We start from the raw sequence: 121,896 nt of genomic DNA on the forward strand, positions 1-121,896 counted from the left end.
CTAAATTTATTATTCCGCCGTGTTCTCGTAAAAATTCCATGCCAAGTATGCCCGTATAATCTAAAGGAAATTCGTCCGGTATTATATGAAAATAAGTGTCCTTATTAAAAATTTGTATTTTTATTCTACCCAAAGTGATAGCTTCGGAGACACCGTTTAATTTGTAACAATATGATTCGTCGATTAATTTTTTATATTTTACTTCCCCATATTTTATTAAATTTAAATTACATCCGGTGTCTACTAAAATTTTCCCATAGCTAGATATTATATCTTTGGATCTGAACATAATTGACGTAGGTTTATAATCAATTGACATGGCACCCACGGAATAAGTTTTTGTCGGTATTCTTAGTTTTTGTTTAAATTTTGGCGCTGAATTGCTACGTTTCCCATCGGAGCGCCGACTCGAGGGAACGCTTGGTCGTTTCCCGTACCTGTACTCGGTTTTGCATTTAAACCGTCGCGTTTTCCTTCATTATAAATTTTTTTACGACAATTGTTTACTGAATGACCGTTCATTTTACAATAATCACATTGAAGAATATTTTTATTTATAATTTGATTAGATTCAATATTCTTTCTTTGAATTAAAATTCTACATTCCTCAATATTATGATTGTTTCTTTTGCAAAAATTACAAAAGTTATTTGGGTTGTTTCGATTTTGATTATTAACCTGTTCCGATTTTTCACGACTGTTTCTGTTATAATTTTTATTAAATTGCTGATAAGGATTCAAATTTCGAATGTGGTGATTATTTTGGTTAATTGTGTTGTGTGGGTTTGGGTCTTGGATTGCGAAACAATTTTTATTTGAATTATTATCGAATGGCTTGAAAAGTTTATTTATATTTTTCATTTGCTGTAATTTTTGTTCCGCTTTAATTGCTGCAGTAGCGGCTGTAGCAAGATCCGCGAATTCGTCATTGTGTAAAAATAAAGCAAGTCTTGGTTCTAAACCCGAAATAAATGCTTGTACCGCGGTTTCTTTAGCCAAAACTATTTTTTCATCTTTACTATTACCGCCTGTATCCGCGATTTCTGAGCAAGTGCCCTGTAAATGTTTATTCACTCTATGGTAAAAGTCCATTACGCGTTCACTCGATTTTTGCTCCAAGTCATTAAATTCTTTTAACCAAACTGAAACTTGTTTGCTTAATCTAAAATTTAAATTTAAAAATGCAATAAATTCGTCTATTGTTTTTACGTTTGACCCGCTTACTCTAATTAAAGGTTCGCCTTTACATTTGGATTTTAATATTCTAACGAGCGCGTCCTCGTTTATTTCTCTTAGATATTCTTTCGCGTCTTTGCATGCCTGTATGAATGATTCTACTGGATAACTTATACCGTCAAAGTCTGGTATAGTTTTAAAAAATTCTTTGTAATCGAATTTGTTATTTGCACTTAAATTATTCGTTAAATTAAGATTGGGAGGTAATTGGTGTGAAGTACCCACGGGTGGATTTCTTTCGAAATGTGTTTTTAATTGTTGAGCAATAGCTGCTTGACAATTTTCTTCAAATTTATTTTTCATTTCAAGTTTTTCTGCTAGTAATTGTTCGATTTGAGCTTTTAACGCTAGTACTTCATTTTGGGTTTCCGTAAGGGAAACTTCCATTTGTTCAAGACTCATTATTGTTTATGTAGATATTTCGAAAGACAGAAAAAAAAAACTTTTAACAATATAATTGACTTACTACTTAGTTGTTTACAGGTTTGAATTTCAGATGAATCGGTAATTGTAGTCGCTATAGAGATCTTCGTTGCCGTCGGAAGTTTGATGGAAACACGTTGAGCAGAATGTGTGATGACTGTAGATTTCTCAGCTGTAGTTGATATTGAACTGCGTCCGTCGGGCGTCGTGAATGATATTGGTAGTTTTATTTTATTTTAAATTTTAATTCTTCATTAACTTCACTCACTTGAATTTTATTATGAATTTTATTGTTAATTCACAAAATTTTATTTTTTTTCTTGATGTATATGATTTTTATAAATTTATATACTTTTTTTTTTGTTTATTAATTTATTTGAGAGCAGAAAAAAAAAATTTAATTTCAGATCTTGAATAATAAAAATTCAATTTTCAATTTAAATGTTCGACGAGAAAAAAAAATTTTGTTATTTTATCTTAATTATTTTTGAATTTTTTTTAATTTCAATTATTTAGATTTTTATTATTATTTATTTCACTCACTTCAATTCTCACTTAACTTTTCACTTCTGTTTCACAATTTTACTTCTTTTTTTTTTTTTTTATTTAGGAAAAAAAAAATTTCCGATGTCGACAAAAAAAAATTTGTAATATTTTTTTTTGTGTTGCTCAATTTCACTTTGAGAACTTGATGTTAATTTTTGTAAAAAAAAATTTTCGGATTTTTGAGATTTTACCAGTGTATTCGGGGGCTGTTCGAATCCGTCGCTGCCACCAATTTTAATTATATAATAAGTTGTTACGTCCTGGTTGATGTTTTGGCGCTGGCGTGGTTGAGCGGTCGATTTGAATTGGACGTAATGAGAACTTACGTATAATTATAAATAATTATTTAGTAGGGGTTGACAGCCACCATTCGGTGGTTGAAATAAACTGGTTATTATTTTATATCTCAATCCGATTTATTCAATTGTAAAAGAATAATTTCAATAATGTGGAAATATACAATTGAATCAATTTATAAATTGTTAAAGTTCGTCTAACAATAACTTCGAAAGGGTGAGAAAGAAGTTGAGTATTTAATATTGAGCCTGACTGCTCTCTATGATTCTATATTTCAGACTGACTTCTCTAGATCGAGAAAAACTAGAGTAAGTCTCTTATCAATACGAGGCGTTTGGGCATCAGGCCCGCGCATCGTTCGATATAGAGGGGTGGATCGTGATAAGCAATATTCTCGAATGATCCATTCTCCGTTCTCACGCTTTCTCCGTTTTTATTATTAACAAATGAGTCACTTATCTATGAACAAAAGTTATCTTAGAACAAAATAGATGTTTGTGCAGCTGCACGTCTCGAAGATTTACTCGAGGCGTCAGCGTTTATTTATACATAACAAATATTAAGAGAAAAATAACTTTATTAATATGTTTCAAATATTCTAAATAATATCATATTATTTTATATTATTATGTTGTGCTATATTATTACATTATATTATATCCTATAATATAGAGTAACTTATTAATTATGCAACTTGCTAAATTATCAATATACATCTTAATTAATTAGTTAGGTCTCAGATCGGTCTCTTAATAATTAGTATTTAAAAATAGTCAGAGACATCTGAAGAGCAGGCTGGGACGTAACAATTGTATCTAAGTACAAGAAAATAGGTTAAGTAATAAGAAGTTGTAGAATGGATAAAGTGAAGAACATATATGTGTAAGCTTATATCTCAAATTTGAATTAGTGAAAAGTATAAATGTATAAGTATAATATTTAGTAAAGAACATAGATATATAAGTATATATACATATAAGCATGAGTGTGAACATGAGAGTAGTGGGGAGAAGTTGGAGAGTGGAGGTCAGAGATCTCTCTGTCGTCTGATGTAACTTCACTTCTCTCCGAGAACTTTTGACGAATACAACTGTTATTACTGATCAAGTTCATTCATACTTTATAATAAAACTCAGTCTTCAGATAAATTATTATTTGATCAATTACATCTATCCTTATCTATAACTTAATTATTTCATTAAATTAATAATAATAATCATCATCATCGTAGTCAACAATAAATTTATCCACTGTTTTCAATTCAAAATTGGTCCAGCGTGACAACGAACTCCCCACTGTCCAGGAGGTGGCGTCAGCTCCGATCCTAGTAACCTCCCAGGACATAACAATCTCGCTCTTAGTTCTTTTTATATTTTTTTTAGCGTCGGTTTTACTAGACACTGGCGCTATGTGACCAACCGAGTTATTTACTTTTTCTGTGCGCGCCTTGATATTTCGAGAGACTATCTATATATTAGATCATTACTCAACGAGACTAGCTGTTGACTAATGATTAATATAAATTATTTAATTTTTTTCATTTTTACTTAAGTAAAAGATTTGATTTGCTATAAAAAAATGTCAACTTTAATTGTAATAATTAGCATTTTTTAAGTATTGTAATATAATTACGCATTATACTAGAAACGAGACAAGCTGTTGACTAATTATTAATATAAATTCTTTTATATTTTCATTCTTATTTAAATAAAAAATTTTATGTTCCATAAATAAACAGAACCTGCAATAATCATAAATATATTTTTTTCTCTATTTATTGTTTTTATTAAATTATTTAAAAAAAGAACTAATGAACTAATAGAGCGAACTAGTTCGCCATTGGATTATGAACTAAATTGAGCGCTCTCAGTGGTGATCGATTAGGCCCAAGACTATAACAGCTTTAGACTCACTCCAAGCGTCGATAGACAGAGTCCAAACCTTCTTGAAAAAGCGCAACCTAAATCTTTCTCACTGTAAAACAAAAGTTATAATCTTCACAAATAAAAACATAGACATTTATAATTCTCTACACATAAAGATTAATAACACCAGAATTAAACCATCTAACTCTGTTACCTTCTTGGGTATAAGGCTAGACCCGAAATTAACCTTCAAACATCACTTTAATCTCCTGATAACAAGAGCCAAAAAACTAACAAACATAATCAAATCTTTAAGAGGCACCTAGTGGGGTGCTGACCCAATGACACTACTTAATATTTACAAATCCTTCATACGTAGATAATTTGAATATGGAAGTCACATATTTGTCCACCTAGTGGACAAACTAAATAAAATACAAAACCAAGCCTTAAGATTATCTATTGGGGTCAGGATTTCCACTCCAATAAACTCGCTGATGGCAGAAACTGGCGTAACTCCACTTAAACTTAGATTCGACGAACTCTCCAACAGATATGCCATTAAAATACTATCTCTAACTTCATCTACACCTGCAAAAGCCCTGGATCGTCTTATCAATCTAATGAGCAACAAAAGGAGGTGCCCAGCATACGACAACTCCTTTCCGTTACTGAAGGCTTACAAAAAGTTTGATCAATTCAGAAACCTAATTCACTCACATCGACTGCCGATTCCATATCAATTTCCCTATGAAATCAGATGGCATAAACCTGACATCGACTTAGTATCAGGACGAGAACTCCAAGGACTCACTCCTGAAGACACCAGCAACAACTTCTCAACAATGTCTAACCAAAAATTCGGAAACTACACGCATTTTTTTACAGATGGGTCCAAAAGCCCCCAAGATGATCAAAAAGTTGGTATTGGGGTTTACTGCCCTCAACTAAACCTCGAAATATCACTCACCATCTCCAATCACGCATCAATCTTCACTCTAAAAGGAACAGGAATCATAAAAGCTATCGACCTCACATCCATATATAACATTGAAAAAGCAGTCATCTTCACCGATTCACTCAGCGTACTGCAGGCAATAAACAATCTGGATCTCGACAAAAACTCATATAGCACCAATAATCCTACAAAAACTAAAAAAAGACGATGAAGAAAATCGTAAAATAAAATTAACATGGATCCCGAGTCACTCAAACATTGATGGAAACGAAATCGCCGATCACCTAGCCGAAAATGCCATCAACTCAGGTTCTGCCATAAGCATCAAACTACCTTACTCAGATCTAATAAACATCTCTACAATCCAAATCAATTCATTCACTGACAAACTCCTGCGTCTGAGAAGCCGACTTAAAGGAAAAATATACTTCGATAACTTTTACCAGGGTTTGAAGAAACCTTGGTTTCGAAAATTAAACATAACAAGACCAGCCATTGTTTCTTTCTGTCGTATGCGTTTAAACCACTACAATTTAAACTACAGTGCCTATAGGAAAAACCTCTGCGAATCACCTTCTTGCGAATGTGGCCACCCAACTCAAGACCTTAATCACATCTTCTGGGAATGCCCCCGCTTCGAAACCAACCGACCAGCGCTCCTAAAGGCCTTAAAAATTCTTAAATTCACCCCACCCATCGACATCAATTCTATTTTAAAAACTCCATCTGCACATCACGTATATGTCCTATACAACTTTCTTAGAAGATCAAAACTTGATACTTAAAAATCCCGCGCGAATTAAAGCCCAACACACAAACGGCTATATGAGCTGAACAGTTCAAGCCAGAAAATGAAGAGTGAGTGAGTTGCACTCCAACCAGTGCAGCCAGATCGCGGACGAAAAGTTCCCCTCCCCAAGCACTGTTTAAGCTGTAAGTGATGCTAAAATGGTGCGAAAAAAGGGGGAATTTTCGTCCGCGTTCTGGCTGCACTGACTCCAACACTTCTAGAGCAATGTCTGGCTATCAGGGATTCCTTTCCTGATAGCCAAGTTGGCCGCAACTTATAATTAGGGACGTAAATGCATATGTCAACTGACATACACGCTGGGACGTAACAATCGTATCAATCAGACTTTGAGATTTCAAAAAGTAATTAATAACTGCACAATCAACTAATCCTTGGTGTTATTGACATGATTTTATGCGAGCATTTTGCGAAATGGTGGCTATTTGACAGTAAAGCCCATCTAAATACTTCGCATTTGAGGCGTGCAATAACAATAAATTTTTAAAAAACATAGAGGATGCGTTTGCGCATGTGCACAGCTAGTATTAGAACATCGGGCATAATTAAAATGGCACATTTACATCTCTACCGTAAAAGTCTCTACCTCAAATGTAACTCTACCAAGAACAAGTCCACCCTAACTTTTTTACCATTTGCTGATCATACCGCATTAAAATCCTACCAATATATTACTATATCAAATAGTAATTATGCCAAATTTTTTTCTTTATCATGAAATATCCCTGCAATTTAATAACTTTCCCATTTGAAAACACTGCCACAACCAGTTCCGCCATGAAAATCTGGTACATTTTCATCTCTACCATAAAAATCTCTACTCCAACTATAATTCTATCAAGATCAGTTCTACCCTAACTTTTCTACCATTAGACAATTATACCATATGAAAATCCTACCAAAATATTACTGTATCAATTATTTTTTATACAAAATTTCTTCATTACCACGAAACATCCCTTCAATTTTGTAACTTTACCATTTGAAAACTCTACCACAACCATTGCAGCCATCAAAATCTGATCCAAATCTATGTATACCTGAAATATCTATGCCATTTAACAGTTGAACCAAATAAAGTCTACCATAAATATTTCTACCCCTTATTAAATTTACCACAACACAAATGTACAAAAAAAATGCTTAACCAATTAACAAATTCGCCTAATAATATTTCTATCTCATGATAACTCTAACACTTTTTTAACTCAACCAGTTTAAAACACTACCATAATAATCCCTGATAACACGAGTTGATCATGAAAAAGTTGGTCATTCGTTAGTTTCCGACCAACTTGACGACAAGTTATCGACAACTTCAGCTTTTGCAACTTTTGGCTACAAGTTACCGCCAACTTTCTCAGAAAGTTGGTGCCAGTATGGAGCCGCAACTGGAATGCAAGTTTCTGAGGAAATTGAAAAGAAATTTACCGTCAACTTATGATTGCCAACTTTTGCCACCAACTTTCTCAGAAAATGTCCATCAACTATTGGAGGTACCAACTGTTGGCGGTCAACTTGGTTCCAGTTGCGGCTGCAAGTTTCTCATCAGTTTCTTACCAACTTGGCTATCAGGGAATCCCTACCATGAGAATTAAACTTCTTTACCTCATAAATGTGTTATCATATGATAAAAAGTACAGAAAATATCAATTAACTTCCGTCGGTAAGATAGACATTGCGGTTACATAGCTATTATCTAGATTAAAATTTAAATATTATCTAAGGGTAATAAAGTTTTTCATTTACGCAGGTTTTATATATATATATATATATATATTTTTTTTTTTTTTTCTGAGAGAGGTTAAATAATCTTCAAAAGACACCAACGATAGGAGAATTTGAAGATTTGATGGAGTTGGTAGTGTGGGATTTTTACCCACTAAAAACAATCCTCTCTCTTCTGACCCTCGTCATTGGCAGAGGGTGTTCAGACTGGAAACCGAAATCAAAATACATTTGGTTTTTAACATCGTTTTATAGCAGCATTAGTTTTTAAGGGTTTTCTCTGACAGTACCCCCCACTTTTTACAAATATACAATGACTTTCAATTCTCACAACCGTAATAAAATTTAATTAATTCATTAAAAAAAAAAAATTAAAACTCTATACGGAAGAAGGACATTGTACGAATAATTTCGCCGAGATATAGGATTTGAAAAAAATTATTTACAGTTGATGTTAATTGGGAATTGAACGAAATTTGTTAAATAAATTTCAGTAAGATCTTCATATCAATTTTTTTTAATCGAATTTCCAAATTTTGTAAGCTAAAATGTATTTTACAAATTTCGTTCAACTCTCAATTGATATCAACTGTAAGCAATTTGTTTTAAATTTTATATCTCGGCGAAATTACGATTACGTTGTCCTTTTTTCACTCAAAGTTTCAATTTATTCTTTTAAATTCATTAATTAAATTTAGATACGCTTTGACAGTTGAAAATCATTGCAAATTTTTAAAAAGTGAGGAGTATTGTTTGAGAATGACCTAAATAAATGTTTCAAAATAAACTGTAGACAGTTTAAAAAATGATCAGAGAGGAGTGTAAACGAAAAAAAAAAAACAAAAACTCAATTAATGTTATTGTTTAAAGCCAATTCTTGATATTTTAATATATTTATAATTTTTGAATTTTAAAATAACTAATTAGTAGTAAGAATAAAAAAAAAGTTTATTTTATTTAATACTTGTAGTCTGCAAATAGCAGGAAAATTTAAATAAATTGACTTATTAATAAGCTGTATGTTTAATTATTTGTAAACAATTTTTCTTTTTTTATTTATAGCATATGCGTAATACTTTTAAAAAATTGTGAGAAATAATATGTACTTCAGTACTTTGAATAACTAAGGGAATTATAAAACTATTTACCTCCACTTTTTAAACAAGTCTAATGATTTTCAATTGTCATAAACGTAATAGAAATTTTTTTTATTTATTAATTTTTCTTTTGGACCTACTTTTAGGTCTTGAATTAATTAATTTTAATTAATTAACTTTTAAGATAATAAAGAAATAGGTTACAAGAAAAATAAATAAATTAAGAAAATTTTAATACGATTATGACGGTTTATGATTATTAGATGTTGTGGAAAATTGAGGGATACTATATTTAAATTTCTTCTTAAAAAATTTAATTCTATTAAATTCATTTAAAATTAAGAATTTTTTTTTTTTTTCAACGGCAACTCAAAATTTTTTTTATTTACTTTGATTATCATTAAAAAAAAACAATTATTGTATTTGAGTCACAAGAAGGAAAAAGGTATGTTTTATTTTATAATAGTAATTATATAGTACTTAATAGGTTAAGTTTATTAATTATTTATGTCAGTGATATTAAGTGAATAAAATTTAAAAAATTGTTTTTATTGGCAAAAATATAATCTAGAACAAAGTTTAGCTACAAAAGATCATCTGCCAGTATCAGAACAGTATTATCTAGGAAAAATTATTTGGCATTAGGAGCTGCTGATGATTGTATAAATCTTTATGATATAAAATGTCGTACGGAATCTTGAAAATTGATCCATCACAATGGTAATTAATCAATTTATTGAGTTTAAATGTAGCAGACATCAGAATTTAAAATTATACATAAAAAATAAATAGAGTAAATAATTTAAAAAATAATATTCATAAAACATGCCATTATTAATTTCAAAATTTTTGAAATGCGTATTTTATAAAAATTTTAATTTATTAATTATTTACTCTATTTATTAATAATTATAGATTCTGATGTCTGCTATATTCACATTCATATTTATTTATCTATATATTTGATTATCTATATTACTATGAGTGCGAATGTCTGACAAGTGGCAATTTTTTAAATTTTTGAATAAATAAATAAAATGTTAGTAGAATAATAATTAAAAAATGAATATTTAAATTAATGAAAAATCAGTACGCGCATTATTTTGAATTTGATTATTTAAAATTTATAAATTGTCTCATGTCTGCTGCATTCAAATTCAGACATAATGAAATTAGCTGACATCTAATAATTCTTTGATTTTTGAAAAATGATAAATTAAAAAATATATATTTAAAAAAATTGCACCATTAGTTTTTTAAGTTTTCTACATATGCATTTTTTTAGTTTTTTTTTTTTTCTGAAATTCAGGACATTCTCAGTGCTCCCCCCACTTATAGAATCTCCTGATATTACAATCGCCGAAATTAATAAGTTTGCGAATTAATGATCAGATTTTTCTTATTAAATTTCAATGATAATAAAAATAAGCAAGAAATTCTGAATAAATTTTAGAGTAGAGTTTTTAATAAATAGTTAAATTCAAATCATATTACAAAATTTTGCAGTACGTAGTGACTGTAGGTTGCTCATAACTTATTAATCATATATTGACCAATTAATATTTATTTAAACTCCATTTGTAGGTACAGTAAATTCTGTAACATTTATACCAGACGCAACTCATCTCCTTAGTTGTAGCAGAGATGGCAGCATAGGAGTAGTAAGATGTGGAAATTGGCAGTTGAAAAAACATTGGACGTCAGCTCACGAAAATTCAAAATTAAATACATTAGCAGTTCATCTCACTGGTAAATGAGCATTATCAGTTGATACTGACGGAGTAATTCAGACATGGATCCTGGTAAAAGGACAACAAGCTTACGCGACGAATTTAGTACCGATATTGAAACTTAATGCTAAAAATATAACCGTCTTACGGTGGAGTCCAGACGGTTTGAAATATTTGATGGTGGCAAACAATCAGCTGGACGCTTACACGGTGGAAAATGCTGGTCTTTGTGCTGAAATTACACTGGACTCTAAAATCGTTTGTGTTGAATTTATCAGCGACAATGTTATCGTTATTGGACTGGAACATGGTACACTGAAAATTTGAGACACAGAACAAGTGTCGGAACTTTTGTCAACTGTTGGTCACGACACGCGTCTCAAGTTTCTTGGCCATAAAGGGAAATCTATTGTCTCAGCTTCGACACTGACATAATTATAATAATTACTTTATTACATAAAAATTTTACACCGTAAATGTACGACATTACTAATACAATACAAATTTATTTCTAAAAATTTTTATCTACATTATTTATTAATCATAAAATATTTATAATTTTAGGTTTATGTACAATTGGTCTTTATGATCAATAATTTATAGAGTAGAATTATCAGAGTGTATACACTTGTGTGGAGGATTTGTCGGACTTCCTAGAGGACATTTCTATGCTTTTGAAAAGTTTAAATTATTCGACAGAGTATCCCAATCATATGAAAATGATTGGGCGCATGTGCCCCCTCAATAAGCTTAGACTTCAAAGCGCCGTTCGTGTAACAAATTCCTTTTTATTTTAATGTACTCTTAATGTCATTGAAAATTAAATAAAAATTTATAACTTAAGATTATTTCAACGAGTCATTTTTTTCTTAATGAGTAATTGATGAAACGAATATTTCATCCATTGTAAATAATAAAAGTAACTTTAATTATCCATAAATATATCAATAAAAAATATATTAATCTATAATTATGGAATTTTTAACTCTGCAGTAATAAATTAAAAAAAAAATTTAATATTTCGCAATTATAAAGACTATTAATATTTTGCACCAAATTAATAATTGTATCAAATTTATTACAACCAATTCCAAAAGTATAATGCTCTTACATAGCTTTATCAAAAGATAAGAAAATGGCATAGATATTTCAGGTATACATAAATTTGGATCAGATTTTGATGGCTGCAATGGTTGTGGTGGAGTTTTCAAATGGTAAAGTTACAAAATTGAAGGGATGTTTCGTGGTAATGAAAAAATTTCGTATAAAAAATAAATGATACAGTAATATTTTGGTAGGATTTTCATATGGTATAATTGTCTAATGGTAGAAAAGTTAGGGTAGAACTGATCTTGATAGAATTATAGTTGGAGTAGAAATTTTTACGGTAGAGATGAAAATGTACCAGATTTTCATGGCAGAACTGGTTGTGGCAGTGTTTTCAAATGGGAAAGTTATTAAATTGTAGGGATATTTCATGATAAAGATAAAAATTTGGTATAATTACTATTTGATATAGTAATATATTGGTAGGATTTTAATGCGGTATGATCAGCAAATGGTAAAAAAGTTAAGGTGGACTTGTGCTTGGTAGAGTTACATTTGAGGTAGAGACTTTTACGGTAGAGATGTAAATGTGCCACTTGTTCTATAGTTAACAAAAAATATGGTTATAACCAAATGCATACTCTATAAACAAATGAGAAAGGAAAATATAGAATAAATAAATATTATTTGTCAATGAAAACCATATCACAAGAACTCAACAATTGTTGTTAATATATAGATCAAATAAAGAGTGACTCATATAATAAATAAATAAATAGAAATATAAAAATTTAGAATTAGGATAATTATAATGGTGTTTCATGATAAATAATAATGTCAATCGTATTAAATAATTAAATACAGAATAATTAAAGAGCAATACACCTCTGATAATCTAGAATATTTAACTAAAAGATTGTATTGAAGTACAGGAAAACAGAATATAAATAATATACGTAATAAGAAGACGTAGAATGGATAAAGTAAAGAACGTAAATGTATAAGCTTATGTCTCAAATTTGTATTAGTAGAAAGTATAAATGTATAAGTATATAATTAGTAAAGAACGTTGATATACATAAGTACATATATTGCATAAGTATGTGTGTAAGCATGAGAATAGTGGGAAGAAGTCGCAGTGGAGAGTCAGAGACCTTTCAGCCGTCTGATGTACTTCACTCGAGAACTTTTAATGAGCACAACTGTTATTACTGATCAAATTTTATCTATATTTTATAATAAAACTCAGTCTTTAGATAAAAGTTGCACTTATCCGAAAAATTAAAGGAACAAAAAAATTTTATAAATTTTTTAGTGATTTTGGGAAGGCTGTATTTTTGTGAAAAATGATCGTATCGAAAAAATAAAACATGCAAATTGAAGTTTGAAATCTCTAGTCTATTATATAAAAATGCAAAAAAGAATAATAAAATTATATACAAATGTATATGTGGCGTTCCACGCTAAATCGGACACCATTTAGCTTCTGCGGCTCGGATTTTTTTGTAAGTTTATTATCTTTTAGTATGGGTTGAAAGAGGTTTTCATGATTTTTTTCAAATTTTTTCCTCCAACTATCCCTGATAGCCAGTTGAGCTCAACCAACAGTCAAATTGCGCGTAAATTTGATGTCAGATTAAAGCCGCTATTTGACGTACTCGAGACATCAAAAATTGAGCAGCAAAATTTGACTACAGTAGTAGCTCAAATTGACCTAAATTGTTGAGATTCGTTTTTACCGTTTGATACGCATTGAAGATGTGGTCTTTGGGGGATCAGACACACTAAATTATGAACTCAAGGATTACCAAAATATATAAATTATTTATTTAATTAACGTACAATATATTATTTGTTTTTAATATTGACAGGGTTTAGTATAATTGCACTTGTCGTGTGAGGAACGAGTTGTTGCTCGAGCTGTAGCGACTAGGTACATGTGTTTGTGTTTCCGGACGGTAGGGCGGCGTCTTGGTAGCTTTCGTTGCTGGACTCGGCAGTAGAGGCGTGAGCGAGGCTACGAGTCCGCCACAACCACTCGCCCCCGAGTGGCTTTTGGCGGGTGGTTTAAAAGTCACGGTGCGACTATAAGTACGAGATGGCTTGTCCATTGATGAGCCCCAATGATGTGGCTCAAGTTGATGAGACTTTGACGATGGTTCCTCAACGTAGTCTTTGTCAGTCTTATTAATGAAGCAGGGTTTCAGTCGGTCCACAGAGACGTTTTTTTCTTCTCCATCGACATTTATTTTGAACAGTCTATCAGACAGTCGTTCTACGACTTGGTATGGGACTTGATATGGAGGCTCCAGCGGAGCTTTAACGTGGTCACAGTGTAACCAGACATGTGAGCAGACCTTGAGGTCTTTCAGAATGAAGATACGGGCTTTGTTGTGGTGTGCTGTGGGTGTTGGTCGAATTCCACGCATATATTCTCGGTGTTTCTCAACGAATATTTGTGGGTCAGGTGGTAGATCTGATGAGACGAAGAACTCTCCTGGTATTCTCAGGCATGTTCCGTATAACATTTCTGCTGGAGTAGCCTGGATGTCTTCCTTGATTGATGTTCTGAGACCAAGTAATACAGTAGGCAGTATGTCAACCCAAGGTTTTGGTGAACACATGAGTGCTGCTTTCAAAGTTCTGTGCATGCGCTCGACCATGCCATTTGACTGAGGGTGATATGCTGTCGTGCGGGTTTTCTTAGCTCCGACGAGTTGAGTGAGAGCTTGAAATAACGCAGATTCGAATCGAGTTCCTTGATCAGATGTAATAGTGATGGGAGAACCATAGCGAGAGATCCAATGATTGAACAGTGTCGTTGCCACTGTGTCTGCGGTCATGCCTTTGATGAGAATTGCTTCCGGCCATCTTGAGAAACGGTCGATCATGGTTAAACAATATTGATAGCCTGATACGTTTGGTAGAATGATAATGTCGACGTGTAGGTGGTTGAATCTGGAGTCAGGAACTTCGATATGGTTTGGTTGGAGTTTGGTATGACGATGAATTTTTGCTCTTTGACACGCAAGACACTCTCGAGCCCATTGTGTTGCGTCTTTGCGGATGCCCGGCCAGGAAAATTTTTCGCGAAGCAGTTTTGAAGTGGTCCTACCACTGGGGTGTGCTGGATTATGAATTGTGTTGAATGCAGATTTGCGTAGTGAAGCTGGGATGGACGATTTGACGATGCCTGATGAGATGTCTGCGAAGATTTTGATGCCTTGTTCGACTTCCAGTTCTTGAAGATGCAGTGATGTTGAATTCTGGAGGAGACCTGGTAATTCTTCGTCATTGAGTTGTTCATTGTGTATGGTTACTGGGCTGAGTACGGTTGGCATGTTTATGGTGTTTATGCGTGATAGAGCGTCTGCGACTACATTATCCTCGCCTTTCACATAGACTATGTCCGTGGAAAATTGAGAAATGTATTCTAGTTGTCTGAGCTGTCGTTCTGAGGCTTTTTCGAGTTTCTGTTTGAAGGCGTGAATCAGAGGTTTGTGGTCAGTCTTGATGATGAAGTTTCTGCAGTCTAACAGATGATGAAAAAATTTTATTGATGCGAAAATGGCTAATAACTCGCGGTCGTAGGTGCTGTAACGTTGTTCTGTAGGACTTAGCTTGCGTGAGAAGAATCCCAGCGGTTGCCAGGTGTTGTTGATGAGTTGTTCCAGTTTGGCTCCAATTGCCGTTGAAGATGCGTCAGTTGTTAGAGTCAGAGGTGCTGTAGGTGAAGGGTATGCCAAGAGGGTGACATCAGCCAGTTTTTGTTTGCAATCGTTGAATGCTTCATCAGCTTCTTCAGTCCAGGCGATTTTTGACTTGTCTTTTTTGATGGAACGACGAAGGTAGTTGTTGAGAGGTAGTTGAGTGTGTGCTGCTTGTGGTGTGCAGCGTCTGTAGTAGTTTGTGACTCCGAGAAAGCGTCTGAGTTCTTCTATAGTCTCGGGTTTTTTGTAGTTGAGGATTGCGTCGACACGGTCAGTTACAGGTTTGTAACCTTGCGCATTGATGACATAGCCCAGGAAATTTACTTCTGGCTGGCCAAAAACACATTTGCTGAGGTTGATGCTGAGTGAGTGAGCCTTCAGGCGTTCGAAGATGTTGTTGGTGTTCCAATTCATTTTTTGACATGATGAGGATATCATCAATGTAGACAAAAACGAAGTCCAGGTCTCGGAAAATAGAATCCATGAATCTTTGGAAGGTCTGTGTAGCGTTTCTGAGTCCAAATGGCATGACCAGGTATTCAAACAATCCCCAAGGAGTGGTGATTGCGGTTTTTTTGATGTCATCAATATGCATAGGTACTTGATAGTAAGCTCTGTCCATGTCCAGCTTAGTATAGATGCAAGTACCGGTCAGGCGGAGCAAAAGATCTTGGACCAACGGTGGTGCGTACATGTCTGCTTCTGTGTTGGTGTTAAGGTGTCTGTAGTCACCACAGAGTCTCCAGTCGTTGTTTTTCTTTTTTGTCATGTGGATAGGACTGGCGTACGGACTGCTGGAAGGTCTTATGATTGCTTGTTCTAGCATTTCGTTGATTTGAGCCTTTGCTGCTGTCGCTTTTTCACCAGCGAGTTTACGAAAGCGTGCAGAGACTGGTGGAGCCTTGGTTAATATGCGGTGTGCGTATTGCGAGTTGGTGAGATTTGGCCTGGAAATCGGTTTTGTGATTTCAATAAATTGATGGAGTAGTTCTGCGTACGCCGGAGGTAAAGTTGAGTCGATAGTTGATATGTTGTAGGTGTAAGTAGCCAAAGTCTCTCCTTTTGTCGAGAATGAGGTAAGGGGATCTATCAGCCGTTGATTTTTCAGGTCGATGAGTAAGTTGAAGTGCGTCAAAAAATCTGCCCCGATTATCGCAGTTTGTATATCCGCGATAATGAATGGCCAGGAAAAGCTTCTTCGTAGATTGAGATCGATCTTGAGAGTTTTGCAGCCGTAAGTTTGAATTGCTGATGCGTTCGCTGCGTATAGTGTGAGCGGATCCTTGGTCAGTTGTTTGTAGAAATGTTTTGCCGGAATTATGGATACCACGGACCCAGAGTCTATTAAAAATTTTTGATTAGTAGTGAAGTCGTGAATGTGCAGACAAAGTTCTTTGGGTGGTAGTTTGCAGCCGCTGTCACCAACTGCCCCAATTAGTGACAGCGGGTCTAGTTTCCCTGGTTACCTGGTGATGAAGATGTGAATTTGCACGGCTGTGTGCATTGGCGGGCAGTATTACCCCATTTGGAATGGTAATAGCAGTAACCGTTGCGGTTTGGCGTTACTGACCTGGTTCTTGGACGATGTCCATGGAAGTACTGACCATATTGTTGATTTTGCTGGGCTTGTTGCTATAAACTGCTGTGAAATTGTTGTTGTTGTTGTTGTGTCTGTTGTAACTGTGCCTGAATTTTCTGCTGATCCGCTTGCAACCGAGTTATATCTTGCTGACAGGTTTTGAGAGTGAGGTTAATTTCGCGGAGCTGGTGTTCGAGTTGTAATAAGCTTGTTGAATGGTGATTTGTGTGTGTTGTGTCACGCTGGTTAATGGCCATGACGTGACTACTGCTGGAGTGAAGCACGATACGGTCTGCCATTTCTGCTAGGTTATTGAGATCTTGAAAGCTGTTTGACATGGCTAGGTATGGACGTACCCATGCCGGAAGACGTTCTTTTCACAGCTGGTACAATGCTTCGTCTGTCACTGCTGTTTTTGCCAGCTCACGCATCTCTCGGAGAAGCTGCGAGGGTTTCCTGTCACCAAGTGTCATTTCTTTCAGCAATTTCTGTAACTGGGTTTGTCTCGACTCAGAGAAGCGTTGAAGAATAGCGTTTTTTAAAGCTTGATACTTATCTTGTGCTGGTGGTTGTCCGATGATGTCCCATAGCTGCTTGGAGATACTGAGTGGAAGTACCTTGAGAGTCTGGCTGTATTTCTGGTTGTCACTGGTGATGCGATTGGCGGTGAAGTCCGCTTCAGCTATGGCGAACCACATTTCTGGTGCATCTGATGCAAACTGAGGTATGTTGAGATTGACAGCGTATACATGATCCTGTGGAATTTGGTTTTGCGCTGCGAGTGCAAATCGTAACTGACTAGGTAGCCTCATGTTCTGCAGAAAATTCGAGGGGTTTTGTGGTGGCGTATTTTTCCCGCCAACGGCTGAGTCTGTTGAGTTGTCATCCAACGGTGTTTTTTCAGGAGGGTTGTTGAGATTAAAAGGATCATCGTCGTTTCCCATGTTGTCTTTGTTATTTTTTTCTCGTGTAGAAGTTCGGAACATCCGTTGAACAGAATTTGAATTTTTGTCGTTGTGGATTGAATCGTTAAAAAAAATGGCTGCCGGCGTCGGTTTTTTTTCGAGTCCAGGCGTCACCAATAATCACTTGAGATCACGTCGGGGTCACCAATTGTGGTCTTTGGGGGATCAGACACACTAAATTATGAACTCAAGGATTACCAAAATATATAAATTATTTATTTAATTAACGTACAATATATTATTTGTTTTTAATATTGACAGGGTTTAGTATAATTGCACTTGTCGTGTGAGGAACGAGTTGTTGCTCGAGCTGTAGCGACTAGGTACATGTGTTTGTGTTTCCGGACGGTAGGGCGGCGTCTTGGTAGCTTTCGTTGCTGGACTCGGCAGTAGAGGCGTGAGCGAGGCTACGAGTCCGCCACACAGAAAAGTCAGCTCGCGACATCTAGCAACTATTCAACAAAGTAGATTCAAGAATCAAAAAGTAAAAAATATCTCTAGTTGACGTCATTTGTTGATGTCGTTTTTTGCGTCTCAAATTTTGATGTCCCACAGACGTCATATAGCAGTTTTAAATTTACGTCAAATTTATGTGAAATTTGACGTCAAAGAGAGCTCAAAATTTAATATTGAAATTTTTTATGTGTACCGTACGTCACTGAGACGGCAAAAGTTTCAGCTCAAAAATTGCGCTGAAACTCTGGTTATCTGGGATTTTTTGAAATATCGAAGTTTGACAAATGTAGAGATTTTTTTCAAACACATGTAACTTCGCGAAAAGTGGTTTAAATAAAATTTTCCAAGAGACAAAAAATGTTCATTTTTAGACATCTTTTCAGTAAAAAAATATCAAAACATTTTTTTGGAACACGTTTCTATTAAAATTTAAACTTCTAACTATAAATTGTCGATTTACAAAAAACACGAACTGATCGGTTTTCCTCATAATTTTTCACAGCAAACTGTTACCTATTCTACAACTTTTTCAGCTATGCTCATAATATGACAACGATGGATTCTATTTTTTTTCGATTTTTTAAATTTCATGTTCCAGTTTTTTTTAAGAAAAATGTCTAAAAAAAATCCGTCTATCAGTTGTCCCTGCGGGCCAGCCCTAAAACTTCCCGTCGTTTTCAAGCTCCATGAGCTCAAAAATATTGTTGTGAATACATTTTCGAGCTTTTCGAGCTAGTAGTAGTATAGAGATCAGTGGTAGTGATGCATGACGAGGCATGACTTTACATGAGTTATATACGGTCATGTATGCTCATGTCAACTTACTCTCAATTGTGCATAACCATTCTCCCCGTATCATACGTTCTCATTCATGATCATACATGATACAACCTGATTTTATATGGTATGTATGACGTCTATATTTACTAACGTTACTACGTTTACATACTTACATACTTACATAAGTATATTTACTACGTTTATAATTACTGTGAAAATCACTGAGACTTATTGTGATTTGCCGTGAGAGTTAACCGTGATACACAGTGATATTCCAGTGATTTTACCCCTGAATGGCACACTGAGAAAAAAATTTTCTTCTGACAATTAAATTTTAGTTATGACAACAAAATGATTTGATTGCCCATTGTCAATTATATATTTGGTTGCTTTAACTAAATATTTTATAATTCATCAACAAACAAATTATTAAACACTATAAAATATTTAGTAAAGATAATTACGCATGAAACATTGATAATTATTATTTTTCAATTCTGAATTTCAAAGAAACGTTAGAAATCATCGTTAATTTATCGAGATGAATCAGCTTAGTAAACACTGGATGGGATTTGGTACATGACGGTCGTAGATTTCGAGAGCTACCTGTTTAGAAAATTTCATAGAATCCAACAGATTTTCATAATTTCCCATAGAGATTTCACAAGAATGATTAAGTTCTATAAAAAGTGCTATAGTTAAGTATAGGCCCTTATAAATACAGCTATTAATATTAATACGCAAATTAATAATAATTCATAATCAATATTCAAGTAAATAATAGTTCATGACTCAGCTTAATAATAATTCATAAATCAAATCAATAATAATTCATAAATAATACTCAAATAAATAATAATTTATAACTCAAATTATTAATAAATCATAATGAAAAATAACCAAACATTTACCACACTCAACATTTGGTAAAATAATACTGAATAATTTCACTGACTGTACTCGTATTTACTGAGTATAACATTCACGCATTCCATCATATGCTTATGACCAGTTACTAATACTCAGAATTTACTATCTCTCTCACGCTTAGGCTATATACAAATGATCACCAACTCGGGAACCAAAATTACACGCCAATGTATTAGCCAAAAAGTACTTACAGTTTACGTATTATTCAACTCCCTTGGTTGCACGCTAATACGGTAAATGTATTTTCCTTTATGCGATTTAACAAATGTTCAACTAATGCCAATGGGTGTATATTATCTACACAAAATACCAAATGGCGACAAATTTATAATTAATTTAATGTAACAGAGCACACACGCTACTCTTACAGAGACTATCCCACATCTGACCATGGCAGCACGTGAATCTCACGCCGGCACCTAGGCCGACGCCATTTTGTCGTATATCTCACTTCACCCAATAGAGATATACAACCGTCGCATGTTATTTATTTACAGTACCACCAACGTACTACATAACTGTGGCCGTGTAATTTATCAAGTTCCCGACGCTAAATGACCAATTGTATTTTCCATAATTAATTCTTAATATTATTTACCGATAAATCAATCAATGATTTATTCATAAAACTAGTAAATTTATTTATAATGACTAGATTTACGGATGCCAACTGTTGCGTTGACGCGCATGCGCCAACCAATTCAAAATAGTAATAAGCACACAAATGAAATGCGCAACTATTTCTCCCAGCGCTACAAAAATCCAAATACATACTCTAATTAATAAGTGAAATCTCCTGATTCAAATACACTTTATACCTAAGAAATCAATAACGTATTATTAACACAATAATTAAATAAAATCTTACATGTAAGCAAACAATAATTATAATACAATGTCGGATGAGACGTGTGAGCAGCGTGTGCTACCCTCTGTTGCTCACCGACCTGATGTGAGACTGCCGCGATATTAAAATATCGTGACAACCTCTTAAACAGATGTCTTATAAGACGTCTTGTAAGAGACTGTAAAGTTATTCTAATTTGAATGCTGTCTGGGTTTGGTTCTTGTCTCCAAGCTGATTATAAATTAATTAATAGAAACTAAATTTTCAACTACATTGAAATAATTTGAAACTCAGAAATCTTGCAATCACCGCTAAGCCGTGAAAGCTGGTAATCCGCCAAGCGTCTCCTTAACCTTTAAGAGCCGTCAACTCTTTCTTGCACTTATTTCATTTTGCATGCGTAGTTTTTTCGTTCTTTTATTCTTATCCTTAAGCTTACTGCTAAATTACATCTAAAATTGTCAATACATATTTTAAGTGTGACGGTCGGCACACACTGTGTCTTCACGCAACCAGTTGACTCACTATAATTTCCTCGCAAGTATCTACTTAAAACACCAAATTATTTTTCCAATTCACTCTGTCACAAAATTAAAAATTCCATTCTCATGTTGCAATAATAACAAGAAATTGTAATGATAACTTACACGAAGTCAAGATCAATTGTTTTTATTCAATTTTACAATTTTTATTAATTATTGTGTTGGCGGCTTTCCCATTGCTCGGGAGTTAATGTTTTTTGCGAAAAAGCATGAATTTCTTTCAATTCTTCCTCCAAAATTGAATTGACGAGTCTAAAAATAGTATGTAATTTGTAATCATTATTTATAACCTTTAAATCTGAAATATTATTCGATAAATATAGTATATTAAAATTTTACTATGTGATATTTTGTTTTAATAGAAATAAAAAAAAAAATTTGGAAAATCCAAAAGTTCACGCTTGAAATGTTTATATTATATTTTTATTAACCACCTTAAATGTGTCGCATGCGTGTCATTATAATAAAAAAAATCAAGTCAATTTAGTGCATGGGTCGCTAAATAACAAGTTTACATCCGGGCATTCCTATAAACAGATCAACTGACGTCCAACCGAAATTTTTTTTCGGTCAACTTTTATTTAATAATGTACTCAAGAAAAAGACTTTAAATTATTATGAAAGGTTTATGAAAATGCGCTCTAGGCAATAGTGCTTTTTTTTCTTATTGAAGTATTATATAAATTTAGAGATGATTCAATTTGATAGAGACCTCGAGCAAGATTCGTTTAATATTTTTGTGCAATTCTTGAAGCCTAACATAAAGTCTTTTAAGAAGGTTCGATACTGACTATCTTTCTAGGGAATCTCATAGATTTTCTATTGTATTTTTGCAAGATTGCAACTCCTACACATCAAAATTTTACTAATAGAATATGTAATGAATTGACTTACTTTTAGGAATTAATACAATATATTTTTATTATAATTGCATTGAATCATAAAAAAAATTTTTTTTCAATAAAATAATTTTTATTTAATGAAATAAGTGATTAAAAAATAAACGTGGAAGTACGGCAGCAGCGCGCTAATGTTTAGTAATTTATTTGTGTACTAATGTTAATCTCAAGGTTTATTACTAGCTGGAGCTGGGGTGCAACTTTTAACACGAGTACTATGTGGTAGTGTGTATTAATGAGTAAACAGAAAAGAATGTCAGCTGATTTTTGTTTTTATTAATTACGGACGAAAGTAATATTAAAAAGAGGAAATATTGGAAAGGTAAATTTGTATCAGAAGCTGTTTATAATACACGTTTAAAACTATCAGAAAAAAGAAAAAAGAAGTTTATACGCTAGACGTATTAGAGGTTAAATAGTAAAAATGAAACTGGTACTATAGTTTGATTAGCGAGACTTTGCGCTTCGGTTTTTTACCCCCACCATTAAGGCGCAATGTCTTAAGTATTAAATTTAGATGGTGGGGGTAAAAACCGAAAATATCCGAAACGCAAACTCTCGCTAATCCAACTATACAAGCTTATTAATTATTCAAATTTTCCGCGGTTGTGTCAGTTTACACTGTTGCCGTCGTTTCTTAACTTCACTACACATGTGACGTCATTAAAGAAAATTCGCCTCTTATTTCATTAGAATTTAATAACGAACCAATGATTAAACTTAAAAAAAATATTAATGTGTTCAGAAATGTTTAATTAACTCACTTGCAGTATAAAACTTTAAAACAGTGCCGGCAACAAGATGCACCAACATATAAAAAGATAGATAACTAGTAGACTTGAGCTCAAGTTTGCGCAAGATTAATATAAGATTTTATAAAGATATGCATATAACAATATTCATAGTAAATTTAACATAAAACTGACACTCTTATGATCTAAATGCGATTTAAAATATTGTAGCACTACTTTCAACTGGGAGCAGTTTAAAAAACACGATTAATTTCTGGGAAAACTGATCCAAAACAGGATAATAATGAATTCTAAAAAAAAGTTTAAAAGCTTGTAAATTCTTCGACAAACAATACACGAAAAAAAAAATATAGCTCTCTCAGAAGTATATCGTATAGTTACAGTAATGATACGCGTCACTTATCTAATAGATTGTAACTGTAACGATCTAATGTATCATTCTGAAAACAATACGTTTGATAGCTCTGAGAACTATACAATATCTGTCTGAGAGCGTATCTATGTAAATACGTTAGGGTGCTCTAAAAAAATTGACGATTTTTATTTTTTTGCTGACAAACCTAAATATCGTTGTAAATATCGAAAAAAAAAATCCGAAAGCTGCTTGACCCTGTGGGCCAGCCCCGAAGCTTCCCGCTATTTTCGAGCTCAAGGAGTATTTGCAAGAAACATGGCTTATGGAAATTTTGCTCGTTTCATTTGAATAATTATGTAATCAACTCAAACTGAACGTGAAGTTGTGCATCTACTAATTAAATTTGAAGATAAAATATTAATCAAAAGTATAATTGATATACTTACTTTTGCGAAACATTTAGATGCTAAAAGGAGCATTACCCCTTATTAAAAAGAGCCATTTTTAAACGATTTGTAATGTTGAATACCCATAAGAAAAACGATTCAAAAGTATTTAAAAGCATTAAAAAGTGTTTAGAATTTTTTATTTCTAATCGTTTTAAATCGCTTCTTTTAATAAAGGGAAATAAATAGATAATTAACTTATGGAATGGTATTGCTAAAAATATGATTTTTAGGCCTTCTGTTATGAGAGTTTAGCTGTGACAGGGTTAATAACCAAGAGTTTTTCTTGACGACATAATTCGTTCAGGCGGCAATATTAAAATCTATAAAGTCTATAAACATTGTAATATTATTCTTTTTATTTACCTGTGGCGTTGCAATAAAGATTTCCCTTGAAATTTTTCGGATACGATCACTACAGAAAATTTTGAACCACAACCATCCGATTGGTCTTCAATTTCCTATAATATAAAAATTGTCGATATATATATATATACATACATATTAGGGTGCGTCATTTCGGAGCAAAATTTTTTTTTAAGTACATGTGGAAAAAACCTTAGTTCAACACAAAAAAAAAAAATTTTCGCACAAGAAAAAAAATTCTATGTCGATTACAGACCTAGCTCATGAATCAATCCAATTTCCATTTAAATAACACAAGAAAGTTTTATTTTTTTAGCTTTAAGTTATTTTAATTCGTTTACAAATAGATAGATCAAATAAACTAATACATATTTTTGCAGAAAATTGAACGCTCTACACCCTGTTGAAAAAATCCTATAGAAACTATTAGGTTCCGGTCATAATCCGATTCAAGTTCCCATAGCCTATCTGAACGGAAAAAAATTCCATTCTATTGATTTATGGGAATGTATAGGAATAGATTAGGTTTCAGAACTTAACTGACTTTTCCTCAATGGAGTGTATGAGATTTAATGGGCACGAAAAGTTATATTCATTTCTATACGAAATGGCTGATAAAATTTTTATCAGAATCAAAGAGAAATACCCTAGGCTGCTATTATATCAGCATATTCAGGTCTTGATTGATTTATTTTTCTCCTAGTTATTTCATTTTTTTCTATAGTATAAGGTTTCAATCAGAATTGTCATTGCCGAACTCTATATGTTTTCAGAAGAAGTTTCTACTTCATGTTTTGATCAATTTTTAATAGGCATTGCATTTGACAAATATACGATTTTATGGGAATACATAGATACTTATTCTACAAAATTACGATTTTTTTAATGAAACTTAATCTGCAATCACTGTGTCAAAAACACAATACATTCCTACTGGATTTTTGATTTGTTATTGAAATGAATCTGAAATTTCTGAGTAGTTATTACAAAATAAAAGTATATGTTTTTTTCTCATTTACTTTTAATCAATTAATACTATTAATGAATCGTCCGATTTTGATGTAGTTATCAACACGTAATTAGGTTATATTTGATTGGCTAAAACTTCATTGCTTTTAGTCGTGTTTTATTTGAATTTTCTAAACTTCTACTCATGCCATTTAATCAGATTTTGTGTAGATGCTCTTGATACATAATTTATTAGTATTGTCACTGTCGCTAATTAAAGTATCAAAATGATTCTATCATCTCTATGCAAGTATTTATACACGTTACTTCGTTTCTGCGCTGCATAAGAATGTATCAGTTTCTACTTTTTGACATATCATATTACAATAATTTCTATTAGATTGTATGATGCTAGCCTGATAATAACACTCTTCAGATTTAACTAGATAACTCCTGACATAGATTTTGAGCATAATAAATGCGAAATCGACAGTTTATTTGTAATATTTTAATCAGTTTTAATCGGATTCAATCGGAAAATAACAATTCAGATAATATTAATAATTATTAAAATTTGGGCAGATATGAATTTCATTTATCATGAATTCAGCAATTTTTAAAATATCCGAGTATAGAATTTTATCTGTCTTTCTAATTTAATCAATTTTATAAAAACTTAAAACAAGCATTTTTCAGGATTATATAAAAAAAATTAAAAACTTTTTCTAAGAAACTGTATTGGTTGAATTTCAAAATATTACGAAAATAAAAGGAAATATCAATAAAAAATTATATATATATTAGGCTGGTTAAAAAAAAAAATTTTTTCTTATGGTATCCAAAAATTGAAAGAATGCCTCAAAATAAAAATTTCGATACTAATCCAAGCTTTTAATAATAATACTACGGTTTGCGTAATCCATTTTTCTATTTGCTATTTAAATAACACAGGAAAAACAATTTTTATTTTTTAGAATTTTCTAGCTTACAGACCAATTAACGAATTTTTATGCACGATAATTATTTTTCTAGGAAATCGAACCCTCTACAAAAAAAGTCTCATCATTTTTTGAAAAATCCAACTGTTCAAAAGTTATTTGAGCTCAAAGTCAAATTTATAGTAAATTTCAAGATCTTTTTACTTTTCCGGCGAAACTATCAGTCTTATCAGAAAATCTCATAGAAACTTTTTTGTACGTAATTTTATTTCTTAAAAGTCATTACAAATAAAGTTTTTAAAAAATCCGCATTTTTTCTAGTTATTTTCATTTCAATGTTAAGCTTTTAAAAAAATTGTTTTCTGATTGATTTTTTACAAATTCTAAAAAATATTTTTTGTATTTTAACTTATATTTTATAAATAAATTGTTTTTCATAGGGGTGTTTAACGCAAGGATTTTCGTATGCTCCAACTAATAAAAAAAAAGTTGCTTAAACCCAGAGGAAAATTTCTTAGGAGAAAAGATATATATGTAGGAGAGGAAAGTCAGCGGTGCTAGACAGTAGCAATAGAAGTAGTTCAGTACTCGCCACTAAGTGGCACTCAACCTCTTGTAAAGTTCCTGGTTAGATAGATATTTTACAGTTTTTATATTCCAAACTTGGAAGCAATTCTGACACGAACACTCCTCTGTCCTTTGACACAGTGACAAGTGCCATTTTTGGTGATAATATAGTATATCCTATATTACTTCATAACATGCAAACTAATTGTTAATATAGATTCAATGCAGATTTTAAAATATTCGATTTATCAATTTTGAACCGTTTCGAATGATTTCTATTTGCTCATTCCGTTCCAATTTTCGAATTGATCTGAATCGTTTTTGTTAACCAGGGATAATATATAAAATTATATAAAAATTTTTTTTCCCGAGGATCGTTAATTTCCGTTCAATTTACAATTGAAACCTTCCGGAAGTATCCGACTAAATTCGATTGAAAGTCAATCGGAAATATCTGATTAACTTTCAATCAGAATCATTCGGAAGTTTTCGATTAAATCCGATTGAATGTCAATTAGAAATTTCTGTTTAAATCTTATCGATAAAATGCTGGTATTTCTCATAAAAATTAGTATCAAAAATATTGCGAAAACCAAGATCATTCTGATTGTTATTAATAAAAAAAAACTCTCATCTGAAAAGCAACCGGGAAGTTACGATACACTCAATTTTATTTTGTACTTACTATTTTATGAAAGCTATCAATCTAATCTGATTCTGAACATATATATTTTGCTGCGATAAATACATACTGAAACTCATGATTTTCCTATGAATTATTTTATTTGGAAATTACCTAATATAAACCAATAGATTTTTTTTTTTATTGGCGGTGAAAATTAGTAACGGGCATTTTCTGATTGAATTCTACATATTTTATTACATGTATTAGATATTGTAAGTAAGTTCCAATAGGTTGATAGCATTACACAGAAAAAAAGGATATCTTGGCGTAAGAAATTTTTTCTTGCCGCAAGAATATTTTTTGCAATTTTAAATGAAAACGAAAATTTTCTTGGTTCAAGAGCAAAATTTTCTTAAATTTAGTCATCTTGGCATAAGATTTTTTTTTTATTCAACCAATATAATATATGTTTCTTGAAGTAAAAAATATTTTTGTAAAGTGAGAAAAATAAATATTTTGCCCCAAAATATAATCAATTGTCCGAAAAGTAAAATATTCTTTCTTAAAGAATAATTTATTTTGAATCGAGATGATTTGTGACTCGAGTCAAGAATTAAAAGTACTCGATTCAATGGTAAGAAATATCTTGGCTTAAGTATTTGTTGTGTTGCGGCAAGTAAGCGTAGACGTTTGAACCAACAGCAACTGCGCTCACGGCTCAACGCAAAAATTCTCTTGGGAAAGCTAACTGTACTACACTAAAGTGGCGGTAGTTTAGACTCTACATTGTACAGTGTGCTAACTAGATATGGGTAAAGTGAACGAATGTTCAGGAAATGGTCGGGTAGCATAACTGGTAAAGCTCTCGCGTGATGCCGAATCAGTCTAGGTTCGATAACTACCATGAGCAAACAATTTATTTTTCTCAATTCGTTGATAAGCCATTTAATAGAGGGAGTTTATTCCTTATCCTCTCTACTGCTGTATTGTGATGTTCTGAATATACGCATACACTTTCCTGCTTGACTAGATTAGATTCACTGAAAAAAATAGGTCGATATATTTTTTTAAGTAGAGTCATTTATTTTCTTGAATTGAGACTAGAATTTTTTTAAGTCAAGAAAAAAAATCATCAATGGGAGAATTTTATGTCTTCCGTTAAGTAAATATTTGCATGATTCAAAAAAAGTTATTTTATTAAGCTAAGATTATAATTTATTTAAATCAAAATTAAAATTTCCTCATTACAATAAACCGTTGTCTTGAGTCGATAATGTAGTTTTCTCGAACTGAGAGTAAATGTTCTTCTGTCACGCAAAAAAAGTTCTTGGTTTGAGATGTTAATATATATTGTGACAATTTACTATACTCACCAACCAAGATAGAAAAGTATCTTGTTTTGATAGTTTTTTTTACTTGGTTAGAAACAAAATATATTTGACTTGAAATAAATATTCTTAAACCAAGATTATTTAACTTGAATGAAAATTTAATTATTCTTGATACAATATTTTTATAATATTAGTCGAAGAAAATGTTCTCGGATTAAAAAAAACCCAATTACTCAGCCCAAGAATAAAAAAATGAAGGCGAAAATTATCTTGGGCCAAGTCAACCTTTTTTTCTGTGCAGCTGTCGAGCATGAGACAGAGACTACTTCGGCAAACATCAAATAGTTAATAATTTCAAACCAACAACCATATTCTATGCTTCAATATGAATAATAATAAATTAAATCGTGAGGTTGACTTAAACAATATAATGAACAGTAAAAATTTATCGTTAAAATATACAGATACCACGCATAATAAGGATTTTTGATTATACTTCCGGTTAATTTCCACCTTAGTCTTCACTTGACTATATTTTTCGGCCAAGAGTGTCGTCTGGGTCGGAAGATGGGGATGACCTCGCAGCGCGTGTATCCCCAAAACAGCACGGAAACGGCCGCCGGTAAAACGGAGGTGGACTTCATTCCCGTTACATTAATTAATTAATTGAAAAGATATTACCTTAAAAAATTTCGTACTTAAAACTGTAATTTTTTTAAGTTTTTCATTCGAAGCGATGCGTTCTTATTTGAAACTGTTTTTTTTTTTTGTTTTTTTTTTTTTTTTTTTTTTTTTTTTTTGTTTTCTTTTTTCAGTTCATCTTTGCTGTACAGAAATTTGTTTACAAAACAAGTCGATACCGTACAAATATTTTAAACTAGTTATCGAAATTAATTAAAGATCTCTTATACTTGAATTAACAAAATTTATTGATCAATAATATCAACTACATTTACCATTCACATTTAGATAAATGCTTCACTCTCTTTGTCTTTGAGCGTAGTATAAAAATTTGTTTGATATTAAAATATACAAAAAATAACAAAAAATGCCCACAAGAATAGACTGATATAAAAAGTGGAAACAGATCTGGAAAGCGGCGTGGAGGTTCAATAAATCTGATTACTAAAGATAATAGAAACATTCCTACTATTGATAAATAAAACATTTTTTTTTTCAATTTAAGAAATAATTGTATAAAATGAGAGAAATATATGTTTAATGTGGAGTTGTTTATTATTAAATTGTTTTTTTTGACAAAATTAGATTGGTTTTTTTCTTTTAATTCTGTTCGTTTCCTCATTGTGAAATTTTCATTTTTAATTTTAGTATGGAGATTGAATTCATCAAACCATATCCAAAAAATCAAAACATTATAAAAAATTATTAAACTAAAATAAGCAATAAACAAACCGTCTTTTATTAATAATGGTAATAAGCTAAATGTTGAAATTATTAAAAACCAAAAACATGGAAGTGGATCATAATGAAAATAAATTAATACCGGAATAGCAACTAACAAAATTGTTTTTTCGTGTACTTGAAACGAGAATAAATAAAAAGCTAACGCACTATTTATTAATGATAAAATAAACTTTTCAGGCGATGGACTTAAATAAATACCAATACCGGAAGGAAGAGAAAAAATTACGGTAGTAAAAAAGCAAATTTGAGCTAATTGCAAATGATCAAATAATTCACGTAATTTCACAAAAATATTAATAGTACACCAAATATTGGACACTTTATCTTCAAAAACTCCGCGACTAAGTGGGAAAAGTCTGATAACTACATCGATGAAATTCATATTTCTTAAAAATGGCAACCAAATTACAGAAAATGTAATAATAACAGTAAGAGATACGCTCACAAAAGATTTTAAACACAATAAAATAGATTTTTTTCGATTCGGTATACACTCACTAAGAATATAAAAAAAAATAGGTAATGCATGATATAGCTCCATTTGTTTATAATTTAACGCTAAAACAAAAAAAAAAGATCCAAGTGACAAAAATTTATGGATTATTAATACTACAGCTAATAAAAAAAATCCTAATGAAATAGAATTATACTGAAAATGTCCGTGATCGATGAGGATGATTCCTGGATATACTAAAGCAGTTAATATTGTGAAATGCAATTTATTAAAGCCAAATATATTATTTTCTTGGATACTCTTAAACTCAGGAATAGCAGAAAGGAAATAAAAAACAATTGCCGGAACATAAATTATTAAATCAGTGATTAGAACAGACAATCGCATAAATAGTTTATGATCCGATGATTCGAAACCACGCGAATCATGCAATTTGACAAAGTCGGGGCTTATAGTATTTGCGATATTTCCAAGAATTAAACTATGATATGCTGTTAATGGTGGATAATCCAATCCCCAATACTGTAAGTCATTATCAGTGGTGTTAGAATACCATTGATTGAGCGGTAAATTAAATGTTATTTCCTGCCAATGACGTTGAGCTTCATAATCTCCGTGCATCGGTGGACTTTTTCTACCACTATAAGGATGAAATGTAACGCACCATCTTAACAATATTGTCAATCCAATCACCAAACCAATTTTAATATTTTCTCTCATTTTTCACTATTTTTTACATTAAAAACTGTAATCAAGCAGTGAAAGTTTATACATCAGAGCAATATAATTGTCTTTTTTTTCAATTATTATTTTCATTTTATTATATAAAACTGTTTAAAAATAAATAATTATACTCACAATGTGTGAAGGATCTAGTACTTTACTTAGTTTATTTTTAATATAGTCTTCAGAATATGGCATTTCAAATTGAGTGTATTTTCTCGTAATTGATGTTTCAGAATCTCTTAATAACAATTCTAAATCCAATATCTTGTCTTATAAGATTAATATATTGTTCTTTCAAAAACCCGGTGAATTATACAAATATATTTTCTTTTTTTTTCTGATTGGCTACCATTCGAGACGTACCACGTCCCAGATGAATATGAACTAGTCTTTAGTCTTGGGTAGTTCGCGAACGACCTAGGTCGGAAGAGCGCTCCTTTAGGTGAACTATGCGAACTAGTTCGTCGATGATCTCGCTCTTAGTTCTTAACCGAGAAAAAGTTGGCATGGAACTGTAACGATCGGGAATAATGTTATGTCCTGGGAGGTTACTAGGATCGGAGCTGACGCCACCTCCTGGACAGTGGGCAGTTCGTTGTCACGCGGGACCAAATTTTGAATTTGAAAACAGTGGATAAATTTATTGTTTACTACGATGATGATGATTATGATTGTTATTTAATGAAATAATTAAACTATGATTAAGGATAGATGTAATTGATAAAATAACTTTTATCTGAAGACTGAATTTTATTATAAAGTATGGATAAAACTTGATCAGTAATAACAGTTGTATTCGTAAAGAGTTCTCGGAGAGAAGTGAAGTTACATCAGACGGCAGAGAGATCTCGGACCTCCACTCTCCAACTTCTCCCCACTACTCTCATGTTCACACTCATGCTTATATGTATAAATACTTATATATCTATGTTCTTTACTAAATATTATACTTATACATTTATACTTTCTACTAATACGAATTTGAGATATAAGCTTATACATTTACGTTCTTTACTTTATCCATTCTATATCTTCTTATTACTTATATTATTTATATTCTATTTTCCCGTACTTGGATACAATCATTCGGTTAAATATTCTAGACTATCAGAGGTGTGTTCTATAATTATTCTATATTTAGTTATTCGTTACAATTGACATTATCATTTATCGTGAAACATCATTATAATTATTCTAATGCTATATTTCAATATTTCTATTAATTCATTTATTATATGAATCACTCTTTATTTAATATAAAAATATATATATTAACAATAATAGTTAAGTTCCTGCGATATGGTTTTCATTTATAAATAAGATTTATTTATTATATATTTCCTTTTCTTGTTTGCTTATAGAGTATGTATTTGTTTATAACCATATTTACTGTTAACTTTAGAACAAGGGCCTATTCATGATTTTTATGCGTGTGTTTTGTTTAGGTTTTAAGTATCAGGTGACAGAAAACGTTCCAAGACCACTCAAACTGTATTTATGTTTCTCTAAATATAAAATAAAGTTTATCCATCTATTTATTTAACTTTCTTATAATAAAAATATATAATTTAATGAGTATGTGCCACGACGATTTGTGATTTAATTTATTTACTTCATATTGTTAAGACGCAATAAGTGTTGTAGGATATTAATATATTATTTCAAATGGAATTTAAATGCGCGCTTCTTATATATCTCAAGTTTACTAATTAATTAACAGGTGGAGGCACCTGAGGCTGTTGAGGACATAACAATAATGAATAAGTGCTCCTAATTGCTCACAAAATGCTCAATTGTAATCCGCAATTGCTCACATTATTAATTAATTACTTAATTATTGATTGGTAATTAAAAATACAAAAAAATTTTTTTTTTTATCTAAGTAAACATACAGACTTTACGTAAAACTTTTCGAACTAACAAATTGCTCACCTTTTGCTCATTCTATACCAATACGTTTTTTTACATAATAACTTTTATTTATTGTTAATTAAATAAAAATAATTATTATGATTCAAATAGTTGTCAAATGGTGAAGTCATGAGTAGTGGGAGACACTTTGCCTTTGCACATGCTCACAAATAAAATCATCACACATGCGCATACATAGCTTTATCGCGCATGTGTATTATATAATCACTTTTTTTAAAAAATTTTATAGAAACAAGTAATTAAAATTATATTATGATGAAAATAGAAAGAAAATTTTGAATTTTGCTGCATGTAATTGTCATATTTACACAGACCAAGTAAACTAAACCTTTGTTTAGTTTTTAATTTGCACACTTTCTACGGCAATTTCTTTTGACCACAAGATATATATCTTCGACTCGGTATTTGTTAATTTCAATTTTTTTTTTTGTAAAGAATATAAATTATTTCTTATACCTCGATACATAAACACTTGTTCATATCAATTAAAAGTATGAAAATTCAACAAATATTAGCAGCTAGAAATTAATAGTTTGAATTTTTAATAATTAACAACAAATAAAAATACCTATTTCATAGCTCTATCATTAAGTACTATATTATTTGCATCATTGAGATCCCTAATAGTAAAATTATTTAGTATAAAAATTATGATTCAGTTACTATGCTTAATTTACAAATAGAAACACCTGATATCACCTGTAAACACAACCCTGATTAAAAATACTCATTGAAAAATATTGAAAATTATTTCAATTCTTTTCAATCCATATGGAAGTTTTGGAAAGTATTGAATGGAATTGAAATTTTAATCATTTGAATACTTTGATATTCTTAAAATGAAATTCAAAAGTATTGAAAGGAATTCAATCTTTCATCATTTCAATACCTTCTAACATGGAATTATTTTGGTATTGAGAAGGATTTAGAAAAATTCAAAAATGTCGACTCATTTTAATTCTTTTCAATTCTACACTCGATCTGAAATATCGAACTATTTTGGTATTGAGAAAGATTGAAAATATCAATTCTTTTGAATCTTTTTCAATATTGAGGAATATTCCTCGGAAGTTTAGAAATTCTTATATTATTTTTTGATTCAATATGATTGAAAAGTATTAAATTTATGTCAAGATGAAAACTTTGGGGTATAGAAAGTATTCAAAAGGCTTCAATTCTTATCTTTTTCAATACTTTTCAATGAGTATTTTTAATCAGGGAACAAGTCTGAAAATAGTTATTTTTTATGTAAATAAATCAATAATAAATTAGTTATATATATGTCAGTTATGGTATAAGATGAATTTTTTAACGATATCTCGGTCCAAGCAAGCTAGTGATCCAAGTAACACATGCTCAAGCAAGATTCTGGTTCCAGTGTGCCTTCAGCAAAACATCTGGTCACCAACGTCTTTATCTACGTATAGGTTTTGCATAAGATCATGTAGCAAGAAATCGTCGCCCAGACATGATTTTCTCAAGGTATTGTAAACAAAAATATTGAAGATATCTTAGATACGGTGCAGTTGAAAAGCTTCTGGTGCATTTCTTGCACCAGTAACTTATGCATGGCTTGCTCAAGAATTGTCCAAGGTTCACGATCAATTGAGAATAATCTGGCAAAAATTAAGCTCAATCTAGAACTGAGTTTTAATCCGGCACGAATGTCTTGTATAAGGCTTGTACTAGACTTGTTATTGAAATCTGGCTACAAGTATCTGTAGCAAGACACATAGGTAGGAAAAGACACTAAAGTCTATCGAACTTGAGACCAGGTTTGCTTGAGCCTTGAACAAGATTATTATATGGGATGCTTTTGTTAATAATTACATGAACAAACAATGGCCAATTTCAAATACTTGTATTTTACAAAGTGGTAATTATTTAAAATATTTGTTTATTTTTTTTTTACTTATTGACCAATATTTCTACTTTTTTTATTAGTAAATTAATTATTTGTGTTTTTTTTTTTTTTGTAACTTATATCGTAAGTTCATTATCGAACGTCAGTTATAAAAGGATTAAATGTAAATTATGTCTATTCATGTTCCAAGACAAGTTTCTTTTCAACTAAACGATGTTTCATTCTAGGATAACTATTAATAAAGCTACAAACAACTATAAAATGATGGAATCAGAGTTGACTCGGCTACATAAATTATTTAAAAAAATTTGCCATAATATTAAAAAAGTATATTATTTAAATTAAATTAAAAAAAAAAAACAATTTTTCATGAAATTAATTTCTGTTTTATTTCTATTGTAGATCACAGAAACTTTTGTACCAGAAAAATTAATAACAAGGATAAAAAATAAATAATGTTAACTTAATTTATCTTGTATTCACTGTAGACGATTAATATGAGAGCCGGAATTTTTATTTTTTATTGTCATTTATGATGAATCAACATGTACTTGTCTAACAATTGTTTCTTTCGTATATTTATTTATTTTTTTTTATTTAAACATTTCAAACGTCATTTTTTAAACTGCTGAAAATTCCCGCTACGCTAGCTTGTAAAAAACAAAAGACAATCGAAATTGCTATACTAATTGTATTGTTATTTTACAACGCCATTTGATAAATAAAACTTTTTTATGTGCATTTCATTACTTGTATATTTATTTTAATAATTTATGAATAAGTTATAATAATTAACAATATGACGTCTTGGGCTGCTATCCCATTTGTGGAAGTTATTAATCGAGTGATAAATTTTGATATTTGTTCCAATGGTGGTGAAATAAAACCAAAAGGTAATCCTGTTTGGGCAGAAATTTGTCAAATTTGGAAACGTCCATCTGGGAAGTATTTAAAATCACCTATTGCATTGTACTTTGATTTTAAACAAAATCGTAATGACATTTTCAATCGGTATTTAAAAGAAAGAAATTTGAATTTTTCTCATACCGATGAAAATAAGTGCATTATTTCTTCAGAAAACGAAGAATCAATTGAAGTCGCTGATAGTAAAGAAAAATTTATAGGCTTCAACATTAATTTTACAAAAGAAGAGTGGTTAAGAATTAAGCCAATCGAGAAACTCGATTGTAATAATAAAAAGTATTATACTTTAAAAAATGGCTGGACTGCTATTATTACAGAATTAATATATATTACACAAAAACTACCTTGCGCATTCAAATTCTCGCAACAATATGTTTATCACCTCAATACAGAAAATAATATTGATAAATTTATTCTGAAAATTTCAGGTTCATGCACTGAAAAATTGTGTAAAGCTGTTATTCTTGGGGAATGTATTTTTAGTTTTAATGAGGATGAAAATGTATCTATGTTAATACATACAGCGAATACACTTGACATTCCTCACTCAAAAAAACGACCTATTACCGGTGAACAGAGACGTGAGTTTGCGAAAGAATTGCAACTAAAAAAAGGTGAACTGTACAAAAGGAATCTCATTGAAAAGTACCAACAATATGGTGAGCAGGCACCTCCTATTATTCCCAATGCACCTGTTCTAAATCAAATTCGCTATGAAGGCAAAAAAATACGTCTTGGTATACAGGGAAGCATATGGGATTCATTGAAGCATCTAAAACATAGTAACGTTGAATTTAGTCATATTATTAAGCAAATAGGATTCGATAAATTTTTCGTTATGTATTGGACTCATCAGCAAACTGACCTATATAATGATTTATTAGTACTAAAGCCAATTATTTCAATAGACGCTACAGGGAGTGTGGTCCGGAAAATTCCTTCTGCTGAAAATTATCATAATGGCCCTATATTTTTATATCAAATGGTGACTTACATAGACTCTTTAATCGTTCCAGTTTGCCAGATGTTATCTGAACGACATGACACTAAAATTGTAGCATTTTGGCTCTATGAGTGGATTTCATCGAAAGCCAAAGTACCTCTAGAAATAGTAACCGATATGTCGGAAGCTTTACAAAATGGTATATGTTTAGCCATTTGCAATATGACGTACAAGCAGTATTTGTCAAATTGTTATAAATTTTTAATCGGGAAAAGCAAAATTTTATCACAGGTATATGTTCGAATTGACATTGCTCATTTGATTCACAGTGTGTCAACGCACAAATGTTTTTCGTCTGTTAAATCTGTAATTAAAGATTTATATTTAAGAGCTATTGGTCTAATGAGTACTATGGAAAATCTTCTAGATATTGAAAAAATGATGAAAGCTTTGTTAAATATTAGCCAAAATGAGTACGGGTGTAAGAATGATATACAATGGATTTTGACAAAATTAGAAACTTTTAAATTCGACGATACGGCTATTGATTATAAAAAACTTAAAAACAGTAGTAGTTGTGATAAACAAAATTTTTGTGATACACATTTATTTTGTGATGATGAAGAAATAAAAAAAGATGATTTCGGCCTATCAAATTCATCTGTTGATCTTGATTTATCAGATTACGTTGATAAACTTGTCAAAAATACCCCTAATAATATTCATTCAAATAGTTCTATTAATTTTGATGATGTTAATCCTTATCACTTAGTTGGGATATTAGAAAAGTTGATAAAATTGTTTAAACAGTTTCCATCATGGACAAACGTCATGCGTAAACATTTTGGCTCAGAAAATTATGTTGCAACTTCATCCCGCTCTGAAAATTATTTTAAATATATTAAGGATAATGTTTTAGACGATCGGCAACTGACTCGAGCAGATATGTTTTTAATTCAACATGTTAAAACAATTTCTACAAGACTAATTGAAGCAAGAGCTGCTTATGAAAAACAGCAGATGATTCAAAAACTATCTAATGTACGTAAAAAAATTAATCTATCTGATGAATGTATACTAAACTGTGAAGAAAACTGGAGAAATCAAAACAAACCTGCCGATACTATAGAAATGGATCTTGCCGAAGATGAATTTTCTGACAATGGAATTTCTATAGATGAAATAGACGCAGTATTAAAAAAGATAAAAAATGATGCAAGTGAAACTAAAACCTTAAATAAACTTGAGTTATTTGAACAAATTATTTCTACTAAAATTGTTTCAAGTTTAACATCTGATTCAGAATCACTGTCAACTTTTGCTAGAATTTCTTCCAATACACCTGCTAAAATATCTTCCGACATAACTGCTAGAATTTCTTCCGATACACCTGCTAAAATATCTTCCGATATACCTGCTAAAATTTCTTCTGACTCATCATTAGACATTTTTTTGTGTACAAGGAAAGAAAGTAATATTTCATCCAATAATGATTCAAATTTGTCTGAACCGAAATTCAGCTCCACTCCTAACTCATTTTCTGACTCATTAAAATCCTTAAAAATATCATTTAAACAAAAACTAGAAAATAGTTTTTCAATAGTACTAGACGAGCAACCAATTCAATTTAAAATTCACGAAAACCAAACATCAGTGAAACGAAAAAAAATTTCAAACAGTACCTCATGTCAACCAATTAAACGAGGAAAGTACGTTAATCCATTTCCTGCAATCAAAATATTCCATCAAAATGCAGCAGATAAAAACTCTAAGAAGACTAAAAAGCGGAAAATGATTCAAAATGGCTCTATAATGGGTTCTCGTAAAATTGGTAAATTAAAATTATCATTTCGAAATACTTGCCCATTCGATAGTATCACTGAACTTTTATCTTTTGCATACTTAAATTTTAAAAGTTTTTGAAATTTTGTTGACGATCAAAAAAGTAAATCTGAATTTTTAGAAATCTTACAATTTTATGCTGAACATGGTGCCACCGCGGAATTCTACAGTAAAAGACTTCATTTCTTACGGAAAATGTACCCTGAAAAAGATTATACTATTGACTGTGTAGACGATGTCAGTACACTGATTGAAAATTTGCTAATACATTATGAATCTATCTCTGAACAAACATATTGCACTAAATGTAAATCTTCTGCAACAAAAAAAATATCAGTATTTAATGTTAACGCAAAATTAATATGGAATAATGGATTTGACTTCTTGGAACAAAGTATTTTGAATGATATTAAAAAAGAAACATTTTATTGTAAAAAATGTAAAGAGAACGTAACCGGTCGAACAATGAATATCGATACATATCTATGTTTGAATGTGTATCATTTTTATGAAAAAACGCTTTCATCAAGAAAAGATGAACAAGCATTATTAAGTACTAATTTAAAGGAAATTCCAATAAATCTAAATATTCAGGATAAAAAATATTTTCTGACTGGAGTGATTGAATTCCGATCATCGAATCTACCGAACGGTATTGGACATTTTATAACTTATACTCGGACAATTCAGAATAAATGGACAGAATTGAATGATTTAATAGGAATTCCGACAATACTACAAACTAAATTACCTAATATACGGATTACTTTATTATTCTATGTCTTGGTATAAATTTATTTATTTATAAGACTTTAACTTAGTAAAAAAAATTTATGATAATAAAATGAAACGCAATAATTTAATTTTACAAATTTCAATTGTAAACTATTCGTTACATTTATCCTTTCTAAATATTTTTATAAAACTTAATTATACAAAATCAAATACTATAGCAGGCTATAATTATTTAATAAGCAATAATAGCGTTCATGCTATATGTAAGGGGTTTGACATAATTATATTTTCTTTTGGAATGAAAAATTAATGTAGCTCAAAAACATTATTTTCAAAGATGTAAAATTTATCAATTATATTAAACAATTGCAATTTTATTACCACATTTATAATACTGGTGTGAATGAATAATTATTCCATAAATAAGTACTGATGATGAAAACTCTACGATATTATGGAATCATCGATGCCTGCAAAATAAAAAAATTTCACCAGTTATTTTGTTCTAATAATAAAGATAAATTAGAATCAATTTTTACGTATGTGACAAAGGTGCGATTAATCTCCTACAGTGAATACGAGTTAAATTGAGTTAACTTTTTTTTTTTTTGTATCCTTGTAATTTATTTTTCTGGTACAATTTTTAATGTAATCTACAATAGGAATAAAAAGAAATTTAAATTAATGATATTTTTTTTTTAATTTAAAAAATATACTTATCCAATATTGTGGAAAATTTCTTTAAATAAATAATATAGCCGAATCAACTCTAATTTCATCATTTAATAGCTGCTTGTAGCTTCATAAATAGTTATCCTGGAATGAAAGATCGTTTAGTTTAAAAGGAACTTTTATCTTGGAACATGAATAGACATAATTTATATTTAATCCTTTTATAATTGACGTTCAATAATCAACCTTCGATATGAACTAAAAAAAATAATAATAATAATAATAATTAACTTCCTCATAGAAGAAAATAAGAATATTAGTTAATATGTGAAAGATTTAAGCAAATGTTGTAAATAATTACCTCTTTGTAAATTACAAGTATTCAGGGACACTGTGACGTAGCTAAATCTTTTTACCATTGTTTGTGAAGTGAATTTATAGTATTGATTAACTTAAGTATGTTTGCAAACAGTTGATTTGTGTGCAACGACAGCAATATATTAAGTTTAATACGCATGAGAGATTTCAAGTACTATATACATGAGTTTTGATCGCTTCGACTATCCAACTACCCTGATAGCCACCTTAACCACAAGTTAATTTAAAGGCTGGGCCGCACCTAACGAAATCCAGAATTGAAGAATTCTAGTTATTTATTAAATAATTATCATAACAGCAATTTTCTTAGCTTCCGACTAAAAGCACAAGACGAACTTCCTCGGAAGATTTTCATCATCCGAGCCCCATAAATATTCAAAAAGTGATTAGAATTCTTAAATTCGACATTTCATTAGGTACGGCCGAGCCTTAAGTTATTGCCATATTCTGAAGCCAACTTAAAAGGGAGTATTATTCAGCCAAGAAGCTTGCCAGAAACTTTCTCGTTAAGTAAGCCGAAAATGTTTCACTGCAGAACTTGCTGAGTAAGGTGTGGCTATCAGGGAGGCTGCCGTCTACTTCTGGAAATGCCAAATTTTTGCGGCCAACTTGGCGACAAGTTGCTGCAGTAGGTTGCCGCTAGCTTGCTGCCAGCTTTGTTATGTACTGGGTTACCAGAATCAGAGCTGACGCCACCTCCTGGATAGTAGGCAGTTCGTTGTCACGCGGGACCAATTTTAAATTTGAAATCAATAAATTAATTTATTGATGGTGATGGTGGTGATGATTATCATAATTAGTATAATTGTTATGATAACTATTCGATGACATAACGGGTAAGGGTTAATATAAATAATGAAATAACTTTTACCTAAAGACTGAGTTTTATTATTAAGTATTTATAAGATTTGAACGGTAACAACAGTTGTGCTAGCTGCAAGTCTACGTTCTTTACTTATCCATTCTACGACCCACACGAAACAAAATATATCCCGGCAAAATAGTATTTATCCGGCTTATATCTTTAGTATTGTCATACGTATGCTATTTTAACGACAGATATTACCGGATATATCTTTTTCCGTGTGAGGACTTTACTTACTGATTGTATTTTATATTTCTCTGAATACAATATAATGATTGATTCATCTATTGATTTCGACTTTTTTATAATCTCAACATATAATTTAATAAGTATGTGTTACAAGGATTTATTATTTAGAATATGACCTAATTATTAATAAGGTACTATGAATAAATTCAATATAAATACAATATAAATGTTGTAAAATCTTAATATGTACATTTCAAATAGGAAGTTAAACGCGCGCCTATTGATGGATTGCAAGTTCCGTAATGAATTAATAGGTGGAGGCACCTGAAGCCATTGACGACAACAGCTTCTCTGATAGCAACCTTAACCGTGAATTAACTTCAAGCTACTGCCGATTCTGAAGCCAACTTAAAGGAAAGAGTTAGAGAGCAAGCAGCAGTTACCTTTAAGTTGACAGTAAATTGTCTGTTAACTTAAATTCAATTTGACTACGAGTGTTACTGGTCAGAGAATGACGTTAAGCTGATTGAAAGTTTCACTTTAAATTGACGGCAAGTTTTCCTGCCAAATTACATTCAGATGACGGCAGTTGATTTGCATCAACTTGCACGCAATTATTATCCAGCCAAGGCAGAAACTTGTCGTTAAGTTAGCCGAAAGTGGTTCGGTGCAGAACTTGCTGAGCAATTATATTTAGAGTGTGGCTATCAGGGTTGGCTATAGGGATATAATTCAAAACAACAGTTTCTCCGAAACTTACTAAAAACTTGCAGGAATGTTGGCGTCAAGTTTCACCTGCAAGTTACTGGTAAGTTGCGGACGAAACGGTTATCAGGTGCTTCCACCTGTTATAATTAATAATTATTATTATTGAAATGAAAAGCGGGCCATTTGAAAATCCTTTTTTGAAGGTAGAAAAAGAAGCAGTTTTTTTTTTCTATAATTCATGCTGTTAAATTATGTTTTTTAACAAGTAATAACCGAAAATTAAGGTTGCTTTTCACTTATTCGATTTTAATATAAGAACAATTAATTTAAGATGCTGAATATTTATGCAAGCCATTTCTATATTAGATTAACTAGCCTATTTATTGAACATAAAGCTGTGTATTTCATGAACTAATGACAAAAAGTAAAATAGAATATAATTTAAGTGTATAATTAATAATTTCAGTCATGAAGTTTAATTTATTAATTTGGTTGATTCTTTCATTTTGACGATAAAATAATTGTTTTAGTATATGCATGATATGATTTTTTAATTCTTTATGAATATTTAGCAACAAAAAAAACTTAAAGACACTCACTTTTAGATTTTCTTTTTCTATTATTACTTTTTTTTTAGTTTTTTACAATAAATGTTTTTAGAAATATGAGAAATTTTTTTATGTTCAGGTTAACTCAGTGAAACAAGTTTATGAAAATTTTGATAATTATTCACAAACTACTAATTTATAATTAAAAATTGTGATCTAAATGTGTAAAATAGAAGATTCTCTAATAGATGTTTAATTTAATCGCAAATGTCATGAAAAAATTGTATTGATGATTATCAGTTTCAAATTTTAGGTTAGCAAAACGAATTATCTTTACTTGAATTTTAATGAAATAAAATAGAATATTAATTAATATTTAATATTGTGATTTGAATTTGCAAAAGCCGAGACCCTTGAAACAATAAATTATCTACCTGCTAGGGTCATAAAAAAATTCTGTTGACTGTCAGTGATAAAAAAGAAAAGTAAAGAGTATTAAATTGTTGCAATTCATGCTATAATATCAATGAAATATTTTTAAAAAGTAGGCATTAAACAGTGGCCGTCAAATGATATTTTTAATTGTTTTTTTGACAATAAATATTTCTAAAAATATGATGAGAAACTTTTAAAATTTTATGTTATTCAAGTCGACTTTATTCAGAGAAATCTTCGTTAAAATCAATATGTAATGAATTTAGAGTTAAAAATTGTGATTTTAATGTGTAAGAAGCTAGTATCCTTAATGAAATGATTAATTTGATTATAAGTGCCATTGAAAAAAATTATGTTGTCATTGTAAAATTTTAGGTTAGCCAAAAGATTTTGTTTATAAAAAATAACAAGTTTCTACTTAATAATCAAAAATTATGATTAAAATTTGAAAAAACCAAATTTCTTATTAATAATTAATTTAAATGTAAGTGATAAAAAAAATGTATCTTGATTGTCAGTGATAAAAGAAAATAAATCTAGACATATTCTCTATATTATAGTGTTGTTGTCTTTTTTTAATTGTCCTATTATAAAAATATAAATTAGATATCAAGAATGAGTGTGAATGTAACAGACATCAGACAAATTTATAATTATAAATAAGTAAAGTAAATGATTAAAAAACGAATATTTATAAAAAATGCACTTATTAATTTCAAAACTTTTTGATTGTGCATTTTTAAAAAATTTTATTTTATTAAATTGTAATAAAGTTACATTGTAATTGTTTTAGGAAATTGTAATAAAAATCAATAAGTTACTACTAATCAAAAATAGTGATTTAAATGGGTAAAAGCTGAGACCCTCAATAAACTGATTTATTTAAATGTAAAACATCATCAGAAAATGAAATTGATTTTCAGTGATGATAAAAAAATATAAAATATATTATATTGTTGCAATTTTTGAATTAGTTAATTACAAAAAAAGAAACAGAAGTAAAAGTAGTGTCTGCCAAACAAGTTTTAAGAATGTCTCGTTTATAAAAATAAAACGAGAAACTAAAAATTTTAAGTTATTCAAATGGATTTTCGTCATAGAAATTTTTATCAAAATCAACAAATGAATCATTTTTTAATTGTTACAGTGAAAAATTGTAAAGTAAATATGTAAACCCCAAGACTATCAGTTAAATGCTTAATTTACTGGCAAGTAACAAAAAAAAATTGTATTGATTGTCAGTGATGAAAGAAAAAAGTGAAGAAAATTATATTATTGCTATTCTTAAATTAAATTTAAGTAAAAAAAACTGAAAACTGCCTGATTCTGCGGGCCAGTCTCAAAACTTTTTGCTGTTTACAAGCTTTTTGATTTCTAAAATACTCTTGTTAACACATTTTCGAGCACTCCGAACTCGAAAAAGGGAATGTCACACCTTCTGTTGCGAATATTCACGTAATAAAAAGTTTAAGAAAATGTCGATAACAGTGATTTTTCGATACATTTGTTGATAATATCATTTAAAGTAATGACCCTGATTAAACAAAACGATTTGTGACGACCCGAGAAAAAATTTTTATATATAATCATATAAAATTATATGTAATTATATATAACTCGATTATATATAATCATGTATGAAAAATGGCCACATATAATCATATATAATTATATATAACTGTATATATTTATATATAACTATATATAATTATCTTTGGCCATTTTTCATATATGATTATATATAATTAAGTTATATATAATTAAAAAATATTTTTGAAAAAAAAAAAAAAAAAAAAAAATTAAATACCAAATTTTTGATTTGGTTATTACCGCGCGAACGCATTACAAATTCAGAAACAAGAAATGATAGCAGTAAATGATAAAAAAATTCTGGAACATCTGCTAGGTTCGAACACGGCTCCTTTTGGCTGGTAACCCTGAACATTGATCACTGGTCCACATCACGAGAGTTCATGTTATGTGCTTAATTGATGTATTTAGAGTGAAATGCCGGTAAAGACCGAGTTCATAAGTTTTTGTGATGGATTTTTACACAATTTAAAAAAACTCCATGAACTTATGTGAAATTTTATTTTTGTCGGCCTCGATGATAATTATATAAAATTTTAGTAAGTTTCTTCAAATTTTTTGATTTTCTGTTGTAATGTGAAATTTAAAAAAACTTATATAAAATTTTAGGAAACATTGAATAATTTCACAAAATTACATGAAATTCAACCGATTGAAAAACTGGGTACTTTCAATTTTTGAATACCATGAAAAAAAAATTATTTTTTTTTAAACACTCTGATGATTGTATACAATTTAATATGGGTATATGTATAAGATTAGATATAATTACATATGATTATATATAAGAAATTTTTCTCGGAATAGTATTATATATAATTATATATGACGCGACATATGACTTTCTCCGTTTAAATATTGTATTATATATGATCATACATCATCATATATAATTATATATTATTCTATATGGATATATATACAAGATTATATATAATTATATATGATCATATATAGTTATATATAATGATGTATGATTATATATAAACATTTTTTCTCGGGGATTAAAAATTAATTCATCATTAATCGTCATAATCGTCATGGGTTTTCAGATTTAATCGTCCCAAATCATCAAAAGACGATTTATTATTTTACGATTAAAAACGATTAATGACGATTAAAATTTCAAATCGTCTTTAATCTTCATTCGAAAAATTTAATCGTTTTTAATCTTCCATTGACGATTTATGACGATTTAAAACGATTAAAACAGTTTTAATCGTCACAAATCGTTTTGTTTACTCAGGGGAACTGATTACAACATATTTAAAAAGCAATCAAAAGAATCAATAAACTTGAAGTGCTAGTATAATTTTTAAAATATTCGATACATAAAATTATGAGTTTCAAAAAAAAAAAGAGAAGCTATAGGCTTCGGTCCGGTTTTAGAAAATTGAATTTTTAACAGATCTCGACGTCTTGAGGTTATAGGAAGCTGTTTTGACTAATTTCACGATGATGTCCGTGTTTATGCACGTGTTCATAGAAATTCTGTAACTATTAATTCCCTACGATTTGTGAAAAATTGAGCACTATCGGTACAGTACATTTAGAAAATTCTCAAAACTTCGAGATCCATTGGAAATTTAATTTTCAAAAACCGGACTGAAACCAATAATAATATCCATTACTCTTTTTGTACCTGAAAATCGAAACGATTTTCGAGCAAGAAAAATGAAAAAGATGTTTGTAATTTAACTGCTTCAAGGTAACTTAGGGGTAATTGGGGTGGCTGTAATTTCTGCTTGACGTACTAGGGCTTATGCGAAAAATTTCACAAATCTAGATCACCCTGCTTAAAAATTGATAGATTCTTATAGCTGAATGTATAGGGCCCTATACTTAACTATATCACTTCTCATAGAACTCATTTATTCTGATAAAATCTCTATGAGAATTTCATAGAATCCATTGGAAATTTTCTAAACAGGGCATCCAGTAGATTTCTTATTCTTCATTTTTTTTTTTACTTTTCGTTCCGCGAAAAACGTTTCGATCTTTAGGTACATTAATCTTTTACGTTTTCAATTTTCATAGCAAGAAGTTCAAAAAAAAAAAAAAAAAAAAAAAAAAAAAATCTTAATCCAAGTTATCCAAGAAATTGGAATAAGAGATATGAAAAAATTGGGTAAGTGATAGAAAAAAATTTAAATAAACAATATTTTATATTTGTTATTTCTCATTTAATTATAACTATATTACAGAAAAATAACGGATTCATTAATCAATGATTATCAAATAATATTTGATTAAATTCAATGTGACATCAACTTTGAAAAGAAATAGTTAATTTACTTTTTATTTGATGATTATTCATCAATGTGTAACTAATGTTATCGCAAAGAATAAAAATAAATGATCCGATCAAAATTGTATTGATTGTCAATGACGAAAAAAAAAAGTGAAGAAAATAATATTTCAGAAACAAGAATTGATAGCAGTAAATGATGAAAAAATCCTGGACGTCTGCTGGGTTCGAACACGGCTCCTCTTGGCTGGTAGTCCTAAACGTTGATCACTGGTCCACATCACGAGAGTTCCAGTCATTTGCTTAATTGATGTATTTAGAGTGAAATGCCGGTAAAGACAGAGTTCATAAGTCTTCGTTATGGATTTTTACAAAAACTCCATGAACTTATATGAAATTTTATAAAAACAATATTTGTCGGCTTCGATGATAATTATATAAAATTTTATTAAGTTTCTTCAAATTTTTTAATTTTCTGTTGTGATGTGAAATTTAAAAAAACTTATATGAAATTTTGGGAAACATTAAATAATTTCACAAAATTATATGAAATTCAACTGATTGAAAAACTGGGTACTTACAATTTTTGAATACCATGAAATAAAAAATTCTTTTTTTTTTTTAAACACCCTAATGATTTTATACAATTTAATATGGGTATATATGTATAAGATTATATATGATTATATATAAGATAATTTTCTCGGAATAGTATTATATATAATCATATATAATTATATATGGAGCTACATATGACACTCTCCGTTTAAATATTGCATTATATATAATCATATATAATTATGTATATCCATATATAATTGTATACAATTATATATGGATATATATATAAGATTATATATAATTATATATGATTTCATACGAAAAAAATTTCTCGGAATAGTATTATATATAATCATATATAATTATATATGACGCTACATATGACTTTCTCCGTTTAAATATTGTATTATATATGATCATATATCATCATATATAATTATATATAATTCTATATGGATATATATACAAGATTATATATAATTATATATGATCATATATAGTTATATATAATTATGTATAATTATATATAATCATTTTTTCTCGGGGCTTACAGTAGTAGTCACAAACTTTGCTTTTTAGTTTTTATTCTTTTCAAATATTTTTATTAATCCAAGATTACTTATTTATTTATATTAGGATTTTGGATATTGAATCATTAAATTGAAGATCAATCAATTATAAGACAACAATAAAATGTATATTACTTGTTAGTTTGCTTGAACTTAGCAATATCGTTTAAATATTTACCTTATACTATAATTGATATTTTGCGTGCCAAAATGTATGAGGCCGCCTTGCTACAGATTAGTAGCCCATATAATAATGTTTTTAAATTCTTTAGCAAGTCTGCCTCAAGATCGATAGGTGCTAGTGTCTTTGACTTGCTGCAGATACTTGTGACCAGATTTAAATTGCAAGCCTAGTGCAAACCTTACTCAAGAAATTTGTGCTATATTATAACTCAATTCTGGAGGAAGACTATAGTTGAATATAGTTGCACATGGTTTTCTCAAGATCTGCTCAAGGCTCAATTTTGAGCCTTGAGCAGATCTTTAGCAAGTCATGCGTAAGTACCTGCCGTAAATTACTGATGCAAGAAATGCATCAGATACTGTTTTATTGCCCTGATTAAAAGAAACGATTTGCAATGTTAAATGCCTATAAGAAAAGTGATTCAAAAGTATTCAAAGTTTTCAAAAGCATTGAAAAGTATTTAAAGTTTATTTTTCTAATCATTTTAAATCATTTCTTTTAATAAAGGTGCACGTGTTCAAGATATCTTTAATATTCTTGTGGAAGATACCATGAGCAAGATATACACAAATCTTGACATAGGTTTCTTGATTCACGATCTTGCAAAAGACACATATGTAGAAAAAGACACTAACAGCTAAGAGTCTAGCTCAAGAAACTTACTCCAGAATCTTGCTCAAACACGGTTACTAGGGTAGGAGTCTATGCTAACAAAATAAAAAAATTGAATTTTACTAATACATATTTTTCGTTTTAATATCAAAAGAACGTATTATTTAGACTACCCCTTTTTAACTGCAACATTTTTTTTCATCTTTAGGTTTAGCCTGAGCTTTTTATAAAATTCCTTAGAAAAATAATTTATAGGCCCTTCTAGCTTAAATCACAAAATTTCCAAATTCCTAAAGCTAAAAAACGCGTAGTTAACGACATAGGCTCTTTCAGTTTTAAAAAATCGATATTTCATTCTCATGCGTAAAAAATTTTTACAGGTCAATTGGCGATAAAAAACAATTCATGCGCCTTTTTACTTTTTGGCACGCGATTTATATAACTAATTTATTATTGATTTATTTACCAAAAAAATAACTATTTTCAGACTTGTTGTGTTTACAGGTGATATCAGGTGTTTCTATTTGTAAATTAAGCATAGTAACTGAATCATAATTTTTATACTAAATAATTTTACTATTAGGGATCTCAATGATGCAAATAATATAGTACTTAATGATAGAGCTATGAAATAGGTATTTTTATTTGTTGTTAATTATTAAAAATTCAAACTATTAATTTCTAGCTGCTAATATTTGTTGAATTTTCATACTTTTAATTGATATGAACAAGTGTTTATGTATCGAGGTATAAGAAATAATTTATATTCTTTACAAAAAAAAAAATTGAAATTAACAAATACCGAGTCGAAGATATATATCTTGTGGTCAAAAGAAATTGCCGTAGAAAGTGTGCAAATTAAAAACTAAACAAAGGTTTAGTGTACTTGGTTTGTGTAAATATGACAATTACATGCAGCAAAATTCAAAATTTTCTTTCTATTTTCATCATAATATAATTTTAATTACTTGTTTCTATAAAATTTTTTAAAAAAAGTGATTATATAATACACATGCGCGATAAACCTATGTATGCGTATGCGTGATGATTTTATTTGTGCGCATGTGCAAAGGCAAAGTGTCTCCCACTACTCATGACTTCACCATTTGACAACTATTTGAATCATAATAATTATTTTTATTTAATTAACAATAAATAAAAGTTATTATGTAAAAAAACGTATTGGTATAGAATGAGCAAAAGGTGAGCAATTTGTTAGTTCGAAAAGTTTTACGTAAAGTCTGTATGTTTACTTAGATAAAAAAAAATTTTTTTTGTATTTTTAATTACCAATCAATAATTAAGTAATTAATTAATAATGTGAGCAATTGCGGATTACAATTGAGCATTTTGTGAGCAATTAGGAGCACTTATTCATTATTCCCGATCGTTACAGTTCCATGCCGACTTTTTCTCGGTTACCCTGATAGCCAAGTTGGCGAGAAACTGACGAGAAACTTGCAGCCGCAACTGGAACCAAGTTGATCGCCAACAGTTGGTACCTCCAATAGTTGATGGACATTTTCTGAGAATGTTGGTGGCAAAAGTTGTAAATCCAAAAAGTTGACTATCACTTTCTGAGAAAGTTGGTGGCAAAAGTTGCTTGCAAAAGTTGGTGATCATAAGTTGACGGTAAGTTTACTTTCAATTTCCTCAGAAACTTGCATTCCAGTTGCGGCTCTATACTGCCGCCAACTTTCTGAGAAAGTTGGCGGTAACTTGTAGCCAAAAGTTGCAAAAGCTGAAGTTGTCGATAACTTGTCGTCAAGTTGGTCGAAAACTAATGAATGACCAACTTTTTCTCGATCAACTTGTGTTATCAGGGTATAGTTCTTATTATATTTTTTTTAACGTCGGTTTTACTAGACACTGGCGCTATGTGACCAACCGAGTTATTTACTTTTTCTGTGCGCGCCTTGATATTGCGAAAGACTATTTATATATTAGATCATTACTCAACGAGACTAGCTGTTGACTATTGATTAATATATATTATTTAATTTTTTCATTTTTACTTAAGTAAAAGATTTGATGTGCTATAGAAAAATGTCAACTTTAATTGTTATAATTAGTATTTTTTAAGTATTGTAATATAATTACGCATTTATACTAGAAACGAGACTAGCTGTTGACTAATTATTAATATAAATTCTTTTATTTTTTCATTCTTATTTAAATAAAAAATTTCATGTTCCATAAATAAACAGAACTAGCAATAATCATAAATATATTTTTTTCTCTATTTATTTTTTTTATTAAATTATTTAAAAAAAAGAACTAATGAACTAAAAGAACGAACTAGTTCGCCATTGGATTATGAACTAAATTGAGCGCTCTTAGTGGTGACCGATTAGGCCCAAGGCTAATATGAACCCTAATAGCCACTTAAGCTTGCAATTGACAGTAATTTGATAATTGAAATGACCGAAATTCGCTGCCCGTATTAGCCGACAATTTGAGAGCAAAAGTTGGAAAGGAAAATTTACGGTTTATTTTTCTTCAATGGAAAGGCAACTTTCTTTACTAGATAAAACCCTAATGAAAGTTTCCATGAATTTTTCGTCAAATGTCCGTCAACTTTGGGCTTTTCCGTTCTTGACAACAATTTGTATACAAATTTTGAAGTGAATTTGCATTCTTTCTAATAGCATAGTTTACTTTACAAAAATTTCCTTGAATTGTCGTCAAATTTCCGTCAACTTCGGACTTTTCTGTTTTTGACGGCAATTTGTATGCAACTTGCCATTCAATGTGACGTAAATTTACTCCCCAAATTAGAATACAAATTCATTTCAAAAGTTGACTAGAAAAAAGTTGTCGACAATTTTCAAAGGTTGGTACTTCCAAAGTTGATCCACACTTTCTGAGAAAGTTGGCAACCCATAGTTGACGGAAAGTTTCCAGATAACCAGATGTTATGTCCTCAGGAGCCTCCACCTGTTAATTGATTAGTGAACTTGAGATACATAAATAGGCGCGCAATTTAAACTCCATTTGAAATTTATATATTAATACTTATTGCGTTTTATCAACATTTGGTCAATAATTTAGATAATAAATCGTCGTGGCACGTGACACAGACGTCATGTCCTTGGAGGTTACTAGGATCGGAGCTGACACCACCTCCTGAACAGCGGGCAGTTCGTTGTCACGCGGAACCAATTTTCAATTTGAAAACAGTGATATATCTTTATTGTTGACTACGATAATGATGGTTATGATTATTGTTTAATGAAATAATGAAATTATAGATAAGGATAGATGTAATTGATAAAATAACTTTTATCTGAAAACTGAGTTTTGTTATAAAGTATGGATAAAACTTGATCAGTAATAACAGTTGTACTCGTCAAAAGTTCTCGGAGAGAAGTGAAGTTACATCAGACGGCAGAGAGATCTCGGACCTCCACTCTTCAACTTCTCCCTACTACTCTCATGTTCACACACAGGCTCATACAATATACATACATATATGTAATAGTTCTTTACCAAATAGACTTATACATTTATACTTTCTACTAATACAAATTTGAGATATAAGCTTATACATTTACGTTCTTTACTTTATCCATTCTACGTCTTCTTATTACTTATATTATTTATATTTTATTTTCCTGTACTTGGATACAATCTTCCAGTTAGATATTCTAGACTATCAGAGGTATGTTCTTCTATAATTATTCTATATTTAGTAATTCGTTACAATTGACATTATCATTTATCGTGAAACATCATTATAATTATTCTAATGCTATACTTCAATATTTCTATTAATTCATTTATTGTACAAATCACTCTTTGTTTAATATAGAACTATATATTAACAATAATAGTTAAGTTCTTGTGATATGGATTTCATTTATAAGTAACATTTATTTATTATATATTTCCTTTTCTTATTTGTTTATAGAGTATGCATTTGTTTATAACCATATTTACTATTCACTATATAACAAGTGCCTATTCATGATTTTTACGCGTGTGTTTTGTTTAGGTTCCAAGTATCGGGTAACAGAAAACGTTCCAAGACCACTCAAACTATATTTATATTTTTCTGAATAGAAAATAAAGATATGCTTATCCATTTGTTCAATTTTTTACAATCTAAATATATAATTTAATAAGTATATGCCACGACGATTTAGTATCTAAATTATTGACCAAATGTGTTGATCAAACGCAATAAGTATTAATATATAAATTTCAAATGGAATTTAAATGCGCCCCTATTTATGTATCTCAAGTTCACTAATCAATTAACAGGTAAAGGCACCTGAGGTCATAACACAGAGTTTCAGCGCAATTTATGAGCTGAAACTTTTGTCGTCTCAGTGACGTACGGTACATAAAAAAAATTTCAATGTAAACTTTTGAGCTCTTTTTAACGTCAAATTTCACATAAATTTGACGTAAGTTTAAAACTGCTATTTGACGTCTGTGAAACATCAAAATTTGAGACGCAACAAATGACGTCAACAAGATCTCAACTGGAGAGATATTTTTTACTTTATAATTTTTCAATTTACTTTGTCGAATAGTTGCTAGATGTCATGAGCTGACTTTTCTTCAATACGTATCAAACGGTAAAATCGAATCTAAACAATTTAGGTCAATTTGAGCTACTTCTGCAATCAAATTTTGCTACTCAATTTTTGATGTCTCGAGTACGTCAAATGGCGGCTTTAATCTGACGTCAAATTTACGCGCAATTCGACTGTTAGTTGAGCTCAAGGGTGTCTAAGAGAGATCCGAACGAAAATGTAGCCAACGCAACAAATACAAGAAAATTTAAAAGCAAAATTGGTCAATATCAAAGTATATACATTCCACAGCTTATATATTACACTAAATGAAGTACAAATTAAAATAAAAACTCTAAATTGATATGACACTCACACTTTAATCGTAAAACGTGATAATTGAACAAAAATCTAGTTACCAACATGAAAAAAACAAATAGTATGAATAACAAACTCTTCAAAAGTATCTAAGCTAAATTTTTCAAAAAAAAGACAATTCACATCACGTCGAACAAAAACTCAACCGTCGGTAAAGTAAATCTTGGTAGGTAACTGACTAATTAGGTAATCAAGTCTTAAGCTACTATAATGGAATTTAAAAAATTTGTTTATATTTTTAAATTATTGTAAAATGCTTTAATGATATAAAGTAATTAATAATAAATGAGCACTAAGAAAACCATGTAAAAAATTTTCTGTCTTAATTAAATTCCAAAAATAATTCTAAAACATTTCAAATTATTAAAATTAAAATTACATTCAAAAACTTTTTAACGTGGAAATATTATTATAATTTATAATTAATAATAATAATAATAAAAGAATAAGTATTAATTTAGTCAGAAAAACTTTGAAAAAAATTTCGGGTCAAGTTATCCGCAACATCAAAGACCGCAACGATTTTTTTGCAATTAATCGGATTTCTCAAGCCCGGGTATATTTCCACAAAAGTATATAATTTGTTTTAAATAAAAAAAATATTAGTTGCGGTCTTTGATGTTGCGGATAACTTGACCCGAAATTTTTTTCAAAGTTTTTCTGACTAAATTAATACTTATTCTTTTATTATCATTATTATTAATTATAAATTATAATAATATTTCCACGTTAAAAAGTTTTTGAATGTAATTTTAATTTTAATAATTTGAAATGTTTTAGAATTATGTTTGGAATTTAATTATGACAAAAAATTTTTTGCATGGTTTTCTTAGTGCTCATTTATTATTAATTACTTTATATCATTAAAGCATTTTACAATAATTTAAAAATATAAACAAATTTTTTAAATTCCATTATAGTAGCTTAAGACTTGATTACCTAATTAGTCAGTTACCTACCAAGATTTACTTTACCGACGGTTGAGTTTTTGTTCGACGTGATGTGAATTGTCTCTTTTTTGAAAAATTTAGCTTAGATACTTTTAAAGAGGTTGTTATTCATACTATTTGTTTTTTTCATGTTGGTAACTGGATTTTTGTTCAATTATCACGTTTTACGATTAAAGTGTGAGTGTCATATCAATTTAGAGTTTTTATTTTAATTTCTACTTCATTTAGTGTAATATATAAGCTGTGGAATGTATATACTTTGATATTGACCAATTTCGCTTTTAAATTTTCTATTTGTTGCGTTGACTACATTTTCGTTCGGATCTCTCTTAGGCACCCGAGCTCAACTGGCTATCAGGGTTGCCTTAAGTTTTCTCAAAAACCTGTTCTCGAATCACGATTCTTCCCTGGCGTTAACTTTCTCAGAAAGTTGGCGGTAACTTGCAGCCAAAAATTGCAAAAGCAAGATTTGAAATGAATCGTTTATTTGAGAAACCCCATAAGTCAAGAAAACAAAATTTTTCAGGAAACACAAAAAACATTTTTCTGAAAAAACTTGCCATTAGAATAATATATAAATAATTGAAGAGAATAATGTTAGCGTCTCTGAAAAATATTCAAACAATAAAAATTCAAATTTTTAATTGAATTTACTTAAAAAATTATTTAAAGTTGATTGATATATGGGGTTTCTCAACCAAACGGAAGAAAAAGTTATTAAATCATTGTTGTCTTTACTTTTTCGACTCAAATAATTTATTATACTGATAAAGTGAAGTGTATAATATGTATTTAAACTCTGAACTCAGAAATTACAAAAAATTATAGTTAATTCAAGTATTTTAATTAGTCATATTATTTTTTTTTCCAAAAAAAAGTGCGAATTTTAAATAAAAAAGAAAACATTATTTCTATTAAAGTAAAACTGTAAATGTTTTATTTGAAAAACTCCATAAGTCATTGACTTATGGGATTTCTCAATAAAATGAAATTTCTGTCACCCCGTTAATTGTTTTTTGAACACTGATTTGATGGATATTTTTATTAATTTCTATGAGGGGACATCCAAAGAACCCAAAAATGCAAAAAACCCAATTTCGAAAAAACATGACTCATGGAGTTTCTCAAATTCTGAATCGTTTTTAATTGTTTCAAATCTCCTTATGAACCAGAAATTCAACTTTTATCTGTCGATTCAAAAGTATTTAAAACAATTAGAAAAAAACAAATCGTTTCCAATCATTTCGCATCTCCATACAAAACGAAAATCCAATATTATATGTCGATTCAAAAGTATTCAAAACAGTTCGAAAAATCGAATCGTTTTTAATTGTTCTAAATCTCTGTATGAATCAGAAATTCAACTGTTAATTTTCGATTCAGAAGTATTTAAAACTATTCGAAATATCGAATCGTTTTGAATTATTTTGAATCTACCTACAAATCAGAAATTAGTTTCCCTGACGGTTTTAAATCAGCCTGGAAACACCCTGGGAGTGGAAACACGTCGAAATTACGGTGGATCCAGGGTGGGTTTGTGCCATTTTATCACCGTGTATACACGGTGGTTACATTGTGTTTCCACGATGGTAACACGATGTACCCACCCTGATTCCACGGTGTATTCACCGAGATTCCACAGTGTATCCACGGTGATTACGCGGTGTACGTGGAATCACAGTGGGAACACCGTGTAACCACCGTGGAATCACGGTGAGTACACCTTGTAATCACCGTGGAATCACGGTGATAAAATGACAAAAAACCCACCGTGTAACCGCCGTGGATCCACCGTGATTCCATCGTGTTTCCAGGGTGAATCAAAACCGCGAGGGATTTGGCGAAAGTAAATAATTTACATTTGTGATTGTCTCTTGAATAAGTACATGATTTTTTTACAATGATTTCGTAATCATAGATAAGAAAATAACTGAAAAACATCGGAATTTTGAAAAATTTTCACAAGATAGTTGATAGGAGATGAAATAGCCTAAAAAAAAAGTCATACGGTATTTTGTGACAAGTCTCATAGTTTCGCCAAAATATTTCAATTCTTCGTACTTTAAAATTTAACTTGATAATACTTATGAACTGGTGGTCTTATCAAAAAATGAAGAGGGCCTTTTTTTAGCACGCCGAATTTCTATAAAAAATGTGTATAAATCTGCTCGACCTATCAATCTGCTCATAAGTTATAACTCTTGAAAAAATAATTTTCTGATCGATTCTAAGGGCTTGACACTGAAATAAAAATAACTAGAAAACAATGCGGAGTTTCGAAAAAATTTATGCGTCATACACTGTCAAGAATAAATTTACTGATTAAAAAAGGGCTATGACTTTTTGTGATAAGTTAGCTAGTTTCGCCGGAAAAGTAATAAGACCTCAAAATTTACTATGAATTTGTCTTCAAGCTTAAATTACTTTCTCGAAGTCAAGTTAGAGTAATTTTTGAAATCTTTTTACTTTTTTGGCGAAACTATCGGACTTACCATAAAATGTCATAGAATCTTTTTTGTAGATAATTTTATTTCCTACAAATTATAGTAACAGTTACTATCAGGATGGTAATATTTACTATCAGGGTGATAATATTTACTTCTGCAATAAATTTCGTAACAATTACTATCGGGATGGTAACAATTATAATTTCTGATGGTAACTGTTACCATGTGGATTATAAATATAAATATTTAAAATAATATAATAATTAACTCTAGTCAACATACAGGATTGTAACAATTATCATAAATATATGGTGAATATTACAATCTACATGATTTATATACAATCATGTAGATGATATTTACTACTATCTGATTGATGGTAGAAATTTTTACCATAGCTAGATAGTATCTCCTATTATTTATTTACTGAGTATGAGTTTGCGAGGTCCCACATATGCTAAATCTTTTTTAACTTCCCGCTAAGAAAATCGTCGATTTTCTTAGCGGGAAGTTATTGTTTTCACCCCGATTTTTGAAAATCGAGTTTTCATCAGATGTCGACGTTTTGAGGTCCTAGGAAGCTATTCTGACTATTTTCAGAATGATGTCCGAGTGTGTGTGTGTGTGTGTGTGTGTGTGTGTGTGTGTGTGTGTGTGTGTGTGTGTGTGTGTGTGTGTGTGTGTGTGTGTGTGTGTGTGTGTGTGTGTGTGTGTGTGTGTGTATGTATGTATGTAAACTCTTTGTAACTTTTGAACTAATGAATCGATTTGGATGGTTGAGGTGGCAATCGAAAGAGCTTGTTGGCCTTCAACTTTCCTAAAAATTTCAGATTATTTAATCGAATAGACTCGAAAATATTGGCGAATTACGAAAAAAAAAAATTTTGTTTTTTAGTTTTTTATTGATTTCTCAAAAACGACTTATACGATCGACTTCAAAATCTAATCAGCTCTGGTACTCAATAAAATGCATTGATTGCCACCTCAAACATCAAAATCGAATAATTTGTTCGAGAGTTATCGCGGGAGAAAGAAATGGTGAAAAACGGTTTTTTCTAAATATTTTCGAAACGACTGACGCGATCGATTTCAAATTTGAATCAGCTCTAGAACTCAATAAAACGCGCCGATTGCCACATCAACGATCAAAATCGATTGATTAGTTCAAAAGATATCGGCGTTGAAAAGTTAAAAAAATAACATTTTGTTATTTTTTCCGGATAAATCAGAATATAACGTACTAAAATGTGCCTGATATCATACCAACTCATCTTTTTTATGGTTTCTTTCGATCATATAATGTCATCGAACTTGGTTTTTAGTTTAAATCATATTATTAACAAAAAAATCGATAAAACGTAGTTTTTAATATTTTTATCGGATATTTCGTATTTTATTGTTTTTTACATGAGTCAAAATTTTTTTAAATCTTGATTTTGATCCCCGACATTGATTTCTTCCTCAATACACTTATTTTACTGAACAAAATCAGGAACTAAATTTTAAAAACCGCTTTATTGATGATTTTCGATTCTTAAATTTTCAAACTTCAGCATAACAGGTAACTTGTTAGAGCTTGAAAAGATCGTAAAAAAACAATTGCATGTGATAGCATTTTCGAGCTCGAAGAGCTCGAAAATATATCTACACTAATGTTTTCGAGCTCTTTGAGGTCGAAAACAGCGGGAAGTTTTGGGGCTGGCCCGCAGGGTCAACCGACAGACCGATTTTTTTTAATGATTTTTCTCCCCTCCGGGCGAAAAGCGTCAACTTTTTTTCCGCTGTGCGAAACGAAGTTGACGCTTTCCGCCTCCGTCGAGGAGAAAAATAGTATTGACATCTTGGGCAGTAAATAAGAAAGCCTCAGATCACATGTTTGTTGACCTCGGCTTCGCCTCGGCCAACAATTACATGAGATCTGAGACATTTCTTACTTTCCTGCACGAGGTGTAAAATATACTATTCAAAGCAACTAAAGAAAATCTCAGCTACCGTTAAAAAAAAAATTTCATTTTTGCGGGCACAATGAGATACTTTCTAAAAATGTTAAAAAAAAAAATTTCTGGATACTAAACAAATTTAATGAAATTAAATTTTTTTGTGAGTAACTTACATAAAGAAAAATTATATTTTACACAATTATTGGATACAAAAGAAAAAAAAAAGTTTAATAGTTTTTATCATAAAACAAAAGTCTAACACTTTTTAACTGACACTCGACTTGTGGAAAATAAAAAAAAAAAAAAATTCAAAATAATGCTCTATTATATTTACAAAAGTGATTTTGGAATGTTTGAAAAATTAAAAAAAAAATTTCAGGGATACCTCATTTTGCCTCCCGTCTCCTAATCTATATGAATTTATTAATAACAATATTATTATTATAACAGTTATGTCTTATTATCATTTTTTTTTTGTATTACTATTTTATTATTTGCTTATTAATATTTGTATCATCAATATACGTCATCAGCGACTTGTATAGTAGCTGAAATGAAAAATTAATTTTTTTCGTATTTATACTATTTGAATATTTTGGAAAAACCGTGTTTATTATTGTTGTCCCATATTTTATTGTTGGTTTATTTGAATTACTGTGCATGGATAACGTTATAAATATATATAATCAAAAATTAAGCTTATATGTAATTTATTCAAGTTTCTATAGCTGCTCTTACACCTATACAATATAACAGGGATAATTTAAAATAAATTAAATTTATTTGTAAATTAGTAAACTAAATTTGAATTTGATTCGACTGCGCTCTCAGCCCACGCATTTCCGTTGTCCCCACGCCGTCGACGATCGATACTATGGGACTCTATTAATTTATTGGTACGCTTGGCCGTGCGACGAATGGGTATCCTACGGGGCCCCGGGTCCCGCCGTTTCTAGAAATTAAAATTCGGAAAAGGTCTGGATGGTACGAGCCTGACATAAGATTGAGAGTGGGGAGCTGCCGGCTTCGCGGCGCGCCGAGAGGCACAAGAGAGACACTCACTGCCTAGCAGGGGCCATTCACTCTGACCTCCCACCATGCCCAATTTTGTCATTCCGTTGACCGAAAGTAAACAACGTGACAAAATAAAAAGTTTCAACAAACGAGTTTCGTTGTAGTGGTAGCAGTGCATCTAATAATAATAATAGTCAAAAGTGAGAACTCTGGTGGGAATATTATTCCTGCAAGAAAAATTTATGTTAAAATTTTGAAAAATCGTAATTGATACTAAAAAAATGTATGACACGTCTTATAAAATTCTATTTATTGTTTGGAATGTCTTAATTTCTTATATTGATACCCAGGTTTCGGGTTATAGTTGCAAACACTAATTTTTAAAGTTTATTTTTTTCTGTGGAACAATTTTGTTTTTACAACTTCTTGTTATATTTTTTTTTTATTTTAATGTAGGTCATAGCAATTGTTAACATAATTTAGTATTACAGTTCACTTTTTAATGTACTAATCTTTGTAGAAAATTTATACTTATTTTTTAAAAATTAATGATATAATAAAATTATATTACTTATAATTGAAAATACTAATTTTTTTTATGTTACATTTGGTTAAAAAATAAAGTGTCTTTAAATAAAATTGACTCAACCAATGTTATTTCATTTATGTCGCAAGAAACTTAAAATTTATTAACATTTATTAATTTATTCATATTTTTGTTTCAACTTTTTAAATACCTTTAATTATTGTATTGAAAAAAATAAATTAAATATCTTACAGTTTCATTTTGATAAAAATCAATTACAATGAAAACAAAAAAAAACCATTCATATCGTTCATTTAACCGCAGTCAGTATAAGATATCTGAGATTAAACAAATATTAAACCAATTATATGTTTTTCTTTATGTTACTAATTAATAATTCATTTTTGATTAATAATGTTTTTTATTTTTGTTTAATTTTTTTCTCTATTCAAAAGTTTGCCGCTATTATCTTTCAAATTCTTTAGTTGAAAGGTAGCGCCACTAGTACCTCGTCATTGCTGATGTTACTGCTATATTAAAACGAAATTACTATAAAACCTAGAAACTATAGATTTTATGACTTGAAGTTGGTACTGATGTGGTCGACAGACTGACAAAATTCGCTCCCATCTAAAAGCATTGAGTGAACGGCCCCTGCTGCCTAGAGTTGCACACAGTCAGTCGCATCCAAATTTCATCAAGAAAATTTCCTAAATAAAAACTTATTAAATAAATTTAGGGTGAGTCGTAACACCCTATCCGATTAAATTAACATCGCTAAAGTGAGTTTTTAAAAAAAGGGCGAGTAGTTATAATCATTAAAATATCTGCGGCGAGTCGTGAAGACCCCGCACTCTCTGATACATCAACAAAATACGGTGAGTCTAAGTTTGACCCCGGACGCCATTTGAAAAATCCAGGTTGTGGTTTTCGAAAAATTCGGTTGGGAAATTTTTACTAATTGCGCTGAGTTTGGCAACCGCGTAATTAATTAAGAATATTAATTGGTTAGCAGCAGGAGGAAAAGAAGTGGAAGCCGACAGCACCCAACATCAGTCTATGAGAGCGGCATCCTCCTCCCACCATATGGCGTCGTCATCTTCACCGGCAACTACTTCGGTAAATTTGGAAGCCACTTGGTTTAATTAATTCTTTTAGATTTTTCCTGATAAAATTTAATGAGATAATGTAAATTTTAAATATAGATATAAAATTTTATAAGATAAAAATTATTAGTTTTCGCGGCGTGGGTTCGAGAGCGTTCGGTCGCCATTTTGTGTAAGTGTCTGGGCTTGTTATTATCAGGTAGTGAAATATTAGAAAATTTTTCAGTTGAGTCTAGCGACCACTGATTAATTAGTTAATAATTAAAAATCGTGATATTTAAGTTTAATTAAATTTAACCGGTATTCTTCTGGAGGTACTGAGTCCCACCGACCGTTCTCTAGAAGATGCTGGAACCTTAGTTTCGAAAGTGACCTTGGTGCTGAGTCTCGCCGACCGCATCACTGGGAACTTTGTGGGAAAATTTATTAGGATAAAACTTAAATAAAATAAAATCCAGAGAATAAAGACAGCCTAGAACTTCAGGCGTAATTAAGACTTTAAAATTGCGGATAATTTGTATGCGAGCGTGAACTGAAATAATTTTTTTCCTCGCCAGCAAAATTGTTGTATATTAAGGGGATAATAATTGCTATTATAATTAAAGAAATTTTATATTAAATTTAAAATTAAGTAAAGATCTTAAATACGTAAATATTGTCGGGAAAACAAAAATTTTATATTAACTAGAAAAATATATCCGTTGCCACAGAAATATTGTAAATAAACTTTGGATATTTTATTAAAATTATATTTACTAAAATAATTATTCTCGATCGATTAATGACGCTGAGTCTTACCGACCGCTCATTAAGGGATTGATTCTGTAATAATAAGAACCTAACTCTGCAGCTGTGTGGTCCAGCCACGATAAGGAAATTTTCGAACTCGTCCTTGAGATTTTCATTTCTCTCTGCTTTGTTTTGCCTTGCAAACGATACTGAGAGATCGTGCAAACTTACTCTCAGTGGCGCCCTTAGAACTGTTGAGTTCAAAAGGTGTCCAAATTGTGACCTCGTAAGCCTCGTCGTCAAGACCACGGAAGTCGAGGGGTACCCGGTTATAACAAAGTCGCCGAGCTTCGAAATTTTTCTATAAATCGGCTGGTGTCTGGTTTGCAATGATTTGCCAATAAATAGCTACACTGTCAAAAATTCATAATAAATTTAACTGTGGGCGCATAGCAACACCGAGATATAATAAAACTGGTACAAAATTTACAAGTGTCCCATAGTAAACGTATGTGCATAGGCCACAATCGTATAGTCTGCGCATAGGTTTACTATGGGACACTTGTAAATTTTGTACCAGTTTTCTTATAGTCCGGTGTTACTATGCACCCATAGTAAAATTTGTTGGGAATTTTTCACAGTGTGACTATACTGGTTCGTGCATGGTGAATCATTGGCAGCCGTCTTTTTGCTTATAAAAACGGCGCACAATTAACCGCCATTCGTTGGCCAACGGTTTGATCGAGTGTGCTTAATACCAAGCTTTGGCCGATGATTGATTGCTACGATTGGCCAATGCGACTGCGATGCTTGGCATACCGTTATCATCCGATATTTAACCGATCTTCGGCCGATATTTGAAAATTGGCAGCCATTCACGACCCAATAATGGGCCGATTCTTTTTCTTTGTATAAGCAATTACTGTGCGACCATTAATTGCTGCGATATCAATAATCAAAGTCAAAAAGATCCTTTTTCATTCCAAGACCAAAATCTCAGCAACAAATAGTCATACAGAGACAACAAAAAGGCAAATTGTAGCTTAATAAATTTCATGACCGAACTGTGCATTAGTTTTCTAGAAAAAGATTTTTCCGGGCTCGTAGAGCCAAAAACCAAAACCAAAAAATTAAAAGCATTTTTTTTTTCGAGCTATTTTTTATCACGCAATACTCATGGCTAAAAAAAATCGGTAAAAGATCTTCAAACGACAGAATTGGAGCTTCGAATTTTTTTTTTTATTTTTCGATACAGCCAATTTTACAAAAATAAAGCATTCCAAAAATCACTAAAACATTTATAAAATTTTCTTATTCTTTTAATTTTTTCGAAGAGAGTATTTGTGCCGTCTAATTTTATTTAATCTATATTTACACGTATATAATATTATCAATGTCTCAAAACTAAGTATGCCAAAAATTTTTTTAAGTTGCGTCATGATAAGTCAAAAATTTATGTGAAAGTTTTGATCTTCAATAATTTCTTACGATCAAAACCTTTGCAAACTAAAATATTTATTTATTTATTTTATTTTCAAATTTTCACATAAGGGTTCGAACGAAATTTAATATTAAAATCAATTATGATTCATCAAATTAATAATCAATTATTAAACAACTACGGTACATATCTTCTTTTAATACTTTTTTAATGATACGAAATTCAATTAATTGATACCAATAATTAAAAAATCGCGTGACCTTGACAAGTCCGTTGTAAAGCACAACCTCTCCGCTTCGCGTTCGAGGCGTGCAAAATAAAATTTTAGTATTACTATTTCTGAAAGAAATGAATTTTTAAAAAATTTAATTTTTCCCGCTACTATATTTGAGTGCCCTGCACGCGCCCACAAAATAGTACAGGCCTGATGTTTACATTTGTCAAAATAACAAGTTACTAAATGGCAAATATAATGCTGAAATTTATTAAAGAAACTACGCTCAACGGGGTATTTATAATTACTGTAAGTAATTTTTTGAATATTCTACGTGTCTTTAAAATTACTTGTACGTTGGCCTTTTTTGGATAAATATTAAAATTATTTTTTAATTACTCATATAAAATAAATATGATATTGACAGTTCAAGGTCAATGAAAATATTATTTTCCAATCTCAGGTTTTTAATTTTTCTTAAACTAACTAATGATTTTAAAAAATAATCTTAATTTTTTTATTCATTATAAAATTAATATTTTTTGCATCTGCTTATTCTAAATAATTTTAATTTATGTATAAAGTTTTTCAGCTCTAGTACTTTTTTAGTGCGGCTGCCAGCTACCAGGCGGCGCCACATTTTTTGGAAAAAAGTGGGGGGCACCCTTGGAGAATGGCCTCAATATTTGAGTTAAAAAATTAATTTTACATGTTTGAACTATGATCAATTTTGAATTGTTAATTGTATAAAATATTCAAGCTTATTATCGTTGAATTTTTCAACGGATCTAATGCCATATTTTAGAATCTGATGGTGTAAAAAAAAAATTCGCCTATTTTTTCTGAACAGAATTGTTAACAATATACTTTTTAAAATTTCATGTTGAATCTGTCCACTGCTATCCACTGAGTTGACCCACGTATCTGATCACGTAAGAATATATAATATATTTAAAGTCGTCTTAACGAAAGTTTGGGATTTTGCCCCACCACAATTATTCCACCTCTACCACAATATTTGTATTTGCGCACGCGTTAGTCGAAATATTATGGTAGAAGTAGAACAATTATGGTAGGGGCAAAATCCTAAGCTTTCGTCGAGATGACTATATTTAGATATTAAAGAATAATAGATGAAGAAATTAAATACCCGTAAGGTTATGACTGGTTCTATCATTTATATTCTAAGTAAAATATATTATTCAATTTTATTCATAAATTACATCATATGAACTAAACTTTAGTGAAAACGTTTCTTAAATTTATTATTGACTTGCATTTTTATAGATGAATGTATTATATTATTTACAAAGATTAAGATGCAGGGAATCAATTCATTTTGAATCAAGGACAATAGTCCCCTTAAGGTTATGATCAAATTTAGTAGGTTAGCCATGTCCTATAGCACAAGTACCTCCAAGTTGATGGATGACCAATGCCCAGATGTAAATTCAAAAATAACCAATAAGAAATTGGGCCTCATTTTTTTTTCGATCATTAACTAACCTAAATTTAATCATATATTTTTATTCAGAGGATTTTATTTAGAGGATAACTCTAATATGCTTATTGGAAAAGTACGAAATCTATATACAAATGTAATAAAATAATATACAACAATTACACATATAATTAACATAGGCATAATTCTATATTTTTAGGTCTAAAGCATAGATCTGTCAGAATTCAAAGAATCAACTCATTTGGCCAAGTTATTTTAACACCTAACTCCTTATATGATTCTAATGCATATTTTATAAAATTTTAGCAATTCCATTTCAGAGAAAAGGGTGCAAATTAAAATAAAAAAAAAAATATTTTCTGGTCTTTCTAACATATAACTGTAAAAGACTGTTTTTACGCCATACTTGTTTACATTATAACATATGTTTTTTTTTTCTATTTCAAGTTGTTCTCACTTTGTTTTATCTACGCATTTTTACAAGATAAGTATTAGTTATTTATACTCAACTTCATATTTTATCTGATAAATTTACTCAAAGTATTTATAAGAACACTTCCTACATTCTTTTATATTTTAATGTAAACTTATCAAATTAATATAGTTGGTGGAAATATTATTCAGAAAAAATATGACAGATATTCCAAATACACTCATTTACATGAAAATAAGACGAACATATGATTTAACGTACATACTTTTACAATATTTGTTTCTCAGTTCAATTTGTAGAAGCAATAATTATCAATGAACTGAAACCCGTTTAATGGTAATCCGAATCTCATAATTCGGCGTTGGGCGATGATTCATCGACTTTAGACTCTAGCGAAAATGGAGGTATTCGGCAGTCAAAAGTATATCCGTCTTCTCTTTCCATTCTAAATGTTCCCCTGAAAAAAATTGACGTACAATTAAATTTGAAGGCATTCATTGTTTTAAAATTACGTTTGAATCATTACCACATATGGCCGCTAGGTGCTTGTAAACTGACATGGCTACTATATTGAAAAGCCGGTAATGTTTTTGACAATACTGGTTCTTGTCCAACAACTCCACGACCCCTTACGGTTTCCAATGTGCCAGATAAACTAAATATTCTCCAATGACGTTCTCGTAATTGTACACTAAGATCACCCAAATTTTCAAGTCTAATGCAGTAACGCCACTGAAATGGGTGAAATTAATTTATTTTTGCAATTATTGTTTACAGTGCAATTGACCTACCCAATAAACGGAAGTAGTTTGTGTTTCTCTGCATCCCATATAAAACGGAATTACAGTCACACGAATGTTTTCAGTCATTTCTTTGTGAACATCTGATAACTCAAGCCATGGATGATTTTTTTCTTGCCAAGCTCGAAGTGTTTCTTGTGCAATAAAAGGTGGATCATTATCAGGATTGAATGTTAAAAATTTATCAAAAAGTTCATGCTGTAAAGCTGTTTTGTCGTTTGTTGAATAAGGTAAAATGTCTTCATGTGCAACATAGTCAAGCCCGGGGATCGCGTATAAACTTCGACTACTTTCATTATTTCCCAAAAATGTTACGGCTTCAGTTTGCGCTCTCTACAATAAGATTAAAATTAATTTTATTGATATTTATTTAATATTTATTAGTAACGTATCAACTCACAATAAAGGGACAATCGCGTTGATCGATTAGAACTTGATAAAATGTATGGGTTCTTCCGTTTACTTCTTTACCTACACTATTTGGATTTGTTTCCTCATTTCTAAAAAAATATATTGTTATTAGAAGTTATTCAATGTGTTATACTGAATCAAATTCCATAGTCAATCAGTTAACAACATATTAACTTTCTTCGAACACGAAAAAAGTTAGGTTTTGTATTAATCTTCGAGAAATGAAGAAATTGAGAATCATAAATGAGGATCGTTTTACTTGATCTTATTATGATTACTACACAGTTGAAAATTTTGTGTTCTTGTGTATTAAAATTCAATGATTAAATATTTTGTGTTAATTATTTGACACCGTCGAGTGTAAATTTAACTAAAGTTGAATGTGTTGTCTGAGGTTAACAAGTTTTTTGTGTTAACTCAAATTTAACACGAAATAACGGTTGACTAAATTCCGAGAATTTATACGGTGTGAGGCGAGGATTTATTGCGTATTATTTTTGTTAGCTTAGCACAAAAAAAATGTTATATATTATGGACAACATTTAATATATGTAGATACTAACACGAACATTGGATTAATCAAATTTCATAACATACTGAAGGAGTAAACTAAACACAAGTTTTGTGTTGTTTGTCAATTTTTATGTTACATAATATCCTTATAATAATTGAATTGATTATAATCATCCTAACGTAACACTATTATAACATAACCTAAAGAATCATCACATTGCTTGAAAGTTTATCATTTAGTATTTATCTGTAAATTATTGTTCGTGACTTTTTTTTATTTATATTTTAAAGAATATTTTGTGAGAAATGAATAAGATAATTATTATTAAAACTGTTTAATTTTTTTCAGAAATAGGATGTTCGCGGAAACAGAGTATACTCTGTCGTATTTCCAAGTTAAATAAATGAATTTAAAGGAACAAATGTCGTAATAGCCATTATTATTATTATTATTATTATTATTATTATTATTATTATTATTATTATTATTATCATTATTGTTATTATCATTATTATTCTTTCTTTTTAAGTTAAATGCTCAGGGGGTTATCCCCGGTAGTCCGACTCTACCGAGGGCCTCACCTGAGCGCCAAATCATTACTGCTGCGATGCTTCATCAACATGATGATCAGCATGCGCAGCAGACCAAGTTTCGTTACCTTAGGAGATGGAGGGATCCGAGAATGACAGCCTTTTGCATCCGCGATGCCAAAAACTCAACTTGCGATAAACAAGTTGGGATTTTAGCCAATGCGGACACAAAAGTCTGCTTCATTCTTCCTAGGACGCCAACAATGAGTATGACAAGCTGGACACGGTAGCCTGGGTAAAGTTTGCCAATTTCAAACAGGAGATCCTGATATATTTCATGTTTGTGCTCTTCTTTAACCGTGATGTTATATTCAGCTGGAGCTGAAAACTCAATAACATAAATGTTACGAGCGGTTTTATCGAAAAGCACAATATCAGGTTTATTGTGATCGATTTTCCGCGTTGTTGCGAATGGCACGTTCCAATAAATACGGCAACGGTCATTCTTAACAACTTGCGGAATATCTCCTGGCAGATAAGGCAGCACTGGTGTTTTATCGATACCGTGAGTATGTCTGAGGTGGTCATAAAGTACTCGCAGAGCAGCGTTGTGACGCTGGACGTATGCATTTCATGCCAGCACAGGACATGCTGACAATAGATGCATAAGCGTCTCAGGATGTTGTTTATAAACCCTACACAGTGTGTCGGGTAGCTGCATCTGGAGCACCTTAGCACAGTATTCAAGAGTATTGATTACACAATCTTGGCAGGCAAAAATATATCCTTCGGTCTCGGACATCAGGCCAGCTGACTTAAGGAAGGAAAACGTCAGCTACTCGGACAAGCCATGTTCATGCACTCGTTTAAAGAACACGCTGTGCATGGACTTGTCCATATGCGTACTGAGCAGTTTTTGTTGCTCAGCGTTCCTGACGATCGTCTTGAATTCCTCCTTAGGGAGTTCGATAAGAGGGTTTACTCTTCCAAGACCGTAGGATTTTGCCGCTTACATTGCTGCCTTATATAAAAACGCTCCCTTTACCTATTCTCATGACTATAAACAATTTGCATAAGGAAGTCGTTTTCATCTGAAGTGAAATTGACAACCTCGTATGTTATACCCAAAACCAAACGATCGTGTAGACACTCCAAGCTCTGTAAACCTCTCATTATTATTATTATTATTATTATTATTATTATTATTATTATTATTATTATTATTATTATTATTATTATTATTATTATTATTATTATTGTTATTATTATTATTATTATTATTATTATTATTATTATTATTATTATCTATATACATATAAGCGAAATACCACTGACTCATCACCAGATCTCCGAAACTATTTGACCGATTCATTTAAAATTTGGCATAGGTACTCCTTTTTCACTGTAGATGAGAGATAAGAAGGGATTTTGCGCAATTCCTAGCCAAAATGGATTTTTCGATAACCATCACGTATGCTACCCCCTTCCCCTAACGTTGCCATGGTAACCGTTGCCATGGTTACCGTTGCCATGGTTACTGTTACTATGGTTATCAAGGTGGTTACCATGGTAACCGTTGTTATAATAACTGTCAAAATGAACAAATTGTAATAACAAATTCAGTTGTCAATTAAATTCAGAGGAATCATTAGAATAAAAGTAGAAAGATATTAAATACTAATATTCTATAAATCATCTACAGTATTATTTTATATAATGTTAGGCAAATATATTTTGATTTCAAATTTTCTACTAGGTCGATTCAGTCTAAACTATTGGTTAGTTAATCATTTTTCTTCTGAAAGTTATAGGTCAAAATTAACCCATAATTGTAAGATTCTAAAATGGTTTAAAAAAGTAATATTATAAAAAAAAAAAAATATAAAAACGGTTGGCCTTAAAGGTCATCCCTGCAACTTCCCGTTAATTTTATATTTAAGCGCTCAAAATTGTACTTACTCCGAGCTCAAAAATCTGGTAAAAGTTTAATATAACATTATTTCTTAAATTCTAAAACCAAAATACTTTTGAATGAATTAACCGATTTTTACGCGATTAGTGGCATTCGACGCAGTTTTTCAGGCCTCATAAAGAGTCTTTGAGTTTTAATCGATCGAAGTATGAATTTCGATATAATTCAGAAAAAACATTTTTTTCTGTTTTTTTTTTTCGACAACGATAACTCATAAAAGAATGAATCGATTGTGACCGGGCTAGCGGCGATCGACGTGGTTTCTTGATGTTGAGAGCTGATTAGTTTTTGGAATTGATCAGTAGTCGTTTAAAAGTAATTCTATAAAAACCACATTTAAAAAAATTTTTTTTTTGTAGTATTTTTGAGATTTCTCAAAATATACCGGTTTGAATCGGTATAAATTGTATTTAAAATCTAAGTTTGGTCGAGCCCTTTCGGATGCCACCAACCGAGATCAAATCGGTCGAGCCGTTCAAAAGTTATAAGAGGTTTACATACGGCCACACACACACACACACACACACACATACATAAAGATATACGGACATCACTGCGGAAACATTCGGGGAGACTTCCTAGGACCTCAAAACGTCAACATCCGTTTAAAACTCGATTTTCTAAAAAAGGAGTAAAATTAATAACTTCCCGATTTTTCAGCGGGATGTTAAAAATGTTGTGTGAAGTACGCGATTAACTTTGAATTGAAGACTTGAACATAAAACGATAATAAAACTATTAGAGATCGGAAAGAGTATATCAAATAATAATAATTATTCAATTTTATTTATTTCAAACACACTTTCTATAAGTTAATGGATCTTAGATTATTAATAATCATAAAATGGTATTTGACGCAATTTATTGTAAATAATTCATTTGTGATTACTAATAATTATTAGTAATCGAAAATGAATTATAACTATAATGATATTGAAGTTGGCTTTAGATAAATGAATTATATCATGATATGCTTGAGAGAATAAATGAATAAATGTCAAAAATAAATCGCTGTCACGATATTTACAAAGAAAAATTTTAATAATTAAAAAAATTTTGGTATTTATACGTATTCGACGCTAATTTAAATAATTAAGATATCCATTCTTTATTATGGTTACTTCAATTGAGTATATGTCAATTATATTTTATTTATTGTTTTTAATTCAAGTAAGTCTTCATGAAAATTTTTTTATCATTTTTTCTAAAGTTTCCAGTTGGTAAGTAAATTGGTGGTTAAATGTAAAATTTAAATTTATCAAAAAATTTTTTATTACTTTACTAATTCTGATTTTATCAATTTACATGAAAATTTAAATTTTACATTTAATGCGATAATGGTTTTTAATTACGAACTTCTGTTAATTTTCAGTTCAGTAAATTTAATTTTTTTTAAAGTATATTTTGAAATAAACATAGTATTTTATTATCGATAAATATTTAAAGTATAATTGAAAAAATTATTTAATATATATTCATCATAATGGATGTAGAATATATTTTGATAGATGGAATACTTACTCCTTTTAATGTTATAAAAATTAATGGTGATGGAGCATGTTTATTTTCTTCTTTATCTTTACTGGTTTACGGTAATGTATTAATGGCTAATAAAATGAGAAATATTATTGTTTCTCATGTCATTAACAACTGGGATAGATTTAAATCTTATACTGTTATGTCATCTGGCGAGAATTATGATTCAGTAGGTTTATACTTTACCGAAATGTCTAAACGAAACACATATGGATCTATTTGTGAAATTATGGCAGCCGCAGAGATATTTCCATATCGGTTTGAAGTGTATCAAGGTGATTGCATTATAGCTTCCGTTGGTGAAGCAATTCGAGGTGTAAAAAGGTTACGTTTTACGGGGCATGATAATAATGGTCACTACGATGTTTATCTTTCGGTGCTTGCATCAAAAATTACAGGTAATAACTATATAAGTGGGGGTAGTGTAAAACAAAATGGAGAAAATGTGTCATTTTCGGTGCCTAAAAATCAAGAAAATGTGTCAATGAGTTTTTTATCGTATAAATTAATTCCTAACGTTGCTTCATCGTGTTTAAATTTAAATAGTGATAATTATGATAAACAAAGTGATGAAAATGTATCATTTTTAGTGCCTCAAACTCAAGAAAATATATTAGCGGAAGTTTTACTACCTCAATTAATTCCTAACGTTGAATTACAAAGTTCAAGTGAATCAGTTATTAATGATGTGAATCCCCTTCAATCAAATGGGAGAAAAAAAAGGAGGAAAAGAGTCAACTATACAATTAGAAAGAGACAATTGCGACAAGCCACTTTAAATTACACTCATCGTAATCCTGATGTACATAGAAAGGCGACAAAAAAATACGCTTCTAATAACCCTCATGTTAGTCGTGCAGCTACAACTAAGTACAACGAGAAACGATTACAAATTAAATTCATGTCTTGGACTTTGAAAGCTTTATCTGGCCTTAGTTATGAACCGAGTATTGACTATCAAAATGATAAAATTGTAAATCTTGGGCATCGATTACCTTGTTCTTGGTGTCGTCTTTGAAATGGAAGGATGAGGCTGAAGGAATGTGCTGTAGTGGTGGTAAAGTTCAGCTTCCTACTCTTCAACGCTACCCAGAGCCTTTACATAGTCTTTTAACTCATCAGCACCCAATCTCAGAACATTTTCTTTCTTCTCTTCGAAAGTATAATGGGTGCTTTCAAATGACGTCTTTTGGATCAAAAGAGGTAAAGGAGGGTAGTTTTATGCCAACATTTAAAGTGCAGGGACAAGTCTACTATAGGATAGGAAGCCTTATGGTAGAAAATAATCAACAACCATCATTTCTCCAAATATACTTTGTTGGTGATGATAATCGTGAAAGAGAAATTCGTTGTGGGATCTGTCCTGGTATTAAGCCAGAGTTAATTCACCAACTTCAAAATTTGCTTCATGAACACCATCAATACATTAAAGATTTTAAGGTTGCTATTGAATCAGTTCCTAAGAATCAGAAAGAGTTTCAGGTTATAATAAATGCTGATAAGAAGCCTCCGGGTGAACATCGAGGTCGTTTCAATGCTCAAATGGCTAAAGAAGTAGCAGTTATCATCGTTGGACAAAATTTTGAAAAGAGAGATATCATCCTGAACAGCAGAGACGATAAGTTAAAGCGAATCAGTGAAATCCATCGCGCGTATGATACTTGACAATATCCTCTGATGTTCTGTCGTGGAGAAGATGGCTATCACATTAATATTCCTAAGCGTGATGAAAAAACTAAGCGTCCTCTAAATAAGACCGTGTCAGCTTCTGAGTTTTACAGTTATAGAATAATGGAGCGTAATGGAGAAGAAAATCATTTACTTTTATTTCGCACTCTATTAAATCAATTTTTGGTTGATATGTATGCGAAAATTGAAAATGAACGACTTAATTGGATTCGTAACCACCAAACAAACTTACGAAGTGAAGAATACGTTCATCTTAAAGACGCTTTAACGAAAACCGTGACTTCAGACAAACTTTACCTGTTGTACCACGAGGTACACGTGCAGATGAAGTCAAAGCCTGTCTCAAATCCTCAGTTTTATGGCCTCATGTTAACGTACTGTCTTTGAAAATTAATATGCGCGTTCATATACAACATGATTTGAGAGCAGAAGAATTTTCAAAGTTACTCATTGATATAGGGAATGGACAAATTTCAGAAGTTGACGGACGAATAAGTATTCCGGATAACCTAGGTGATATTGTTGATGATTTAACTACATTAACTGATAAAATATACCCAGATATCAATAAAATTGGAGTTAATTGCTCTTCATGGCTAAAAGAAAGAGCTATTCTGACTCCAACGAATGATTCAGCGAATAGCATTAACAACTATCTTATAGAAAAGCTATCAACTAATCAAATGAAGTATAAATCTATTGATACAGTCGTAGAAGTTGATGATGCTGTCCATTATCCTGTCGAGTTCTTACATACACTCAATCCACCCGGAATACCATCTCATATTCTCAATCTTAAAATTGGAGCACCAATAATGTTACTGCGCAATTTGAATCCTCCAAAACTATGTAACGGTACCAGACTACAAGTGAAAAATTTACATAAAAATATTATTGAAGCTACAATTTTAACAGGTAAACAAGAAGGAGAAGTCGTATTTATTCCAAGAATTCCTTTGGTTCCATCTGACTACCATTTCAACTTCAAACGTCTACAATTTCCTGTTAGGGTTTGCTATGCTATGACTATCAATAAAGCGCAGGGGCAGAGTTTAAAATTAGCTGGTGTAGATTTAAGACATGATTGTTTTTCTCATGGTCAGTTTTACGTGGCATGCTCAAGAGTCAGTTCACCGGACAACTTGATTATTCTTCAACCAGAAAAAAAGACGAAAAACATTGTTTATAAGGAAGTTTTAAGTTTGTAACTGTATAAAACTGTTAATTTTATTCATTGATAAGTATTGAGTGATTGTTATATTTTTGTTCATTATGAGAAATAAATTTTTGTAAAAAGTTAAAACTTGATTTTTTTTTTGTTGTGTATGCCTCCTGGGGATCCTGCAACGTTAAATAACGGGGACGCATTCCAATACACAGTACCTCATGGGTGATGCGGAAATCTGTGAATGACAAATGCATTGACTGGTACTATTTTTCCTGACTAAAAATTTTAAAAATTCACTTCATTTATCGATAAGAAAATATACATTTTGTATTTAATATAAGAAATAAAGATTAAAATTAATAGTGTGCCCAGCGAAGCGGGCGGGTGGCTGCTAGTTGTTGTTGTTATTATTATTATTATTATTATTATTGTATTATTGTTATTATTATTGTTATTATTATTGTTATTATTATTGTTATTGTTATTGTTATTATTATTGTTATTGTTATTGTTATTATTATTGTTATTGTTATTGTTATTGTTATTATAACAACTATAATGATAATCATATGTATTAAAATTTTTATTTCCAATGAAGTTATATTTGATACATAAATAAACATCGCCTAAAAGCCTACAGTTCTGCTGCAGGCGCCACTTGTGTTGTAAGTCTGTGTGTCGGTGTTCAATATACACGCTTTGTTTTGGCGGGTTTTCCGTAGCTCGGCGATCAGCCACGCTAGACGCTTACTTGTTATGGTTAAAAATTATTATTCAGTGTCACTTGGAATAACGTCGAGTGCGGTTAGTTACAAGTGCATAGTTGAAGTGTAACAACGCATATAAGCAGAAGCAGCAGACATTATTTGAATTATATTGATGTAATTCTACGTGTTTTATGTACAACGAAACTGTTTAGATTATAAAAAAAAAGTGTAGTTATTGACAAGTGCAGACTTTAATAAAAAAATAAGCGTGTAGAAAAACTTTTAATGTTGCTAGTCTCGACGTGTCGTAACCTGCGTCTTTTGTTTTTCCGGCTTTGCGCGACAAAAGGCTTCGACACGAGCTAGCCAACGCTGAGATTAAACTACAAATAATTATTATTTAGTGTCACTTGAGTTAAGAAAAAGGTTTGGCTTAGAAATTATAATAAGCAAGTTTGTTTACATTGGTATTATTAATAAATAACCTCTTTGAATAGTAAAAAGTTAATAATACGTATGAAACTATTGTTTTAATAACTGAAAGGAATTTTTCGTAATCGAAGGTCGTTTATTGACAGTGAGAATCTGAGAAATTGTTGGTAAGTACATAATAATAATCAATCTTTTATTTGATATCAATAGTTATTCAGAATGATCGAATCTAGTCATCTGATTATTCTTATAATTTTGAATCTAGCAAACATTAAGTAATTTTTTGAAATTAGCAAAAAAAAAGATTCATAGTCACTCATTCTTTTGTTTTATTGATTTTTTCAAATTTCATTAAAAAAATTTATGAATTATTTCGCGTTCATAGTTTTAAAAATTATTAAATATATTATTTTATATCACTGTGAATCTAGCAGACATTAATTAATTTTTCTAACATTAAAAAAAAATATCAAATACAAAGTTCATAGAAAAATAAAAAAATGCGCATTTAAAGAATTTTAAAATCTAAAAATATACTTTTTCCAAACTAATAAAGGTAGTGATCAACTATTATTGACAATTGTTCCTGAAGAGACCCCTTGGAATGGCAGCATTTCACCAGAAACTGCTTCTGCTTCATCAAGTGGTACGCATGAAAAATTCTTTACACTATGAAGAGTTTTCATCGACGTTTTTTTTTAACTTTAGACAATTATTATAGTTTTTTAAAATTAATAACATCAGTCTATTTTATTTTAGAAATCCCAAAAGAAGCAGCTCCTAAAACTTCATCTTCACATCAAGCAGATTTCCCGTCCTCAACGTCATCATCATCCTCAGGGCGAGCGGATCATTTGTCAAAAATTTTTCCGAAATTTCCTACTAATGTTTAAACGTCTTTGCGTATGGGTTTATCCTTGTCACCTCGTAGTCGAAAAAGAATGGTTCACACAGTTCGAGATTATCTACTAAATGACTTGAATAATATATCTTGCAAAACCACTCAATCCATAAGTCAACAAATTGTCGACACTTACAAAAAGAGCTTCACAACAAAAATTGCAAATCAGAGTACGGATGGTCAAGTGGAATCTCTCAGACAATCCATTTATTTCGCAGCACATTATCTCAACGGTCAATCCGGAGATGGTAATGAAAAATTCGATAATCTAGATGACGATTTAACTATTGACAAGCCCAAAGTTCAGGATGAGTATGGGTGCGTCGCTTATTTGCCAGCTCAACCCAAACCCGACGTCTTGGCGTCATTAGAAGAGCAAAGATTAAAATTGATTCAGATTTTCAAGTCTAAGAGAGATGTCGATGAAGAAATAATTGAGTTAATGGACGCGTGTTATTATTTTCAGCGAAAAAAAATTCATACAGAAAAGGAGTTATCGATAATCTTTGAACACTGTTCTTACTTTCATTATAGTAAATTGATTATAAAGCACGCCAATCAACTACTTGGAAAAAATATTAATTCCATATGGAAGTTATCATTAAAAAAACTATCTAAGCCCATCAATCGTTATTCAAAAAATGGAGAAATAGCTCGTGAAGTGACCGCCAACAAAAAAAAGAGTAAAGCTGATGCTGATACAGAAGCAGAAAGTAAATACGTTCGCAACACATTAAAATTAGCTCAACAGTACAGCGATAACTTGAAAAATGATGAGCCATATGAAGCAGTTGTTTTTGCCTTTATTACAAAGTTCATGAAAGAAAATTTAAATTTTCTTTATGTTTTAACAAGTGTAAGTTATAAATATAGTATATTATAAATTATAAAAAAATAGAAATAATGTATGATAGCGAAATTTTGGTAAATTGAACGGATGCCATTTAAATGTTGTAAATTTTTTTCAATTTTCAGGAAGAATTGACTGACGAAGAATTATTGGAACGTGTACCTGTTGCTAATCCAGTTTTGATGATTAGAGGTATGTAACATTTGTATACTCATGTAAAACTAGCCTTTTTTTCTTCGATAAAACATTGACGTTTTTAATGTTGGACAGATATACATTTTGATGACTTGTTTTTTTTTTTTGCTAATGAAAATGTTTTTATTATTTTAGGAAAAGATTTACACGACTCTAGGAATATATATCATATCGTGATTAACAAGTCAATAATGATATATGCTCCATCATTTACTGAAGGGATATTGACAACATTCCTATGCTATTATGTATTTAGCATTGTTAATCCCCCGGAAATCGAAGGCACACTTGAAGCTATTCAGCGGTGAGTGTTAAAAATTTAGATTATTCTTGGACTGATTGACAGTAATTTTTAATACTTCTTCAACCCAACTAAAACACAGTCATTAAATGAAACAATTGTTTTGTTAATATACATTTAAAAATTTACTTGAATAAGATGATTCTTTAATGCTTATCAGACTAGTTTGATGCTAGTAAAATTTGTATAAGAGAAATTCTAAAGCATAAATCGTAAGATTATTTTCAGAGACCTGTCTTCACTAAATTACACTAGACTAGCTACTTTAAAAACCACAATACTTTATTAATTTCTTATACTTTATTAAATAATTTTCCATGTACGCATTAGGTCAAAATTTCTTATTTGAGATTAACTTATAATTAAATTTCATTTTCAGATTATTTTTGGAAATAAATCCTGAAAAAGGTACGAAACGAGGTGGAAAACGAAAGGGAACGAAAATTCATCCCAAGGTCTCAAAGCTTACAAAAGATATCGACCCCTACATTATTGATTAATCATATTCTTAAACTACTCCTATTAAAAAATACATTTTTTTAAGTTATATTACTTATTTTAGATTATTCTTGTTTTAATTATTTCAGTTTACATTTAGTAAGTTTTTATATGTATATGCAATATAAAGTATAGATTGTAATACATTATTATCTTTGATAATAATTTTATACTTATGTATTGTTCATCAGTTAACTTACTTAAAAAATGATTTATGGTAATTTATCCATTATTTTATCTAATAAAAGATTTTCTTGATTTAATAAACGGAGTAAATAATTTAGTTTGATATCTCAACGAGAAGCCTGCAAATCGCATCCTTTTTTTAATTATTAAATTATCTAAATTAAATCCTTCTAGGTAATCTGGTGTGAATAAACATTTTAAATTATGATCCGACAAAGCTTGGGACATTTATGCAGTTTTTTAACATAAAAAAATTCTCGAAGCAACAAAATGCTTCATGTTAAAAACTGCGGATATTGAAAAATTTCTTCAGAGTGAGTTAAAATGAGATTGGTAGCATAATAGCCATAATACACAGTGCATAAATCACAAAAGATTTTCAATAGAATTAGTCTAATCAAATCACATATTGTTAAACAGATTAATATTCAATACTGGAATTATGTAATAAATTAAGATAGATGTATTGTAATTTTAGTAAGCGAATTTTCGGTCGTTGTTTGGTAAATTTCAATAAAGGTTTCGTAATTTTTCGTAACCGAGCTAGAATGAATTGTATAGTAAATTTTGTATACATCATATTAAAATTACAAAACAATTTTAAAAAAAATTTTTTCATAAAATTATAATATTTGTTTTGTAATATTGCCAAGTGAATATCCGATAATCGTTTGGTATATTTTTAAAAATGTTTTGTAATTTTTGTAAACTAAGTTGAAATTAATTGTGTAGTAAATTTACAATACATCATTTTGAATTTACAAACCATTTTTAACCGAATTTGTTTGGTAAAATTACACTATTTGTATTGTAATTTTGCTGAGCGAATTTCCGATAGTCGTTTGGTAAATTTCTACAAATGTTTCGTAATTTTTTCAAATTGAGTTGAAATAAATTGTAATGTAAATTTACAAAACGCAATTATAGAATTACTTTTTTGTTGTGCGTAAAAACTTCCAATATTTTTTTTGTAAAATTACTACAGAAATTTTTAACAGTGTATATTTTACAGACAATAAATTTATTTTTAATTAATTGAGAATTATTTGGAAAGATTCAGGAATATAACTCTATTTTTTAGGGCTAATTAATAGATGAGTAATTGGAATTTGGAATTTTAAAACAAAAACAACTAATAACTTTCTTCCAAAATAGTTTACTATTGGCTAACGAAAAAATTCGTGTTAACTTTATTTTCTAACATGCTTACTAAACGTTAAAAAAATATTAAATAAATACCCATTAATCAATTAGTCCTTAATAATAAACTTATATCCCTTAATCTTCCCAAATGATTCCAAATTAATTAAAAATAAATTTATTGTCTGTAAAATATACATCCGTAAGTCGATGGTAGGGGTTTTAAGTGGTAGAGTTTATAGATTAATGCAACTTGGTAGTTTTTTTGTCTGGTAGTGAATATATCGTGGTAGTTTTGTCTGGTAGTAATTATATTGTGGTGGATTTTTTTATTGGTAGAAATTTTAAGATGGTAGATATTTTATTGAAGCAAGAATTTCCTAGGTATATTTCAAAATATGCGATTTGAATTTGCAGTAAATGACAAAAACATTTAATTATAAACTATGTACACAATTTAAATCATGAATAACTTTTAAAAGAATGATTTTATCGAAAAAATCGAAGAGACCTTTTTTGTAGAACCGAAAATTTCCAATCAAAATCTTTCTTGATCCTAGTTGTAGATTTATTTGCTTTAGAGATAAAAAATTAAAAGCAAGAAGTCATAAAATCCCATGTTATATGAATAGGAAATGTAAATGAATTAAGAGCTTGTTTAGGTTGGATAATTTTTTTTAGGGCAAAAACTAAATGTTCAGGGGGCGGCAGCAAAAAAAAATCTGGGCGTCGGTTGACCCTGCGGGCCAGCCCCAAAACTTCCCGCTGTTTTCGACCTCAAAGAGCTCGAAAACATTAGTGTAGATATATTTTCGAGCTCTTCGAGCTCGAAAATGCTATCACATGCAATTGTTTTTTTACGATCTTTTCAAGCTCTAACAAGTTACCTGTTATGCTGAAGTTTGAAAATTTAAGAATCGAAAATCATCAATGAAGCGGTTTTTAAAATTTAGTTCCTGATTATGCTCAGTAAAATAAGTGTATTGAGGCAGAAATCGATGTCAGCGATCAAAATCAAGATTTAAATAAGTTTTGACTCATGAAAGAAACAATAAAATATGAAATATCCGATAAAAATATTAAAAACTACGTTTTATCGATTTTTTTGTTGATAATATGATTTAAACTAAAAACCAAGTTCGATGACATTATATGATCAAAAGAAACCATAAAAAAGATGAGTTGGTATGATATCAGGCACATTTTAGTACGTTATATTATGATTTATCCGGAAAAAATAACATAAAATGTTATTTTTTTAACTTTTCAACGCCGATATCTTTTGAACTAATCAATCGATTTTGAGAGTTGACTTGGCAATCAGCGCGGTTAATTGAATTCTAGAGCTGATTCAAATTTGAAATCGATCGCGTCAGTCGTTTCGAAAATATTTAGAAAAAACCGTTTTTCACCATTTCTTTCTCCCGCGATAACTCTCGAACAAATTATTCGATTTTGATGTTTGAGGTGGCAATCAATGCATTTTATTGAGTACTAGAGCTGATTAGATTTTGAAGTCGATCGTATAAGTCGTTTTTGAGAAATCAATAAAAAACTAAAAAACAAAATTTTTTTTTTTCGTAATTCGCCAATATTTTCGAGTCTATTCGATTAAATAATCTGAAATTTTTAGGAAAGTTGATGGCCAACAAGCTCTTTCGATTGCCACCTCAACCATCCAAATCGATTCATTAGTTCAAAAGTTACAAAGAGTTTACACACACACACACACACACACACACACACACACACACACACACACACACACACACACACACACACACACACACACGCGGACATCATTCTGAAAATAGTCAGAATAGCTTCCTAGGACCTCAAAACGTCGACATCTGATGAAAACTCGATTTTCAAAAATCGGGGTGAAAACAATAACTTCCCGAAATCTTTGAAAATCGTCGATTTTCTTAGCGGGAAGTTAAAAATAACGGGAAATAACATACACCTTAATAATTATATATAATTCGATATGAATCATATATAATTCTTTTTACTCGGGTATAACCATGCTGTCCTACACAGTACATAAAACATGTGACTGGTTACTGTCAAAATAGTCATTAATATCCAAAACAGTTCTCATTCCTGTTCTGACATGAACGGTTACTACATTAATATGTCTCTTCACTGTTCTTGACAGTAGAAGTCTATAATTGAAATCTGTCAAGTATAGATTATTAAAGTTTTATAGTTTATTATTCATATACATATATAGATATAGATAGAATTGCGTAAGTATTTAAAAATAATCACTTTTTCTTCTTTTTTATATAAGGTTTATTATTAAAATAAAAGTAAGATAGAGCTTGATAACTTAGTTTAATAGTTTATAAGCTTTTTTGAAAATATCTTTATTTGACTTGTGCTTGCATAATTTAACAATAATTATTTTACAAAATAAAACAAGCTTCTTATATTTTAGATAATTAACGTCTAAATCCATCGTTTTAAACTATATCAACCTCCACTTTTATCGATAGTTATGTGTATAACTGAACAGTAATTTAAGTCTTCAATAGTTAAATATGTCTAATTCGTAGAAGTACTAAAATCGCTATCAAGTTTATACGCATGTAATGATAAAATCACTATTATTTATTTGTAACTTTTTTTTTATAACAAATTATTTTTGATAATAATTATTAAAGCACACTGACAGAAAACTATTCAACTATAGAGAAAGGTTAGAATAGACCTCTACCGTCAAGAATAGTAAAGAGACATATGAATGTAGTAACCGTTTATACCAGAACAGGACTCAGGCCAGTATTCATAGTCAGGACTTACAGCTTGATCCTGCCACCTTCCCACCTTCCTCATGCTAAATAACATGGGTAAGATGATCTTATGCTGTGAGTTATGACTATTAATACCGGCCTGAGTACTGTTTTGAATATTAATGACAACTATTTTGACAATAACCAGTCATATGTTTCATGTACTGTGTATACACAGTCCTATAGGATAGTACTGATTACTGTTTAAGGAGGTTCGATACCGATTATCTTTCTAGGGGATCTCATGGATTTTCTATTATATTTTTGCAAGATTACAATTCTTACACCCCAAAATTTCATTAATAGAATATTTTATGAATTGACTTACTTTTAGGAATTAATACAATATATTTTCATTATAATTGCATTGAATCATAAAAAAAAATTTTTTTTAATAAAATAATTTTTATTTAATAAAATAAGTGATTAAAAAATAAACGTGGAAGTACGGCAACAGCGCGCTAGTGTTTAGTAATTTTTTTGTGTACTATTGTTAATCACAGGGTTTATTACTAGCTGGAGCTCAGGTCCAACTTCCAACACGAATACTATGTGCAGTGTGTATTTGTGAGTAAACATAAAAGAATGTCAGCTGACTTTTGTTTTTGATTATTATAGAAGAAAGTTATATTCAAAAGGTAAATTAGTATCAGAAGCTGTTTATACTAAACTTTTACAACTATCAAAAAATGGAAAAACAACGGGAAAAAGAAGCTTACACGCTGGACGTAATAGAGGTTAAGAACAGTCAAAATGATACTGGCGCTACAAGTTTATTAGTTATTCAAATTTTCCGCGGTTGTGTCATTTTACGCTGTTGCCGTCGTTTCTTATCCTAATTAAAAACTCCGATTGAATCTGATTGAAAATCAATCAGAATTCTATCAGTTTCAATCGGAAACGAATTTTCAATCAGAAATGTTCGGGAGCGTTTGAGGCCTCCGATTGAATTTCAATCAGATTCAATCGGAAAAAAATATTTTTTATTTTCGATTATTTTCCGATTGAATCTGATTAAATCCGATTGAAATATCTCAATCAGTTTCAATTAGATTCAATCAGAAAATAATAATTTTTTAAAAATTACTTTCTGATTGAAACCGATTAAAACTGATTGAAAAAAATTTAATCAGTTTCAATCAGATTCAATCAAAAAATAATAATTTTAATTTTCGATTATTTTCCGATTGAATCTGATTAAATCTGATTGAAATATCTCAATCAGTTTCAATTAGATTCAATCGGAAAATAATAATTTTAATTTTCGATTATTTTCCGATTGAATCTGATTAAATCTGATCGAAATATCTCAATCAGTTTCAATTAGATTCAATCGGAAAATAATAATTTTTTAAAAATTACTTTCCGATTGAAACCGATTAAAACTGATTGAGAAAAATTTAATCAGATTCAATCGGAAAATAATAATTTATTTCTCGATTTTATCCCGATTGATCAATTTTTTATTTCTCCGTGTAGAATGTTCTAATTGATTTTAAACGATCTTCCTGATGAGCTAGATATATAGCTAAAGTCCTTAGTAAAAATGAAACGAGGCACTGGCTAGCGTCTCGCTAGGCGGCCCTCGTTTATTTTTAATAGGGGTTCGCGTATTATCTATGAGATACGAGTAGTTTAACATTAGACAGTATAAAAATTATAAGCTTAATATAGTATAAATCCTTTTTACTGCAGAATGTTCTACCGATTGTATCTTATAAATAGTACACTTTAGCAATATCATTCTGTTTAGAAAATCTCATAGATTCTCATACATTCTCATAGAGATTTTATAAGAATGAATGAGTTCTATGAGAAGTGCTATATGGTTAAGTATAGGGCCTTATACATACAGCTATAAGAATCTCTCGGATTTTTTTAGCAGCGAAGTATAATAAACGATTCCGTAGAGGACGAAATTTTCTAAAAGATGAGTGCTATGCATCTTTTTCGTACGATGAGCCGTTTTTTTTTCACTATTAACAAGATTATATGAAACAAGTGAAAAATAGACTTTCGGAGCAGATAGAATCGACATAGATCGAGTAAGAGCAATTTGTTTTATAGACTTTCAAATTCAACGAATTCTCTGCAAATTAAAACTGGTTTCAAAGCAATAGCTTAAAATTTGGATAAGTTATAGCAATTTAAAAAAAATGTTATTCAATCAACATACTTTTTAAATGGAAAAATTTGATACTCGAGAGAAAGTACTTTAAGACGCGTTTTCATTAGTTTCTCTATTCGCACTCAACTGGATAAACGGTACTATCTCTGTTGCACTTGTACATTAAATAGGAACTTTGTCCAAGCTTTTCTCGTAAACAAATGGAAGTTATCAAAAAATTCAAGTGCACTTCGTTAGTTCATAGAGCAAAGCATCGGGTCTGTGTCTTTATTTTGCGTTTAGAGCTTTTATTTCAGATAAAAGCTGGGACAAAATTATCTGAAAACCGTTCTTAAATTAAATTTAAGAGCTGAAATTTTCAGGGAATTTTTTTCTCAATATAAACAACGTAGTAATATAGTATATCCTATATTATTCCATGGCATGAAATCTAATTGTTAATATAGATTCAACGTAGATTATAATATATTTGATTTTTTAATTTTTTACCATTTAATAATATATACAATTATTTTTTCCCGGGAATCGGTAATTTCTGATTAATTTAAAATCGAAACCTTCCGGAAATATCTGATTAAATCCGATTAAAACTGATTGAAAGCCAATCAGAAATTTCCGATTAACTTTTAATCAGTTTCAATCGGAAACTTCCAAATGATTCCGATTAAAAGTTAATCGAAAATTTCTGATTAACTTTCAATCGGAATCATTCCTCAGTTTCCGATTAAATCCGATTGAAACTGATTAAAAGTCAATCGGAAATTTCTGATTAACTTTCAGTCAGAATCATTCGGAAGTTTCCGATTGAATCCGATTGAAACTGATTGAATGTCAATCAGAAATTTCCGATTAAATCTGATAGGACGTTTTCAATCAGTTTCAATCGGAGTTTTTAATCAGGGTAGCTTCACAATACATGTAACGTCATTACTCAAAATTCGCCTTTTATCTTATTAATAATTTAATAACAAACCCATGATTAAATTTAACAAAAATATTAATGTGTTCAGAAATGTTTAATTATTTGATACTGAATAATTTATAGCGATGGTATTATTGTAGCAAAAACTATAGTACTTTGAAAAATGATTCCCATTTGCGCCCGTGTATAAGAACGAATTTTGAAAATTTATTTCTCGAAAACGGTGTAGTGAATCGATTTGAAATTTTAACAGTGATCCTTTTTTTTTAGAACTCTTAAGATAAAAAAAATTTTGGAATTTTGGTATCATTTCGAAAATCGGTATCGAATCTTAAGAAATCTGACTCCTTATGTAGAGAAGTCAAATGTCATAGAATAAAATATTTTGTATATAAATGAAAAAATTCAAAATATTAATTCAAAAACACTTTACTGTCTTGAATAATTTTTCTTTTTGAACAAAAATGATATATTTTCAACTTAAAACTATAACCCATTTGGGTCGAAAAAATAACTTTTTGAATCAAAATTAGAAGAAAATTTACTTCAATCAAGATAACCTTTCGTTCAGTGCGGATGCAATATTTTCAAATATTTTTTTTTTTTATAATTTATCGTTTTTAAAAACATTATTAGACCTCGGCTAACTTCACTATCATGATACTACTTTTCCTAGACATCATTGTCAAAAAATAAATCATTTAATACCAAGTAAAAACATCGCAATTTTTTGTAAACGTAAAGAAGTCAATATTGTTTTTAGTGCTCACAAATATCATTTGACTCAATGTTGAAAACTGATTTAAAATTATAATTATTATTTTCCCTATTTAAATAAAAACGATAGATTCTCATAGCTGTATGTACAAGGTATATATTTGTTTGCATCACTTTCTCATAGAACTCGCTCATTCTCTTAAAATCTACAAGAATTTATGAGAATGTATCGGATTTTATGAGATCTAAGCAGGGCGAATAAAGTGATTTTAAAAATATTTCACGAAATAAAATACGAACCCATTCTTTTTACTGGGTAAATCTCGATCATAAACTCGAGCAAGCCATGGAAACAAAATAACTCCACGATATCCAAATACTCGATGCAATATTAATTGCCCAGTTTCATATTTTCCTTGCAATTTTGGGGTTTCTAATTTTCCTACCTCTGCCAATCTAAATAAAGAAAAATGTATGTAATGCATGTAAATATGTGTATGTATTTGATCCTTTTACGTAAAATTTAATTTATGGTTTATTTATAAAGCAATCAATACCTTATATATGTAGCATTTTTTATGTTTATCAAATTATTTTTCGCCTTCAATAAAATATGATGAAAATTATTTCGATGAAATTGCATAAAATTCATACTAAAAAATTGGTTTTTGATACAGGACGAATGAAAAAAATTATTGTTATTAAATTTTTAAAACAATCACATGGTAACAAAATTAATTCAAGTTAATATTAGTAATAAATATGTGCATAACACGCAATTACAGTCTATATATTTTTTTTTTTTTAATTGATACTTGAATTATATAAAGTAAATAAGAGCCACATCCTATAGCATTTCACAGTTGTAGTGCCATAAGTTGCAACTCAGCTCTCTTAAGTTGGCGAAAGGAATTCGATTTTTTGCAAATTTCTTTTTTAACGATTCGTTTGATTGTCGTTTGTTCTTTAATGTTCGCTATAAATAATTGTTTGTTTTTTATTTTTTTAGAATTAAATTATTAAAAATTTATTTGAAGTTAGCGATGACTATACACTATACGTATTTTAATTACTTTTTATTTTTTTTTCCATTTATCTTGATTTATTTGTTCATATCCCACCAAAAATAGCTTGTTTGTTTGTTTTTATATTTATAATCAATTATTAAAATTTTAATTATGCCCGATGTTCTAATACTAGCTGTGCACATGCGCAAACGCATCCTCTATGTTTTTTAAAAATTTATTGTTATTGCACGCCTCAAATGCGAAGTATTTAGATGGGCTTTACTGTCAAATAACCACCATTTCGCAAAATGCTCGCATAAAATCATGTCAATAACACCAAGGATTAGTTAATTGTGCAGTTATTAATTACTTTTTGAAATCTCAGTCTGATTGATACGATTGTTACGTCCCAGCGTGTATGTCAGTTGACATATGCATTTACGTCCCTAATTATAAGTTGCGGCCAACTTGGCTATCAGGAAAGGAATCCCTGATAGCCAGACATTGCTCTAGAAGTGTTGGAGTCAGTGCAGCCAGAACGCGGACGAAAATTCCCCCTTTTTTCGCACCATTTTAGCATCACTTACAGCTTAAACAGTGCTTGGGGAGGGGAACTTTTCGTCCGCGATCTGGCTGCACTGGTTGGAGTGCAACTCACTCACTCTTTATTTTCTGGCTTGAACTGTTCAGCTCATATAGCCGTTTGTGTGTTGGGCTTTAATTCGCGCGGGATTTTTAAGTATCAAGTTTTGATCTTCTAAGAAAGTTGTATAGGACATATACGTGATGTGCAGATGGAGTTTTTAAAATAGAATTGATGTCGATGGGTGGGGTGAATTTAAGAATTTTTAAGGCCTTTAGGAGCGCTGGTCGGTTGGTTTCGAAGCGGGGGCATTCCCAGAAGATGTGATTAAGGTCTTGAGTTGGGTGGCCACATTCGCAAGAAGGTGATTCGCAGAGGTTTTTCCTATAGGCACTGTAGTTTAAATTGTAGTGGTTTAAACGCATACGACAGAAAGAAACAATGGCTGGTCTTGTTATGTTTAATTTTCGAAACCAAGGTTTCTTCAAACCCTGGTAAAAGTTATCGAAGTATATTTTTCCTTTAAGTCGGCTTCTCAGACGCAGGAGTTTGTCAGTGAATGAATTGATTTGGATTGTAGAGATGTTTATTAGATCTGAGTAAGGTAGTTTGATGCTTATGGCAGAACCTGAGTTGATGGCATTTTCGGCTAGGTGATCGGCGATTTCGTTTCCATCAATGTTTGAGTGACTCGGGATCCATGTTAATTTTATTTTACGATTTTCTTCATCGTCTTTTTTTAGTTTTTGTAGGATTATTGGTGCTATATGAGTTTTTGTCGAGATCCAGATTGTTTATTGCCTGCAGTACGCTGAGTGAATCGGTGAAGATGACTGCTTTTTCAATGTTATATATGGATGTGAGGTCGATAGCTTTTATGATTCCTGTTCCTTTTAGAGTGAAGATTGATGCGTGATTGGAGATGGTGAGTGATATTTCGAGGTTTAGTTGAGGGCAGTAAACCCCAATACCAACTTTTTGATCATCTTGGGGGCTTTTGGACCCATCTGTAAAAAAATGCGTGTAGTTTCCGAATTTTTGGTTAGACATTGTTGAGAAGTTGTTGCTGGTGTCTTCAGGAGTGAGTCCTTGGAGTTCTCGTCCTGATACTAAGTCGATGTCAGGTTTATGCCATCTGATTTCATAGGGAAATTGATATGGAATCGGCAGTCGATGTGAGTGAATTAGGTTTCTGAATTGATCAAACTTTTTGTAAGCCTTCAGTAACGGAAAGGAGTTGTCGTATGCTGGGCACCTCCTTTTGTTGCTCATTAGATTGATAAGACGATCCAGGGCTTTTGCAGGTGTAGATGAAGTCAGAGATAGTATTTTAATGGCATATCTGTTGGAGAGTTCGTCGAATCTAAGTTTAAGTGGAGTTACGCCAGTTTCTGCCATCAGCGAGTTTATTGGAGTGGAAATCCTGACCCCAATAGATAATCTTAAGGCTTGGTTTTGTATTTTATTTAGTTTGTCCACTAGGTGGACAAATATGTGACTTCCATATTCAAATTATCTACGTATGAAGGATTTGTAAATATTAAGTAGTGTCATTGGGTCAGCACCCCACTAGGTGCCTCTTAAAGATTTGATTATGTTTGTTAGTTTTTTGGCTCTTGTTATCAGGAGATTAAAGTGATGTTTGAAGGTTAATTTCGGGTCTAGCCTTATACCCAAGAAGGTAACAGAGTTAGATGGTTTAATTCTGGTGTTATTAATCTTTATGTGTAGAGAATTATAAATGTCTATGTTTTTATTTGTGAAGATTATAACTTTTGTTTTACAGTGAGAAAGATTTAGGTTGCGCTTTTTCAAGAAGGTTTGGACTCTGTCTATCGACGCTTGGAGTGAGTCTAAAGCTGTTATAGTCTTGGGCCTAATCGATCACCACTGAGAGCGTTCAATTTAGTTCATAATCCAATGGCGAACTAGTTCGCTCTATTAGTTCATTAGTTCTTTTTTTAAATAATTTAATAAAAACAATAAATAGAGAAAAAAATATATTTATGATTATTGCAGGTTCTGTTTATTTATGGAACATAAAATTTTTTATTTAAATAAGAATGAAAAAATAAAAGAATTTATATTAATAATTAGTCAACAGCTTGTCTCGTTTCTAGTATAATGCGTAATTATATTACAATACTTAAAAAATGCTAATTATTACAATTAAAGTTGACATTTTTTTATAGCAAATCAAATCTTTTACTTAAGTAAAAATGAAAAAATTAAATAATTTATATTAATCATTAGTCAACATCTAGTCTCGTTGAGTAATGATCTAATATATAGATAGTCTCTCGAAATATCAAGGCGCGCACAGAAAAAGTAAATAACTCGGTTGGTCACATAGCGCCAGTGTCTAGTAAAACCGACGCTAAAAAAAGTTCACCTAAAGGAGCGCTCTTCCGACCTAGGTTGTTCGCGAACTACCCAAGACTTACATAGCTGTTGAGATGTTACAGTCTTCGCAGTCTATGGAGATGTCGTCAGCAAACATCCTGATTTTACAGGATGACAGGACTTGCTTAGGAAGTTTTGAGTTTCAGTGCAACATTTACGGCTAACTTAGCGAGGAAGTTTCTGGCAAACCTTGGCTGGATAATACTTTCCTTTAAGTTGGCTTCAGAATACGGCAGTAGCTTGAATGTAACTTGCCAGAAAAACTTGCCGTCAATTTGAAGTGAAACTTTCAATCAACTTAACGTCATTGTCTGATGTTAATACTTGTAAACAAATTGAATAGAAAGTTGCAGACAATTTACTGTCAACTTAAAGATAACTGCTTGCTCTCCAACACTTTCCTTTAAGTTACCTTTAAAATACGGCACTAGCTTGTAGTTAACTTATGGTTAGGGTGGTTATCAGGGTAGATTCTAATTCGGGCAGTATATTTACGTCAAATTCAATAGCAAGTTGCATACAAATTGTCGTAAAAAATGGAAAAGTCCGAAGTTGACGGAAATTTGACGAAAAATTTAACGCACCTTTTGCAAGTAAACTTTTGCTAAACCAAAATGTGCCATTAGAGAATATATATATATAGGTATATAATTTATGCCTAGGAATGATACTTCTGGTTATTTTCTCGAGTTCAAGTAATACAGCTCGTTTATTTTTTTTTCATTGAATTAATCGTTTATTATGGCTATTCGTAAGTTATTTTATTATCTTGTTATTTATTTTGCCATAGCAATTAAGGCTATTGAATGGATTATGATAGTAATCTGTATGAACAGTTAAACAAATATTTGATTGTATTAGATATTTATTCAATTCATTTTTTTATAAATGTAACGAATGTTTTGTAAAAAACATATGTTTAGCCTCAGCATTGAACATTCTTAAAAAAATTTTTTTTTTCATTTGTTGTACGTCAACATTCTCTTTTGAAGTAATGATCTAAGTAAGATTAACAATAATTGAGAAAACTTTTTTGTTGACAACAAAAGATAACATAGTACGAGAAACGTTTTAACGTCCCTGATTTGAAAAAATGATTGAATCCATGATAAGTGTATATATAATGAGTATGAATGTAGCAGACATCAGACATATTTAAAATTATTAACAAATAAAGTAAAAAATTAATAAAACAAAATTTTGAAAAAATGCAAATTTAAAAAATTTAAAAATTAATAAGTGCATTTTTTATAAATATTATTTTATTAATTATTTACTCTATTTATTTATAATTGTAAATTTGTCCGATGTCTGCTACATTCACACTCATTATAAATATGTATTAGTCGATTTAATTTGTTTTAAATCATTTCAAATAATTTTTCTTAATCAGCAGCAGTAGAAAGATTCGTTCACCCGGATTTTAAACTATGCACTAAGTATTCGTCAAATTATTGAGGAGAAATAGATCTAATTAAAATAATCAAAAAAACTATTTTGGGTAAATGCTCCAGTAGTTGACCGGGCACCAGTAGTTGACCGCTTATGTATAAAAGTCCTAAAATTGTTATCAAATGAATACCTTATGGTCTTAAAATTAATATTTAATTATTGTTAAACTTACAATAATCATAATTAGTAACTTCTTTAAATGTTATATAATTTTTATAACGTTAAAAATAATTCATGAAAATTTCTCATAGCATGATTTAACTAAAATCAGTCATTTACTATATAGTAGAGTATCTGAGAGGTGTGTACATTCTTTAATTAATAAAATAATTTTTATTGAGTTAATCTTGTTAAATTAAGTTCTGTACTAGTTACTAATATTTAACAAATTTATTAATGAGATCTTGCAAAAATATTTATGTAAGTACCAATTTAATCACCGGTCAGACACTGGTACAATCAAAACATCATTGTTCCAGAAATCAATGACTTTGGTCATCTATTAGAACCTGTGATTTTTTACAACACGAATAGTTAATAGCCCGATTGTATACGTTTTTAACCGATACGAGATAAAAAAAATCAAATGGGTATGTTGACCTGATGAATAAAGTTTAACACGAATGTTTTTTATTTGAAATAATATGTAGTTATTAAATGTAATAATAATAAAATAATATTTGTACTTTGTATGATTTATGTTTCAAATAAGGTGACTGCTAAGTTTATATTTGGAGTAAATAGGTATTATTTTATGTCATTGAAAATTGCAGACATAAATATAAAATAGTTATGACTGTGAATGTAGCAGACATCAGACAAATTTAAAATTATTAATAAATCGAGTTAATAATTAACAAAATAAAATTTTTAAAAAATGCACATATAAAAAATTTTTAAATTGATAAGTGCATTTCTTATAAATGTTATTTTTTAAATTATTTACTCTATTTATTTATAATTTCAAATTTGTCTGATGTCTGCTACTTTCACACTCGTAAAATAGTTAATGGTTTATTTTTAACAATGAGTACTATTATTTTTGATAAAAATTGGATGAATGTGCTTCCACGAAATTATAAAAATTATAAATACAAATGTAATAAATATTTTTATCACAATATTTAATTTATTTAAAATCCAAAAAACTTCTCAATGTCTGACTACATTCCACTGTCAATATTTTTTTGTCACTAGTGAATCAAGGTTCTACTAATCTGTTACGTATTTAATGTTATTGGTTTTGTTATAAACTAAACGAATTTTATTAACTAATAATACAAATTTAACTTAAAAGATCAACTAAATACAAAAAAGTTATAGATTGAACATAAAAAAAAACTCATTTAAGTTGGAAAAACAATCGATGTTTTGTGACCGGTCAACTACTGGAACGTTCCGGTCAATTACTAACTCAAACCGGTCAACTACTGGTGTTTTCGCCTTACCTGCATTTTAAAGTGATTTTTTATGTTATTTCGATAATAAGTCGAATAAACAACATCACATGTATATGATTTAACTATTTAAAGATGATGTAAACTTTGATTGCCCTCTTTCACCCCATAGTAATTAATATTCGATAAATTAAAAGGCTAAAAACCCTTAACCGGTCAACCACTGGTACATTTACCAGAAATGTGAATACAAGAAATTTAAAAAGTGGTACTGGCGTGTATTTAACAATTAAATACATAAGAATTACCAAAATGAAGAAAATGAAAGAAAAAAATTACACGTATTTATAGTAACAAAATCTAGATTTGCATCTTTTTGTTTTTTTATTTTCAAATCGTATTCGTAAACATTAATTTTTTTCTCAGACAAATATTTATATTGGCATATACTTATAAAAAAAATTTTATATAAATAAAAAAACGTCAGGCACATGTTTATATTCTTAAAACTTACATGTACATCTCTTTATTTTTTCATTTTTCAAATTACACTCGTAAATATTAATTATTTTTCCATCAGAAAAACTTTTATATTGGCACATATCTATGAAAATAATTTATATAAATAAAAAAAAATGAACGGCACGTGTATTTACTCAAAAATACGATAGTATTTAAAGCTGTAAGATGGATAGCGGATGCGGAAGGCCCACCTTGGTTGCACTGTTTACGGTAAATGAACGTGCACCTTCGTCGGCTTGAGCGTAGATTCGAGCCCAGGAAACGAAAGAATGATTTTCACGTGTCTCACTACCCTATTCGACGCAGTAAAGTATATATTCTTTTAAAAAATATACTAAATTATTAATACTACTATCGTATTTGAGAGTACATACACTACCTTTCATTTTTTTATTTGTATAAATTATTTTCATATACATATTCAAATATCAAAGTTTTTCTGATAGAAAAATAATTAATATTTACGGATACAATTTAAAAATTAAAAAATGAACATGTAGATTTTGTTACTATAAATACGTGTTTTTTTTTTTTATTTTTATTTTCTTCATTTTGGTAATTCTTATGGTTAAACGTTTGTTCTGATAATTTTATTGATTAAAAAAAAATGCACGAGGAAAGCATCTAACAATGATATTGTGTCTGCTGATAGGTATCTAAAACATTTCGAAATAGTTTCAAACCATAACGGATGGACGGATCAAGTCAAAGCATCATATTTAGGAGCTTCCTTACGAGGAAAAGCTCAAACAATGTTAGAAAAATTATCATCGGACGACTTAAAAAGTTATGATAAAATCAAAGAAATTTTAATATCGCGATTTGGAGAGAAAATTTTCTTATGTTCATTTAAATGAATTACAAAATAAAAATCAAAAATCTGACGAGTCTCTTACAGCTTCGCTGAAACAATTGACAAACTTACTCGACTCGCATATCCCGGCTTAACAGACGATGTAGTTGATCATCAATCTTCTCAATATTTTATTAGTGGATTATTGCAATTTATTTTAAGATCTGAAAAATTTTTTACCTTAAACAAAGCTTTGGAAAAAGCTTTAGAACTAGAATCGATTTCAAAATTAATTTATGGGGAAAAGAAAAATAAAATACAATCAAATAAAAATGTTACATATTTAGATAATTATAAACGTTCAGATAATTATAGATATTCAGACAATTATAAACATTCAGATAATTATAAACATTCAGATAATTATAAACCTAATCTTAAAAGAAAATTAGAAATTGACAATAATAATCCTAATCCTAATTCTACTACTCCTACATGTTGGAACTGTGGAAAGAAAGGTCATATCAAAACAAAATAAGTAAATTTTATCAATATATATTTATGAGAGAACTTGTTGAAGATTTAGTTTCAAAATTATAGCTTTAGATAAGAAGTGGATACGAACAGTCAAAAATATGTGAAAAGATATTTGGAATTCAAGCCAGTGCCACTTTTTAAATTTCTTGTATTCACATTTCTTGCAGAGATATCAATAGTTAAAGTTTTAAATTGTCTGATGTCACCTACATTCACACCCATCTAACTATGATAGATTCTGGCGAAATCGATTGAAAATTCCACCATGATGACAAATGCAGTAGCACGATTTTTTTTATTATAAAATCTATCGAAAATCTATTTCTTCACGTTTTAACTCTTGAAATATTACAGTTTACAGTCTTTGGAAAGTCAATATAATAAAGAGAAATTTACATTAGTAAGAGTGATTTTTTAACATTTTTCTCATTTCCACAGCTGGAATATTAACTTCCAAAATATTAGATGAATTTCATAAGAACTTTAATGAAGATAAAAAAAATATATTAGCCCAAAATGTGTGTACAAAAAATGATCCATTAGAATGTTGTATTTCAAGATCAAATATTGAACAAACAAATCATGTATTTCAACATAAAGTTTCGGAAGTTAAGCCAGTGACAAATCAAAAAAATTCTGGAAGATGTTGGATTTTTGCAACATTGAATGTCATCAGGATTCCATTTGTGAAGCAATACAATTTAGAAGAATTCGAATTTAGTCAACCGTATTTATTCTTCTGGGATAAAGTAAGTAAAATATTTTTTTCTCTTGAAATTAAATTTATTCCTCAACTTACTGAGAAAAATAATTTGGTGTTGCAAGTAAATACTGTTTTATTCAAGTAACTACGCTAATTATATAGTCGCAATGGAAGATTTCATTAGATCAAGTAAATGACTTAACTTTATTTTCCTAGCAGACCAAATTTACGGCCTTTTACCTATTTACGGTAAACAAAAAAAAATAAACTGTAATTTTCAATAAACGTTAGCGTATCCTCACGGACCAACTTTACCGTAAATTTACGGTAACTTTACCGTATTTCATGTCATGCTATGATATAAAGTTAGCTGAAGATAAAAAATTTGACAAAAATCCAAGTTTCCTCTTATGGATCCCTAAATCGGCGTAAGAAAAATTTTTTAAGTTTTTATGTTTTCAATGGATCATAAAACTACGCAAATTGAGAGTGATTTCAGTACAAATAAGAAAATTTCTAATATATACTCTAGTAACATATGCTTAAGCAAGATTCTGGTGCAAGTGCCTTGAGCGAAACCCCTAATCACTAATGTATTCTTCTACGTGTGAGTCTTTCGCAAGATCATTTAGCAACAAATCATCATCCAGACTTGTGCATGACTTGCTCAAGGTATTGTACACAAGAATATTGAAAATATCTACCGTATCTCCAAATACGATAAATTTAGCTTGTGCTACGGTAAACCAATTGTAACAACCAACCCTTTTATTTCACATAAGATTATTCCTTTACGAAAAAAAAAAAAACGTTCAAACTACTGTGAAGTATAGTAAATTCAACGCAAAAACCATGGACACGAAATATACAGTGATGTAAAAACCCGTAAAATACAATAAATTTACTGCACAATATGGTAAATCCACCATAAAATAGTTGGACAATCGAGTTTGAAATATAAAAAAAACCATTATAGGACAAAAGGTAAGTCCACTGCAGAATAAGGCTAATCCGCCGCAGAACTGCAGGGAATCAATCGTCAACTACGGTAAATCCACCGTAACATAGGTAAACCCACCGTAAAGTACGTTACAGCCTCTGTGAAATTCGTCAATAGAGAACTTGTATACATTTTATATCACTAAAAATTTCTGTTCAATCGAAAGAAGGATTTATTTTGAGTATATTCTTCATAATTTTCTTTTATTAAAAATTTTTTTTTCTTTCATGAATAAATTATAAAAATTCAAAAATTTTTTGTGTGAAAAAAACGAGCTATGATTGGTTGTGACGTCATTATATCCATTGGAGCTATGATCTTATGAAAATCACGCTATACACTTGTATTTTCTCTATACATGTGGTCACTTGTCATAACAAGAAAGTGAAATTTAACCTAAAACATTAAATATTATCTGAGAATACAAGTGATAATTATTTATTATATGATTCATTTGAAATTAATTTACATTAAAATTTAAATATTGTTGATGAAGCCTTTACAAAAGCAACTTCGGAAAATCTACCGAAACCGGATTCGGTGAAATATTTTTTTTGTATTATCAAAAGCCATTTTTCCGCACTTTTGAAGACATTATTATCTGTCATGAATTTTTTGTTGCTCGTACGAATTTTTTTTAAAGTTAATTAATTTATTTTGACCAAGTATAATCTATATTGTTAAACAGCTGTATATTTTTTTTTTTTTCAAAATGACAACACCAAAATAGATATTTCTTCGTCACGCCATACGATGGCGTTACTCGACGGATACAATGACGTCACTAACGTTTGAATTTAGATTTTAGATTTTCAACAAGCAATTTTTAATTCAAAAAATTACCCGAATAACCACTTGTAAAAAAATCCGGGAGTTGGTTGGTCCTGCGGGCCAGCCCCAAAACTTCCCGCTGTTTTCGAGCTCAAGGAGCTCGAAAACTATTAACGTGACTATATTTTCGAGCTCTTCGAGCTCGAAAATCTTATTGCATGCGATCGTTTTTTATGAGCTTTTTAAACTCTAACAAGTTACGCTTTATGCCAAAGTTTAAAAGTTTAAGAATCGAAAATCATTAATGAACAAGCGGTTTTTAAATTTTAATTTCCGACTATGTTCAATAAAACAAATGTATTTGGATATGGTTTAAACTAAAGAACAAGTTTAATGGCATTATATGATGATCAAGAGAGACCATAAAGAGGAAAAGTTCGTAAGATTTTAGACACATTTTAGTACGGTACATTTTGATTTTTCTGGAAAAAATAGCATAGAATGGTATTTTTTTAACTTTTAAACGCTGATATTTTTTGAACTAATTAACCAATGTTGAAGTTTGAGGTGGCGACAGGCGCGTTTTATTGAATTCTAGAGCTGATTAGAATTTGAAAGCGATCGATTCAGCCGTCTTGAAGGTATTTGGAAAAAACCGTTTTTTATCATTTCTTTCTCCAACGATATCTCTCGAACAAATTAACCGATTGAGATTGTTAAGGCCGCATTCGAAGCGTTTTATTGAGTTATAGAGCTGATTGGATTTTGGCGTTGATCGTTTAATTCGTTTCTGAGAAATCAATAAAAAAGTAAAAAAAAAAAAAATTTTTTTTTTTTTTCGTAATTCGCCAATATTTTCGAGTCTACTTGATCAAATGATCTGAAATTTCCAAGAAATTTGATGGCCAACAAGCTCTTTCGATTGCTGCCTTAAACATCCAAATCGATTCATTAGTTAAAAAGTTATAGACCATTCACACACATACATACACACATACATACAGACACTCAGGCATCATTCTGAAAATAGTCAGAATAGCTTCCTAGGACCTCAAAACGTCGACATCTGATGAAAACTCGATTTTTGAAAATCATCGATTTTCTAAGCGGGAAGTTAAAAATGTTTCTTTAAATCTCCTTAATAACTTTAATCAAACTTGAAAAAAAAAAAAATAAATCCCAAAACATGCAAGTTCTGTATTTCACAGTGGTACGAGTGGAAAATCCATCGTAATATATATGTTCGCGAACACTCAGCACAGACCACTTTTGTTTCTTTGTGGACCTGTGTTATGAATGTAACGCACCTTGTCATGACGATAGCCACTTCAATATTTTATCGGATTTCATTAAAATTTTGTACACTTATTTTTTGAGTAATCGCCGGAATCATACTCAAAGATCAGCTGAATCGGTCAATTCATTAAAAAGCTATAGGTAATTTTAATTTCTCCAATTTTTATAGTTCATATCTGTTAAAATCATTTCGAATTTCAATTATTGAGCTTTCAATCGCGTTTTCACCCCATTATTTTAACTATTTTTCAATAATTTGATAAACTTGAACTTTGAAAAAATACCGAAAAAAATTTCTGCGGCTTTAAACTCAGAAAAATTTTGCATGATACGACAAAACGAAGTTTTGTTACGTGTATATTGTCACTTACGGAATATAGTTTAAATTATACTATCATAACTTCATTAAGAAATGTGTCTTTTGTTTTATAAGTGGTTTTATAGACATGCAGATAGTTGGCGATATACGTCGATAATATTTTTACGGAGGGGATATAACTTGTCGTGATTTTTGATTTATAATAAATTTCACTGCTTTTATAAGAATTCAAAATTTTAAAAACGTCTTTAGAAAAATCTGCCTTCTATTCTGGCTGCCAGATAGCATTTTTTTGCTTTGTGATAGCTCGGAAAATAATAATGAAAAAGCTAACTTTCAGAGGTACTCTCCAAATCACTTAAGTCTCGTAACGTTTTCCCATTGTCATATATTAGTGGATAATATTTCAAAATTATTTCAACGAAGTTGTACTATTTCTCGCTATCTCATTGAATCCAATCGTACAAGTTTTCAAGGTCAATATCAAAGAGTCTTGGTGCTAATTTTTCATCAGTTAATTGTAGCCATTGGGTAAAAATTTTAGTCAATATAGAGAAGTTATTGCCCATTATCCATTCATTACGATATTTCGATATTGCATTCCAGTGAACCAAAAGTTCATCTTTTGGACTATCATTTTCTGTTAACCATTCAACGCTTCGCTGAATATCAATAGATCAATCTACACACCAAGGCAATGTCAATGATAAAATAATTTTTACTATAAGTTATGAATAAATAGAAAAAATGAAATAATAGTTAATCTTGCAAGCTATCCTTAAAGCTCGACTATTTTTGAGCTCGGAGCGTTCGAAAACATACTAGTTACGAAATTATGGAATTCTTCAAATTAGAAGAGCTCAATAATTTCGTAGTGGTAGACTTTCAAGCATTTTGAGCTCGAAAATAAGAAAAAATTCCAAGAATGGCCTACAGGCTCAGCTATACGTCAAATCCTTTTTTTCAGTGCATAACTGTGAATCTCGGAACTTTTTCCGATTTATTATTTTTTTTTTTTGGTGTTTTTTTGTTTTTTATTTAATTATTTAAATTACAATCTGTTATTACATAACAATAAATAGATTTTATGATGTGTGTGGAGGATAGATATTAGTAGACAGTATCCACTATTTTATTGAAAACTATTTATGAGGTCAGTTGGCTTTGATCTTTTTAGCCTTCTCTCTATCGAGGTTGTTAAGTAGTTCTGCTGTCATTAGGTTAGGGTGATTTTCTATTCCATGTTCATAACGTGTGCTTAGCTTCGTAATCTCTTCTTTGACAGTCGGTATGCCTAGGTTTCTGTATATTATAGCGTTGGAAACAAACCAGGGAGCGTTCACTATATTCCTGGTGGTTTTATTCTGGAATCTTTGGAGTATTTCCAAGTTAGCGCTATTGACTGTCCCCCTGGAGTTGAATGCTGTACGTCCAGATTGGTTTGATGATAATTTTGTAGATGTTTAATTTATTTTTTAGTGAAAGCTTAGATTTTTTCCGGTTAGCCAGTGTAGGCGACGTATCTTGAGTTCGAGCTCCTTCCTTTTTGTTTTGATGTCTTTGGCCCAGGTTAGTCGTCTATCCAGGTAAAGTCCTAGATATTTCACCCCTTTTGTGACAGGAAGAGGCTCATCATGAAGCGTGACTTGCGGACAGTCGCCTCTTCTGGTAAAGAAGGTAATTTGGACTGATTTAGTTAGACTTGCTTCTAGATGCCATTTATTCATTCGTGTTTGTACATGGTCGAGTTCTTTTTACAGTTGTGCTGAGGCTATCACTGATTTAGTGTGTGTAGCTATAACTGCAGTGTGATCAGCGATAGTTGCTATGGTGGTATCCTCGTCAGTAGGTAGATCTGCAGTGAAAAGAGTGTACAGAAATGGTCCGAGAACACTTCCTTGTGAAACTCCAGCTTGTGCTGTGTAGAGTGTGAATTTAGGTTGTCCTTGCCACACTTGAAACTTTCTGTCATTCAGGTATGATTTTAGTATTAAATAAAACTGTCGTAGATCTTTTTTTATCTACATAAATAAAAATCAATTGCTGTTTGTTAGTCTCGCTGAAACTCGGGAATGGCTTAACCGATTAGGCTAATTTTAGTCTTGAAATATTTGTAGAAGTCCAAAGAAGGTTTGAAAGGTGAATAAATATGAGTTTAGTATAGTGCCGGATAGCTCAACTGGTAGAGCACTTGGCGTGATACCGACGGGTCTGGGTTCGATTCCCAGATCAGGCTATCTATATTATTCTATAACGGTGGGCCCTAGCTACTTCGTGTCCAGTAGCCACGAACCACAGTTAAATTATTTTCCCGAATAAATTAATTAATTAATAATAAATTATTAAATATAAATATAAATCATAATTATTTTGTTCCTGGTTCTTAACGGGAAAAGATCTCAGGAGTAGGTCGACTCGTTTTGACCGGACACGCGGCTGAAATTAAAACTTATTCTAAACGACGCTGGTGATGAGAGTAATTTTGTTTAGAGACTCAATTCCATTATATATAACAAATTTTATTTAACCAAATCCCAAATATATACAAAATTTCCCTTTGCTTATAAATCTAATTCCTTTAGAAATAAGTAAGTGTTCAGCGACAATGAAACAAATTTATTAACCGCACCAAGCTTAATGAACACGGGAAAATAAAATCTAATAATTATTTACTCTAGATCGCGTTGAAGAGAGAGATATGAATACAAATTTAATATAAAGTCTTATCTGGATTTATTATGTACGACGTACTGCTGGTATAGGACGCCGCTGCATCGTTGAGCTTCGCCGTGAGTCGTCGTTCAGGTTCTGGGCTGCTTACGGTACTGGATCCTTGGCACCGACACTGATTAAACTTTACTAGTGGTTTTCTAAACCAATTTTGAAACCAAATATTCATCGAAGCAATTTATTTCACTCAAAATTATCAGATAAAATTTATAAAGCAGAATTTAGTTAATTTCTTAACTGACTTTTGCGTGTCTGCTAAGTCGATTGCTTGAACTTGAGTCTCGATCGCTTGAACTCGAATATCGTCTCTGCTCGAGAAGTCTTAGGTCCCAACCTCCGATGACCCCTACCTAATTATGCGCACATGACCGATTTACGGTCACCTGCTGCGCGAAATCATCCCTTGTGGTCTAGCGCCTAACTCAGCCGAACTCAGCAATCCGGCTGTAATGAGAGAGAGAGAGAGAGAAAGACCAAATCCAAACAGAGATAGCGAGAGAGCCGCACTCTCACGTCGTATACCAACGCTGCCCGGTTATAATTCTCAATTTTTCTATAAATTGTCTTATTGAGAAGGTTTGCATGTTTAGGTTTCCACTATATTAAATTGGTGTATTACCGTTCGATGGACAATGTGGCTCAATAACTTATAGATCGAATTGAACGGAATATAGTATAGTGTCGGATAGCTCAACTGGTAGAGCACTCGGCGCGATACCGACATGGTCTGGGCTCGATTCCCCAGTTCGGGCTATCTATATTTTTCTTAATTTATCTATAAATTGTCTTATTCAGAAGGTTTGCATGTTTAGGTTTCCACTATATTAAATTGGTTTTTCATATAGTGGAAAACTAAACAGTTCAACCTTCTCAATAAGACAATTTATAGATAAATTGAGATAGCCCAAACTGGGAATCGAACCCAGACCATGTTGGTATCGCGCTGAGTGCTCCACCAGTTGAACTATTCGGCACTGTACTATATACCGTTCAATTTGATTTATAACTTATTGAGCCGCACCATCCATCGTAAGATAAAACACCAATTTCATATAGTGGAAACCTGAACAGAGTTGATTTTTTCAATTTCCTCTACAATGGGTTGAGGCAGTACGAAGTCTGCCGGGCCAGCTAGTAATTGATAAAAAAAGCCTGGATGCCAGATCTTGTCGAATGCTTGCTGTATATCCATGAAAGCTGTAGAACTGTATTTTTTCTCTTCTATCGTGTTAGTGATGGTGTTTAATACTCTGTTGACTTGTTCAATCGTGCAGTGCTTTAATTTTCTAAAAAGAAAAAAGTTTTTATTCAAACAAAAAAATTTTTCAAGCAAATTTTTTTTGCATAACTTGAACAATTTAAAAAACCAACGCTCAATCATTTTCAACACGTTTCCGCCGCTCCATTCCGTTATTTTACTGATCTCTCGTTCATTAAATTCAAAAAAAATTTTTTTGAAAATATATTTTTTTTTTTTTTGCAATTTTTTTCTTTTTTGAACATTTGAGCACTATCTGCTATAAAAATGTGTACAAAGCTCAGAAAAATTTGTTTTCTCATTTTGTTAAAGATAATAAGCTTTTCAGAGCAAAAAACCTGATTCTTTAATTTTTTCAAAAATTTGATCGAGTGAATCAAAAAAATGGCTGGTTGGATTAATCTGGCTCTTTGTAGGGTTTTTTGAGGACATTGAACTGTAAAATACACACTTAACATCAGCATTTCCACAATATTTTTTTTTCAGCGCTTGATTTTCTAAAAAACCACCAAAAGCCTTTTTTTGTTGCATTTTCAAATTCATGTGACGATAGGAAAAAAATTTTTTTTCGAATAAGTAATAGCTAATCGTTAAAGGAAATTTATTCAAGTTTTTGAAACCAACCATAAACTTTCTGAGCGATCATTGGTTTCTGAGATATTAATAATCAAAGACAAAAGGATCCTTTTCCATCTGAAGACCGATATCTCGGCGAGAAGTGGACGTATCAAGGTCCATAAAAAACGAAATTAAAGCTGAATAATATAGGTATCCGATCCTTATAGTGGTTAAGCGAAAAAAATTTTTCCTACGCCCGTAGACCAAAAAAAAGAAATAAAAAAAACTTTTTAATTTTTTAGTCGCTGGTTTTTCTAAGATTACTCAAAAACCGCTGACGCTACAAAATTTCTAAGTTCTAATTATGGAGGATAGAGGTACTGCTACCCTCCATAGTTCTAATTAAAAAAGAAGACACTTTGAGCAACAATTTTATTTTTTCTTCATTTCTTGTACGATCATTTCTCTCGAAGTTACGGTCTGTTGAAAATCGCCCAAAAATTTGGAATTTTTTTTGATCCTTTAATTTTTTCCAGTAGTGTATATAGAACTAATTATTAAAGAAAGAAAACAGTACGGTATTTCTCTGATTAAAAAAATCGATTCGAAATGATGTGCAATAGTAAATGCCCATAAGATGGGTGATTCAAAAGTTTTCAAAGTATTCAAGAGCATTAAAAAGTATTAAAAATTTTTTTTTCTAATCGTTTTAAATCCTTTCTTTTAATAAGGGTATTCTTATAAAATTATATATACATAATTTTACTGCTATAAGCAAAAATGTTTTAAGCGACATTTTAAAATAATTATGGTTGAGATCATATTGCTTAATAGCAACTAATTTTAAAATGATATAATCTTTTAGTCAAGAGAATTTTCAGTTATTTAAAGAGAAAATCCGAAAAATTTCAGAAACGAGGCCTTTAAAAACCTGTAGCGACCATAACAGGTTGCCAACTTGTGTTGAGAGTTTAAATTATATTAATTTTGAAGTTTTTAGTATTAGGATTAAATTTTGAACTTTACATAGAATGGATAAGCAAAAAAATAGTTGCTTTGTTTTTTATCAATTACTAGCTGACCCGGCAGACTTCGTACTGCCTCAATCGATTGTAGAGCAAAATAAAAAAATCAATTCTGTTTAGGTTTCCACTATATAAAATTGGTGTATTATCTTACGATGGACGGTGTGGCTCGATAACTTATAGATCAAATTGAACGGAATATAGTATAGTGCCAGATAGCTCAACTGAGAGCACTCGGCGCGATACCGACATGGTCTGGGTTCGATTACCAGTTCGGGCTATCCCTGAGGCTTTCCACGCCAAATCAGACACCATTTAGCTTTTGAACCTCGGATTTTTTTGAAACTTTTTTATCTTTTAGCATAGGTTGAAAGAGGCCTTCATGATTTTTTTTCAAATTTTTTCCTCCAACCGTTTTCGAAATATCGAATTTTAAAAAATGAAGAGATTTTTCTTTCAAATGCCTGTAGCTTCGCGAAAAGTGGTTGATACAAAATTTTTAAAGAGTCAAAAAATGTTTGTTTTTAGATTTCTTTTCGATACAAAATATCAAAAAAAATTTTTGAACCACACTTCTATTGGGATTTTAACTTTTAAGTATAAATTGTCGATTTACAAAAAACACTTACTGATCGATTTCCCTCATAATTTTTTCACAGCAAACTGTCACCTATTCTACAACTTTTCCAGCTATGCTCATAATGAGACAACGATGGGATCTATTTTTTTTTTAATTTTTTAAATTTCATATTCCACTTTATTTTTAAGAAAAATGTCTTAAAATAATAGCATGCTCAGAATTTACTGTTAATAATAGTCTGACACATAACTATCATCAAAATTTTCTTCCACAGAAAAATTATTACTAATTAAAAAAATAAATAATAATTTTATTAATAATAATAATAATAAATTTATTAGTAATAATTTTTCTGAGGAAATAAAATTAAAAAATTTTGATGATAGTTGTGTGCCAGATAATTATTAACAGTAAATTCTGATCATGCTATTATTTTAAGACATTTTTCTTTAAAAAAAACTGGGATATGAAATTTAAAAAAATTAAAAAAAAAAATAGATCCCATCGTTGTCCCATTACGAGCATGTCTGGAAAAGTTGTAGAATAGGTGACAGTTTGCTGTGAAAAAATTATGAGGGAAATCGATCAGTAAGTGTTTTTTGTAAATCGACAATTTATACTTAAAAGTTAAAATCCCAATAGAAGTGTGGTTCAAAAATTTTTTTTGATATTTTGTATCGAAAAGAAATCTAAAAACAAACATTTTTTGACTCTTTAAAAATTTTTTTTAAACCACTTAGCGAAGTTACAGGCATTTGAAAAAAAAATCTACATTTTTCGAAATTTGATATTTCGAAAACGGTGGGGGGAAAAAATTTGAAAAAAATCATGAAGGCCTCTTTCAACCTATACTAAAAGTTACAAAAAAAGCTGAGGTGCAATAGTTAAATGGTTCCGATTTGGCGTGGAACGCCCCCTTTATTTTTCTCAATTTATCTATAAATTGTCTTATTGAGAAGGTTTGTATGTTTAGCTTCCCACTATATTAAATTGGTTTCCACTATATAAAAAACCAATTTAATATAGTGGAAACCTAAACATGCAAACCTTCTCAATAAGACAATTTATAGATAAATTAAGAAAAATATAGATAGCCCGAACTGGGGAATCGAGCCCAGACCATGTCGGTATCGCACCGAGTGCTCTACCAGTTGAGCTATCCAGCACTATACTAAACTCATATTTATTCACCTTTAAAACCTTTTTTGGACTTCCACAAATAATTCAAGACCAAAATCAGCCGAATCGTTTCAGCCATTCTCGAGTTTTAGCGAGACTAACGAACAGCAATTGATTTTTATGTATATAAATTATTTGAAGGTACCTATTTCTCTAGTAATTTTCAATAATTTTTTATTAACGGAGATACTGAATTACTGAACGTAATAAAAATAGTTGTGTCGATATAATGTCATTCCATCAAAAATTTAAGTGGCTCCAATAGTTCATTCGAGTTAGGCCTACAACGTAACTTTTGGAAGTTATAATTCCTGACCAACTAATTTTTTTTACCGAATGACCCTAAATATGCTAAAAGTGCGACAACCGAAAACATCAAAAAAAAAAATGCATTACAAATATGTTTTGCTATAACAAAATGGTCAAAATTTCGGCTTTACGCAAATATTTAACAAACTATAGCACATAAAAAAATTTTTAAATTTAAAAAAAAAAAAAATAATGAATAAAATGAACCTATGTGCAAGTTCCTACAAGCTGTAGTTTGTAAATTATTTAAATGTTAATGAATTTTCTCGTCAACTCGATGTTATTTTAAACACATCAGCTGTTCTGACACCGAAACTAGCCGAAGCATGACAAAGCTACGCGCGCGCTCGTTCGGGAAATTTAAAATTTTAAATATTATTTAAGGAAAAAATTAAATAGTAATTCAATTTTTATACCTATGAAAAATAATTAAATGGATCAATTTTTACATTAAATGTTTTTAGGGTGGGGGTGGGGTGGGGGAAGGGGGTAAAGGTTAGCACTTCTAAAAAATCGGTTTTTTTCTTTGATTTTCTTATAATTAAACATTTTAAGAATATTGATCTCAAATTTAAAGTCAATCAGAGCAACTCTTGCGTTACTCTCCCCTAAGTTAAAAAAAATTTTTTAAAATCAAATTTTCAGGGGGGCCTCCTTGCCTCAAGGAGATTTTTCGTCCCCTCCTCAACTACACGGAGAAAAACATCAAGTAAATATACCTATGCAGCACAGTAATATTTACATTACTCTATAGTTTGTGTCCTGCCGGTCTTATACACTTTTTCCAAAATTCACAATTTTCTATTTTCCATTTAAGAAGGTTCTATACCGATTATCTTTCTAAAGGATCTCATAGATTTTCTATTGTATTTTTGCAAGATTACAACTTCTACATATCAAAATTTCATTTCTAGAATATGTTATGAATTGACTTACTTTCAGGAATTAATACAATATATTTTCATTATCATTGCATTAAATGATAAAAAAAAAAAAATTTTTTTTAATAAAATAATTTTTATTTAATGAAATAAGTGATTGAAAAATAAATGTAGTAGTACGAAAATAGTGCGCTAGTGTTTAGTAATTTGTTTGTGTATTATTGTTGGTCACAAGGTTTATTACTAGCTGGAGCTCAGGTCCAACTTCCACCGCAGATACTATAGAGGGTAGAGATTAGTGATATTGGAAAAATTAATTGATGTTGGAATAATCGATTTTCTCAGTAATCGATTACGTGTAATGGATTATTGAGTAAAAACATCGAAAAAAATCGATGTTTAGTTTTTACCTTATGTCGGTAACACAATTATCCAGAAGCTGTACTTTCTCCTCGATGATTAACTTAATAAGATCGCTAAGATTTAAATCAAATCCAAAAAATACATAGCCTATAGCTAGAAAATAATGCAAAATATTTATTGAAATTAAAATCATTTGCTTTTTTTTAATGTTACAAACACACATTGCAATATTATTGTTATAATAGTAATTTTTCAATAATAAGTAAATTTCTCAACAATTTTAACAATTACTTTTTGAAAATTATTTTGAGATTAATAAATTAGTTTCATAAAAAATTGTAAAATATTCAGTCTTTTTCATTTAATGAGTTTGAGAATGCTAGTTCATTAAGATGTGAACCAGCTAATCTGTTTGTACGTTCCGTTTTTATAACGCCAGCTTTAGAAAATAAACGCTCCGATGGTACAGACGTTGCAATAACGCACAATAATTCCATGGCAAGCTCGAATAATTTTAGAAAAGTGTTTCTAACCGATTATTCACTAAAAATAGATGAAGAAAAAAAAATTGTCTTCAAGTACCTTATAACCATTAATCTTACTTTTCAGAATTATTTGTCAATAAATTTGATTCAAAAGGATTATAAGATTGTCATGATAAAAAGATAAATAAATTGTACATAACTAATTAAAAAAAATTTTTTTTTCTCATTTTCAAAATTTTTCGATTATTTGAAAAATCTGTAAAATAATCGATTCATCGACTCACAAAAATATCGAAAAAAAAAAAATCGATTATCGAATAAAAAACATCGATGTTCGATTAATTGATTTTTCTTCCCCTTCTTTACAAGTTTTCATTTTTAAATCAAGTACATCCAATCTTTAATTAAAATATATTTTACTGTTCAATCAAATGTTAGTTTAATTACGGTCAAACTTAAAAACTTTAACATAAACGCTTAAGCAATTTCTCATAATCGACAAAGCAACTTGCATAAGGTAAAAGACCTAGTACCCGAACAAAGAACTAGTACTCGATCACTCCTCACGATAGTACTCATGATAAATATCAATATCCATAAAAAAAACGGGCGTCATTAGCTTCATCTTTACGTGTAATTTCAGGAAAAAATTGAAAAAAATTATTCAAACAAGTAACCATCATGTAATTATTAACGTTTAAAGATTAAAATCGCCATTTTCAAAAAGTATTCCTTCGATTTTTTTTTTTTTTTTTTTTTTTTTTTCAAATTTTCACAAAATTTGATTTTAAATTACGCAGCTTGTGAGTAACAGTACAAAATGTGATCGTCATTATTTCCTGAATTTACCCAGAGCAGATAGATGTTGAATCCGTAGTGGTTACGTGGTGTATCCAGAACGAGTCCATGTTGAATCCACGGTGGTAACATGGCGTATCAAAAGTGGATACATTTTGAAATCTCAGAGATTACACAGTAAATGCATAGCGTTTACATCAACAATATTTATAATCAATGCCCTGAGTAAACGTCCTATATTTATTCATTTATATTATAATTATCCAAAATCATGCTTATCCAGTGTTTTTATTCAGGTTTAGTCATGTATTCACTCTAGGTACACTCTGGAAACATTGTGTACTAATGGAAGAAACACATTCTGTAAACACGCTGAAAATAGCATGGAAACAATGTTTCTAGTGAGTTCAAAGCTGCGAGCATGTTATCATCGTTGGTTTGACTGGCATTTTTTTTCGGTGCGTACAGTTTAATGACATCGTATCATGTAACTGAAGTATTCACGTCAAAGTAATCAATCACTGAAAACACATGATGGTGTACTTAAAACAAGTCAGAATAATTTGCTTCGAGTAAATATATGTTATTAGATCTTTGGACCATATTATTGATGATATTTACTTCAATGAAATAACTATACACTTATTCTAAAAATATATTTACTCAATTCACAAAAATTACCATCCAGTAAATGTATTTATTTAAATTCGTAAAATTTTTTTTCTTAGTGTTTAAGTCGACTAGTTTGCTGGGTCTTAACTACTACACAAGTAAATAACTACTAAACAATTACCAAGATTATGGGCCTTAATAATATAATATAAACTTGAACAATTAATGATATTTGATTTTATATATTTAATTTTTTTTTTTTTTTTTTTTTAAGATTGAACGATGCAACTATTTTTTACATAATATTGTCAAAACTGCAAAACAAGGTGAAAAAGTTGAAGATCGTTTAGTATCATTTTTGCTTCATGATCCAACATGTGATGGTGGCCAATGGGATATGATTTGCAATTTGATTAATCGATATGGTTTAGTACCAAAATCATGTTTTCCTGAATCATGGACTAGTGAATCAACATCACGTATGAATTTTATTTTAACAAGCAAATTGAGAGAATTCGCCAAGGAATTAAGACGTTTGGTTGCTGATGAAGCATCTGATGATGCTATTGAGAAAAAAATTCTTGAGCAATTGAATATAGTGTATCGTATTGTTGGTATTTGTTTAGGTATACCATCACAATTAATAACTTGGGAATACTATGATAAAACTAAAAATTATCATTGTATTGGGCCAATAACTGGCTTAGATTTTTATACAAAACATGTCAAACCAATTTTCAATGTTGACGAAAAAGTATGCCTAGTAACAGATCCAAGACTAAGCAATCCTTTTGGTCATCTTTACTCAGTTGATTGTTTAGGAAATGTGATGGGTGGTCGTAAAACATTATACAATAACCAACCAGCTGAATTATTGTTATCACTTACTGCGAAAAGTATTAAACAAAATGAAGCTGTGTGGTTTGGTTGTGAAGTTATCAAACGTTTCGCTTCTAAACAAGGCTTTCATAGTATCGATGCACATGATATAAATTCTTTGTTTGGAATAGACGCTCAAATGGGATTATCTAAAGCAGATAGACTTATTTATGGAGAATCTTCTATGACACATGCTATGGTTTTTACTGGAGTTTCATTTGATGTGAGTAATTTTTTTTGTTCCGTTAATGAGTAGTCAGTGTTGAATTGTCTGAAGATTAACGACCTACTTTCTTAAATTTGAAATAGTACAAATAGTAATTATTCACTATTTACTAGTGAGAAGTATGTCGTTAATTCAAATGGTGGTACTCCCTGGCGGATTCAAATTACGGCAAAATACTGTAAATTAAGGTAGTTTAAAGTATTCGAAAGAATTGCGGTCAAGTATGGTATTTCGCGGTAACATAAATTGTCGTAATTTGCTATAATCTACTGATATTTCCGTATTTGTACCGCGAATTACCATGAAATGCGGCAAATTTGCAGTAAAATATGGTATTTAGCGTAATTCGCAACTGCGAGGGCTTATCATTAGCAATAAATGAATATTCACTGCAAAACAGTAATTTCACTATTTCATTTTTAGAAAGTAAAAAAACAATCACTAATTTGAAAAAGCTTCATACAATAACTTGGTACATTGCTATCAGTCATAGTTATATAATATCAAAACTAATATTTATTTTATATTTTGAATTCCTTCAATAAATATATTGCCAAGTTGAAAACATCTAAATTCTTCTATAAAATAGGCAACTGGATTTTTGGTGTTTAATGAAAAAAAATGTTCTTTAACATGTTAAACAATAATTTTATCAATCAATTTGAACCTTCTTGGTGGCAATCGAAAGGGCTCACCAAGACTTGAAATTGATTAGATTTTGCAGTCGATCAGTCATGTAGTTTACAGGTTATATGAAAAATAAAAATAAAAAATTTTTGTTTTCGGTTTCTTGCATATAACTCATAAACCATTTGCCCAATTCGCCTCAAAATGTAATCAGTTATAAGTCTTGGTGAGTTTTTTCGATTGCCGCCAAAACGCTTGAGTCGTTTCATTCGTTCCAAAAATATCGTCGAACAAAAATTATTTTTTTGCAGTGAAATGTGATTTGTCGGTCTAACAGTGTTTTGAGCCCAAAGAACTCAAAAATTTACAAGTAATAACGTTTTCGAGCTCAGGGAGCTCGAAAACAGCGGGAAGTTTTGGGGCTGGCTCGCAGGGTCTGGTGGTTTAAAAATTTTTTTTTGTATCCTTATACCGTTAATCTATTGAATAACGAAACAAAATTGTCCACTAAATTTCACTTATTGAAGATTGTACTAATTAATTAATCTGTGGACTCTTTGATGTGATATGAAATTCACAAACTAGAAAAAAAAATGATTGTATATATGATTTTTTACTTGACAGAGTGACGAGAAACCAACAAAATTACGAGTAGAAAATTCATGGGGAGAAGAACGTGGTGAAAAGGGTTACATCGCAATGACTGCTGAATGGTTTTTGGAGTTCGTTTTCGAAATAGTTGTAGATAAAAAATTTGTACCTGCGGAAATATTGGCAGTATTTGATCAAGACCCTGTTATTTTACCAGCTTGGGATCCAATGGGGACTTTGGCTCAATGATACATCTCACCATCTGCGCCATTTTATACTTTTCCATGAAGATCAATTTTCATATACATAATTTTTTTTTCTTACATATATATACTTATATTTGAAGATTATTTTTTGTTATTTGCAATGTAAACTACTATAAGAATACTTGATTCGCACGAACATTTATAATTATCAGAAGAAAGTTTCAAATAAATATTTCATTTTATTATTTTTCACTCAAATTTACAAATCTACTTCTGTTCAAATATTATGAAACTAAATTCGACTCGTAGGATAATGCACCTGAAAATCAATATCGAAAACCATAAATTTATCTTTTTAAGCTCCGATTTTATAATCGGAAGTTTATTTATAAATTCCTCGTTTAATGCAGTGTTAGTATATGATACGCATAAAATATTAGTATATAATACGCATAAAATACATAGACATACTTTAATATGTATTAATTTTCATTTAATTTAATTTTTAATAGAAAAACTGAATCTAAATTCATTTAATTACGTATTTTTCATAACTACTATCGTTCATATTGTTGCCATTAGTAAAAGTTCGACATTTTCATGAGCTAACTGTCGACAATGCGCCATTCCAGTAATTGACAATATTTTCAAGTATATATATATATATATATTAATTTTTAGTTTTTGACTTTTTTTTTAAACGATAAACATATTTAAGTTTAGCCCATATTCCTTGACACATTCTTCCTAAACATACATCTTTATTTGCTTTTGAACATTCGTAAATTTCAGGGATTATTTTTCTTGGCCAATAATATTTTAGTTGTTGGATGAGACTCAAACATACATATAATTTACACCGGGCAATTAAGGATGAATCACCTAAACGAAGTGCTAATTTGAATTGATGAATTGAAATTTTTCCTGCAATTTGAGCCTGCGAAACATATTTATTCACAATTATTCTTCTATCCATTGGATAACATAAATCTCAGATTAAACAAAACGATTTACTCAATGATGAATGTATATCTATGTAGTATAAAATTGAATCGTTTTGAATCATTTCTAATCGTTTTATTTAATCTATTTAATAAACTATTTTTTAGTTTCTTACACAATGACAAAATTGATCTCCCATAGCGGAAAATGCACCGCCTAACGTTGATAGCCAGGACATAGCATAATTTATTTCTCGCCTTTCTAATACCATAGAAGTTATAATATTATTCCTATAAATAAAACATTCTTAACCCTTAACTGGACACTGGGGTGTGTGAAGCATCTTAATCTCATGTATTTTCTAGAGGCAAGATTTAGAGATACCGATGTAATGAGCGTGTTCGGCCGAACTATGTCCTGAATAAATTTAGTAAGATTTTGTATCGTAAAAGAATATTTACTATACCAAATCTTAGCGAAAAAAAAAAAAAAAGAAAAAAAAATTTATTATTAGTATTATTATTATCATTATTATTATTATTATTATTATTATTATTATTATTATTAGTTTACTAATAATAACAATTTTCTAATGATAAACGTAATTTTTAGTATAATAACTATTAAAATTACATTATATCATGAAGGTCCTTTACTCCACCGTCCATCTTACGGTTTTTAATAAAATTTATTATTAGCATTATTATTATCATTATTATTATTATTATTAGTTTACTAATAATAACAATTTTCTAATGATAAACGTAATTTTTAGTATAATAACTTTTAAAATTACATTATATCATGGTCTGGGTTCGATTCCCAGTTCGGGCTATCTATATTTTTCTCAATTTATCTATAAATTGTCTTATTGAGAAGGTTTGCATGTTTTAGGTTTCCACTATATTAAATTGGTGGTACTCCAAACTAAAATTGATCATATAAATGAATCTATATAAACTAAAGTTGAATGTTTAAACGACTCTATATAATCCAAAATTAAAATCCATTCGGAGTAGAATAAAGAATTTCTTTGCTTATGAATTTAACGCTAAACCTGAGATGAGCTGTTTTTCTTACATACATGTGTAAATAATTAAAATTTATAACTATATTTATGACCCTATTCATAAGTTAAATTCAAAATTACAATTTAATTGTACCTTCCGACGTAAGTCAATCAATATTTCTATTTCTAAAATAATATAAAGTTCAAGAGGTTTTGGGCAATACAAAAATTTAACATAATTATATTAGACTCCACTGGCTAATCTGGCACTTGAAAATATTGAACTTGGTCAAGTTGATTAGTCAAATATAGTATAGCTGTTGATTCTTCGGAGGCAGTTAATCTTTATATCGGTAACGGTATTGGCTCTGAGACATCTTTGCAGCTTGTCCGAAGTTAAACTCGACCTTCCAACTGTTTTTGACAAACAGTGGAAGTCTTGGAAATTTATGAATATAAATAGCTCAACGTGTATAAATTTAACGTTTATACACGCGAGGAAACTGATTGTAGATGAATCAACATCACACGTAGAGCGGGAAGTATCGTTGCCGATTATTTTGGAAAATCTATTTTTCACACCGCGGTGTTTTTCCGTGAGGCTCCGATGATGATATTTGAAGTTGGTCCAATTAACCCCATTTTTAATCCAGATTAAACCAATGTTATGAAGGTATACACAGAGTTTAAATGAAAATTCAATAAGAACAATATAAAATATTAACATTGAATAATATTTTGATCTTTTTACATTCAATAAGATCAAAAGTGAATCCGTAACTACTAATTCTTCTTGATTCAAGTTAGCGTATAGTTTTAAGTATAAAATATTACTGCAATCAACATTATGATAATCATATTTAGTTTCCAGGAACATAAATTTATTTGGAGGTTTTTTTAATCTTAACTTAAATATATCCTTTTTTAATGTAGTTATGTTAAAACAAAATCGTAAACAATTTTTAAATATTATTGGTAGGTCAAATATACCTTTAATATAAAACATAATGTAAAATATATTTCTTATAAAGTCTGAGCCTGAAAACGTAGAACCACTAAATTTATTCATTCCTTTATTACAATAATGCTTATAAAGATTTTGTTGCCTTTTATTTTGTGGATTATTTCCTTTTGAAACAACCCACGCTGGCGAATAAATTTTTGAGCCCAATGATTGACCGTAATTATTTTTTTTCTTTACTCTCCACTGAGTAGTAAGGTAGTTCTTTTCTCAGATTCACGAACTCAACGCGGTCATTTTTATCCATATGCTCGATCTCGAAGACTTCACTGGCTCGGATCGGCATAATTTCATTTTCCGTGGTTGCGAGAACAATAAGCTCGCCAACCCGGCTATTTGAATTTTCGGCTCTCAATAAACCTTGAGCAGTCCGAACAATACGAGCTCCTGACGTATCCAATACAGGAAGCTCCCTTTCGACATACGCGTGATTCGAATCATTACTATTTAAACAATTAAAATCAATCATTGGCTTCAAATCACATGAAATTCTATTTAAATTATTTTTAAATGGAACGTTTTCAGGCACAAATGTATTTGAGTTTAATTCTGTCTTATGGACAGTATTGACTCTACTAGATCCCTTTGATCTATTGAAAATTCCGGAATGAGTTTTTGAATTTGAATTCTTCCGAAATTTACTTATCGCAGCCTCGTTTAAAAGACGGGCTTTTAGTTTTGTAGATTCCGATTCTACTACCGGTAAAGTTCTACATCGGCTCGATTCTTGTTCCCGAAACGCAAGTAATCGAGCGCGTGAACGATTTTGTTTCTCCATTACTGTTTGGAGTTCCGTCTTCGACATCGGAACATTTAATTGATAGTTCATTGCGAATATTTACTATATATTCCAATGTAAATTATTATAAGCATACTTATTTATGCACATTTCTGAAATATTTTATAACAAGGTGTTGTCGTGAGTCATTACCGGAAATATTTCGCTATTTAACAATTTTCTATTAATAACCGGTGGTCGGCAAATATTTCAATTATGCTAAAAAAATTACTTGAGATCAGCTTTGAGACCTGATCGTGATATAACGACTACGTCTTGGTTTCACAATATACCAGGACACACTCTTCGTTAAATCAGCGAAAAGAATCTCAACTGATCCCAAAAGAAACTAAAGTGATTGCTAAAGAAACAATAATTAAAATATTTACCCAAAATATCCACGCAGTATTTTCCGCATAATAATAAAATAAGTTTTATCACGTAATATATTCAAATATACTCGCGAAAACACCTTTACAGTTCCGTAGCAACAATTTTAACTATATTTTTAAATATAAAAATAATTAATTCATAGAGATTAATTTAAATAAAATAAAACAATTCTCAAAGCATAATCGTTAGTTTAAATTACAATGTTCTTTGTAATTCGTCCAGCGGTCATTTAGTAATTAATAAGTTCAATATAATGAACAACTGTTTCTGCACACTACTCGCGAGAAATTCTTGAAAGTCCGTAGCAACATTTTTAGTTTACAAATCCGTAGTTTTGAATTATTTTCAATTATAATATTTATTATAGTGATTTGTCCAGCGGTCAAATAGTTCTAAAAAAATAAAAAATATTTTCCACATATAAAATTTAAAGTTTAATAATATCGCGTAGATATTACTATAAACTCGCGATAAATTAGTTTAAATTCCGTAGCAACACTTTTAAAATATTTTCACTTATATATATATATAATTTGTAGTTACTGCACGTACATCTTCCAACGGCAATCAGTCACCAACGTGTAAATTAAAACATATTGTTAATAAGAATAATCTTACTTTTGGTGAATTTGTACATTGGTCCATTGGTCTAGCTTATCCAAATGAAAATTTAACAGCATCACGGCAGGTTAGACCTTTAAACAGTTAGTCAATGACTGTGATGTTACACTAAGGTAGCAAACTCTTAATGTTGCTGATAGTCCAGCAGTTAAATATTTAAACTGCTTAAATTTTTAGTTTTTACAATTCAGACACATTCTAAAATTGAGATCCACTTAAAAATTTATTTTATAAAACCTTTCTTTTTACACGTTTAGTTTCATCAATCACCTATGAATAGTAAGCTGATTAATAAAATCATTATAAACGTCAGCGTTTCATTAATTTTCGCTAACAAATGTCACTTCACAAATATTTTAGTAATAAATATATTTAAATGTTAGTTTCAACTCACTTCACCAAAATTTTAAATTATTAAGTTGACAAATAAACATAATTGTACTCTTCTGAAACTTGTGATTGAACAAATAATTTTCACATATCACCGCTGATCATCGCTGGTCACAAAGTTTCAATTAAATAATTAAATAATCTAAGACCATCCTGGTCACAGCACCACTGTTACGTTTTGGGAAATTACCCAAAATTAATTAAAAATAAAAATTATTTTTAATTATTTAATTTTATCCAGGTTTGGCCTCGTTAGAGTGTCTATAGACCCCTGGTGGGCCGTGGTCGTCGACTATTTTATTAATTATTAATTTTAATTGTTTTTCGCGATTTAAAGTATTTTCGGTGCCGGTTCTAACTCCATATTTTTATTATAGCAGCAGGTGAATGGATGGAAAATCGGCAGGAAATTTGAAGGAAACCCGAACTGTTGTTGAGCGCTCAGAGTTATAGGACAGGGTAGAACTGATAAGCGCTCGCCCCTGGATGGTAATAATGTTATGAACAGGCCAGGGTGTAGGTGAAAATATTGGGGTGCCAATTGGCACCCCACAATAAGGTTAAATTAATTTAGGATTAATTATAATTTATTAATTATGGCTGGAGAGCAGAGGTTTGAGCTCTAGGAGCTCTCTCCAAAGACTGACTATTTAGTCGTTATAAAAATATAATAAAGCCAACAGAGTTGACAAAATGTTGACGCTGCATCTCAGGTTCCCAGTGAGAGAATCGTCGTGTCCCGGGTCTCATGCATCGTCATCTGTTTTGACTACCCGCCAGCCAGTGTGACTCTCGTATCGTAACCGATTTCCGTTATATTGCGTAAAATTAATTTAATAAAAATAATAAATTTAATTTAATCAATAAAATATTACGGGAACGTAACAGAGGGAAATCGATCAGTAAGTGTTTTTTGTAAATCGGCAATTTATACTTAAAAGTTAAAATCCCAATAGAAGTGTGGTTCAAAAATTTTTTTTGATATTTTGTATCGAAAAGAAATCTAAAAACGAACATTTTTTGACTCTTTAAAAATTTTGTATCAACCACTTTTCGCGAAGCTACAGGCATTTGAAAGAAAAATCTCTTCACTTTTTAAAATTCGATATTTCGAAAACGGTTGGAGGAAAAAATTTGAGAAAAATCATGAAGGCCTCTTTCAACCTATGCTAAAAGATAAAAAAGTTTCAAAAAAATCCGAGGTTCAAAAACTAAATGGTGTCTGATTTGGCGTGGAAAGCCTCAGGGATAGCCCGAACTGGTAATCAAACCCAGACCATGTCGGTATCGCGCCGAGTGCTCTCAGTTGAGCTATCTGGCACTATACTATATTCCGTTCAATTTGATCTATAAGTTATTGAGCCACACCGTCCATTGTACGGTAATACGCCAATTTAACATAGTAGAAACCTAAACATGCAAATCTTCTAAATAAGACAATTCATAGATAAATTGAGATAAATATAGATAGCCCGAACTGGGAATCGAACCTAGATCATGTTGGTATCGCGCCGAGTGCTCTACCAGTTGAGCTATCCGGCACTGTACTATATACCGTTCAATTTGATCTATAACTTGTTGAGCCACACCATCCATCGTACGATAATACACCAATTTTATATAGTGGAAACCTAAACAGAGTTGATTTTTTTATTTTGCTCTACAATCGATTGAGGCAGTACGAAGTCTGCCGGGTCAGCTAGTTTAATTATATATTTTCTGCTTGATGTATACTGCTGATTGGCGTTTGTGATAAGTAAATAAATCGATAAAATTTACTTATTTATATCATTGTTAGATGCTCTACTCGTGCATTTTTTTTTAATCAGTAAAATTATCAGAACACATACTTAGCCATATCATTTATCAAAATGAAAAAAATGAAGAAAAAAAAAAAAAATTACACATATTTAGAGTAACAAAATCTACATGTGAATCTTTTGATTTTTTTATTTTCAAATTGTATCAGTAGATATTAATTATTTTTACATCAGACAAATTTTTATATTGGCATATACTTATAAAAAAAATTTTTATAAATAAAAAAACGATTAACTCGTAGATAATACTACTATCGTATTTGAGAGTACATACACGTGCCTTTCATTTTTTTATTTATTTAAATTATTTTCATGGGCGTATGCCAATATAAAAGTTTTTCTGATGGAAAAATAATTAATATCTCCGAGTGTAATTTAAGAAATGAAAAAATAAAAAAATGCACATGTAGTATTGAGGAATACAAACATGTGCCTGACGTTTTTATTGATATAAATTATTTTTATAAGTATATGCCATTATAAAAATTTGTCTGATGTAAAAATAATTAATATCTACTGATACAATTTAAAAATAAAAAAATTCACATGTAGATTTTGGTACTCTGAATACGTGTAATTTTTTTTTTCTTCATTTTTTTCATTTAGATAATTGATATGGCTAAATATGTGTTCTGATAATTTTATTGATTAAAAAAAGAAATGCACGAGTAGAGCATCTAACAATGATATCAATAAGTAAATTTTATCAATTTATATTAATATAAATTTATGAGAGAACTTGTTACAAATTTAGTTTCAAAATTATGGCTTTAGAAAAGCAGATGAAAAAAGTTAAAAATACGTAAAAAGATATTTGAAATACACGCCAGTGCCACTTTTTAAATTTCTTGTATTCACATTTCTCGCAGAGATATCAATAGCTAAAATTTCAAGTTGTTTGATGTCTGCTACACTCATTAAGTCCTTAGTAAATTTGCTCAGGACTTAGTTCGGCCGAACATGCCCAATATTTGATAAAAATAGAAAATTCTTTAGACACGTACTGTTAATACAAATATTTACCATGTATAATCTAGAAATTGCCTCTGGGGCATTTTCAATTTCATGAGAACGATAGGCTTTGAATTGGTAATTATTATCTGTGATATTAAGCTGTTTAAAAGTTTTAGAGCTGATAGACGATATACTGAAGAATTTTTCATTAGTGTAACATATCCTGATGCTGCATATGCACTGAAGCCTTTTTTATTCATTGGCACTACAGTAATTTTTTTTGATACTCGTTTGGAAAAATTATGATACTTCTGTAGACTTTCTTTGCAATCACTAACACGGTCGGAAGATATCATTATATAATCATAGATTAATTTACGTGTATATATTACTAAATAAGTATCCATTTTTTAATTATCAGGTACTATTAATATTAAAATTGAATCCAATAATTATATTTTTTTTACAAATAATCATATTTTAGTGTGACCAGGTTATACTAAAATGTACGAATGTCTGTTTTTTACATATCTCCCAAAAGCCAGAGTTGCGCAGGACAAAATTTTGCTTACATTTTTCCCAAGGTTACCTTGACTTTACCGTCTAATTGCGGCCGCAGATTACGGGTGAATTGAATTCAAATTTGGCTGAGTGGATGTCCCTTCACTTTGACGGTAAATATACGTTAACTTTTTTAGTTCACTTTTCTGACTACAGAATGCCCTAATAGTCATTCTATCCGAAAGTTGATGGTAACTTGAGAATTCAATTTACCCGAAATCTGCTGCCGAAGTTTGATGACAAATTTACTGCAAAAGTTAAAAAGAAAAACTTTCTTTTTGATACTTGCGTGTAAGTTGATGCGAATTGACTGCCGACATCTGAATGTAATTTGACAGAAACTTGCGGTCAATTTGAAGTGAGACTTTCAATCAATTCAACGTCATTGCCTCTCAGTAACACTTGAAATCGAATTGAATTCAAATTACAGACAATCTACTGTCAACTTATCCACAACAGTTTGCTCTCCAACATTTACTTTTAAGCTTAAAGTTATCTTATCGCCTCGATAGTCACCCTAATCGTAAGTTAACTACAACTCCAGAGTTTCAGCGCAATTTTTGAGCTAAAACTTTTGCCATCTCAGTGAC

At 30.3% G+C, this 121,896-nt stretch overlaps 7 protein-coding genes and 1 long non-coding RNA gene across 9 annotated transcripts; 3 read left to right on the plus strand and 5 right to left on the minus strand.

The window, feature by feature from the left end:
• Positions 1 to 17,399: 17,399 nt before the first annotated feature.
• LOC128668618 (uncharacterized) lies at positions 17,400 to 18,043 on the minus strand. Its single transcript, XM_053741937.1, has one exon. It carries the CDS (start codon positions 18,008 to 18,010, stop codon positions 17,402 to 17,404), a length of 609 nt encoding a protein of 202 aa, XP_053597912.1. The 5' UTR covers positions 18,011 to 18,043; the 3' UTR covers positions 17,400 to 17,401.
• A 3,612-nt stretch (positions 18,044 to 21,655) lies between these two features.
• On the minus strand, positions 21,656 to 31,593 carry LOC103575878 (bolA-like protein 2). The gene is made up of 3 exons (XM_008555858.3): positions 31,509 to 31,593; positions 24,363 to 24,457; positions 21,656 to 21,796 (listed from the first exon to the last, which is right to left on the minus strand). The coding sequence occupies exons 1-3, from the start codon at positions 31,569 to 31,571 to the stop codon at positions 21,694 to 21,696; spliced, it is 261 nt and encodes an 86-aa protein (XP_008554080.1). The 5' UTR covers positions 31,572 to 31,593; the 3' UTR covers positions 21,656 to 21,693.
• LOC106694031 (dolichyl pyrophosphate Man9GlcNAc2 alpha-1,3-glucosyltransferase) lies at positions 29,709 to 31,598 on the minus strand. Its single transcript, XM_014443986.2, has 2 exons — positions 31,509 to 31,598; positions 29,709 to 31,395 (listed from the first exon to the last, which is right to left on the minus strand). The coding sequence occupies exon 2, from the start codon at positions 31,368 to 31,370 to the stop codon at positions 29,724 to 29,726; it is 1,647 nt and encodes a 548-aa protein (XP_014299472.2). The 5' UTR covers positions 31,371 to 31,395; positions 31,509 to 31,598; the 3' UTR covers positions 29,709 to 29,723.
• Positions 31,599 to 52,332: 20,734 nt separating this feature from the next.
• On the plus strand, positions 52,333 to 53,257 carry LOC106694105 (uncharacterized). The gene is made up of 2 exons (XR_001345372.1): positions 52,333 to 52,836; positions 53,170 to 53,257. It is a non-coding gene; the product is annotated as an uncharacterized LOC106694105 (long non-coding RNA).
• Positions 53,258 to 65,629: 12,372 nt separating this feature from the next.
• On the minus strand, positions 65,630 to 88,197 carry LOC103576509 (polymerase delta-interacting protein 2). 2 transcript variants are annotated; one of them, XM_053741898.1, is made up of 7 exons: positions 87,801 to 88,197; positions 87,285 to 87,703; positions 87,028 to 87,183; positions 67,536 to 67,635; positions 67,127 to 67,468; positions 66,862 to 67,067; positions 65,630 to 66,792 (listed from the first exon to the last, which is right to left on the minus strand). In XM_053741898.1, exons 2-7 carry the CDS (start codon positions 87,377 to 87,379, stop codon positions 66,684 to 66,686), a joined length of 1,008 nt encoding a protein of 335 aa, XP_053597873.1. In that variant the 5' UTR covers positions 87,380 to 87,703; positions 87,801 to 88,197; the 3' UTR covers positions 65,630 to 66,683. The 2 variants fall into 2 exon arrangements, with proteins under 2 accessions (XP_053597873.1, XP_008554961.1); XM_008556739.3 differs by having other exon boundaries at positions 87,285 to 88,197.
• LOC103579333 (uncharacterized) lies at positions 75,502 to 78,926 on the plus strand. Its single transcript, XM_053741897.1, has 6 exons — positions 75,502 to 76,261; positions 76,651 to 76,740; positions 76,854 to 77,851; positions 77,971 to 78,037; positions 78,176 to 78,344; positions 78,721 to 78,926. The coding sequence occupies exons 3-6, from the start codon at positions 77,000 to 77,002 to the stop codon at positions 78,839 to 78,841; spliced, it is 1,209 nt and encodes a 402-aa protein (XP_053597872.1). The 5' UTR covers positions 75,502 to 76,261; positions 76,651 to 76,740; positions 76,854 to 76,999; the 3' UTR covers positions 78,842 to 78,926.
• Positions 88,198 to 91,192: 2,995 nt separating the features above from the next.
• LOC103576510 (bleomycin hydrolase) lies at positions 91,193 to 113,069 on the plus strand. The gene is made up of 4 exons (XM_008556740.3): positions 91,193 to 91,471; positions 95,860 to 96,170; positions 110,563 to 111,390; positions 112,645 to 113,069. Exons 1-4 carry the CDS (start codon positions 91,462 to 91,464, stop codon positions 112,858 to 112,860), a joined length of 1,365 nt encoding a protein of 454 aa, XP_008554962.1. The 5' UTR covers positions 91,193 to 91,461; the 3' UTR covers positions 112,861 to 113,069.
• A 48-nt stretch (positions 113,070 to 113,117) lies between these two features.
• On the minus strand, positions 113,118 to 121,381 carry LOC103576511 (uncharacterized protein F58A4.6). Its single transcript, XM_008556742.3, has 3 exons — positions 120,815 to 121,381; positions 113,935 to 114,049; positions 113,118 to 113,754 (listed from the first exon to the last, which is right to left on the minus strand). Exons 1-3 carry the CDS (start codon positions 121,150 to 121,152, stop codon positions 113,488 to 113,490), a joined length of 720 nt encoding a protein of 239 aa, XP_008554964.1. The 5' UTR covers positions 121,153 to 121,381; the 3' UTR covers positions 113,118 to 113,487.
• Positions 121,382 to 121,896: the final 515 nt, after the last annotated feature.

Source organism: Microplitis demolitor, chromosome 9 (assembly GCF_026212275.2).
Source record: "Microplitis demolitor isolate Queensland-Clemson2020A chromosome 9, iyMicDemo2.1a, whole genome shotgun sequence".
Classification (NCBI taxonomy): domain Eukaryota; kingdom Metazoa; phylum Arthropoda; class Insecta; order Hymenoptera; family Braconidae; genus Microplitis; species Microplitis demolitor.

Excerpts from the sequence above, each read along its gene's own strand:
- LOC103576510 (XM_008556740.3), top strand. Across the intron at positions 96,171-110,562 it reads ATTTATTCTTCTGGGATAAA|ATTGAACGATGCAACTATTT; the intron begins GTAAGTAAAATA and ends TTTTTTTTTAAG. Across the intron at positions 111,391-112,644 it reads TTACTGGAGTTTCATTTGAT|AGTGACGAGAAACCAACAAA; the intron begins GTGAGTAATTTT and ends TTTACTTGACAG.
- LOC103576509 (XM_053741898.1), bottom strand. The coding sequence starts at position 87,379 with ATGAATTTTATGCAATTTCATCGAAATAATTTTCATCATATTTTATTG. Across the intron at positions 67,636-87,027 it reads TTACCCAGTAAAAAGAATGG|AAATGAGGAAACAAATCCAA; the intron begins GTTCGTATTTTA and ends ATATTTTTTTAG. Across the intron at positions 67,469-67,535 it reads AACGCGATTGTCCCTTTATT|AGAGCGCAAACTGAAGCCGT; the intron begins GTGAGTTGATAC and ends ATCTTATTGTAG.
- LOC103579333 (XM_053741897.1), top strand. The coding sequence starts at position 77,000 with ATGGGTTTATCCTTGTCACCTCGTAGTCGAAAAAGAATGGTTCACACA. Across the intron at positions 77,852-77,970 it reads TTCTTTATGTTTTAACAAGT|GAAGAATTGACTGACGAAGA; the intron begins GTAAGTTATAAA and ends TTCAATTTTCAG. Across the intron at positions 78,038-78,175 it reads TCCAGTTTTGATGATTAGAG|GAAAAGATTTACACGACTCT; the intron begins GTATGTAACATT and ends TTATTATTTTAG.
- LOC106694031 (XM_014443986.2), bottom strand. The coding sequence starts at position 31,370 with ATGAGAGAAAATATTAAAATTGGTTTGGTGATTGGATTGACAATATTG.
- LOC128668618 (XM_053741937.1), bottom strand. The coding sequence starts at position 18,010 with ATGTTCCGAACTTCTACACGAGAAAAAAATAACAAAGACAACATGGGA.
- LOC103576511 (XM_008556742.3), bottom strand. The coding sequence starts at position 121,152 with ATGGATACTTATTTAGTAATATATACACGTAAATTAATCTATGATTAT. Across the intron at positions 114,050-120,814 it reads CAATTTCTAGATTATACATG|GAATAATATTATAACTTCTA; the intron begins GTAAATATTTGT and ends TTTTATTTATAG. Across the intron at positions 113,755-113,934 it reads GAGATCAATTTTGTCATTGT|GCTCAAATTGCAGGAAAAAT; the intron begins GTAAGAAACTAA and ends TATGTTTCGCAG.
- LOC103575878 (XM_008555858.3), bottom strand. The coding sequence starts at position 31,571 with ATGCCATATTCTGAAGACTATATTAAAAATAAACTAAGTAAAGTACTA. Across the intron at positions 24,458-31,508 it reads TACTAGATCCTTCACACATT|GAAATTGAAGACCAATCGGA; the intron begins GTGAGTATAATT and ends TTTATATTATAG. Across the intron at positions 21,797-24,362 it reads TCTTTATTGCAACGCCACAG|ACTCGTCAATTCAATTTTGG; the intron begins GTAAATAAAAAG and ends TACTATTTTTAG.